A 144179-nucleotide genomic window follows, 5' to 3' on the forward strand; every position below is an offset into this window, starting at 1 on the left:
AGAGTGCATGTAGCAAGAGTCGGTTATGCCTCTACGCATGGTTCAGCTAAGTTGGGTAATTCTCATCAGCTTGAGATATGTGCCATTGTAGATGTGAAGTTGTGTATGTGTAATAGTATTGAATTCAGACTTTAAGGTGTAAATATGTGCCAAAGCTAACTAAGAGCTTGTAGGGCAGCTTGATGATCTTCGATACACTACGGTGTTTTGCAATGGTTCTTGCATTATCACAAAAGGTAGCTTGGTCATGCTTAAAGGTCAAAATTCTGGCTCATTATATTCCTTCTATGTCTCTTCTGTGAAACAGTCAAGATGCCTTCTACTAAGTTGTGGCATAGACGGCTTGGTCATATGAATCAAAAGGGAATGAAGCAATTGTAGCATGTTGTCTATATCCCAATGTTAAACTATTCTGGTTTTAGTTTGTGTGAACTTGCATATAGGAGAAATAGTCTAAGATTACCTCATTGTCACTACATAGAAAATTAGGAGATCCTCTAGATTTGGTTCATAGTGATCTATGTGGACCTATGTTGCATAAGTGTTAGGAGGGGACATTATATTTCTTCACTTTCATAGATCTCTCTACTCAAAATTTGTGGGTCTACCTCTTAAAGAAAAAAGGAAAAGTTTTTTCTACATTCCAAAAGTTCCTACCTATTTTCAAGAACCACTAAGGCAAGAATTTGAAGGCTTTGCGCACTGAAAATGGGAAATAGTATGTATACATTGAGTTTAAGGACTTCTATAGAAAACTAGGCATTAGAAGACACGTTACTACACCATACACACTAGCTCAAAAAGGAGTTGATGAGCGCATGAATAAAACTATTCAAGAGAGCGCCACTTCCATGCTATTTATGGCAAATTTACCTCAAGAGTTTTGGGAAGAGGTTTTTATGATAGTGATGCATAAAATCAATAGGTCGCCTATTACACCATTGAACTACAAGATTTCATAGAAGATGTTGACAGACAAGAAGCCTAATTATGACAGAGTGCAAGTGTTTGGGTGTTAAGCATTCTCACATGTGCGTAAAGAGCTTAGAAAGAAGTTGGACCCCAAGTCACACAAATGCATCTTCATTGGCTATGGTACAGAAGGAGGGATGAGTTATCATCTTTGGCACCCAAAATCTTGGAGAGTTATTAGCATCTCATAAGTTATCTTCAATGAATCAAAGATACATAGACAGACCGTGATAGAGATTGAGTATCGCAAAGTGAGATTCAAGGATGTAGCTTCAAGTCCAGTCATGCAAATATCTCAATCTACTAGAGATGTACCTAACACTAGTAGTGGTCTAGAGAGAGTTAGTGATTCTCTTGAGAGACCAAAGTCCAATAGCCAAGTAGCGAGGAGATCTACACATGTCTCACACCCCTGAGCAATTTTAGTCAGGATTAGACTATCTATTGATCACTGACTACGGAGAGCCTACCTGCTACCAAGAGGCTATTGAGATGGAAGGTAGCGTGAAGTGGGAGCAGCCAATGCAATCTAAGTATAACTCAGTTATGGAAAATGAGACTTCAGAATTGACAAAGTTTCCAAAGGGCAAACAAGCCTTGCCTTGAAAATGGGTGTATAAGAAGAAGTACACGGTTGAAGATCTTGAACCTAAGTATAGGTGTAGATTGGTTGATAAGTGTTTCAAGCAAAAAAATGACATGGACTTTGATGAGATTGTCTCTCCAGTAGTCAAGATTACTATATTGCATCTTTTGATTGGACTAGTAGCCATGAATGAGGACATGGAACTTGTTCAGATGGACATGAAGACAGCTTTCCTTCACGGGGATCTTGATGAGGATGTCTACATGAAATAGCTAGAGGGTTTTGAAGCTAAGCCTGAAAAGACTACAAGGACAGAACTGGATAGGGAACTTGTTCAGATGAACATGAAGACAGCTTTCTTTCACGGGGATCTTGATGAGGATGTCTACATGAAATAGCTAGAGGGTTTTGAAGTTAAGCCTAAAAAGCCTACAAGGGCAGAATTCATGTGTAGATTGAATAAGGCTTTGTATAGACTAAAGCAGGGCTCACGGCAATGGTACCTAAAGTTTGACAAGTACATGTAGTCCCAAGGTTATGTAAGGAGCTAGAAAGATCATTGCTTGTATACCAACAAGTTGAATGATGGTTCACTTATCATCTTATATTCTATGTTGATGATATACTCATTGTTGGGAAGGCTAAAGATGAGATTTTCAAGTCAGCTAGCATGCAATTCACTATAAAATATTTGGGAGATGCGAGTCACTTTCTTGGTATGTGTATCAAGAGGGATAGAAAACATGGAATATTGGAGTTGTCTCAAGAAACTTATATCCACAAGGCCTTGCAATGTTTAAATATGGAAGATGGGAAAGCTACTTTGAGTACAATGTAGGCATATGAAAAAATTTGAAACAATGATGCTCCCAATTCTGATGCTAAGAAAGAAAAATGGGCAAGGTGCCATATTATTCAATAGTTGACAGTCTTATGTACGCCATGGTAGCCACAAGACCAGACATTGCTTTTGAAGTGCAATTGGTTAGCAGATTTATGGAAAATTTTGGCAAGAACAACTGGGAAGCGGTGAAGCACATCTTGACATATTTGAAAGTTACGGTAGACAAGTGCTTACATTTTGGCAATAGTGATGCATCCATTGTGTATTACATGGATGCGGATCATGCAAGCTATGTGGATTCTAGACAGTCCACATCTGGTTATGTATTCCTATTTGTTGGATCACCTGTGTCATGGAGATCATGTCTTCAAAATTGCACGTCATCTTCTACCACTGAGGTAGAGTATGTGCTTAGTATGGGGCAGTTTTTGATGCTAGCAAGAAAGTTGTATGGTTAGCTCTCCTAGTGGGAGATCTTTTCATTACTCATACTCGAGTGTTTCATTGTAATGGAAATGGCCTATGAGCTTTGACAATAGCGGAATTAAAAGAATGAGAGTGACAATCTCATGAAACTACTTTGAGAACATACAGGGTGAACTTAATTAGCATTAGCAACATAACCATTATACTTAATTAACTTGTCATGAACAATACTTTTGCAAGAGAGAGAGTTAGAGAACTTGACAATAATTGAGGACCGGATTTATGTGGAGTCGATCCCCCCTCCAATAGGCTTTTGTATTATAGATTCCCCCATAAAGAGAGACTTGGTACAATACAATCTTTGTGTTCCTTGTGACCTAGGTGATGCAATGAATATGGAAAGCTTCATGCATCATGAGAATAACATAAACTTTTTAAAATAATTAACATCTCAGGCCTCAGTAGTCCCAAGGCCTCAAACACCTTCGAAGGTGGATAGAGCTAGCGGGGAATGAGGGTAGGGAAGAGGAAGAAGAAGTCACATATGAGAAAGAGATAGTTCCTCACTTATCATCACTCTTCTTGCATATCATAGCATAATAGCATAATAAAAATGATGAAGAAGATGGCAAGCTTAAGCATTGAAGCATGGCTCTTGGTTGGATTTTCATTCCATAGCCAGCAGTGTTGGAGTAGGCTCTCAACTTCTCAATAAGCTTGGAGAAGGAGATGGAGCTCTTGTACTTTGCCAAGCAAGAATGAGCTTCTGAGTGTGTGCGTGCGTGCGTGCGTGCGTGCGTGCGTGTGTGTGTGTGTGTGTGTGTGTGTGTGTGTGTGTGTGTGTGTGTGTGTGTGTGTGTGTGTGAGAGAGAGAGAGAGAGAGAGTATACCCCCCAAGCACACCCCTAGCTTCCTTGGTCGACCCCTCATTGTAGCTCAAGCTTCAAGTTGATTGGACCCCTACAAGCTTAGCCAATCACATGCATGTTGCATATCAAGCAACCAAGCTAGCTTTAGGACAAGTGTCCCCCTTTCCCCTTTGAGAGAGAGGACTTGATAAATGCACAAAAAAATAATTTAGCTAAATTATCATTGGATCCCTTGAGAGGCCAACCAACAGTCTTTAGGCACCTTATGAGGGCAACATGGAGAGGAACTTGACATGTGTCCTTTTGCTTCTTTAGACAAGGCGTGCCTTGTGTGAGGGTGTGTGTGTTCTCTTTCAGGATCCTACAATTAGGCCTCACCCCCTCATCCGTAGGAATGTTGGTTGACTTTGGCAACACCTTAAGCCTCTCAAGAACCTTAGTCATGGAGCACCTTAGTTATAAAGCACCTCAAGCACCTTAGTCAGCAACCACGACAAGCACCTCAAGCTTGGGATGGGTTCCCACCTCAGGCACATCCCTAGCTTGCCTAAGGTCTAAGGACTTTTAACACTAGCCTTTGGATTTATTTAATGAATCTAACCCTAAGGTCTTTAAGCTCCATTAGCTAGCATTTCTCTTTGACAGACCATCTCTCATTTGGACCCCTTTAACTTTGGCCCGTGTTGAGATAGATCCATAAGCACATGTCTATATTCTAACCCTTGTTCCCATTTATTCTCCCACATTGAATGATTAGTTTAACATGAGAGGTTCATTTGGGTTGGTTAGATATTTTGATTTTATGACATTCATTTGTTGGAATTAGGGTTGCAAAGAAACGCACACAGCTTGGAGAAGATGAAGGAAGCTCAAGGCACACAATAGAAAGTGTATTACTTAGTGTGCAATGGAAAGATAGATAGCCCTACAATGATGGGCGTATATACAATGCACGGGGGGCAAAACCTCCTAAAGAGGGAAAAAATGCCCCGGCGGTCCCAGTGTGTTCACACACACATCACTACCACATGTATATGGTAACAAATCCCCCCTAGAGTGATGCAGTGAACGAGAACTGGCACATGAGTAAAGGGAAGTGTCATGCCCTGAGGACATGATCATTCCACAAAGAGGACTAAGCCCAAAGCTATGGGGAAAGCTTCAAGCTTCTCATGAGACAATGCCTTCGTGAAAAGATCTGCAAGGTTGTTCTGTGTTGGCACATAAGCCAAGCTGATCTCTCATGCTGAGAGCCTCTCCCTAACATAGTGGTAATGCACCTCAATGTGCTTTGTCTGAGCGTGAAAAATTGGGTTCCTTGCAACTGCCAATTGGCTCTGAATGTCAGTGTAGATAGTGTGGGCAGTGTCCTGTCCAACACCCAAATCAACCATAAGGCGTCTGAGCCATACACACTCAACCGTAGCTGTGAAGACTACCCTGTACTCAGCCTCACAACTCGAAGTGGCCACAGTAGGTTGCTTCTTGCTCAACCATGATATACATGAACTGCCAAGCATGAAACAAAAACCACTTGTGGACACTCGCGTGTAAAAACAACCAGCCCAATCTGAGTCCCAAAAAGCATGTAAGTCTGGCGGCAATGATCCCCCCTTGGGATAAAACAAGCCAAGATGTAAAGTGCCACTAAGGTAGCGGAAATCCTCTTGACAGCCTGCCAATGCTTAGACCCTGGGCTATGTATAAATCTGCTGACCTGTGAGACTGCAAACTGAATATTTGGCCTCGTGTTGCATACATAAATGAGGCAGCCAACAGCAGTTTGGTAAAGAGTGACATCAGCAGGATTGCCAGCATCATGTAGACTCAACTTCAAACCTGTTTCCATGGGAGTGGCAATAGGTTTGCAATCCTCAAGTCCAAACTTACATAGCAATGTCTCTATGTAACTTTTTTGACACAAGGCAATACCACCATTACACTGCTTAAATTGTATACCCAAGTAATGATGCAATAGCCCCAAATCTTTCATCTTGAAAGTAGCATTCAAATCAGCCTTAAATTCAAATCGACATAAAGAACCACAATGAGAAATACATCATCCTTACGCTTTACATACAATGTGCTTTCTGTTGGACTGTTACGAAATCCTCGTTTAACCAAATGAGTGTCAGCTTTCTCATACCAAGCACGAGGAGATTGCTTCAACCCATACAAAGCCTTCTTACATCTGCACACTTTGTCCTCTTGTCCTTTTATGAAAAAACCGCGAGGCTGCGTTATATAAACTTCCTCAAATATGTCACCATTCAAGAAAGCAGTAACAATGTTTGATTGATGTACATCCCAACCAAAATGAGCTGCCAATGCACATAGAAAACACTCAGTAGTCATACGACAAGTGGGAGCAAAAGTCTCTTCATAATCTATGCCTTTTTGGTGTGCATAACCCTTTGCAACAAGTCAAGCCTTATGGCGATCAATCTCACCATCCGGCTTGCGTATCAACTTGTAAACCCACTTCGTACCAATGGCCTTTTTGCCAGGAGGCAAATCACATAAAGTCCATGTGTCATTTTCTATAAGTGCATCATATTCTTATTGCATGGCAGCCATCCAATTTTCTGAATCTTGTGCTTCATCGAAAGACAAAGGCTCCTCAACATCATGTAAGCTAGACACAGCCAAAGCATAACAATCTGATGCATAAGATGCATGGAGAGAGCCTGAACGAGTACGACTAGACAAAGGTGCATCCAATTTACTGTCACGCAAATTGTGCACCAGCCATTTTGGCATACCTCTAGCCTGCTCATTTTCAGCTCTTTCCTCATCAAGTACATCATGTACATCTGCATCAGTAATAGGCTGATCTGTAACATTTTCAGAAACCCCCATAGGCTGTACATTTTCCTCATTGGAACTTACATTCGTATTTCCACCACTGAAAAGAGGCAACAAAGTGTCATAAATGTCCTGTGAGCTTACATTATTGTCTCTAGTACATGACAACAAGGGCTGAACATAATCTTCCACAAACACTACATCCCGTGAAACCAGAATACGTTTTGTTTGCGGATGATACAACCTATAAACTTTGCTTTCAGCACTATAACCAACAAAAATACATTTGACAGCCTTGTCATCCAATTTTCTGCGTTGCACTTGTGGCACCAAAGCATATGCCAAACAGCCAAAAACACGCATGTGCTCAATAGAAGGCTTTCTACCATGCCATGCTTCATATGGAGTAATAGATTGCAAAGCTTTCATAGGACACCTGTTAAGTACATAAGTGGCACACATGATGGCCTCAAGCCAAAAAGAATGCGGCAAAGCTTGACTTTTGACCATACATCATGCCATTTCCGTAAGTGACCTGTTTTTCCTCTCATCAACACCATTTTGCTGAGGTGTATAAGGCACTATACATTGGTGTTTTATCCCACAACTAGCCAGAAATGCATTAAATTCATGAGACATATACTCCCCGCCTCGATCGGAATGGAGGGTGCCCATAGTACATTTCAAGACATTTTCAGTCATAGCCAGAAATTGTTTGAAGCACATAAAATCTTCGCACTTCGCTTTAAGCGAAAATACCCATGCATGCGTGGAGTAATCATCAATGAAAGTCACGAAGTACAGGTAGTTTCCCAAGGACGGAGTTTGAATGGGCCCACAAACATCACTATGCACAAGCTGCAACTTGCATGTGGCCCGAACTGAACCATCCTTTGGAAACTTAGAATGCTGCATCTTACCCAAAATACAGCCTTCACAAACATGTTAGACAGGTGCTTCAAGAGGCGTCAAAGAAGCAACCATATCAGATTTCTGCAAACGCAGCAAACTGGCAAAATTCAGATGACCAAAACGTGCATGCCAAAGTTTTGCATATGAAATAGCCCTTGAATCTGCAACAGCATTTGCAAAATTTTGTCCACACTTGTCATACAAGGTGAGCTTATACAACCCACGGCACAAAAGGCCAGATGCAACAATTTCATCACCAAAACTAAGATCATGAACTGTACATCTCTCATCCACAAATTTGACTACAAGTCCAAGTCTAGCAAGTGCGGATATAGACAAGAGATTCTTCTTGATCCCAGGTACATAAAGTGCATCAACAAGTGTGAAAGAACTGCCATTAGCAGCAGTAAGCACAATCTTTCCAACTCCCTGAACTGGATAAGAGGCATTGTTGGCACACATGTGAATCTGCAACAACTGACGAGCATGCTCATGGGCAGCAGGATTGTAAGTGCACTCTACGCTAAAAGCCCATTTTGCATCAACATCAGCATCACAGTCTCCTTTCACAGAAGACTCAACAATGGATGCATTTGTAGTGGAACCAGCATTTGCAGTGGAACCACCCTCTTTCTTCTTAGCCTCTTTGGCCTTCAACTTAGGACACGACTTGATCAAGTGATCATTAGCTTTACAATAATGGCAACGCATCTTCTTTTTTTCCTTATCACTAGAATTGCGAGACGAAGTGCTGCCAGCAGAAGCATTAGGAACAAAAATTTTGCCACTCGCAGCAGAACCATAAGAAGTGGATGCATTACTGTTACCACCCTTTCTTTGAGAAGCAATAAAAGCCTGTTCAATTGCACGTTGCCTAGTCCTGTTTTTTCTAGAAAGTGACTCTTGCAACATAAATGTGCATAATGCATCAAACTTGACAACTTCACGATTTCCTTGGGTCATCAGTCTCCAAGTACTAGCAAAAGTCTCGTAGGAATCTGGTAAGGCATCAAGAACCGTCTGCACAAGGGAACTGTCTGAACAAGGGAACTATCTGAAATGACTTCACCTGTAGAAATAAGTTGCTCATTGATATCCTTGACAATAGCAAGGAAAGTGTCCATATCATCTTCCTCATGCATAATCTTTGACTACAGCCCTTTACGCAGCAAAGCAATTTCAGCCTCATTGCGACTTGCATAAAGACCTGCTAGAATATCCCAATCCTGTTTTGCAGATTTTGCTGAATGAATGTGAGAAACAATGGTGCGCTTCACAGAAAACGCAATCAATGCATGAGCCTGCGCATCCTTTACATCCCAACGAGCTTGTTCTGCCATAGGCAAAACAACTCTAACAGCAGCAATCCTTGCAGCAAGACCTGCAACATCCTCAACGTCGCCTACATCCTCAGAACCAGGACGTACATCAATGCCTTGCACAATGTTCCGACGCCCTTTGACACAAGAACATGTTGCATCATATAAGCCCACATAGGGTAGTTGTCCCCATCCAACCTGTCCTCAGCAGCAGCAAACATCTTGAACACATCTGTGTTGTTGTTGTCAGCCATGGTAAATGCTGCACCTGATGTGAAAACTGCCTGAAAATATGAGAAACGGAGCGAGAACAACACGTGCTATATAGCACAAATCGTAGAAGACTGTATGGCACCTGTTATACAAAAAACGGCACTGACAGAAATTCTGCACAAAATGACGAAATAGCATGTGTAGTACTGCTTGTAGTGGAAACGGAGGCCGAAATGAGTCGATCTGGCGAGCTCACTGAAATCGGAGAAAGTGAGCAGGCGTGTACTGGAGCAACTGGCGACTAAGCCCAGGAGGACGCAACCTGCTCTGATACCAATTGTTGGAATTAGGGTTGCAGAGAAACCCACACAGCTTGGAGAAGACGAAGGAAGCTCAAGGCACACAATAGAGAGTGTATTACTTAGTGTGCAATGGAAAGATAGATAGCCCTAGAGTGATGGGCGTATATACAATGCACGGGGGGAAAAACCTCCTAAAGAGGGAAAAAATGCCCCGGCGGTCCTAGTGTGTTCACACACATCACTACCACATGTATATGGTAACATCATTGTGATAGCCAGAGTGCAATTGCTTTAGCAAAAAAACCTGTGTTTCACTACAAGTCAAAACACATTTAACATTCAGTTATCATGTGATCAATGAATTATTGGCTAGCAAGCGCATTGAGTTAGTCAAGCTTCATACGGATGACAAGCTTACAGATGCTCTCACAAAGATCCTACCCTCAGAGTGGTTCTCACATTGGGCTTCAAGTGGGAGATCGTTAGGGTTCAGGCCAACTGGTTGGACACCCATCACACTTACCATACTGACCTTATATATTCTTTTGATCATATAGAACAATAAAGATTAGTGAGGTAGTTCGAATCCTCACTGAGAGATCCACCAATGCTTTGTGTCTTCTCTTCTTCTCCCTCGCACTCTTCACACACCGCACACTCTTCCTACATAAAGATTAATGCTCAATGAAAGAAAATTTGACTGTGTAACACCAAAAAGAGAGAAAAAAAAACGCCACAAATCAAGTGTGTGTGCATGTCAAGAAATTGATCGTATTTGAGTTTGTAAACACTTAATTGATGCGTATGTAAGGCAATTCCAAGCAATGATTATGCCTAATTTCCTTAAAATTGGGCAATAGTTGATTGTGTATGCCTACTTCATGACCACGTGTTTTCATGATTGATGGTCAATTGAAACACCTAGATACTTTTGGATTGTTATATGTGTATCAAAAGTGTGTGAAATCATTAGGTGTAGGCCTAATTACATTTCTATTTGAGCTAAAACTGAATTTGTGTGCCTCTTCTTTGACTATGTGTAGCATTGCTTGATTAGGTCAAACTAAGAAGAAATTTTGAGAAATTAAATATGCATGCATTTATTATGTTTGATCAAGTATCCAATTGGAGAAATAATGCGATAAAAAATTGGTAGCAATTACCAATTATGATGATTAATCGGTGCACAATTCAGGGTGATTTGGGTGCAATACCATTGCAATGTATGTTAGATTAATTGGATATGGTAATTCATTCATGAAATTGTGTGCTTATAAGTTGTCGTCATCACTTATGTACGGCTATGATCACCAAAATGAAAAATCCAGTTGAGTTTGAATGATTGGGAAGTTGGATATGAGTATTTTTAATTAATCGTACTTGCAGCCAATTATGGAATCAATATTGGGAATGGATATTAATTTTGAGTTATTGTAAGGGAATTTTAATCAAATGATGAAATCATCTATTGTACAACAACACAAAGGTTGATTTTAAAGCGATCTTACTTGTTGAAAAAACTTGCTAAGGTGTCACTGCCCTTATGCCGCTCGCTCTCATCATCAATAACCACATGTCTATTCTCTCCCTCTGTTGATCTCGTGACCATGAGAGCCTCCTCTTAAGGGAAATTTCAACCAAATTTCTAAAAAAAAACACGCGCGTTGCATATCAGTCAGCAAAACAAAGGAAAAACCCCACCTGCTATTGGCCATCGATGGCACTAGCTTGGGACAATTCACTATAGAACACATCACACACACCCAATGTCTGGTTGTCGTATTCAATGCTAGACCACAAACACCCACAATCACACACACTCTTGCTCCTACATAACAGCACATCCACATGGGCAAGGTTTAACCTCCGCGCACTTGCATCACCAAAGCTTCCTCTCGGGACTAAGTGACACTTGCATGGGGACGTGGGATATACATTGAGATCATTGAGCATCGTAGTTCTTGTCAGTGGCGCTAAAAGTAATCTCGGGCAGTTTTTGTAATCTCGGGTACCCGAGATTACTTTCGGGAGTGCCTGCTCACATTTGGTACAAGAGTAAACGTGGCCCCATACCATCACCAAAAACATGTGGTTACCTGTGGATAGGACATGGGAGTCTCAAAGGTGAGGTCAATGGTTCGAACCCTGGATGTGTAGGAAGTAATCTCGGGTACCCGAGATTACTTTCGCAAAGATCTACGGCTCTCCATCATCCCACCGTACCCCCTCAATGCCCATGTCACTTCGTGCTGAGAAATGTGTGCCCTTGCTTCTCAACTCTGCCGAAATAGGCAGAGTTGGGAAACTACTTATTCTACCTCACCTTGCATACTCCAAATTGCATGGATTCAAAACCCTCATTGCTGTTTACAAAAGCATGCTAAAATAGTTGATGCTCTATAGGGGTAGAACTCCTACTTGTGCAAATAAACCCTAATCTCCATCCACACCCTCATTACCTCGTATAATTTTGTTGCCCATGCTATTTTTCGGCCCACCACACACACACTCACACACAATTTCTCTCTCCCATGCTATTTGTTGGCTCGCCATAATCCATATCCACACACATTTCTTCCATAATTGACCATGTCTATCATCCCAAACACCCCAAGGCCCTACCACTCATGAATGCTTTGGAGATTGGTGATTCCAAATCTATAGCTACCCCCCCCCCCCCCCCCCCCCCCCCCCCCCCCCCCCCCCCCCCCCCCCCCCCCCCCCCCCCCCCCCCCCCGACTATTTGACACCCCCCTTGTCAAGTGGGATCAACGGTCCACAATCTCTCGATGATGTGAATCGCCCGTTTATTCTCAAGAATAAAAATATTTTTGGTTGGGTCTACCCCCGCGACTTCAACCCACCACCTCCCACACCGAGGAAATGACTCTCCCATTAAGCTATCGTGCGCCACTTGAACTAGGCGGTGTTCACAAGGTGATCACATCTCAATTGGGATTCACATGAGAATCACTCAGCGATCACTTGATGTTCACATCGAGTTTCCTTGGGGTGATTGTGATCACATGATGATCACTTGAGAATTAATCCGTCATTGGATGGCGCAAAACAATCCTGCCACCCCCAATTAATAGGGACAATTGATCCCACCTAACAGAGGGGGTGTCAAATAATCACGAGTCCCCCCCCCCCCCGGGGGGCCCATGGATGTGTTAATTCCACCAGATGGTCAACCCACCTCATCCGCCCACTTGTCCTTCCTTTAGTTTGCTAATAGCTAATTGGCCCAATTAATGCTAGCTTGCTAGGTGCAAACACACACACACACACGCACACACACACACACACACACACACACACACACACACACACACACACACATGCACATGCCCACAAACTCCTCTCATCCTCTGTCTCCCTCTCTCTCGCCTGCCATCGACTCAAAGAAAGGCAAAAAAGAAATAAAAAAAGTAAAGGCTCTTTGGAGGATCGTCTCACCCCTCTCACTTGATTGTCGCTCCTTGGAGTTGGTCATTATTAGGGAAGGATAGTCCTTGGATCTTCCCTCTCGTAGCATTGTCTTCGAGCATTGTGACCAATGGACGTAATAAACAACTCTTGGGTATACTTCCATAAATACACATGCATCCTTCCATAAATATACATGCATCCTTCCATAAACATCTTTCATAATGGAAGCAATAATGCATCCTTCCATAATGTAAGCATCTTTCATAATGCATCCTTCCATCAAAATTTGGCATTCACAACAAGAAGCAAAAAAAAATCATGGTTGATCACAAGTATCATGATTTTAATGCACTCCTTTCCAAAAAAAAACTTCGATTCATCACACAAAGGATACATGTAAAATCGATGCTAGTCTTGTGATCTCATTAGTAGATTTGTATGATCATTAGTAGATTTGTTCATACAAATGGAGAAAAGAGAGAGAACATTGGCTATGAAACTATTTTTGCCACTTTTGCCAATCTAAGGATCTCATTAGTAGATTTGTTCATACAAATGGAGAAAAGAGAGAGAACATTGGCTATGAAACTATTTTTGCTACTTTTGTACTCTTTCTTGACCAAACACAAGTAGACAATCATGTGGTGATATCTTGTCAATACACAATCAAGTGCTGATGAATTTCATGCCCCAACACTTTTCAACTAGCCAAACTTTTCACCTTATAGCAATGTCGTAAGAAATCGTCCAAAAATGCTGAAATTTTGAGCACAAATCACTTTTGAACAGTTCTTAAGCAAAAAACTTTGTTCTTTACAAAAAAATTATATCTTATTTTTGCAAAATTAAGATGGGATTTTTTTTACCCCTCAATGACTTTGTTAGGAAATTTGAATTGTCTTGGTGAAGTTTAGTCAAGGTTGAGGAGAACTCATGGTTGTTTTTTTTAATGATCTCGATATTCGAGTGAGAGGGGCGAGACCATCCTCCAAGGAGCCTTCACATTACAATGAACAACTTGGAGGTGCATATAATCAATAGATTGCCTAGTACACCATTGAACTACAAGATTCTGTAGAAGCCTAATTATGATAGATTCCTTCGTGAACATCACAAGCATACCTTCACAAATAATGACCAATCGGTCAAAGCTTCAAATACAAACATCTCATATCCCAAACAAGCATGTAAACATGATGAAAACTAATAGACCTAGTCCAAGGATACTTTAGACCTAACTAAGATAACTTTTTCAATGGTGTTAGTGTATTATTATGAAAATGGATATAAAATAGCACTCACTTTTGTAAGCAGTTTAGGCCATAAAATATTTTGCAAGCATAAGCTGAAAGATAGCATCTATCGGAAATTAAATGCCAAGTTTTTCCAACTCATAAGATTTAACTTTGTGGATATAAAACGATGTAAAACTTGTTTGGCATCTAATGTAATGATTCTAGAAAGTTGATTAAGAGACCATAAAAGTGTCTCGGTACATGAAAGTGTCCCATTACCAACCTACTGTTAAGCATTTACTGATGAAATCCTTTAGGATGCACAAATCCATGAATTGATTACATTACAATAAATGTATAAATCTACCTCAAGATTTAGACATCAAACTTACAAAGATGGATGGTCGTCAGAGAGGTAGTTCTAACCTGATCTTCGTGAGCGTTCTAAATTCTAGCATCTTAGGAGTTTCACCACAAATCGTCAAACTTGCAGATTTCTTTGATGATGATGTCATATTTCTTGGATTTTGATAGATCTTTCTAAGAAATTCCTTGTTTTTTGAAGGTCTCAACAAGGTTTTAATAGTGTTATCTACTTGAGTCTCCTATTTATAAAAACCTTCTCAGATCCTTCGCAAATCATTGAGGGATCAAAATTATGTGTATACATGAGGTACTCGAGCATTTCTTTGTATCTATATCTAATAGGTAGATCTATTTAATCTCAAAGGGATGATTAGGAAATAGAAGATGCTAGATTGCAGTGTCATGGTTCTCTGTTGTTCAACCACTTCAAGGGGAAGGGTACACTCAAGGGCCAAAGAATGGATGGTACACTCAAGGGTACACCCAAGGGCCAAAGTATGGATGGTAAAATGGGTACATTGGTTCAAGATCTTAACATCCCAAAGTTTCTTTTCTAATATGTTGACCTCTATCACAACCCATCGAGGAAAAAGGAATTACTTCCTATGATCTTTTAAAATCGAGCTTTCAACTCAAACTGAGTTAGGATCTCCTAGAGAGGCTAATGCTTTGCTTTTCAGGTGCTCTAATAGTTTTAAATAGGAGTGATAATCTTACTTGTAAGGGAGGGATGAGAGGTAATTATAAAACTAAATCTTCTCGACAATGGTAGGGAGAGAAGAAAAATAAAAATCAAGGTTTCCTATGTTTTCACACTGAAGGAATAAGATTAAAATGCGGTCTAATATCTGGCTTGCATTCACCATCATACACAAAATATATTCCACATTTTAAGTGAACTCATCTCTAAACGTAGGCCATATGGTGCATCCAAAACTAAATATAAGAAGCTGTGTTTGTCTAAAATAATGATACAAGACACTAAAATCACACCAAATGTTTGCCTTCTGATTCATGAAGCCTTGGCCATACAATCAATTTTCACGCTCTCCTAAATTTTCTTCAAACACCTTACCTGATAAGCACTCTTACCCATAGAACCGTTGAGGCATCAAACTCAAATCCACTTTTAAAAACCTCTTAGCTACCTCTGAGCTTGAGAACCCTCCATTTCCTGTACACCCTTCACATTAAAAAAGGAATTGCGACTTTAGCGAAAGTGTCTTGGCACCTCACCAAAGAGCTTTCCACTGCATTTCAACATGATAGAAGGAGAGCCTAACAGCTGGGCAAGTGAAACTATACTCTGAAGCAATGTTCTATTGTATGCACAAATTTAGATGATAATACTGAACAAACATGAAAATGATAGTTGCCTGGGAATTGTAGGCACAATCAAAATGGCTTTGAGCTTTTGATAGTTATTTTACGTCAAGCATTTCAGAGAACGGTAAAACCGAAGGTTATGTCCGCCTACATATTTTCTAGAGCCTGGCCCTTAATGCACCCACACAACATCCTTCATAGCACCCCCACCCCCAATAATCTAGTAGTAGGCTTCTCCGAACGGCAATGTTGCTATTCCCCCTCCACTCACCAACAGCAATTCCATAAGGAACTCCAACATTTCCTATTCTTAAAGATCCTTAATCCCCGTGTTGAGTTTGAGGTGGTACTTTTCAAGCATTTGGTGCTGTAGCCAACAAACAAAGAAAATTAAGCTCTCGCAGTGTGCCCTTTATTGATAAAGAAAACCGCTTGGATTAGAAATCGGTCATTATTTATGAGCATAAGACGGTAAATCTACATATCAGATCAGGGTTTGTGCATTATTTGAAAATGAAGGCTACGGCACGCGCGCACACAACGGTGCTCGACAAAAACCGAAATTTGATGTAATCCAGCCCACAAAATTAAATTTCAAATTATGAGTTGAAGGTGAGAAAACCGACAATTTGGAGAAATAAAAACTAAAAATATAGTCAATTTACCTCTAAAAATTTTAATGTGTAGGTTTTCCAAGTTATTAGAGAGATTTAATTTGAGCTGTAACATAGGATAACGTGGACACACTAGAAGACTCGACCATCCACACACAAATGCATGTACAACATGTCTACAAGGAAAGACCAATAAGTTACTCTCATACTGCAGTCCTAGCTTCATAACATGAAGGAGTTGCAACATCCAATCTCATCATTGCCCTATACTTGTCGGGAATTTCAGCTCCAGCCTGCACACACAGCTCCACAACAGCAGGGGCCTGCCCATAAAAGTTCCTTGATTCATTCAATAGAAGTGGGTTTTTTAAGTCTGGAACATGCCAAACATACTTGGGTGGTAAGAGATCATCAAGGCATGCTACTTGCCAACCATGTTGCCCTTGTCGATATTGATGCTTGAACGCTCCACACAACCTTACCATGTGGCCTCGAGGGCCGATATGCACCTCTGGGCAATACCCACAAGCCCTTACTGTGTATCTACTCATCAATGCTTGTGCACCACTCTTCATTACCTCCCATAATCTCAGGGCCATTTCTGCTACTTGCTTAGCCTCCTCAAAGCTCTGAAGAGTTAAGCCTTGCATCCCACCTTCGAGGACTTGCTCAAATTTCCAATCCGAATTCATTTTCGCAAGCTCTGAGACATGACTCTCGTATTCTCTTTGAGACAAAGAGCTCCTAATAAACAAAGAGGGAGGTTTAGACCTAGCATCGTCGTCCAAAAACTCTTCCTCTTCCCCCCATAGCTCTAAGTCTTCTGACAAGGCAGAATAAATATCATCTGCCATAATCTTTCTTCGACCAGAGCCACGCACTGGCTCCTTATTTCGCACCACAGGGTACCTAGGAAGGTCTACCCCAGCCTGAATGCACAATTCCACCACTGCTGGAAGTCGTTTCAATGCATGCTTATCGTTATGCCTAATTAGCTTGAGTCTGTCTTGAGAATGATAGGCCTTGAGATTAGAGACCACATCCTCAACACAACCATCTTTCCAGACATGCCTTCCGCGCCTGATGGGAGAACCTTGACCTTCACATGTTGCAATGTCATGTCCTATTGGGCCAACATGACTGTGATCACAAAACCTGCAACACAAGTATGATAGGTCAAGCATCGTCTTGCACACGTCCTGCAAAATGAAAACTTAAAAGTTAAAACAAACTAATGAACAAAGAATCAGTCAGTACACACTATTGGGCACAGACAACATTAGTGGGGATGTCGTAGTATTTAGTCAATACTATGCATGATGGAGCTGAAGGTTATATTGTCTTGTGGATGACTGCCATGAGTCTATACCTCGCACTTCCCTTATAGGTGAATCTGGGCTTATCCTGGATTAATCTAGGTATATATAAATAAGTGTTTCTGTTGTCAATTGAACAGTGCAGGACATTTCTTTGCAGCTTCTAGCTAAAGCTTAATAGAGAGCATAAGCACCGAATCTCCTCTCCTCTTCTCATTCAAGCTCTTATTTTTGTTCGTTGCTGCCTTGGTTTTTATGCACATTACATGTTGGCCCTTAAGGCTGCTAGCTGTGTGGATTTTTGAGCTGAAAATTATTGTTTTGAAGCAGCACAGCCCTAGCTTAAGCTTGGGGCTAGCTACTCACTCACATCACACACACACACACGGCAATTTTAAGAGCAATAGCGAGAACTCGGCTTCACCTACACAGGGAGTCTTCAGCAGCCCCCTCGCCCACCCCTGCGAGCCCACCATCTGACTTTCTCTCACGTCGGAAGAGAAATCAAGCCTTGAGGCGGAGATCAACCAGCTTCAAGCAACCAACCCCTTACCATTTGCGGATTGTCGGCACTTGTCCAAGTGGGGCAGGTTCAAGACAAGCTTATCAAGGTGCACATTCTTGGCCAAGGCTACTACCAGATTGAGTTCAAGGGGCCAGATATAGTGGCCAAGCTACTTCAAATGAGTCATGTGGCTCTGGGAGCTTTCTCGTAAGCCCGATTAAGCCCAATGATGGCACCATGGTTTCAACGTTGCAATCGATGGGAGTTCTTGTCAAAGTCTACGATGCGGAAGTGTAGAGACCAAGGGGGGAGAGAGAGAGAGAGAGAGAGAGAGAGAGAGATTCTCCTAAACCAATTAACCTTGGCAATGAATAACTGAATGTGTATACAATGGAGGAAGGGGTTGCTTATATAGAAACCCAGACTTTGACAAATAAGTAAAATAAATACCTAAAAGCCAAAAAAAATAATGGGATCACATCGGGCAGTGCACTTGAGATGCCAAAACTCTAACAACCATGCAGCTCATAGTGGACATCAATAGTGAGACCAAGTCGATGTAGAAGCTACCATGGACACCCAGCACCGGTCGGGAAACTGGATACACCTCGGTTTTGCTACCCTCAACTTTGTGCCTGATAATAATGCCATCTTGAGCATCGGTTGCCTTTGTAAAAACTTTGAGCTGTAGACTACACTATGTCCAATAATCCCCATTTGTGAACTGTGAACACATCACGTCCAAAAGATAATGAACTGTTGAACACATCCTGTCCATGATCCGACCAACAACAATGAATTGGCCCACCCACCCATAGTGTTTTAGATGTCTGATTGGTTCCCTACCAAATGCATGTGCATTGAATTCCGACCTACGGGTCCAAACACTGATAACTTGAACTCCAACACAAGGGTCCAAATCAATTATAGGGAGCGCTCCTTGCCCCTCTCAACCACTCACAAGCCTCTCTCTGGCTGAAGCTGGTGGTGATACCTGCACTTTGACTATAAATCTGAAGTCGAGGCCACTGTGGCCACCGCCACGTGTGCCATGCCGATCTCCTCTGTCAAATCTTTATTACCGTAATCTCTGTCCAGCTTGACTTTATCCTTGTCTATCTGTGAGTTCCTGCTTTTGCCTTTGGCTTCAAACTCCCGAGCCAAACAAAGAGTCGAGTCACATTTATAACAATTGTGGTCGTACCTCGTGCATACCGAGGCAACTAACTGAGTACTCCACTCCTTATCAGCTTGCCTTTGCCGCTGTTCTCTAGCAAACTTGTCCATTTGCTTTTGACTTCATAATCTCGAGCCAAACATTTTTGTCGAGTTCTTTAAGAACTGTGCCGATGCATAGGCCGCTAACTGGATGGTTGACTCTACTATCCATAGCCACTTGTTGGTTTTGGTCTTTGTCATCGCGGGCGCTCGAGCAAGGGGGGGGGCATGATGAAGTTGCAAGGACTGGAATTTTGAGAAACCTTCTCGCACTCCAAGGGTGGCCGCACGAATCCAAGCCGCAAGATCTCCAATCTCCTCGCCTCTTCCAAGCCGTTTTTCCACTCCACGGCTTATGCCAAGCTGCTCCGCACCCTCTGCTATTCCTCGCTTCAACTGCAAAGTCACTCGCCTTGTCGTCTCCCAAACCGCGTCACACCCCTCTTCAACTCCAATTCCACCGTCCAAGGCTCTCCTCTCGCTCGTCTCGTCGTCTCCCAAACCACTTCACTCCCCTCTTCAACTCCAATTTCACCGTCCAAGGATCTCCTCTGCAAGGCTACCAATCCCTTCAACTCTACAAGGCTACCAATCCCTCCAACTCTGCACCTTGAAAGATGCCCTCCAAAGCCCACAGCCCATAGCGTTTCAAAACGTTGGGCTTAATGCGAACAGGGGGACTCTGTCGCAGCGCGTTTCAAACACAACGGAGAACGTGAGAGCCGCTGTCGTGCCTAGCAGTGTCTCAGAACACAGGTGGGCAGGGAGTGTTGGATATGGCGCCAAGGGAAGCAGCTCCTAGAGCGTTTCAAAACGCTCGTAGAGACATCGAATCTCCTAGCCACCAATCGAGAACCGTTTCAAAATGCGCACAGCGAAAGTGTTCGACGGCACGGCTCTGATACCATGTCAAAGCCGATGATGCAAAAGCGTAGAGACCAAGGGGAGTGAGCACGAGAGAGAGAAATGAAATGAAATGAAATGAAATGTTATATTAACGTCTTTAAAAGGCCAAAATGACCTATGAGGCCAGAAATTTACAATGTGGTGGATCTGATACAAAGTCAGAGTAACAAAAGTAACAAAATGACAAAATAAAAATACTATGGAATCCTAAACTGCTAGATGTGAACTAAGCAGCTAAACAAGGATAGCCAAATCACAAGAGATCCAGCATACTATGGAATCCTAAACTGCTAGATGTGAACTAAGCAGCTAGCTAGGATAGCCAAATCACAAGAGATCCAGCATCGGTCGTTGGCGGATCTCATCAATCTCCTCCATAGTCAGTAGTCTAACCGGGCGTCATGCATGTCGGGCCAAAGTAATCCAGATCCTCTGATGCAGCCTTCGTCGATGCTATATAGTCCTCCGCAGTCGTGGGCGTCTGGATCTCCCCATCTTAGTCGCTCGATCGATCAGTGTGCCTCTGGTGTAAGGCGACGAGCTCTGCTGTGGTGGTAGCTCCTCCGGGTGTCCAGTGTCTGCTCTAAAGAAGTTTGTGATCTGTCTCTGAGACTGCCTAGCTTGTCCTCTCATCAGGCTCTCTCTATGTCTTCGCAACTCGAGCAAAAACAAACCCAGGCATCTCTGATCCTCCTACCGCATGACTCTAGAGAGTCGTCCAAATCCCTCTCTGAACAAGCAATGGAAGCGGCCTCGTATCTCGTGGTAGACGGAGTAGTGGCATGTGAAGTGCAACTCTGTCTCACGCTCCATGTCACACAGGGGGCATGTCTTGGCCTCTGCTAGTACTCCGCTGTATCTCCCAGTCTCGATCCGCAGCTGGTGTGAAGAGGTGCGTATCTGGCCAATAGCACATCGTATCCCATGAGACAAGTGGGTGTTCATGTATCTGGGCCTCTCACAAAACCGTCCTCCGTAAGCTAGAGAAGATGCTCTCTGTAGAAAGCCATCTTCGTGCCCAGCTCCTGTACTGGCTGTATCCATGTCCTCCTGGTGTCTAGCTGAGTCAAGTCCTAGCGGATGATCCTGGTGATCTCGGATTGTGTAAGAGTCAAAGAGGGTGCATGCAATGAGTACAGGAAGGGGGGCAATCTATGTTGAACCCATGCGCATGAAACCATGATGTCATCTCTCCATACCAGCATGATGTATCTCCCTGCATGGCTAACTATCGAGAGGACTCAAGTGCAAGGTTGGCATATCTGTCTCTAGGAAGTTCCCACATGCGATGTATGAAGGAGACAGATCTGGTGAGTGCCTCAACCACTAGTGGGGGGGGCAGCTAGCTCTGCTCGGATAATGGCACGTGGTACTGAAGCCTTGGCTCTACTGAGCCGCGAGATCATAGAGACCAGAGGTTTCTCCATATCTCCACATCCATCAGTGCGACCCGTCCTCCCGTGATGATCCATGAAGGTCCCCATATCTCAGCTCCATAGAGCAATGCACAAGCCACCAAAGTATCAAAGAGCCAGAGCTTCGTCCGAGTCTCTTGAAACTGAAGCTATGAACACATCCTCTCCAATCTACCCAATGTTGCATGGGCTCTGGTCAATCTAGTCTTTGCTGCTCTCCTCAATGAAAATGCTAGCACTAAAACCACTCTAAGGTAAGTGTAAGCATCTGTATACTCCACCATCTCCTGGCCGTATGTGAATGAAGGTGCTGACCTCCTGATCCACTATGGGGTGGTATTAAATACCATGACCTTGGTTTTACCAAGGTTGACAGACAAACCACTTTCATGGGCAAACCTTTGCAAAGCATCCAAGTGACGTTGCATCCCCTCTGGAGAGTCAGAGATCAACACAATATCATCAGCATATAACAATAGTGGAATCCATGTCCCTACCAGTTGTGCACCTCTATCACCATCTCTCTCAATGTAGTCAGAAACCTCATCCACATACATACCAAATAGAGTAGAAGAGAGTGGGCAACCCTGCTTTACCCCAATAGTGGAGCAAACCAGTGTAGATAGACCCTCCGAGGTGTGTACATGCCCCACTACTCACCTGTATAATACCATGACCCCCCAAATGAGCTTTGTGGGTACTCCCATCTCCTGTAATCTACGCATCAATCTAGCTCTGGGTACTATGTCAAATGCTTTGCGGAAGTCCACAAAGCTACAATAGATCCGTCTCCCATGTGATCTGCCCTCCACAATGATGGCTCTGAGTGTCAAGGTATGGTCAAGAGTAGAAAAACCTCTCCTAAACCATGCCTCTCCTGAACCATGCCTGCCTGGCTACGCGTATTCCTTCCCTCTCTGCCCATCTACTCAGTTGTTGCTGCTCAAGAATAGATGCGTACAACCGTGCCAATGTGTGTCCAATCATGATAGTGCAATAATTCCCAGGCTCCATGGGGTCTCGTGACTTGAAAATAGGTACAATAGTAGATAGGCTCCAAGTATCAGGCAAGCCCTCACACATGGCACGATTAAACATAATTGCTAGAAGCTCTGCTAGTAGATCTCTAGCATGCATGAAATGCTCAGCCACTAAGCCATCATGATCATATGCTCTCCCAGTCCTCATCCTATCAATGGCCTTCTTCACCATCGCAGTGGTGAAAAAAGCACCTGTGTGTGGGCATGGATCGAGGGGGTCGGGAAGGGGCGGCTGTCCAGGAACTATGAACAAAGATGATGCGTACTGGCCCAGGCCTCTGTAGAGGTAATGGCAGGGAGGGGGGAGTGCTCATGAAAGAGCCGCCATGCCTCACGTGAATCCTGACTCAGAAATAGCTGGTATAGATCCTATTCTAGGCGAGCCAAAAATGCCCTCTTCTTTCCCCGCATTAGGTGTCGGAAGTCAATCTGTGACTGTTTGTGAGTAATGTCCCCCAAAAGCACCTCCCTCTGAAGTCTAGGTCTAGTCTCGCAGCATTCCTCATCATACGAGCTGTTCTGGGGCATGCTCCCAGAACGGAATCTCTGCTTAGGCTGGGTGTGTGGGTATGCCTATGCTGCTGCATCATGTAATGTCTGTGTCAGTATAGTAGTAAGCTCCTCCAGAGGTCACCCTGGCTCCTCAGTGCATAGGCGAGGAGAGAGAGAGAGAGAGAGAGAGAGAGAGAGAGAGGGAGAGGGAGAGAGACACAGAGAGAGAGAGAGAGAGAGAGAGAGAGAGAGAGAGAGTCTCCTAAACCAATCAACCTTGGCAATGAATAATTGAATGCATATACAATGGAGGCAAGGGGTTGCTTATATAGCAACCTCAGTAAATTGCCCTACCTAGACTTTAACAACTAATAGCCAAAAGAAATAATGAGATCACATTGGGCAGTGCACTTGAGATGCCAAAACTCTAAAAATTTCCAAGGATACCCAATCTCCTGTTGTTTTCTGTCTGCTTCCCTCGCTTACAAAGGCGAACCTTGTTTTGAACCCCTCTTGTAGAAACAAGATTCCCTGCTCCCTTTCCCAAATGTTCGGGACACAACCCGTGCTGCCTCGACATCAGTCTTGTATGCTTCCTCTCCACCGCCTCCCCATAACAACTCCCCCCTCCCGCCACTGCTTATGTGTCATCCCTTCCTCCCGTCCCATCTACTCCTTCAACATCTGGCTGTCACGTGCACATGGCCGTTTGTGCCGCGTGGGCATTCTACATTGACTTTCAAATCCAATCTTGTATATAGCATTGTCTATGAGCCTAGGGGATTTAGTATTCCGAATTTTATGACTTGTTTGTTGCTAAATCGGCTTATCTGAAGAAAATATGATTCTGAATGAATTATTGGTTTTATAACTCAGAGGCTTGAGACATCCGAGTACGCATATTTCGAGTGCCTCATTAAGAGTAATGACGAGAGCATTGTGAACGGAAATATCTTTAGGGCCACCAAGAACAGGTATTGTTGATGTGTCACATTAAATGGGTGACATAGAGCATCGAGAAGAAGAATCGGAATTAAGTTAGAATTGTGCACAAGAAATGAGGCAAGCACTTGAACGCAGATGGGTTTAGAGGAAACATTGAGGAGCTTTCTGAGAAAGTGAGTTGCTTTCCGGGAAAGCAAAATGCCTTCCCGTAAAGGGGTCTATGTTAGCACTACATCTGTGCATGAGACTACATCCAAGGACGCTTGAGTTGTGATTGTGTAAGCATGGTTTTCAGCTTATAAGTTAAACTGAGTTTTTAGCAAGTTCAAACGATTTTTTTAAGTGCCTAGCCGCCCACTATATAAGTGGGCAGCCACAGATAAAAGCAGCAGTGAAAATCCCAGCACCCCTTCCTCTCTCTAACTTGGGCGCCCCATCTCTATTTCTCTCGGGAAGACACCCTCTATTCCAACCGGCGGCCAGAAACTATAAAAGTGGTCTCTCTCTCACTCTTAGGCATCAAAAAAGCCAGTGCTAGAGTTCAGTCCATGTCGTTGTAGATTTCCACCGAGATGACCATGTTGCCGGAGTAAGAAAAGCAAGGCGCCAATGTTTCCCCCCATGCTGCTGCATATTTCAGCCGCCAAGATGAGGCCCCCAATGACTCCCATGGCTGTCCCAAGTGCACCAGATGTCGTCAGGACCAAGTAGGCTAGTTCCATCGTGAAGGAGTGCCTAAGGAGATTGTTTCCATCGTGACAAGTTTCTTTTTTCTCTGTTTTCAGCCTACGAACGTCGTAGATGGGGCTCATTTACGAGAAGGAACCCGAGAGCGCACCTCTTCAGTGTTCAATATTGAAATAGAGGTTTCTTTGCGTAGAGATCTCTTTTAGGGAGTTGCTTTTCAAGAACCAATTTGCGTTCTGAGTTTTTAGACTTCACATGTGTAAGGTGCAACAGAATTGAATGTTGAACTTTGCTCAAGATGAGAGCTCCGAACTGCGCTCAAGGGTTCCTTTTACTTACGGAAGGGAGAACCTTCCGTTCCATTAGTGAGAGAGTGCAAATGATCACAAACAAAGTGGATAAACATTGTGCATGAAGGTACTGAGACTGAGAGTTAGAGAGAGAAGAATACGACACCAGATTGTTGTCAAACCCTCCTCCGAAGGCCCCTCTCAATGGCGAAAACGGTCTACTATTGATTTCACAAATCTCTACAATGCAATGGACTTGCTAACGATGTCGACGACGATGAGGACGAACAACGAGACGGGCTGAAATTTGAAAACACGTAAGGGCTGAAATCTGCAAATCTTGTATCTGCTGAATTCTGACTCTATGTCAATGACGACGGCGATGACGACGATGCGAAGACAACGCGCTGAAAACACAGATGCTGAAATCTAGGTTTTCCGGGCTGAATTTGCAAACGCTGGTTGATCTGACCGTGCGGCGAGGATCTGCTGCGGAAAGGTGAGATCTGTGAGGTTTGGGGGCTATTGAACAAGCGTAACCGCGAAATGTTTCAAGGCCGACACATTTCACCCTAAAACGCGGCGTTTCACCACGAAACGTTTCAATCTAAAATGAGAGCACAGTGAAACGTGAGACCGAAACGTGCGTTTAGCGACTTTGAAACTAAAACTATGGTAACTTGTTGTTAGTGAAACGGCTTGTGTTTCACTTGGTGAGAGAAACGTTTCAAGACCCGAAACGTTTCACCTGTCTTTACCTGCCGAAATACGTTTCATGGTGACGCTAAGTTGTTCTGCGGTGTCTATCTGCTGAAAATGCAGAACGCTGATGCAAAGGCTAAATCTGTCGAGGAGAATCTGCAAAACGCTAGGTTGACTGCATGATGCAAAAACGCTAGGGCTCAAATTGATATGTTGCAAAAAAGCTATGGTAATTGCTGTGTATCTGCTACCACCGGCTGATCTGCAACAGCAAAAAGCTAGGGCTGATCTTTGATGAAAACACTAGCTGTGCTCTGAAGAAAATGCTAGGGATGTCTGCTGCAAAAACGCTAGGTGTCTTGTTTGGGTCTTGCTAAGAAGGTGTCTGTCAGACACTGGGTCTCTGTTGCCTCTTCTGCCAGAAAGGGCTAGCGCTAGGGTTTCTTATATACTTGCTTGTCAAAATTGCCCTACCAAGTTTCCCAACAACGTCAGTTATAAATAATAAGTGAAAAATGGCTAAAATAGGGAAAATAGATCTGTGTACTGTAAAAAAATACTCCTGATGAGTTCTGATCATCATGTTGTGTGCAACTAGAGGATATACATTTGCTCTAAGTGCATGGACATGCACGGTCTGCGAACAGACTCACAAAAGTGTCAGAACACTTCCTAGGCTAGGCTAACTGATATGAACTGAACCCTTGTCATGAAGTAGCTTGTCCACGTTCACATAAGGTTAGATGTGCACGTGACAACAGGTGACGTTTTTCATGTTTTGATCTCTGAGTGTTTGTTTGCATGTGCATTCCTCTTCACAAGGACGTAGGAGGAGAGGAATGCACGAGCCTCGCCACAAGAAAAGCGTTCTGAGGAAATAGAGCCAGAGCCCAAGGGTTTTGCACCCAGAGTTTGGGAATAGATCCATGGATCCAAGAGTGGTAGACCTCAGGGACTTAGATTCCAAAGGACGAACTTTGCGTCTAAGAAAGCAAAATTGATTATGAGATCTCTGTAGGAAGAGGACTTTGGGAATAGAATCGGAAAAGAGTAGAGATGTCATGCCCCGAGGTGAGTTTCAGAGGCGAGAACCTTGGTTCTCAAGGATACTGAGTAGGAAACAAAGGTTCCTAGGAATAGGTTTCACCCTAAGAATAGGAAGCCGAGGTCTCCCAGTACCATCGAGTCCGATCTAGAATGAGCGTGGTAATACATTTGGTCCAAGTGCTTGTATGAAGACTTCTCCCCAATAATAAAGATACTCTTACAAGGGAGACAAGGGGGGACCAGCCCATCTTCTGGTCTCCAGTATTATACAACCTTAGTTGTTAGTTTCTTTTTCTTGATTTTTATTTAATTTTTGGGACCCTCTTTTTGAAGTCACAAATGGCCGGACATTGTGTGGCAAGGGTGAAACGGCCGACGGCCAAGAGTTTCACCCGCAGTCGGAAAAGGCAGGTCGCCACGAGATGGTTGAGCTAGTCAGCACTGGAATCTAAAAGGGTGTCTACGCTTAGTTCAAGTCATTTAGGCCCCATGCTACACTTTATAAGACGGTGGGTACTAGGAATTAACTCAAAAGAGGCAAACTGAACACATGGCGGCTCCAGATGCATTTTCCCAATCCAACATGAAGAGGGGGCGCCTAAAATGAGAGAGAAGGCTGTTTTGCTTCATTAAGTGAACTCAAGAGTGTGTGAGTAGTGGGTGCAGGTGATCACAGCTTTAATGGAAAGCTTGCCTTCTCCCTTGTCTTATCTAGCACGATGATTCCGCTCTCGCGCACCTCTCCCCCCCTTTGAATGCAGAATCGTAATGCCCTGCTTGAGGGCTTTCCATCTGTATGTATAGTTGTGTGGGTTCATGCGCGTATGTCGAGGCAAGAGCCTTTGGTCCAGGTACTAGATTAGCTAATTGCTAATCCCTCCTAGGTACAGGTGAATTCGGAGAGATTTCAAGTGAAAAATCTCGTTTGATTCATCGGGCAAGTAGCCCTGCATGTGCGGAAGACGAGGGCTTGCTACGGATGCGACCGGCACGCGAAACAGAGCCCAAAACAGTAAAATACAGCCTGCTGTGTATTTTTGCAGGTTTAGGGTTTTGACCCTAACTAATCCCTAATATCCCCAGGAGCTTCCAGAAGTGATGGGATCACTGTATAGGTGATCTGGTGCATTTTCAGGGCAAAAAAACAGAGAATTCAACGTGCTGCAGATCCTCGCCAGGTTTGGGAAAATGTTCGTATACGCCGGGAAAGTCACCTTTGGCATGGGGATTTTGACACAAGGCTATGGCAACCACTAACCTTAGTTGTTGGTTTGTTTCCCTTGATTTTTCTTTAATTTTTGGGACCTCGTTTTGAAGTCACAAATGGCCGGACATTGTGCAGCAAGTGTGAAACGGCTGACAGCCGTGAGTTTCACCCGCAGAGAAGGGCAGGTCGCCATGAGATGGTTGGGTCAGTCGGCACTGGAATCCAAGCAGTAAAGGGGTGTCTAGGCTCACTTCACAGTCATTTAGGCCCCTCGCTACACTTAATACATTGGTGGGTACTAGGACACATGGTGGCTGCAGAGCAACTTGCCAGACTCATCCCAAGAGGGGGCGTCCATTTTGAGAGGGGGGCCTGATTTTTTGCTTCAGAGTGAACCACTATGTGTGTGAGTAGTGGGTGCAAGTGATCACAGCTTTAATGGAAAGCTTGCCTTCTCCCTTGCTTTATGTAGCACGATGATTTTGCTCTCGTGCACCTCTCTCCCCCTTTGAATACAGAATCGTAACACCCCGCTCGAGGCCTTTCAATCTATATGTACAGTTGTGTGGGTTTATTCGCGTATGCCGAGGCAAGAGCCTCTTGTCCAGGTACTAGATTAGCTAATTGCTAATCCCCCGCAGATACAAGTGAATTCAAAAAGATTTCACGCGAGAAATCTCGTCCAATTCAAAAGGCAAGTAGCCATACAACTGCGGGAGGACGAGGGCTTGCTACGGATGCAACCGGCATGCAAAACGGAACCCAAAATAGTAAAATACAGCCTGCTGTGTTTTTTTGCACGTTTAGGGTTTTGACCCTAATTGATCCCTAATATCCCCAGGAGCTTCGGGGAAGCGATGGGATCGTTGTATGGGTGATCTGGTGCATTTTTCGGGCCAAAAACTAAGAATTCAGCATGCTGCAGATTCTCGTCGGGTTTGGGAAAGTGGAGAAGTCACCTTTGGCATGAGGATTTCAAATGTAAAGCCACCTACTGTGGTTATGCTGCCGAAATCGGGCTAGAGTAGGCCATTTTCAGCCCGGTAAAAGTGGCACAGCTTGTAGGAATTTGCCAGTTTTATCTCAAGTTTTATAAGAATAAAGAAACACCGAAAGGACGCCAGTCTTTGGGGCCTACAAGGTGTCGCTGTCTGCTTGGTAGCACTCTAGCTGCCAGGCCGTGGTTTATAGAGAGGCACCTAAAGACCATCATGATCGAGCACAAGACAAGGCTAGTGATGGTCCGCTCTTCTAAAAAATGTAGAGCATCAAAAACTGTGATTGATTATATGTGTCATCGAGGTGGTGTGCCTCAACGAAGGGGAGATAAAAAGAGAACAAGGACATCAAAGAAACGTGGTTGTCGTTTAAAAGTGTCACGTGCACATCTAACCCTATGTGCATGTGGACAAGCTATCTCAGGTCTAGGGTTCACGTCAGCTTAAGAAGTGTTCTGGCACCTTTGTGAGACTGTGAGCAGGCCGTGCATGTCCAGGCACTTAGGGTAGTTGCATATCCTCTGGTTGCACACAACATGATCATCAACATGACAATCAGTACCCATCATGAGCATTTTACAGTGAATAGAACCCTTTTTCCCATATTACACATTTTTCACTTATTTATTAATAAGTGACTTTTGTTGGAAAAGTGAGTAGGGCAAATTTGTTAAGACACTATAAGAGAAACCTAGCGCTAGCAGTTTGTAGCAGAAGAGGCGGCAGAAGTTCCAGCAACTTGCAGTACACCTTCTCAGCAAGACCGGCAGAAGACCTAGCGCTTCTAGACAACAGAGTAGATAGTGTTTTTGGCTACAGATCAGCCTAGCGTTTTCTGCTACAGATTCAGCCTGGCGTTTCAGCAGACAGCAGATCAACCTTGGCGTTTTTGCTACTGATCAACTAGCGTTTTCAGTTTGCAGCACTTAGCCTAGCCTTTGCAAATTCCGGCGTCAAATCAATCCAAGCACATCAGCTTTTTCAGTTTTCAGCACTTAGACACAGCAAACCAGCCCCTAGCCTCACAGATCTCACCTACCCGCAGCAGATCCTCGCCAAACCGTCAGATCAACCAGCATTTTTAGATTCAGCCACTGTCCGTAGATTTTAGCATCTGTGTTTTCAACGCATCATCGTCGCGTCGTCCCAATCGCCGTCCTCACCGACACGGTGTCAATATTCAGCAGAGAGTCAACAGTTAGCAGATTTCAGATTTCAGCCCCTAGCGTTTTCAGATTTCAACCCGTCCTTGTCGTCGTCATCATTGTGGTCGACACCGTCGGCAAGTCCATTGCATCTAGACCATTGTACCAAATTTGTGCAATCAATAGCATAGACCTCTCTCGCCATAGAAAGGGGGGGCGCGGGGGGGGGGGAGGAGCCTTGGAGAAGGGTTTGAGAACCGTCTGGTGTCGTATCTCTCTCTCTCTCTCTCTCTCTCTCTCTCTCTCTCTCTCTCTCTCTCTCTCTCTCTCTCTCTCTCATCACCTTCGTTCATAGTAGCATTCACTTTGCTTGTGATCATTGCATTCTCTCACTAAAGGAATGGCAAGCTCTCCCTCTCGTAAGTAAAAGAAACCCTTGAGCAAAGTTCAGAGCACTCATCTTAAGCAAAAGCAACATTAACTTCCGCTGCACCTTACATTGGTATCAAAGCTTTGGCAGTGTTCTGTATCACTCAAGCAAAGAACCACAATAAATTTTTTTTGCTTATTGCTATCGCACGTAACCCAAGTCCACTTGGGCGTGTCGATTCCTAATCGTATTTTTGAAACCCAAGAAAGAAGGGCTTGTCCAACCTCCCCTTGTTCCTCTTTTCACTCATTGAAAGCGGACTGCACTTAGTGGCCGGCCACTCGACGTGAGGTGGGAAAAAGAAACTTTGGTGTGAGCGCAAGGCCGCCAAGGGGTGCGCCCGCATGGAAGAGTCGATCTCAGGAAAGAGAAAAGCCTTCTCTAACACAAATTGCAAGCTAAAGAAAGAACCTCAAGAACCCTAGTTTCTTGCGAACTTAAGTACCCAAGATCTCAGTGTATGGTCATCACCCAAAGCGGAATGGATACTTTGTGTGAAGGTGATGAGCATGGAGGTGGTGAAGAAGAATTTTCCTCACCGGGAGGATTTTCCGACCCTCCCCCTTCTTGTAAGGTGCAGCGGAAGTGAATGTTGAACTTTGCTCAAGATGAGTGCTCCGAATTGTGCTCAAGGTTCTTTTTACTTACGAAAGGGAGAGCCTTCCGTTGCTTTAATGAGAGTGCAATGGAGACAAACAAAGTGGTGAACACTGTGAATGAAGGTGCTGAGACTAAGAGATAGAGAGAGAAGAATATGACACCAGAATGTTGTCAAAACCCTCCTCCGAAGGCCCCACTCTCTATGGCGATGAGGACGACGACAAGACGGGCTGAAATCCAAAAATACTAAGGACTGAAATCTGTAATTCTTCTATCTGCTGAATTTTGACTCTATGTCGATGATGATGATGCAACGACGACGCGCTGAAAACGCAGATGCTGAAATCTGCGTTTTCCGGGCTGAATCTGCAAAGTGCGCGGGATCTGACCATGCGGCGAGGATCTGCTGCCGGAAGGTGAGATCTACAAGGTTCGGGGGTCCTACTGCGATGTCTGACTACTGAAAACTGAAAACGTTGGTGCTACTGTGGATATTGTCGCGGAGAATCTACAAAACGCTGATCTGCCATGCTGATGCAAAAACGCTAGGGCTGAATTCTGATATGCTTTGGAATCTGCTAACACTAGGGCTGACTTGTGGTCTGCTGTGGAAACGCTAGGTTCTGCTGTCGCCAGGTGGGTCTGCAAAGCAAAAACGCCAGGCTGAGTTCTTGATGGAAAACGCTAGGCTTACATCATGCAAAAACGCTAGGTCTTCAGTTGGGGGAGGTCGTGCTTGAGAAGGTGCGTAATGAACCCAGGGTTCCTGCTGCCTCTTCTGGCAGGGAGTGCTAGCCTTGGGTTTTCTTATATACATGCTTAGTGAATTTTCCCTACCCACTTTCCAACAATAGGAGTCGTCATGCTATGTGCAACCAGAGGATATGCATCTAATCTAAATGTCTGGACATGCACGGTCTGCGAACAGACTCACAAAAGTGCCAGATCACTTCCTATTCTAGACTGATTGAACTGAATTAACCCTTCTCATGAAGTAGCTTGTCCACATACACATAGGGCTAGATGTGCACGTGACACTTCCCCATCTCTGCCACGGGTTGTACCAAATCCTATGGAGGCTTTGGTCAAGTCGATGATGGACATGATGCTACAACAAGACGTGCAACACGCCACCTTTGATCGCGAGCGCGAGCAAGCGCGCTTGGCGGCCGAAGAAAGAAGGGTAGCCTTGGAGCGTAAGCGTGAGCATGGCGGCCGAAGAAAGACGAGCGGCCTTGGAATTAGAACGTGAGGCGGAGAGAGACCAACGCATACAAGAGTTGGTCCTACAGGAGGATTCCAACAACCCCGTCAACTGAGAAGTTGACGTTCAGTAAGTATGACGGTAAGATGGATGCTAATGTTATTCATTCTTGGTTGCATCAATTTAATGTTTACTTTGCGACAACCAAGAAAACAAGAAATAGCAAAGTTTTGACGGCACCATGTATCTTGCCAGTGATGCCATTAATTGGTATCAAGTGTGGCAAGAGGCACACTTGGCCACGCACCTAGAGGAAGCCGAGGAAGGCGTGCCTCTTTCTTTCAATTGGACCGACTTCCAAGACAAGCTTAAGGCGCGGTTCTTGCCACCTCAGTACCTAGCGCGGTTAAAGGAAGGTCGGCGCAATCTCAAGCAAAATGGTACCCCAGTCATGTCCTTTTCTAACCCTGTTTTGTAGCTTGGCACCCAATTACGCAAATCGGATGCGAAGCGCAAAGAGCCTCTTATTTTCAGGTTGGACGAGTATATCAGGTTTGATGTCAAACTCTTTGATCCCGTAGATCTCAACAAGGCGGTAGCGATTGCTATCGCATAGGAGATGAAGCACAACAAAGGAAAGCCTAAGGAGAACAAGTCTTCTCACAGTACCTCTCAGACTCCTCAGAACCCATAGAAGGGTAAGAATTGTAAGAACGGTAACTCTTTTAGCCAATCTTCCTCTAATCCTTCGGAAAAGAACTCTCAAAATGAATTTAAGGTTAAAGCTAACACACTTGTTAAACCTAAGCTCACCCCAGATGGAAAAGCTCCACAAGGAATTATAGGAGAATACATAAAGTTAGAAGACCAAGTCATTTATGCTAAGGAAGGTCGATGTTATCAATGTCACATCAAGGGTCACATAAGACGAGATTGTCCCGACTCCTAAAAACCCACCTAAGAACCCACAGAATTCACATCTTCTATTAATGCGATCAGAGAGCACACTAATGTGTCCCAAGTTTCTCACGATCATGCCGATGCATCTCTCATGCATTGTTATGGTTATGTAAATGGTCAATGCATTGTGGTCTTCTTTGATTCTGGTAGTATGCATGATGTGATTAGCGACTCTCTCGTGAAGAGCGCACGTCTAGAAGCTCGACCCATTGATCCCATTGAGACCTTTGGTTTTGCTCCTAGCATGCACTCTTCGTTTACTCATGAATGTCCTGATGTGACCGTGTACATTCAAAATGTCCGTTTTTGTCGAAAGTTTGTGATTTCTCCTCCATCAGGATACGATGTGATTTTTGGCATTAAGTGGTTTAAAGGTCATAATCCACAAGTTTGTTGGAAAGAAAACACTCTCAATCTCGCAGTTGAAGGAGCACCTCTCGTGGTTCTTTACTATGACACTAAGATTCCATCTATGTCACTAATCTCTCACTCTCATCTTTTGGACCAGGATAAAACACGTACTCTCCTTCTAGAGAAGCATGATTTGTTGCGTGACAAATGACACGGTACCTAAAAAAGAACAAGAAAAGGAGACTCTCTCAGTCATTCCTTTTACATAGCACGACACACATGTTTTGTATGATAAAGATGTGATTGTTCACAAGGATGATGGTTTAGACGATACTTTTTCTCATGAAGCTAACCTCATTGCAGATACGATCAATCACGCAGAACCGATCTTGGCTCGAGTCAAGGTCCAAGGAAGCCACTCAGAAAGTATTGTGTGTTCGCATGATAGTCAGCACGCATTGTTCAGGTGTTTCATTTGTGACAGTTTCTTGTATTTTCGTCACCGTCTACACGAGTTCCCTTTTCACAGGCATGCCGTATTGTACGATGCACATGATCCACTCACGGATGAGCACAGATGTATGCGGATCACTCACGAAAAGAAAAAAAGGTTTGCATTCAAGGAATTCACATTGTTTACCAATTGTCCGTTTTGTCAATCGCTTTTACATGTCTCTACCTTGGCATGACACAGACTTAGAAGACCACGAGCAACATTGTCAATCAAGCATCGGCATTTCCGTTGTGATTTGCCACAGTTGATAGATATAGGTTAAATTGTCAAGATTCGATCTCACTTTTTGCGTGTGTTTGGTGAACGATTTGGCACTCCGTCACTCTACATGGAATGGGTATGATTATGATTTTGTGTTGGAAGTATTTTTCCAGTTACTCTACATGGAATGAATATGATTATGATTTTGTGTTGGAAGTGATTTCAGGAATTTTCCTTCTCGGAGATTCTTGAAGAAGGTAGACCCACGTCCATAGCCGAAGTTGGAGCATTGAAGCCGCAACAAATCACTTTTTGTCGCTTTCGGCGCGGCCCAAAGAAGCAAGCATTGCAGACCTTCCTGAAGTTCAAGTATCGCACGACCCACGCATCAGAGTAAGCCCGCGAAGAATTCTTCGCAGGATTCCAGAGTTGTTGGCGCACTCCCTCGACGCCATACAGCTTGATACCAGTACCTCACTTTGAAAAGGAGGGGATGTCACGTGCACATTTAACCCTATGTGCATGTGGATAAGCTATCTCAGGTCTAGGGTTCAGGTCAGCTTAGGAAGTGTTATGGCACCTTTGTGAACCTGTGAGCAAGCCGTGCATGTCCAGGCACTCGGAGTAGCTGCATATCCTCTGGTTGCACACAGCATGATCATCAGCATGACATTCAGTTCCCATTATGAGCATTTTACAATGCATAGAACCCTTTTTCTCATATTACACATATTTCACTTATTTATTAATAAGTGACTTTTGTTAGAAAAGTAAGTAGGGCAAATTTGCTAAGGCACTATAAGAGAAACCTAGTGCTAGCAGTTTGTAGCAGAAGAGGCAGCAAAAGTTCCAACAACTTGCAGTGCACCTCTCAGCAAGATCGGCAGGAGGCCTAGCGTTTCCAACCAACAGAGCAGATAGCGTTTTTTAATACTACAGATTCAGCCTAGCGTTTCAGCAGATAGCAGATCAGCCTTGGCGTTTTTGCTACAGATCACCTGGCGTTTTCAGTTTGCAGCACTTAGCCTAGCGTCTGCAGATTTCAACGTCGGAACAATCCAAGCACATCAGCGTTTTCAGTTTTCAGCACCTAGACACAGCAGATCAGCCCCTAGTCTCGCAAATCTCACCTACCCGCAGCAAATCCTCACAATACCGTCAGATCAGACAACATTTTCAGATTCAGTCGCTATCCGCAGATTTCAACATCTGCGTTTTCAACACATCATCATCGCGTAATTGCCATCACCGTCCTCGCCGACACAGTGTCAATATTCAGCAAAGAGTCAGCAGTTCGCAAATTTCAGATTTCAACCCCTAGCGTTTTTAGATTTCAGCCCGTCCTCATCCTCGTCCTCGTCATCATTATCGTCGACATCGTCGGCAAGTCCATTGCATCTAGACCATTGTACCAAATTTGTGCAATCAATAGCATGGACCTCTCTCGCCGTAGAGAGGAGGGGCCCTTGGAGGAGGGTTTGAGAATTGTCTTGTGTCGTATTCTTCTCTCTCTCTCTCTCTCTCTCTCTCTCTCTCTCTCTCTCTCTCAGCACCTTCATTCACACTAGCATATACTTTGTTTGTGATCATTCCACTCTCTCACTAAAGGAACGGAAGGCTCTCCCTTCTGTAAGTAAAAGGAGCCCTTGAGCACAGTTCGGAGCACTCATCTTGAAAAAAAGCAACATCAACTTCCACTGCACCTTACAAAAAGACAAGTGATAACTATCGATGGAAGTAATGATGTTCATATTTATCTAAACACTAGTCACAGTGGTCATGTCCCAGGTTCAAGAAGTGATATATATCACTTGTCCGTCCATCCATCTATAATTGAGTGTTACATGAAAGACCTCTTTAATGACAGGAATGCTCGATATGTTGCTTCCGTAGTTACCTGGAAAGGGAAATTGGAATGAGGAACACAGAACAATAACATGCGTGAAATGTCATTCCTTGTTTCAGATACTCACGTTTGAAACACGGAATGGGGATCCGGAACGGGAAATTGGGATGGGAACGGAGACCTGAAAATGGTCATTCCCTGTAATTACGATTGCTTCCATGTCATTGTCAAAAGAAAAATTTCACATGAAGCGAGCCTCCCTTTTTGACTGTACTATCTACAGGTTCTCTATGATACCGCATGAAATCAATATCTTGTCTTATCAAATGGGTTATCGAGGTAGCACTTTGACTTGTTTCTTTAATAAATTGCTTTATACAGAGAATGCCCTCTAAGTAATCAAGTTGATATATGTCACGTATCAGATGATGATTGGGTTTCTATGTCTACGGAGGCTATGAAATGGTAAAAAACAAACAAAATAATAGCTTTGTCATAAGTCACAGAGAGTAATTCAAATTTATTTTCTTCTTACATTCAAATTTTTATGCAGGTCGCTTATTGCCAACCGTACAATCCAAAAGCAGTTAATGACAAAGATAAGTCTTTTATCTTGATCATTCAAGATGACTGGATGCTGCAAATGGCCAATTCTCTAGAAATAACTCATGGGCTATTGATAGCACATTTAAAACAAACATATATGGTTTACCATGGTATGCTGTAATGTTGTCAAACCAACAAGGTGTTGGCTTATCAATTTGGTTCATGTTGTGTGCGACAGATTCTGGTTATCATCATGACGTCATTGCTTTAAAGTTCACACTTAGTATAGTCTTTAAGAGGATGAGCCACATTCGTCCGTCCACTATTGTGATTGATAAGTCACAACAAGAGCTACAAGCTATATCGAAGGTCGTGGATGAAGACTCTCATAATTGGAGTATTGATGCCAATGGAACAAAGTATCAAGTTGCATGTCGTGTTCTACTTTGTTGGTTCCATACCAAAAAGGCATGGGTGAAGAATTTTCTACCTTAGATATTATACTACTAAGTTACTTAATTGTAACTATTTGATCTACCAAAAAAAGTGACCTCAACATATGCATGTTTGTTTTGAAATGTAAGTTCCAAAAGAGTTAAGAGACGATGTTTATACTGATTTGTCAAACTTAATGCATTGTGCAATAGAATCGGAGTTTGAAGGCAGATTTCAAGAGATTTTGGTGAGATATTCACTATACCCAAATATAGTTCGTTATGTCACTAATGGATGGTGGGGAGATTGCATATGGAGAATCCGATGGCCAAGCTTTGGACGAATGTTTAGACATGGCAATGTTGACACCACAAACTTGGTGGGGCGCTTATGGCAATATATTGAATATATCTTTTGGATGCTCGGATTAATCGATCTATCCTGGAGCTCTTGCATGCACTTGTGGGTGATTCGAAGTTTAGAAGTCGCATCGGTGGTATCCTTTTGAGGTTCTTTCAACAAAAGCAAGAAATAGGTATTTTTTCTCTTTCTTGATTGCCACAAACTATACATTGAAGGTTTGGATTCATGTCTAATTCATGGTTTGCATGGTAGCTGACTCTGGGCAATATGGCGTTCGGGGAGGGGACAGATACAGAGAGCAAAAATGCTTGAAGGGGAGAGAATCTTCAAACAACACCATCTACCTTTCAGATTACAAATGGAGGGTCACTTCTCTTCAAGGTTCAAAGTACCACAAATGGAGGGTTACTTCTCTTCAAGGTTCAAAGTACCACAAATGAGAGTATATGGTATCATGTCAGCTTGCAAAGTAATTATTGTGATTGACCGGATTGGAGTAGCCAATGTAAGCATCTTAATGATGTTCGAATGATAGTGCTGACTCACTTTCCATGTTTGAAAGAATTTCTACATGGTACAAATGAAGACGTATTCAATATCTACAAAGAAGCCATGCATCGTGATTTTGAAGTGTACGATGGTGACAATGATATACAAGAGAGGAAAGATGATATGGAGGATCTCGTGAATCACCTCAAGCACTATCAACTATACAGAAAGAGATGTATTCCAAAGATCCCACAGAGATTGAAGTCATCAGGCAACAATTGCAAAACAATAAAGAGACGCTCTCAATATTTGTGATTCCTACGAAGATTGATCTCCCTGCCAGAGGAAGTATTAGACAAATCCAAGCCACATTATAGCAACTCGGCTTGGTCATGGTGTACCACTAGTTCGCACAAACAAAGCATAGATCTCGATGGAACTAACAAACCTTCCAAACCACTACGCCAAACGGGCCAACTTAGACACAAGCCAAAGGTGTAGATATAGTGTCCATTTTGATAAACGGCCATGCATGTAGTGTCCGCATTGTTGTACCAAAACCTTGCTAATGGTTTTTCAAATCACACCCATGTATCACACGTACCATGCTCTCCTCCCAGTAAAGCATGTGCACATCAAAGAAAATGTTATACAAACTCTAGTGGTCATGTGATTCGCGTTTGGTAATGAAGTTGAGAGTTTTAGGGAGACTATATTTGCTTGTGAATCTGGTGGTTTAGAGGATGTTGAGTATTGCTTTACACATACCCGTGAATATGGGGAACAACTGTTACGCATCAATGCTTCAAAAATCAGAATGCTACCTTTGTATTCCTTTAGTCGAAGCCATGCAATGAAGAATTTATGACAAATCTATTTCAAATATCTTTCTGATACAAGCGGTAAATTTTGAAAAGTTTTATTCTATTTTAATTTAATACAAGTATTATTCGTGTGTCATAAAGTAACCCTCACCCAATAGTTCAAAGGTAACAGCAATGGTTCGTACCCTGTAAATTTTCACCTTTCTGCCAACAATTCTGAACTCTGCAAAAAAGTAATCTCGGTACGATGTGCTGAGATTACTTTTATAGAGACAGCTCTAAATTTAGAGAGCTATCTGTTATAAAAGTAATCTCGGCAATACTTTCTTTTCCAAAAATAAACCAAAAAAAGTAATCTCTGCTCAATGTACCAAGATTACTTTTTTAACAAAGAGTAAGCAGAACCCGTGGTGGTGAGGTTAGTTTTTTTGCACAACTTCGGAAACAACTCACGCTGTGTTGAGTAAAAAAAACTAATCTCACCACGCGTTCTGCTTGCTCTCTATAAAAAAGGTAATCTCGGCACATTGAGCAAAGATTACTTTCTTTTTTTTCGGGAAAAAAAGTAGTCCCGAGATTAGTTGTATAGCAGACAGCTCAAAATTTAGAGCTGCTCTAAATTTAGATATGTCTGTCATAAAAGTAATCTCAACACGTCATGCCGAGATTACTTTTTTTGCAAAGTTCAGAATTATTGGCAAAAAGGTCAAAATTTACAAGATACAAACTATTGCGGTTACCTTTGACATATTCAGCGAGGGTTACTTTATGGCACACGAATAATGCTTCTATTAAATTAAAATAAAATAAAACTCCTCAAAATTTATCGCTTGTATTGAAAAGATACTCGAAACAGATTTTTCATAAATACTTCATTACATGGCTTCGTCTATAGGAATACAAAAGTAGCATTCTAACTTTAGAAGCATTAATGTGTAGCAATTGTTTTCCATTTTCACGGGTAAGTATAAAGCAATACTCAACATCCTCTCAACCACCAGATTGACAAGTAAATATAGTCTCCCTAAAACTCTCAGCTTCATTACCAAATGCGAATCACATGACCCACTAGAGTTTATATAACATTTTCTCTGATGTGCACATGCTTTACTGGGAGGAGAGCATGGCACGTCTGATACGTCGGTGTGATTTAGAAAACCATTAGCAAGGTTTTGGTATAACAATGCGAACACCAAATGCATGACCGTTTATCCAAACGGACACTAGATCTACTCCTTTGGTGCTTGCGTCCAAGTTGGACAGTTTGGCGCAGTGGTTTGACAGGTTTGCTAATTCCATCGAGATCTACGCTTTGTTGTTCTTTATTTGTGCGAACTAGTGGTACACCATGACCAAGCTGAGTTGCTATAACGTGGCCTGGATTTGTCTAATACTTCCTCTGGCAGGGAGATCAATCTTCATAAGAAGCATAAATATTGAGAGCGTCTCTTTATTGTTTTGCAATTGTTGCATGATGACTTCAATCTCTGTGGGATCTTTGGAATACATCTCTTTCTGTATAAATGATAGTGCTTGAGATGATTCATGAGATCCACCACATCATCTTTCCTCTCTTGTATATCATTGTCACCATCGTGCACTTCAAAATCACGATGCATGGCATCTTTGTAGATATTGAATGCGTCTTCATCTGTACCATGTAGAAATTCTTTCAAACATGGAAAGTGAGTCAGCATTATCATTCGAACATCATTAAGATGCTTACATTGGCTACTCCAATCCGGTCAATCACAATAATTACTTTGCAAGCTGACATGATACCATATACTCTCATTTGTGTACTTTGAACCTTGAAGAGAAGTGACCCTCCATTTGTAATCTGAAAGGTAGATCGTGTTGTTAGAAACTTTTGTAAGATTCTCTCCCCTTCAAGCATTTTTGCTCTCTGCATCTTTGTCTCCTCCCCGAACGCCATATTGCCACGAGTCAGCTACCATGCAAACCATGAATTAAACATGAATCCAAACCTTCAACATATAGTTTGCGACAATCAAGAAAGAGAAAAAATACATATTTCTTGCTTTTGTTTAAAGAACCTCAAAAGGATACCACCGATGCGACTTTCAAACTTCGAATCACCCACAAGCGCATGCAAGAGCTTCAAAGATCGATTAATCCGAGCATCCAAAAGAGTATATTCAATATATTGCCATAAGCGCCCTACCAAGTTTGTGGTGTCAACATTGCCATGTCTAAATATTCGTCCAAACCTTAGCCATCGGGTTCTCCACATGCAATCCTCCCACACCATCCATTAGTGACATAAGGAACTATATTCATGTATGGTGAATACCTCACCAAAATCTCTTGAAATTTGTCTTCAAACTCCGATTCTGTTGCACAATGCATTAAGTTTGACAAATCAATATAAACATCGTCCCTTAACTCCTTTAGAATCTACATTTCAAAACAAGCATGCATATGTTGAGGTCACTTCTTTTGATAGATCAAATAGTTACAATAAGTAACTTAGCTGTATAATACCTGAGGTAGGAGATTCTTCACCCATGCCTTTTCGGTATGGAACCAACAAAGTAGAACACGACATGATACTTTGTTCCATTGGCATCAATACTCCAACTATGCGAGTCTTTATCCACCACCTTCGATATAGCATATAGCTCTTGTTGTGACTTTATCAATCACAATAGCAGACGGACGAGTATGGCCGATTCTCTCAAAGAGTATAGTAACTGTCAACTTTAAAGCAATGACGTCATGATAACAGCCTGGATCTGTCGTACACAACATGAAACACTGTAGCATACAATCACAATAGCGGACGGACGAGTATGGCCCATCCTCTCAAAGACTATAGTAACTGTCAACTATAAAGCAATGACGTCATGATGATAGTTAGGATCTGTCGTACACAACATGAAACACTGCAGCATACAATGGTAAACCATATATGTTTGTTTTAAATGCTATCAATAGCCCATGAGTTATTTATAGAGAATCGCTAAGCCATTTGCAACATCCAGTCGTCTTGAATGATCAAGATAAAAGACTTATCTTTGTCATTAACTGCTTTTGGATTATATGGTTGGCAATAGGTGACCTGCATCAAAATTTGAATGTAAGAAGAAAAGAAATTTGAATTACTCTCTGACTTATGACAAAGCTATTACCTTACTGGTTTTGTACAATTTCATAGCCTCCGTATATATAGAAATCCAATCATTATCTGATACGTGGCCTTTATCGACTTAATCACTTAGAGGGTATCCTCTGTATAAAGCAAGTTATTAAAGAAACAAGTCAAAGTGCTACCTCGATAACGCATTTGATAAGACTAAATATTGATTTCATGTGGTATCATAAAGAACCTGTAGATAGTACAATCAAGAAGGGAGGCTCGCTCCATGTGAAATCTTTCTTTTGACCATGACATGGAAGTAACATATCGAGCATTCCTACAACAAAGAGGACTTTCATGCAGCACTCAATTACAGATGGATGGACGGGCAAGTGATATATATCACTTTTTGAACCTAGGACATGACCACTGTGACTAGTAATTAGATAAATATGAACATCATTACTCCCATCGGTAGTTATCACTTCTATTTTAAACGGACAACCACATTTCTTTGATAACCTTGTTCTCTTTTTATCTCCCCTTCGTCGAGGCACACCACCTCGATGACATACATATATATATATATATATATATATATACACACACCTAGATGAATCCAGGATATACCCAGATTCACCACCTCGATGACATATATAATCAATCAGAATTTTTTATGCTCCAGATTTTTTGAAAGAGCGGACCATCACTAACCTTTTCTTGTACTCAATCATGATGGTCTTTAGGTACCTCTCTACATCAGACATGTTTGTAGTAATCACATTTGGAGGCTCTTTATTCAGGTCCATTCTTTGACGTTGTGAGCGGGATAGAAACACACAGAACGCCTCTATAATGACCCGACACACACTCTTGGGATAATATATACACACAATGGGGCACCACTCGGCTTACACAACCCACCTGGCCGAGACAGGTAACACACCTATGGAGTGAGAGGAGAGAGACTACCCATTTACCCACTCCACACAGAGAGACGCACACACACACACACACACCCAAAAACTCAGCTCAAAAGAGAAGAATTTCTGATGTTTTAGATACAATTGAGCTTGGGTCAACACCAATGGAGCAAATAGCTCACACAATATGGGTAAAATATGCCAGATACAATCACAAATTGAAGCAGAAGCTTCGCTCATAAGAGAAACTTACACACCTAAAACAGTTAGAAATTTGGCAAAATGGCCAGCGTCATCGCGTCCGGAACGGCTCAAAACCCGAGTCTACAATGTCAAAGTGCTCGAATCCGACCTCGGATGAGCAGTTTATGGCCAAAACAGGCTCCAAAAACAGCAAAAACACAGTTGCGACTGTTCCTCCTCTTCTCTCCACGTTTTTTCGGGTCTTCTCTCTGGTTTTCAGTTCCCACACTTAGCTTTATTACTTGGGCACCCTCGGCCTTTTAGTTGACCTCAAACGGACCCCGAACATGCCAAAATTTGGCTTCGCAGTGCATAGTTGTCACATTTTTGCATCCATCCGCACACCTGGCACTCAACTTTTCCCAATAATGCATCTCGCCACCACGTGAAGTGGCCCCAAAAGATGGTCCTCATGATAACCTTTTTGCATAATTATCAAAAGAAAACACCCATGTTGTGTCCGTACTTATCCACGTGCAAGTATTGATACCATTCGACCTCCTGACGCCACTAGATGCCATCTGACGCACCTACTTACCTCATGTCGTTGGCCCGCGGATAGCTTCCTCAAGAAGTTTTACGAGCTAGTAATTCCTCATTATTATGAAAAAAACACACTAGTACTGGTGATAACAAAAATCGATGCACTATGTACATGCTGTCCTACCTGTACACATGTGGGCCTCACATAACCACCTGGCTATGGAAAATGGGCAATCCTTTATTTGATGCACCATGCATGTATATGTACATATGCACGATCCCTTGCTCCAAAAAACTCCTGACAACCCCATGATCTTGAATCAAAAGCGTTAGTTGCATTGCTACACCCACAAGCATTTATGTACTCTTTGATGTATATAATAGATATACCATACTTTCTAACATCAATGCACCATTTGGACTTGATTAAATTTACGGTTTATTAAACCCTTGGTGTTTTGATCCTTCAACAATGTGGGCAATTTTTACAATATCCTCCCAATCTTCAACACATGGAACTCTCACCGTCTGTGAATCTCTGAAATATAAACAAAGCCTTTCATCCTCATCACGTCCAACATGAAGCTCATCCTTCATCTTGCGCCACTTCTTCAAATCCAACATGTCTCTAGAGTCATAGGTTTTAAGAGTCTCCAATGTTGTGGAGAGGCCACTTTGAAGCACTCTTATCATGTAATTATATGCCTCTATCAAAGGAAAAATATGTTGTGGACATATAAAGATTTGGATCCGGAAATACCTTAACCATTTGATCATCAAGAGTCTCGTTTTCTCCAAGAACATCACCTTCTTCATGCAATACCTCGAAGTCGTCATCAATACTTTCACTACTCGGATTGCTTGAATCCTCATCAAAGAACTCTTCAACCATATGATCACCTTCAACGTTTTCTTAATCCCAATCCATCACTTGGTTGTGATTGAGGGTGATTGAATAAGAAAGAACACTTCGTTTTGTGCATGGGTGTGAATGTGTGTATGTATGTGTGTGTGTGCGCGCGCTTGTGAGAGAGAGACAGAGAGAGTTTTCTTTTGCATATGTACACAGAGTGTGCCGAGATTACATACAGTGTGAATAGATCACTATTTTGATGTGGACCGTCTCTTAGTTTCTTTAAAATAGGAAGAGTGAATGTTGCGCATACTTTAGCCAATATAAATGAAGGAATCTTCTTTTAGCATGACTTTAATGCACAAAGAAAAGGCACCGTGCCGCACCGCCGACTATGCAGAGATTACTTTTTGTGACGAGATTAAAATTCCAGGTGCCGAAAAAATCCGCGGTCTTTATTGAATCTTGATCCAACTTTTCACTCCCACCCTTGATCCCTTCGTTATGACCCCATGTCACATATAGACGAGGGCAGAACAGATGGTTAGGACGCCTATTCCACAAGTTTTACCAATTCAGCCAACCATATTTCAGAGTCTGCATGTTGCATTAAACGGACAGGGAACCAATTTCCAGGCTATGCAACAGGTTTTTCCACCAGCCACGGTACATTGTGGGTATTTCAGGGGTGGATGAGTATTTCAGAGCATGGCTAGTTATGCGCCTGGAAACCAGCAATATATGCCAAGAACAGTGTTTGGGGGAATGCAAGGCATGATGTCAAACCCCATGTATGGAAATATTGGCATGCAGCAAGGGTTTCAGTGCAACCTGGGCCAGTTTGGGGTGCCTGTCTCACAAGATGGGCACCACGTGCCAATAGAAAAGAACGGACTGAACAGACTTTTAGCACTTCAATAACAACTGAACTGAAAGAGAGAGAGAGAGAGAGAGAGAGAGACGACACGCGACACGGAGTGGCGGAATTCCACCTCAGAGAGTATTGGCCCCAAACCTTGGCGTCCCTTTCGTATTTCTTTATATTGCATCAACACAGTACAAGCCGGTACTCCAGACTCTGCACCTTCTTCAGGAAGCATACCAGAGAATGAGCCCTAACCTTATATTTAAAGGCCCTTGGCCTGTAAAGCAGTTACAGTGAAAAGCCTTCAAAACTCAAAAGCATATGGCCCAAAAGCAATGCTCAAAAGCTGTCAGCGTAAAATCCGAAATTCCGTACAACTGCCACGTCAACAGTCAACGCAAAACGCGAAAATCCACACAGCCTGCCACGTCATCATGTCAACGTAATTTTCGGATATCTGCCACGTCATCAACAGCTACGCAATTTTCAAAAATCTGTTGTTGCTTCTGCTTCTTCTAGGGTTTAGGCCCCTCGACCGGTAGCTCCGTTGTTCAGTAGGTCGACACGTCAGCAGTTTGTTACATCTCCCCTTCTTAAAAGAGAGTGACAAAAACAGCAGCTCGAAACAAATCTTGGATCCTTCTCTTGCAAGTGATCTTAATGACTTATGCCCTGTAAGACATGAGCGGTGAAGACGGGAGCGCGCCCGATACGCGATGAAGGGTGGGTGGAAGTGGCTAATAAGTCCGAGTTGGAGGGCGAAGATACCTCAAATAAAGATTCCAATAGCTCTGTCTGTCCTTTTGTAGGACCGGTATGCTTTCAGAAAAGCACACGTCTGATGCTCTGATACCACTGTCACAAGACGGGCACCACGTGCCAATAGAAAAGAACAGACTGAACAGACTTTTAGCACTTCAATAACAACTGAACTGAAAGAGAGAGAGAGAGAGAGAGAGAGAGAGAGAGACGACATGCGACACGGAGTGGCGGAATTCCACCCCAGAGAGTATTCGCCCCAAACCTTGGCGTCCCTTTTGGTATTTCTTTATATTGCATCAACACAGTACAAGCCGGTACTCCAAACTCTGCACCTTCTCCAGGAAGCATGCCAAAGAATGAGCCCTAACCTCATATTTAAAGGCCCTTGGCCTGAAAAGCAGGTACAGTGAAAAGCCTTCAAAACTCAAAAGCATCTGGTCCAAAAGCAATACTCAAAAGCTGTCAGCGTAAAATCTGGAATTCCGTACAGCTGGCACGTCAGTAGTCAACGCAAAACGCGAAAATCCATACAGCTTGCCACGTCATCATGCGAGCGCAATTTTCAAAAATCTGCCACGTTATCAGCAGCTATGCAATTTTCAGAAATCTGTTGCTGCTTCTACTTCCTCTAGGGTTTAGGCCCCTCGGCCAGTAGCTCCGTTCTTCAGTAGGTCGACCCGTCAGCAGTTTGTTACAGTGCCATAGAGCAATTTTTGCATGGCAGGTTTTTCCGACCAGCAGCCACAAATGGCACCAATAACGCAAAATATCAATGGCCAAGGGCCGCCAATGATCCCTATTACAATGCCCATGTTGCAAACCATTCCCTATGACAATTTGGGAGCACCGAAAAAGCCAAAAGCCTACAAAGAAGGTGGTGCAACTGTAAAGTTTGATACTTTCAGCGGCTTTGAGGATAAGGCAAAGGCCCTTACTTTCCTCTAGCAGTTTGATACAGCTTATGCAGGGGGGAATTTTACGGAGGCCTTCAAGGTAAGGAAAGCTACCACTTTCTTGAAAGGCAATGCGCTTACATGGTGGACGACATTGTTGATGCAAGGACAGGCACCCGCCACATGGGTATACTTCAAGCAAACGTTTGCATCTGCATGGCTGTCAAATAAGTTTGAAGCCGATGTCATGACAGATTGGCACCAACTCACTCCGACTACTTGCAAGAGCCTACCAGAGTACAATCAGAGGTTTTGTAAAGCGTTGCTCTCAGTAACCTCCTACAGGTTTGTGCCACTCACAGAGCAGATCGAGAAGTATAGTTGTGGGTTGTCTAAAGGGCTTCGAGATTATTGTACAAAGACCACATTAGCTACACTCACTCAACTTATGGAAGTTTCCAACATTGGTGTTGCCTTGTTGAACGACAGTGTCACCAGGAGGTGTATTTTTCCTGTTGCCTTCCGTAAATAAGTATTAGATATATTTATTTTATTTTTACTTGTTTGTCCCAAAACCCTTGAAAAGGTGCAAGTGGACATTGCATGGCCAGTGTGAAACGACTGCAGCCAAATGGGTTTCTCACATCGGGGATCTAGGTCGGTCAGACAGGGACTGCCCCGGCCAGTTAGCACTAAATTGTGATGAGTATGGAAGCTCGTGTGCGCCAAACTGGAATTTGGGCCACTCGTCAAGTCACTGCAACTTTATAAGTTGAAAGGGGCCAGTAAATTAACCCACATTGTAGATGGTGGTCAAATGGTAGTCTTCAATCATGGTCACGAGACCGATAGGGACGCCATGGAAGCATCTCCTAAAATTTAGGGAACTGCTATTTTTGACCGGAAAATGTGTTCGCGTCATTACCTCTGGAATGACAAGGGGAACATTTTATTGCTCTGCTGCCAAGTCAACTGACGCACAAGTTGAGATATTTTTAGCAGGGAAAGCCCAAACTCGGAAACTGGGCGACGTGTCAGCCTGTGAGCGATTCTGCCACTCTGGGAGGCAAAAACGAGCTGCATATCAACAAAGGGGTCGCCATTTTCAGCCTCAGGTGGATTGTAGCAGTTACAAAAGCTATGGAATGCTTACCTTGCCCTCTATGCACAGTATGGTGATGGGAGTGATGCCCCGCACGCTAAATACTGCTCTCTTTCTCCCCTACGTACAATATGTTATGCCCCACTAGTGGGCTTCTCATTTCACCTATGTACAGTTCTGGGGGTTTATGCACGTTTGCCAAGGCAAGAGCCTTCTGAACAGGAACCGGATTAGCTAATTGCTAATCCCCCACAGGTACGCATAGTTCCATCACGAAAGATTGCGAGTTTGGAGAGTTTTCTCGCGTGAAAACTCGTCCAATTCACAGGGGAACTGTCCCATTGCGTGCGGGAGACCTTGGGACACGCGTAGGCGTGTTCGTTCCGCTAAAAACGATCCGAAACAGGGAATTACAGCCTGCTGTGTTTTTCTGCAGGTTTAGGGTTTCGCACCTAAACTGCAAGGGAACATCGGGGGAGCCTCGTGAGAGCCTTGGGATGCGTGTACAGGCTTTTGGGCTCCCGGCAGTGAAAAACAGAGAATTACAGCCCGCTGAATTTCTGTGACAGCTCACCAGAAACCTTCCAGATATCGAGGGAATCCGTCCTAGACAGGTGTTTTTGACCTACAGGGGTTTTTGCGCCGTTATGCTCTCGAAATCCGGTCAAAAACCTGCGTTTTAAGCCCTCGCCAGGTTTGGACAGATTTGTGAAAGCTTGTGCTAAGTGGTCGGATCGTCTACCTTAATTTGAATAAAGAAATACCGAAAGGGGCGCCAGTCTTTGGAGCCTACAGGGTGTCGGTCTCGTCTGCACAGTGACATTCTAGTCACTGGACGCAACTGTGTTCTCTTCCCTTCTCAGTGCTCTGTGTAAAGTTAACAGGTAATTGAAATAGTACCGCCCTCTACGTTGTACGGGCCGGTTTTATGGTTCCATCGACGGGATAGTCACTTTTTCTTCAAAAAGTGCAGCGTGGATTGTTGTGTGTGAAAGCAACACAGAGCTTGTCGATATGGCAGAGAAGAGAGACCAAGTACCTAAAGAGGAATCTTCCTCACATGGCACAGAGAAAATTCCTTCAACTCTTCAAGAAGAGGACAGGTTGTTTAGAACTCAACTGCGTTGCTGCATGGACATGTTTCAGCAGTTGGCTAACAACCCAAGGATGCAGGAATTCTTACAGGCTCCGACACAGGGTTTTCAGCATCCTACACAGGGCATGACTGAGCCGTTGCAGGAAAAGGAGATTTCCAATGCGCAGAGGACTCATGATACTCGAGGGAAAGCCCATGTGGTTGAGCAACTAGCGGTGTCCAATGATCCAAAGCAACTTGCTTTAGCTGGACAGGAACCGTTTGTGAATGGTCAAGGGAGCAATGAACAGGCTATGCGTCAGACCCTTCCATTACCTAATACTTATCCTGGTTATTTTGGAGTTGGTTCAGTGTTTCAAGCTATGGCTGGACCTTCCACAGGTTATATGCCAGGGAATGTGTTCGAGACAATGCAAATAGGCATGGGTAACCCTATGTACGCAAACATGGGTGTCCAACCTGGTTTTCAGGGTGCTTATGGCCAGTTTCGAGTGCCTGGAACACAATTTGGTATGGCTGGTTTTTCGCAGGCATACGTACAAAATGCAGATATGACAAGGAAAACAGTGGATGCGAGTGTTGGAATGAACACTCATGGAGCACCACTACTACAGGCACCTGTTTATGATAATGTGGCTCCTTTGAGTCAGCCTAAGGATTACAAGGAAGGTGGGCAGGGAGTGAAGTTTGAAACTTTCAGAGGAACTGAGGACCAATTAAAGGCTTTGACCTTCATACAGCAGTTCGATGCAGCTTATGCTGGAGGCAACTTCACGGAATCTTCAAAGATACGCAAGGCTGCCACTTTCTTGAAAGGGAATGCGCTTCAATGGTGGCCCGCATTGTTGAACCAAGGTCAAGCCCCAACAACGTGGGTCCAATTCAAACAACTTTTTGCGCCTGCATGGTTGACAAACACTTTTGAAGTGGATGTAATGACGGAATGGCACGAGTTGAATGCTAAACAGTGTGCGGATCTGGAAGAGTACAATAAACGGTTTTGGGCCGCACTGTTGCCAGTCACCTCTTACAGGTTTGTGCCTTTGTCAGAACAAATCGAGAAGTACTGTTGCGGATTGCCCAAGAAAATCAGGGACTACTGCACAAAGACTACTGTCATGAATATGTTTCAATTGATAGAGAATGCAAGAGTGGCCAGCAATCTGTCGAAGGGAGATTCCGATGGATTTAATAGCCACAAGAAAGGGGCCCAGGGCAAACAGTTTTCAGCCAAGGGCAATGTTGCAGCAAAGCCTTCTGAGTCTCCTGCAAAGAAGCCCTCCACTGAAGAAGCTGATACGTCCAAGAAGCAGTCTAAATCTTCTTCGGAACGAGGACAAGGACAAAAAAGGCATTTTTCTGGCAAAACTTTTCAAGAAAGGAAAGCTCTTAGGGAGGCCAAGAAATGCTACATTTGTGAACAGGAAGGACACTTTGCAAATGAGTGCCCACAGAAGAAGTCACAGGATAAGGATGACAAGTCAGACCATAAAGGGAAGAAGCCAAAGCCGAGTGCAGGACTTGTTCCAGATTTGGTTGGAGATCAGCCAAACACAGATGCCACGGAGCTGTGCAGAGCTTGGGGCAAAGTTAGAGACCAGACAGTGCTGGTTTTCTTTGATCCAGGAGCCCGTGCAAATTTTATATCACCAGAATTGGCATCAAAGTTGGGCATTCGTGCAGAGGAGATGGGTATGACAAGCGAAGCAGGTTTGGCATGCCCAGGACATTCAGAGCCTGTTACTCCCATTCTGGGAAAGCTTCGTCTGCACATTCAGAGCTATGTGGATGCGGAAGAATTTCATATTATGCCGCTTGAGGGCTGTGATGTGTTATTGGGTATCCCATGGTGTTACAGGTTGCATGCTATGGTGGATACTTACAACAAAAAGATTACCCTTGTACATAGAGGAAAGACTCATGTCCTTGATGTAAAGCTTAAAGGCGAGTCTGTTCCAGTTGTTTCTGCTTCTGCTATTTCATCTGTAATAAAGGATCATCTTTCTGCGTACTTGATCTTTGCAAAAGAAGTACCTCAAGTTGTATCTAATTTGTCTACCTTAGATACAGACAGGTCAACTTTTTTGAGTGGTTTCAGTGATTGTTTTTCGGACTCTTTGCCAGGGGAGTTACCTCCTGAGAGACCTGAGGATCATACTATAGATCTTGTGCCAGGTTCTAGTCCACCGAATAGACCACCATACAGGGTTAGTGCAGCCCAGCAGAAAGAGATTATGGGTAAGGTCAACGGGGGTGATTCAGCCCAGTTCATCCCCTTTTTGTTCGCCTGTACTCTTAGTGCAGAACAACGATGGTTCATGGCGCATGTGCATTGACTATCGCGCCTTGAATAAGAATACTATCAAGAACAGGTTCCCCATACCGAGGATAGATGACATTCTTGATCGGTTGAGGGAGCGTCATTGTTTACAAGAATAGACCTAAAGAGCGGGTATCATCAGATACGCATTAGACCAGAAGATGTCCATAAGACTGCGTTAAGGACAACATTTGGTCTCTATGAGTTTCTTGTCATGCCATTTGGTCTCACAAATGCTCTTGCCACATTTAATAGAATGATGCACAGAATTTTTAGACCACATAGAAACTTCGTGGATACCTTCTTTGATGACATGATTGTCTACTCAAAGTCTGAAGAGGAGCATAGGGATCACTTGACTGCAGTTTTCAATGAGCTACGCAAGAATAGGCTACTCATCAATGCGAAGAAAAGTGAGTTCTTTTTGCAAGAAATTCACTTCCTTGGGCACATTGTTTCAAAGGATGGGGTACGCATGGATCCCGCTAAAGTGGAAGCAATTAGGTCATGGCCAGACTTGAAGTCCGTACATGACATTCGAAGCTTTCTAGGCCTATGTTCCTATTACAGGAGGTTCATCCGAAATTTTGCTGAGATTGCTTCTCCACTCCATGCACTGCAAGGAAAAGGAGTTACTTTCAAGTGGACAGCCAAGGAAATTCAAAACACTTGAAAGAGAAGCTGACTTCAGATCCGGTAATTATTTTGCCAGATCTTTCTAAACCTTTTGTGGTTCAATGTGATGCGTGTGGCCATAGTCTTGGTGCAGTTCTAATGCAGAATGGCCGAGTAGCCGCATATGAGAGCAGAATTCTTTTGAACACTGAAAGGAACTTGCAAGTCTATGAGAAAGAATTGCTGGCAGTAATTCATGCTCTCACTAGTTGGAAACACTATTTGCTAGGGGCTGATTTTGTTGTCCAAACGGATCATCAAACCTTGCGATATTTTCTTACACAGACGAAGTTGTCTGAGAAGCACACGCGATGGGCAAACATCTTGTCAATGTTCCATTTTCAGATTGTGCATGTGCAAGGGAAAAAGAACGTGGTGGCTGATGCGTTGTCACGAAAGCCCCAAATTTCAGCAGTGTCAATTCCGTACCATTGTGAACTAGACGAAATAAAGACACAATATGCTGAAGATTCAGATTTTGCAAGGATCTATGACCAGCTTGTTGATGGGCAACATCATGAGCACTATATGCTTAAGAATGACTTTCTCATGATGCATGGAAAGTTATGAGTTACTAAACAGTTACGGCCAAAGATTTTGATGGAAAGCCTTATGCTGGGCATCGTGGAATTGATGCGACAGTGAAAGGGGTTAAGGCATTCTTCTATTGGCCAGCTTTGCGTCAAGATGTTGACACATTTGTAAGATCATGCTTAGTATGCCAAAAAGTCAAATTTGACAGACAAAAGCAACCCGGATTGTTGCAGCCATTGCCGATCCCTGATAGGCCATGGGAAAGTATAGCAATGGACTTTATCTTTGATCTTCCAAGGACGCAAACAGGAAATGATGGGATTTGGACTATCATTTGTAGGTTCAGTAAGCAGGCCCATTTCATTCCTGTTAGGAAGAAGATAAAGCCAGAACACATGGTCAAGATATTCATGAGCAATATCTTTAAATATCATGGGATGCCTCAGTCAATTGTCAGTGACAGGGATCCACGTATGACGAGTCTTTTCTGGAAGGCATTGTTTGAGAACATGGGCACTACGCTCAAGTTCTCTTCTTCGTTTCATCCGCAAACTGATGGACAGTCAGAAGAGGCAAATTCTACTGTCTTGGACCTGCTCAAATGTTATGTCTCAGAGCACAAGGCAACTTGGGAACACCATCTACCATTGGTTGAATATGCTTACAATAACACTGTGCATAGGTCAACAGGAAAGGCACCATTTGAGATAGTGGAAGGAGGGAAGAAAGTCCCGCCCATTTTGCAGACTAAGGACAAGATATTTGAGGCAGACAAGTATGTGCAAGATATGGATGAAACATACAGGAAGATAAAGATTGCTCTTGAGAAGACTCGGGCTAAGCATAAGAAAGCTGCTGATCGTCACCGTCGTGAACTTGTATTTTCACTTGGTGATTGGTTACTTTTGCGCTTTGAAAAGGCCAGGTTAAGGAAAAGGAAAGGCAAGGAACGCTTGTTTCCTAAGCTCAGTATGCGATATTATGGTCCTTTTCAGATTTCAAAAAAGATCAGCGATGTAGCTTACAGGTTAAAGCTACCAGAAGGCTGGAAAATACAGCCTTCTAAGGCCCTTTGTTGGTGATGTGCCAAAGAATATGCTTGATGAGGAACAACCCGAAGTGGAAGAATTGGATGAAATCCTTGTTCCTGAACAGATATTGGCACATAAAGAAAGAAAGGTTAGAGGAAAGGTTGCAAGACGCTATTTGGTGAAGCTCAAGAACTATCCATCATTAGATGCCAAATGGATGGAAGAGTCTGAATTGCTTGATTCACCTTAGCTATTGCAATTGTATCTTGAAGCCTTTCAAATGGAACCCACAGTGACTTGATACAACCTTTTTGGAGCAAGGCAAGAGCATGGTTCATGATGCTCAACAGAGTAGTTAAGCAATTGTATCTACTCTTTCCATACAAAATTTAGCTAGAGAAGTTTGTGCTCAAGAGTACACTAGAAGACTTCTATGCTTGATATATGTGTCGTGGCCAGGTTGGTGGGATTGTTTAATCGTCCAACGCTACATTTCCGGAAGCATGTATATCTTGGATTCCCATCATAGAATATATGTGATATCAGGAGATATCCGCATGTATTACTCGCATGCAAGCGAGGTCGCTTGCAGTATTTCAAGGGTGGGGTGTGTCACCATGAGGTGTATTTTTCCTGTTGCCTTCCGTAAATAAGTATTAGATATATTTATTTTATTTTTACTTGTTTGTCCCAAAACCCTTGAAAAGGTGCAAGTGGACATTGCATGGCCAGTGTGAAACGACTGCAGCCAAATGGGTTTCTCACATCGGGGATCTAGGTCGGTCAGACAGGGACTGCCCCGGCCAGTTAGCACTAAATTGTGATGAGTATGGAAGCTCGTGTGCGCCAAACTGGAATTTGGGCCACTCGTCAAGTCACTGCAACTTTATAAGTTGAAAGGGGCCAGTAAATTAACCCACATTGTAGATGGTGGTCAAATGGTAGTCTTCAATCATGGTCACGAGACCGATAGGGACGCCATGGAAGCATCTCCTAAAATTCAGGGAACTGCTATTTTTGACCGGAAAATGTGTTCGCGTCATTACCTCTGGAATGACAAGGGGAACATTTTATTGCTCTGCTGCCAAGTCAACTGACGCACCAGTTGAGATATTTTTAGCACGGAAAGCCCAAACTTGGAAACTGGGCGATGTGTCAGCCTGTGAGCGATTCTGCCACCCTCGGAGGCAAAAACGAGCTGAATATCAACAAAGGGGGCGCCATTTTCAGCCTCAGGTGGATTGTAGCAGGTACAGAAGCTATGGAATGCTTACCTTGCCCTCTATGCACAGTATGGTGACGGGAGTGATGCCCCGCACGCTAAATACTGCTCTCTTTCTCCCCTACGTACAATATGTTATGCCCCACTAGTGGGCTTCTCATTTCACCTATGTACAATTCTGGGGGTTTATGCACGTTTGCCAAGGCAAGAGCCTTCTGAACAGGAACCGGATTAGCTAATTGCTAATCCCCCACAGGTACGCACAGTTCCATCACGAAAGATTGCGAGTTTGGAGAGTTTTCTCATGTGAAAACTCGTCCAATTCACAGGGGAACTGTCCCATTGCGTGCGGGAGACCTTGGGACACACGTAGGCGTGTTTGTTCCGCTAAAAACGATCCGAAACAGGGAATTACAGCTTGCTGTGTTTTTCTGCAGGTTTAGGGTTTCGCACCTAAACTGCAAGGGAACATCGGGGGAGCCTCGTGAGAGCCTTGGGATGCGTGTACAGGCTTTTGGGCTCCCGGCAGTGAAAAACAGAGAATTACAGCCCGCTGAATTTCTGTGACAGCTCACCAGAAACCTTCCAGATATCGAGGGAATCCGTCCTAGACAGGTGTTTTTGACCTACAGGGGTTTTTACGCCGTTATGCTGTCGAAATCCGGTTGAAAACCTGCGTTTTCAGCCCTCGCCAAGTTTGGACAGCTTTGTGAAAGCTTGTGCTAAGTGGTCGGATCGTCTACCTTAATTTGAATAAAGAAATACCGAAAGGGGCGCCAGTCTTTGGGGCCTACAGGGTGTCGGTCTCGTGTGCGCAGTGACATTCTAGTCGCTCGACGCAACTGTGTTCTCTTCCCTTCTCAGTGCTCTGTGTAAAGTTAACAGGTAATTGAAATAGTACCGCCCTCTACGTTGTACGGGCCGGTTTTAGACAGGACAATGGGTTTCTGGACAACGTGAAAGGGGGTCAGCAAAAGAAAAATTCAGCAAAGAAGTCCGTTGTAAAAGTGACTCCTGAAGCGTCTCAAGGGTCAGAAAAGACAAACAAAGACAAGGATTCAAAAGAGGTGTCTAAAGGACAGGCTAAGAAAAAGAAAAGGAAGCCTTTTGTGCGCAAGTTGTTCGAGGAAAAGGTCTTAATGGCTGAGAACAAATGTTTCATATACGAGCAACGTTAGGTCTAGTGCCAGATATGGTGGATGCTAGGCCAAGTTCAGATGCCAGTGAGCTACGCAGAGTGAGGGGTAAAGTCAGAGACCAAACAGCACTTATCTTCTTTGATCCAAGTGCTAAAGCAAACTTTATCTCACCAGAGTTGGTTATCAAGCTAGGCATCAAAGCTGAAGAGATGGAATACACAGCAGAGGCAGGGTTGGCATGTCCTGGCCATTCATAGTGTGTTACGCCTATCATTGGAAAGTTGTCTGCATATCCAGTCATATGTGGACACAGAGGAAATTTACATCACGCCACTAGAAGGCTGCGATGCAATGTTGACAATCCCGTGGTTGTTTACTATATACATGGAGGGTTGGATGTTTTCAACAAAAAGATCATCCTTCAGCACAGGGACAAAACTCACATCCTTGATGTAAAGCTTAAATGAGCGTCTGTCCCTAGTGTACTTGCTTTGGCTATCACTTCTGTAATTAAGAATCATCTTTCTGCGTACTGGATTTTTGCTCGTGATGTTTCAAATAATTGTCAGTCAAATTTATATGTGTTAGATAAAGAAAAGTGTGAGGGCCATATCCAGACTCAACCCTACTCACCTCCCTCAGTCTTCCAGACTCCTCCAAGGAATGACGTAGATCTATCTACAGGTATGCCTCTCACTTGGGACCGACACCCACACAGGACTCCAGCCTATCTCAAATGTCAACCCAAGGAGGTAAATCCCATCAATTTGACGACTCTATCCGCTTATCATAATTTAATCCGTCCTTGGCATCTTTCAGTCACCCACACCCGAAATCGTGGTCCTTAGTTTTGATTCTCTTGATCTTTAACTTGAAGATCTGCTCTTGCTTTCTTGTTCTCCCTTGGCTCATGGCGATAACCCCTTTTTCCTGACAAGCAGGCACGGCACTTATCGCTTTCTCCTAAGAAGAGATATCTTGTAATCCTACCTACTCTCACTCGTTCCCGCTTACCCGTTTTTATCCCGCATAGTCCTAACGTTTAACATAAAAATTTTATTCAACATCCGGCCATATGACCCTCCGGATCCGCCCACCCACCGAACCATTTCATGAAAATCCCTTCCCGAGGTAGTACTTAACTACTACAAAATCAAGAAGACAGTCTTTCAGACATCGTCAGACAACAAGCAGCATACAATCTGTTGCATACCCTCGTTCAAGAAAATTCATTTGGTTGTTTCCACCAAAAATTTATTTAGAAACTTTTAATTCATTTCTTTACGTTTATTTGCTACAATTAGCTTGTAACTAGTTTCGTAACTAATCATGCAACACATTCAGTTTTAACCAATTTATCTTGCCTTACTCAGGACCAAGATAATCGGTTACAAGCCATCAAAATGGCAACACCTTCACAATATTTCCCATAATTAAGTGTTTGGGAAAGCCTCATCAAGTAATTTAATCATTCCTTCTTAAGCATTTTATTTCGAAAGGTATAGCATCATCTGGTGACAGATGCACAGGATAGCTTCTATATTCCTCTAACCTTTCCAGTTCCTTTTCACGCAACCAAATCGAACAAATTTCCTTGATTCAATTCACATCATCCTCCCTGAGTATGACATTCTCATCCAACTATTGGCATTAGGCCATACACGGATTATGGCCGTTTTCCAATAAGAAAACACGGGTAGTTCACTCGGCCGAACAAAAATAAAACAAACTCATTCATCCCTTATCCCTCGGGCATGAATGACCTAGGTATAACAAACTTGCCAATTACGCTGCCCTAACCGAAAAGGTTCAATCTCCGTCAAGTTCCCCAAGAGAATCCTCTCACTAAATTGACGTTTCAATCAAATTGACCCCAAGAAGATCCATCTTGGTTTCCAGTCATTTCCAGACAATCTTCAAAACTCCTAGTTATATCTATGTTTTACAATGGGCTATCCCTATCATCTCTGGAGATTCCTTTTTAACTCCTAGTTAGTACGTTTATTAACCTTAATTCCTACTTTCAATAATTATCTATCAGTCAAGTTTATTTAGAAAATACAAACGAGTTTTTGCCATACGCATTTGATGGTTAATGTCTCTTCGGAAATGCAAACTTTTTAAGTTCAATCCCCATTTTGTATGAGTCAAGTTTTTGCAATTCTTTAGTATCCATGAGACATCTCCATGGAAGCTTGTAGAGTCTTCGGTTCAAACAACACGGAGATCAATTCCATGAAGTTATCCCTTATCTCCCCTATCCCGTATTTACAAACAAACTTGAAATTGACACTTTAAAAATACTCTTCAATACCAAAAATTGATTTACTTCTATCGAGCTTAAACAACTACACTTTTCTTATGGTGCTTAGCTTTCCATTAAGGAAGCTAAAAGGTCGTCCTATAATTTATGAGTCTTCGAGCTTTCCATTAAAGCTCACTTTGGGGATAAAATAGGAATCTAGAGCTTTCCAATAAAGCTTGGAAGAGAGGATTATAACCATACATTCTTCCTACCATAACGAGACATGCAAACCTTAAGTTTGATTATCATAATGAGACTAAACTTTTCTCTCTTTAGTGATACAAGGTTTCCATCGAAGCTTAACCGTAATCACACAAGGTCACCAGAGAAGCTTAACCCTAATCACACACAAAGTCACCCTGGATGTTAAACCCTAAATTGCAAGCTTGTCTTTTAATGCTTTTCCTAAGTGCAAAGTTACCATCAAAGCTTAGCTTAAAGACACAAATCTACCTTTGAAGCCTAACTTAATGATGTATAGATACTTTCAGTACTTAACCCTAATTACGAGGTTACCATTAAAGCTAAAACCTAAAATACAAGGTAGTCACTAAAGCTTACACCTAAGTACAAAGTTATCATTAGCTTAGCTTATGAGTGCAAATCTACCTTTGAAGCTTAACTTAATAATGTATAGCTACCATTAATATTTGATCCTAACTCCAAGGTTACCATTAAAACTTAAACCTAAAATACAAAGTAGTCACTAAAGCTTACACTTAAGTGCAAAGTTACCATTAAAACTTAGCTTAAGAGTGCAAATCTACCTTTAAATCTTAATTTAATGATGTATAGATACTCTTAGCACTTAACCCTAATTACGAAATTACCATTAAAGTTTAAACCTAAAATACAAAGTAGTCACTAAAGCTTACACCTAAGTACAAAGTTACCATTAAAGCTTAGCGTAAGAGTGCAAATCTACCTTTGAAAGCTTAACTTATTGATGCATAACTACCATTAATACTTAACCATAATTCCAAGGTTACCATTAAAGCTTAAACCTAATATGATGCACATAAATTTTCCTAGTATTAAAACACATGCTTTAGGTTAATTAATCCTGCTAGAAGTAACGATTACCTTCTCTAAACAAGAGGGAAGTGGGATTAAAATCCTTCTTGAAGAGATGTGAGGCTCAAGGAAGAAGGAAAGGGATTTAAGATGAAGAGGAAGGAGAGAAGAGCTTCGTCACAAAACCCTCAAGGGTTTGGCCTGCAAGAGAGTGAGAGAGCAAGAGCAAAGTTCAATGGAAACCTTGATTTACTTGGGCATAATCTTGAGCATGGAATGTATGCAAGTAGCTTAGCAAGGATCATCAGTGATCCCTACAAGAATCATCAGTGATCGGGTGTCACTTGACACATCCAACCCTACGCGTCCGTGGACAAACTATAGCACGACCAGGGTTCAATCAGTCTAGAATAGAAAGTGATCTAACACTTTTGTGAGTTTGTTCGCAGACCGTGCATGATCAGTCACTTAGATTAGATGCATATCCTTCAGTTGCACACAGCATGATCATAAGCATTCCCATCAAAATCCATTAGAATCTATCGAGAGAATTTTCCAGTGCATTATATCTATTTTTGACATTTTCACTTATTATTTTTAAGTGACTTCTGTTGGAAAGTAGGTAGGACAATTTTGCTAAGTTAATATATAAGCAAACCAGAGTTAGCACTTTCTGGCAGAAGAGGCAGCAAAAGCACCTTGCTCAACAGGCAACTTCTCAGCAAGACCAACCCCCGCGACAATTCTGGCGTTTTCTCTCACCAGAAGACCTAGCGTTTTTACACCAGATCAGCCAGCGTTTTTGCACTTGCAGCATCCGGCGAGAGTAGAAGATCATTTTCAGCCCTAGCGTTTTTGCATCTGTAAGGCACTTCAACATTTTTGTAGATCTTCGTGACGGAACCCCCACAAGCATCAGCGTTTTCAGTTTTCAACATTCAGTACCCGCAGTAGAACCCCCGAACCTTGCAGATATCACCTTCCTACAGCAGATCCTCGACGCACGGTCAGATTCCATAAGTTTTATAGTTTCAGCCGAAAAACGCAGATTTCACCATCAACGTTTTCAGCATGTGGTCGTTGCATCGTCGCCATCGTCGTCATAGAGTCAGAATTCAACAAATAAAGGTTTGCAGATTTCAGCCCTTAGCATTTTCAGATTTCAAGCCGTCTCCCCGTTGTCCTCATCGTCGTCGACATCATCGGCAAGTCCAAGCATTGTAGAGATTTATGCAATCATAAGTAGACCGCTCTCGCCATAGAGAGTGTGGCCTTCGGAGGACGGTTTTGGCAACATTCTGGTGTCGTATTCTCTTCTCTTTCTATCTCTCAGTCGCATGCGCTTCCATTCACAATGTCGATTCACTTTATTTGAATCCATTGTACTCTCTCACTAAAGAAACGGAAGGCTCTCTCTTCCATAAGTAAAAGGAAACCTTGAGCACAATTTGAAACACTCATCTTGACCAAAGTTCAAACATTCATTCCACTGCACTTTACATCGGGATCTAAAATTTACTTCTAAGTTTTGACAAGCCATGTTTCGATCTCTGGGTACCCAACTGAATCTCAGCTCAACATATCATCCGGAGACTGATGGTTAAACTGAGCGAGTGAATCAAGTCATTGAAGATATGCTTCGAGCATATTATAAGCAGCAGGCCCAGCAATGGATCAAGTTTCTTCCCCTAGTTGAGTTTGCTTATAACTCTTCTCACCATCGCAGCCTCAGAATGTCACCCTTTGAAGCCTTGTATGGTCGGGAATCTTTAGTCCCTTCATTCTCAATTCTGATGATCACTGATGATTTTTGCTAAGATACTTGCATACTTGCCATGCTCACGATTATGCTTAAGTAAATCAAGGTTTCCATTAAACCTTGCTCTTGCTTTCACTCTCTTGAAGGCAAAACCCTTTTGTTTTGTGACGAAGCTCCTCTCTCCTTCCTCGTCATGCTAAATCCCTTTCCTTTTTCCTTGACCCTCAAATCTCTTCAAGAAAGGCATCAACTCCACTTCCCTTTTGTTTATAGGAGATAATCTTCACTACTAGCAAGATTAATTAATATAAACCATGTGTTTTAATACTATGAAAGTTTATATGCATCATATTAAGTTTAAGCTTTAATGGTAACCTTGGAATTAGGGTTAAGTATTAATGGTAGTTATGCATCATTAAGTTAAGCTTTCAAAGGTAGATTTGCACTCTGAAGCTAAGCTTTAATAGTAACTTTGCACTTAGACGTAAGCTTTAATGACGACCTTGTATTTTAGGTTTAATCTTTAATGGTAACTTTGCAATTAAACTTAAGTGCTAAGAATATCTATGCATCATTAAGTTAAGCTTCAAAGGTAGATTTGTACTCTTAAGATAAGTTTTAATGGTAACTTTACACTTAAGTATAATCTTTAGTGACTACCTTGCATTTTACATTTAAGCTTTAATGGTAACCTTGGAATTATGGTTAAATATTAATGATAGCTATGCATCATTAAGTTAAGCTTCAAAGATAGATTTGCACTCTTAAGCTAAGTTAATGATAACTTTGCACTTAAGTGTAAACTTTAGTGACTACCTTATATTTCAGGTTTTAGCTTTAATGGTAACCTCGCAATTAGGATTAAGTGCTGAGAGTATCTATGCATCATTAAGTTAAGCTTCAAAGGTAGATTTGCATCCTTAAGCTAAAGCTTTAATGGTAACTTTGTACTTAAGAAAAACATTAAAAGACAAGCTTACAATTTAGAGTTTAGCTTCTAAGGTGACTTTGTGTGTCATTAGGATTAAACTTCCATGGTGACCTTGTGTGATTAGAGTTAAGCTTCGATGGAAACATTGTTTTATTAAATAGAGAAAAGTTTAGTCTCATTATGGTAATCAAACTTAGGGTTTGCATATTTCTTTAAGATAGGAAAAATGTATGGTTATAATCCTCTCTTCCAAGCTTAGATGGAAAGCTCTAGATTCCCATTTTATCTCCAAAGCGAGCTTTAATGGAAAGCTCGAAGACTCATAAATTATAGCATAATCTTTTAGCTTCCTTAATGAAAAGCTAAGTACCATAAAAAAAGAGTAGTTGTTTAAGCTCGATAGAAGTAGCTCAATTTTTGGTATTGAAAAGTATTTCTAAAGTTGTCAATTTCAAGTTTGTTTGCTAATACAGGATGGGGGAGATAGAGGATAACTTCGTAGAATTGATCTCCATGTTGTTTGAGCCGAAAACTCTAGAAGCTTCCATGGAAATGTCCCATAGATGGCAAAGGATTACAAAAACTTGGGAATCGTACAAAACGAGAATTAAACTTAAAAAGTTGACATTTCCGAAGATACATTAACCACTAAATGCCTATGGCAAAAACTCGCTTGTATTTTCTATATGTAGATAATTAAAGAAAGTAGGAATTAAGGTTGATAAATGCAAGAACCTGAAAATTATCAACTACGAGTTAAAAAGGAATCTCGAGAGGCGATAGGGATAGCCCATTGCAAAACATAGATTTAACTAACAGTTTTGAAGATTGTCTGGAAATGACCGGAAACCAAGATGGATCTTCTTGGGGTCAATTTGATTGAAAGGCCGACCCAGTCAGAGGATTCTCTTGGGGAACTTGACGGAGATTGACCATTTTCGGCTAGGACAACGTAACTGACAAGTTTGTTATACTTATGTGATTCATGCCCGAGGGATAAGGGCCCCAATGGAGAACATGTCGGTCGAATGGAGTTACACGGTTAACCCTATAGGGAGGCGTACAACTATTGAATAATTTACCGATTGCATTGATGAGAGAAAGCTAGGATTGGGACCAAAGAGATATGGTATAGTCCGATCTTATTTCCAAATTTTGAAAGTAAACTTCTATTATAACATCTAATTTGCCTCATGAAAAGATGTTTATTTATCCAAGCTAGAATTTTGTCTTAGAATTGTGCTAGTCTCTTGTTAAATAAAGAATATAATATTGCATATAGTAACCATGCCACTCCGTCGAAAGCTTAGAGAACGAGTTGCCCCTACTGTTGTGCCGATAATTGACCCTCAAAAACATGTAAACCCTTCAGAGCAAGTGTCACTTGAAGTTCTAGTAACCTTTATACCTACAACCACCATTGTTGATGCTACTCCTCACCTAGCCTCAATTTATTCCAAGATAGATCTCATGTCATATTACTACCAAGTTACGATCAAGCAGAGAGACATTCCCAAGATTGTCTTTAAGACCAAGTTTGAGTATTTCAATTTTACAATTAGGCCTTTTGGTTTAACTAACACCCCTGCTACCTTTAATCGCGTGGTGACAGATCTTTTCACGAAGAAGTTAGAGGTATTTGTTTTGGTCTTCGCGCATGACATTTGGTTTATTCAGAAGTCAAGAAGATCGTAAATAATATCTATGGCAATGTCTTAAAAAGCCATTGAACTTATTTTGAAGCTTCCAAATTTTTTATAAGGTTTTTGAAGTCTTAGTAGCGAATGTCATGTCCCCTACAAATAGCAGAGATTCTACAGCAAGAAGTTTATCCTGTGGCTTATGAATCTTGAGGGCTTCCCAAGAAAAACCATCCAACGCATGTTGTAACCACTTTCCCTTTAGCGTTACTATCCCTTTGCGGTATATAAGCTCTTGATGTTTTGATTATAAGATGAATACAATTTACTCGTGATATATAAGCTCGTGATGCTGTAATTTTTGAAAAAAGAAAATCAATCCAACCCTCTACTTTCAAGTTTTTGTAATACAATGAGAAGTTATTGCTTTGAATTTGACAAATAGAAAAAACAGTAAATGAGACGTAATTAAAAACTCACAAGGAATCAAGATGAGAAAGTATAATAGATAAGCTCATAAATATTACAGTCATTTAAAACTCCGAAGAAGAATAAGAAAACAGACTTATGAGTTAGCTAAGAACTCAAAGTTGAAATCTTTACTCAAGACTATCATAAACATAGGACCTTTTGTTGAAATTTTATTTTTTTTTAAATGCACTAAATAGAGATGACCTTAAGAATTTAATTAAAGAAGGGATACTAACATAAGAACCAAGTCTTCTTGTCAAGATGCCATCAGATAAGAAAATGACTAAGTTACAAGAGAGTGAAGATCGCAAAAATAAGAGGATAACAAGTGCTGATAAAGAAGGGATTACAAGCAACTTATGAAGAGGAAGTAGCGTATCGAAGAAGCCACAAACGCGATGACTTATTTAAAAAGATAGCTTATTAAGAAAGATTTCCCATGACTCCAATATTACATTAGCAGATTTTTGTGGATAAAGAAGTGTAAAAGAAAAGTCAAGTTGAAAGCGTTAACAAGAAGTTACGTCCCAAGACGTTAAGTCACAAGAAGTTGCGACTTAACTTCTTGTTAACGCTTTCAACTAAACTTCTCTCTTAAACTTTTTCATCTCTAAAAATCTGCTAATGTAATATTGGAGTCATGGGAAATCTTTCTTAATAAGCTATCTTCTTGAATAAATCATCGCGTTTGTGGCTTCTTCGATACGCTACTTCCTCTTTATAAGCTACTGGTAATCCCTTCTTTATCAGCACTTGTTATCCTCTTATTTTTGCGATCTTCACTCTCTTGTGACTTAATCATTTTCTTATCTGATGGCGTCTTGGCAAGAAGACTTGGTTCTTCCTGTTGTATACATCTCTCACTTGCAGAGTGCAGATGAGGCAATTAAAAGACAGTTCTTAGAGCGATACAAAGATCTCCTCTTTCCTCGGCCAAATTCTTGTGTCGGCCAAACGATATGGAAGACATGGCGACATCTCACAAGAGTGACTCTCTTGGGTAGAGACCATTTTTGAAACAATACCCGAGTTGTTAAGGTTACAGAGGCTCTGAGACTTCGCCCTCGATACTACTACGTCAAAAGGACACGAGATCCTGGCTTCTTCGCAAGGTTGTTTTGCTTGTGGAGTTTATCACCCATTCCAAGATTTGCCTCGATACTATTTGGAGTCTTCCTCTTAGAGGTTCTTTTTTTTTTCAGCTCATACCTGAGAAATTGCTCAAGCTGTTTCTCGTAGAAGCATTCGAGAAGGTGAGCATCCTAATATGTACGGTGCTTGTGATACTTGGTTATGTGACCATATATTAAAAGATCTTCATGAGCTGTAAATTTTATTGCCTCTCGTAATTACTTCCTGCCTCCTTTGTAATCCCTTTTTACTTTAATTCAAGAAATAACCATTTTTTGAAAAAATTGAATATTATCTGTACTTCCTTGTTTTAAAATATCAGTTTCCTCTTTAATTAAATTCTTAAGAACATCTCTATTTAGTGCATTTTCTTTATATAAAAAAATTTTCGACAAAGGGTCTTCTATTTAGGATAGTATTGAGTAAAAATTCCAACTTTGAGTTCTTGGCTAACTTATAAATTTGTTTTCTTATTCTTCTTCGGAGTTTTAACAGTCTACAATATTTATGAGCTTTATCTATTGTACTTTCCCATCTTGATTCCTTGTGAGTTTTTAAGCACGTTTCATTTACTATTTTTTCTATTTGTGAAATCTACAGCAATAACTTCTCACTGTACTACAAGAACTTGAAAGTAGAAAGTTGGATTGATTTTCTTTTTCCAAAAATTACAGCATCATGAGCTTACATGTCACGTGACACATCCCAACCCTATGTGTCCGTGGAAGAGCTACACCACAGCAGGGTTCAGCCATTCCAGTCAATCTAGATTAGCAGTGATTTGGCACTTTTGTGAGTCTATTCGTAGACCGTGCATGCCCAATCACTTAGCATAGATGCATATCCTCTGGTTGCACACAGCATAAGCATAAGCATTTCCATCAGATTCCATCAGAGTCAGTTTGGGGATTTTTCAAGTGACTTTATCTTATTTTTTCCTATTTTTAATATTTTTCACTTATTTATTAAGTGACTTTTGTTGGGTACTCAGTAGTGCAAATTGGGTAAGTTAATATATAAGCAAACCCAAGTTAGCACAATTGGGCAGATGAGCAAAGAGCACAACAGGCTTCCCCAAGCAGCAAGTGTTTTCCCTCTCTCAACAAGAACCTCTCCAGGCCTCCCTTGGTGAGATCCACCCCCATCAGCCCATCAGCATTGGGATCGCCATCAAGAATCAACCCCCTTGGTGTTTCCCTCTCTTGTAGCTATCGCCATCAGGTTGCTATGCTTGGCGTTTTTCCCCCACCACAGGCAGCGTTTTTTCAGCAAATTACTAACGCTAGCAAACCTGCAAACTTCAGCGTTTTAGATCAGCAATTTCAGCAATGAAAACGCAGTATCAAACCTGCCACAGACAGCGTTTTTCAGCCTTCAACAACAGCAGCAAAACGCAGCCTGAAGATTCTACCACCTCAGCGTTTTTATCATCAGCATGAACCCCGACAAAACCAGTTATTTTCAGCCATTAAAACAGCAGTAAAACAGTCATTTTCAGCCACCGAAACAGCCCCGAAATTCAGCAGATAGAAGACCACAGATTTCAGTCCTAAGTCGTCGTCATCATCACCGTCGTCGTCATCGGCATAGTGCCCGTTTGCATTAGTCCATTGCATACGCATTGTACCACTTTGTGCAATCAAAAGTAGACCACTCTCGCCGACGAGAGTGGGGCCTTCAGAGGAGGGTTTTACGTCTCTGGTGTCGTACCTCTCTTCTCTCTCTATCTCTCAGTCTCATACACTTGCACGCACAGTGTCCATTCACTTTCTTTGTGAGCATAGCACTTTTCCCTAAGAACGGAAGGCTCTCCCTTCCATAAAAACTAAAAGGAACCTTGAGCACAGTTCGGAGCACTCATCTTGAGGAAAGCGCAAATAATCATTCCGCTGCACCTTACATTGGTATCAGAGCTTTGGCAATGTTCTGTATCACTCAAGGAAAGAACCACAAGAAGCACGAGAATTTTTTTTGCTTGTTGAGGTCGCACGAACCCAAGATCGCTTGGGCGTGTCGATTCCTAATCGTGTTTTGTTGAAGAGTGACAGGAATCCCAAGAAAGAAGGGCTTGTCCAGCCTCCCCTTGTGTCTCTTTTCACTCATTGAGAGCGGACCGTGCACTTAGCGGCCGGCCAATCAACGTGAGGTGGAAAAAAGCAACCTTGGTGTGAGCGCAAGGCCGCCAAGGGGTGCGCCCGCAGAAAGGAGTAGAACTCGGGTGAAGAGAAGATCATTCTCCAACGCGATTTGCAAACGAAAGAAAACCTCAAGAACCCAAGACCCTCAAGACTCAAGAACCTCAAGAACCTCAAGAACCCAAGACCCTCAAGAATCAAGAACCTCAAGAACCCAAGTTCCTCGCGAACTTAAGAACCCAAGATCATAGTGCATGGTCGTCACCCGAAGCGGAATGGATACTTCGCATACAGGTGATGAGCATGAGAGAGGCGACGAAGACTCTTCTCCACCCGGAGATGATTTCTTCAACCCTCCACCTTCGCCATCTACGCCACCAAGTGCACCAAACCCTATGGAGGCACTGGTCAAGCAGATGATGGCCATGATAGATAGACAAGAAGCAAATCGCCTTGCTCAGGACCGTGAGCGCGACGAAAGAAACGCAAAACTTGCCACAAAACAAGAAGACAACCGACTTGCTTTAGAACGCGAGCGCAACGAACGCAAAGAACGGAAACAACTAAGAAAGGCGGACGAGGCGGCAAGAAACGCGGCTTTGGAGGCCGATCGTTCAGCTCCAAGGTTGGCTTTGGAAGCCGAGCGTGAAGCTCAAAGAGAGCTACGCACTCAAGAATTGCTTGCCCAAGTACTAGCCTCGAAAACCGAACCACCCAAAGATCGTGGGAGTTCCTCAAGTGGTCCAAGCCACGATGCGGATTCCAATCATCCAGCAACAGAGAAGTTGACTTTCAGTAAGTATCACGGTAAGATCGATGCTACGGTTATTCATTCTTGGTTGCATCAATTTAATGCTTATTTTGCGACAACTAAGAAAACAGGAAATAGCAAAGTTTTGACGGCAGTTATGTACCTTGCCAGTGATGCCATTAATTGGTACCACGCATGGCAAGAGGCACAGCTAGCCGCGCACCTAGAGGCAGCCGACGATTTCACACCCCTCTCTTTTAGTTGGGCTAATTTCCAAGACAAGCTCAAGGTGCGCTTTATGCCACCTCAGTACCTTGCATGATTGAAGGACGATTGGCGCTCTCTTAAGCAAAATGGTATGCCGGTTATGTCTTTTTCTAATCATGTTTTGCAGCTAGGCACTCAATTACGAAAATCGGATGATGAGCGCAAATAGACTTTTCTCTTTGGATTGGACGAGTATATCAAGTACGATGTCAAGGTACTCGATCCAATCGATTTAACAAGGCGGTAGCGATTGCTCTCGCACAGGAGATGAAGCACAACAAGGAAAAGCCTAAGGAGAACAAGACTTCCACAAGTGCCTCACAGACTTCTCAGAACCCTCAGAACGGTAAGAACGGTAAGAATGATAACTCTTCTAACCAATCTTCCAACAATCTCTCATCAAAGAATTCTTCCAATGAATCTAAGGGTAAGGCTAACACAACTGCTAAACCTAAGCTTTCTCCAGATGAAAAGGTAGCACAAGGAATTGTAGGAGGATACATCACGTCGGAAGAACAAAGCACTTATTCTAAGGAAGGTCGTTGTTTTCATTGTCATATTAAGGGTCACATAAAAAGAGCATGTCCTAAGCTTGAATCGAATGAATCTAAAGAACCCACAGCACCCACTTCCTCTGTCAACGCAATGAATGATAACACGAGTGAGCCCCAAGTTTCTCAGGACCCTGCCATTGATGATTCTCTCCTTAAATGTTATGGTCGTACTCGAGGCACCGTTTTGTCATATTCTTTGATCCAGGTAGTATGCATGATGTGATCAGTTCTCTCTTGTTGAGAGAGCCCGCCTCGAAGTTAGTCCGAGATCTCCTATCAAGGTCTGTGGCTTTCGTCCCGGTATGGACGCTCTCATCACAGAGCAGTGCCTTGATGTGTTGTTTGCAATTCAATAGACTCCCTTCACTAGAAGATTTGTTGTTTCTCCTCTCTCAGGATGTGATATGATTTTGGGCATTAAATGGTTTCGTGATACTAACGCTCTCATTGATTTTGAAGCTAACACTTTAACTCTCGATGCCAAAAGTGATTCTCCTACTGTCTTTCATGGAGAAGACATTGCTCATTCTCCATCTCTCATTGCTAATATGCAGGACAAGATTGCAAGGATTCAGGAGAAGGAGACTCTCTCAGTCTCTTCTTCTCCAAAGCATGATACACAGGATTTGCATGATTATGAGAAGCATGATGATTTGAAGGATAATGACTTGGATGATAAGAATAAGTATGATGATTTGCATGATCAAGATGTGATTTCTCACAAGCATGATGAGTTGCATGAAGAAGATGTGATTGTTCACAAGGATGATGAGTTGGTTAATGCTTTTTCTAGCGAAGCTAACCTCGTTGCAGATTCGATCAATCACAAAGGATCGATCTTGGCTCTCAAGCCTAGATCCAAGGAGCCCTCACAGGAAGTATTATGTGTTCGCATGATTAATACGCACACATTGTTTGAATATTTCATTCGTGATCGTTTCCTATATTTTAGTCAGTATCGTTATGTGATCCCTTTTCCTAGGCATGACATGTTGAGCACATTTCTCTCATGGATGAGCACGAATGTATACGAATTTTTCGTGAAAAGCTAAAAAGTATGCATGACAGAGAGTCACATTCAATGTCTCTTCATTGGCATGACACAGTTTCCGAATGAACACATGATAGTATGAGCACCAACCATGGGCATTTCCATTGTTAAGTGCCACAGTTGATTGCTCTAGATCATAAGAGAAAGATTCGATCTCAATGTTTGTATGTGTTTGATGAACGGGTTGTCACTCCGTCTCTATGTTCATCTACATTGCATGCGCAGTCTTTAGAGAAGACAAGATTTTTTTCCTTCACTTTACATGGAATGGGGTTTTGATTTGGAAATGGTTTCAAAAATTTCCAGCCATGGAGATTCTTAAAGACGAAGGAAGCAGGACTCTATACGAAGTTGAAGCATCGGAGGAGCCACATAAGACTTTGTGTCGCTTTTGGCGCGGCCCAAACAAGCAAGCGTTGCAAACCTTTATGAAGTTCAAGTACCGCACGACCCACGCATCAGAGTGGGCCGGCGAAGAGTCCCTTTCAGGATTCCGGATGCTATTGGCGATCTCTCTCGACGCCATACAGTTCGGTACCAGTACCTCACTTTGAAAAGGAAGGGATGTCACATGACACATCCCAACCCTATGTGTCCGTGGACAAGCTTCACCACAGCAGGGTTCAGTCAGTCCAGTCAGTCTAGATTAGCAGTGATCTGGCACTTTTGTGAGTCTATTCGTAGACCGTGCATGCCCAGTCACTTAGCATAGATACATATCCTCTGGTTGCACACAACATAAGCATAAGCATTTCCATCAGATTCCATCAGAGTCAGTTTGGGGATTTTTCAAGTGACTTTATCCTATTTTTCTCTATTTTTAATATTTTTCACTTATTTATTAAGTGAATTTTGTTGGGTACTCAGTAGGGCAAATTGAGTAAGTTAATATATAAGCAAACCCAAGTTAGCACAATTGGGCAGATAAGCAAAGAGCACAACAAGCTTCCCCAAGCAGCAAGTGTTTTCCCCTCTCTCAACAAGAACCTCTCCAGGCCTCCCTTGGTGAGATCCACCCCCATCAGCCCATCAGCATTGAGATCGCCATCAAGCATCAACCCCCTTGGCGTTTCCCTCTCTTGTAGCTATCGCCATCAAGTTGCTATGCTTGGCGTTTTTCCCCACCACTGGCAGGTTTTTTTCAGCAAATTACTAACGCTAGCAAACCTGCAAACTTCAGCGTTTTAGATCAGCAATTTCAGCAATGAAAACGCAGCATCAAACCTGCCAGAGACAGCGTTTTTCAGCCTTCAACAACAGCAGCAAAACGCAGCCTGAAGATTCTACCACCTCAGCGTTTTTATCATCAGCATGAACCCCGACAAAACCAGTCATTTTCAGCCATTATAACAGCAGTAAAACAGTCATTTTCAGCCACCGAAACAGCCCCGAAATTCAGCAGATAGAAGACCACAGATTTCAGTCCTGAGTCGTCGTCATCATCACCGTCGTCGTCATCGGCATAGTCCCCGTTTGTGTCGTACCTCTCTTCTCTCTCTATCTCTCAGTCTCATACACTTGCACGCAAAGTGTCCATTCACTTTGTTTGTGAGCATAGCACTTTTCCCTAAGAACGGAAGGCTCTCCCTTCCATAAGAACTAAAAGGAACCTTGAGCACAGTTCGGAGCACTCATCTTGAGGAAAGCGCAAACAATCATTCTACTGCACCTTACATTACATATCGTTGGAAAATTGTATTCATCTTATAATCAAAACATCAAGAGCTTACATATGGCAAAGAGATAGTAACGCTAAAAGAGAAGTGGTTACAACATGCGTTGGATAGTTTTTCTTGGAGGATCCTAAGCCCTCAAGATTCATAGGCTACGGGGTAAACTTATTGTTGTAGAATCCCTTCTATTTATAGGGGACATGACATTCGCTACTAAAACTTCAAAAACCTTATGAAAAATTCGGAAGCTTCAAACAGATTCAATGGCTTTTTGAGACATTGTCATAGATATTGTTTACGATCTTCTTGGCTTCTAAATAAACCAAATGTCATCCGCAAAGACCAAAACAAATACCTCTAATTTCTTCGTGAAGAGATCTGTCGCACCACGAGATTGAAGGTAGCAAGGGTGTTAGTTAGACCAAAAGGCCTAACTGTAAAATTGTAATACCCAAACTTGGTGTTGAAGACCATCTTGGGAATGTCTGACTCCTTGATCTTAACTTGGTAGTAACATGACATGAGATCTATCTTGAAATAAATTGAGACTAAGTGAGGAGTAGCATCAAAATTGGTAGTTTTAGGTATAAAGATTACTAGAACTTCAAGTGACACTTGCTCTGAAGGGTTTACAGGTCTTTTAGGGCCAGTTATCGGCACAACAGTAGGGGCAACTCGTTCTTTAAGCATTCGACGGAATGGCATGGTTACTATCTGCAATATCATATTCTTTAATTAGCAGGAGAGACTAGCACAATTCTGAAACAGAATTCTAGCTTGGATAAATAAACATCTTTTCATGAGGCAAATTAAATGCTATAAATAGAAGTTTACTTTCAAAATCTGGAAATAAGATTAGACCATATCATATCTCTTTGGTCTCAATCCCAACTTTCTCTCGTCATTGCAATCCGTAAATTATTCAATAGTTGTACACGTCCCCATAGGGTTAACCGTGTAACTCCATTCGATCCACATGTTCTCCATTTCTTAGTAGAAATGGCACTTTCTTTAGGAAAGAAAAGTTCAATAAAGTGTCTCAACATGACTAACGTGTTCTCTGGTTCGTCTATCTCCATTCTTTCAGGACTATCCTATAAACTTCTTCTTGAATATTCCAAGCCATCAGTAATTTCAAAACGAGTCTTATTATATATACTTATAGCTTTATCTATGGTTAATCACAAGAACTTCTTGGGTTTCTTCATTATTACTAAAAATTATCTTCCAGTCAATGTCCCAAAAATTAATTCTTCATGTGGTAGCTACCTTACCCAATCTTGCTCCTTATTACTAAGCTTAAGGGCGAATGACAAGTAAAGCTCAATAAAAGTTTCATCCATGCCACTTTTATGTGTCTTCGCACAATTGCATGCGTCTTCATTCATTTATGTCTCTTCCATGCGTCTTCGCACAAGTGCATTACCTATTCTTTCACAAATTTCTATATCGTTCATTTCCAACTTTACTCACACTTCCCACTTGCTTAAATCTTAGGGACAAGTATAGGTTTCTAGAAATAAGAGCTCCCTAAATGTTCCAGCATAGCAAGCCTTCGCTCTTGCGTAGCAGTTTCTATCCTCTCATAGATAATCCGTTGAATTTCTTTTGACAAATCCCAAGCCATCTTTAAAAATTTTGAATAATTTATTGGAACATCGAGACTTCATTTTGTAATATATTATTGAAATTTTGCTGTAGAATAGACAGTTGTTTTTTCCTCATGCATTAATCCAAAATTCCAAGGTTCAAAGTCCAAAATTAGCATTTGATACCACTTATGAGAGCCATACCCAAACCCGACCCTACTCACCTCCCTCAATCTTCCAGACTGCTCCAAGGAATGACGTAGATCTATCTGCAGGTATCCCTCGCACTTGGGACCGACACCCACACAAGACTCCGGCCTATCTTAAATGCCAACCCAAGAGTATAAATCCCATCAATTTAACGACTCTATCCGCTTATCATAATTTAATCCGTCCTTGGCATCTTTCAGTCACGCACACCCGAAATCATGGTCCTTAGTTTTGATTTCTCTTTATCTTTAACTTGAAGATCTGCACTTGCTTTCTTGTTCTCCCTTGGTTCATGGCAATAACCCCTTTTTCCTGACAAGCAGGCACGGCAGTTATTGCTTTCCCTCTAAGAAGAGGGATCTTGTAATCCTACCTGGTCTCCCTCGTTCACGCTTACCCGTTTTTATCCCGCATAGTCTTAGCATTTAACATTAAAAAATTATTCAACATCTGGCCGTCTGACCTTGCGGATCCGCCATCCACCGAACCATTTCATAAAAATCCCTTCCCGAGGTAGTACTTAACTACTACAAAATCAAAAAAACAGTCTATCAGACATTGTCAGACAACAAGCAACATACAATCTGTTGCATACCTTCGTTCAAGAAAATTCATCTGGTTGTTCCCACCAGATCTTTATTTAGAAACTTTTCATTCATTTCTTTACCTTTATCTGCTACAATTAGTTTGTAACTAGTTTCCTAACTAATCATGCAACACATTTAATTTCAACCAATTCATCTTGCCTTACTCAGGACCAAGATAATCGATTACAAGCCATCAAAATGGCAACACCTTCATAATATTTCTCACAATTAAGTGTTTGGGAAAAGCTCATCAAGTAATTTAATCATTTCTTCTTAAGCATTTTATTAGCACCATCTGGTGACAGATGCACAAGATAGCCCCTATATTCTTAGCCTTTCTAGTTTCTTTTTACGCAACCAAATCGAACAAATTTCCTTGATTCAATTCACATCATCCTCCTTGAGTATGACCTTCTCATCCAACTATTGGCATCAGGCCATTTTCGGATTATAACCGTTTTCCAATAAGAAACCGCGGGTACTTCACTCGGTCGGGCAAAAATATAACAAACTCATTCATCCCTTATCCCCCGGGCATGAATGACTTAGGTATAACAGACTTGCCGGTTACGCTGCCATAGTCAAAAAGAGCCAATCTCCGTCAAGTTTCCCAAGAGAATTCTCTCACTGAGTTGCTCTTTTAATCAAATTGACCCTAAGAAGTTCTATCTTGGTTTCCGGTCATTTCCAGACAATCTTCAAAACTCCTAGTTAAATCTATGTTTTGCAATGGACTATCCCTATCACCTCTCGAGATTTCTTTATAACTCCTAGTTGGTAATTTACAAGTTCATTCATTTATCAACCTTAATATTTACTTTCATTAATTATCTACCAGCCAAATTTATTTAGAAAATACAAGCGAGTTTTTGCCATAGGCATTTTATGGTTAATGTCTCTTCGAAAATGCCAACTTTTTAAGTTCAATCCCCGTTTTCTACAATTCCCAGGTTTTTGCAATCCTTTGCTATCCATGGAGCATCTCCATGGAAGCTTGTAGAGTTTTCGGTTCAAACAACACGAAGATCAATTCAGCGAAGTTATCCCCTATCTCTCCCATTCCGTATTTGCAAACAAACTTGAAATTGACAACTTTAGAAATACTCTTCAATACCAAAAATTGAACTACTTCTATCAAGCTTAAACAACTACTCTTTTCTTATGGTGCTTAGCTTTCCATTAAGAAAACTAAAAGGTCATCCTATAATTTATGAGTCTTCGAGCTTTCCATTAAAGCTCGCTTTGGGGATAAAATGGGAATCTAGAGCTTTCCATTAAAGCTTGGAAGAGAGGATTATAACCATACATTCTTCCTACCATAAAGAGACGTGCAAACCTTAAGGTTGATACCATAATGAGACTAAACCTTTCTCTCTTTAACACTAGACTTGTAATGAACCACAAAACTGGTTGAAGCCACAAAAATAGCCCACATCAAGATTCTAGTAAATGAAACATAGCTTTTGTATATAACATCAAAATTTCATGAAAATTCTTAATTATGGGTTTAAGATATGAAAAAGGTTTTTAAATACACAATTTACATGAAAAGCTCAAAAATTAAAAAATTATTTTTTAAAAATTAGTAAATTTTAATTAAAACTACACTTCAACACTTACCTTAGAGAAGGAAAAATTGTTTGCAATATTTGTATATAGGTTAAAAAAGGTTGGTACATCTATCACATACCTATTGAGAGATTTTTCAAAGAAGTTTGGGCTTGCTTCACAATGATTTGATTTACTTTCAAAAGAAAATAGAAAAATTTTGTCCATCCGCACAAATTAGTTGTAGAAGATGGCAATGGAAAGACACCTTTAGACCTTCAATTAGCTCTGTACTATTTTTTATCAACTCATATTGAGTGTTGGTCATAATTGCCTGAAACCATTTTCTATTTAAATAACTAACATAGTGTTGAGAATTTTTTTATAAAAATCTCAAAAAGCCACAAAAGTGGCTGATTTTTTACAGGACTAGTGTTAATGAGACAAGGTTTCCATGGAAGCTTAACCCTAATCACACAAGGTCACCATGGAAGCTTAACCCTAATCACACACAAAGTCACCTTGGATGCTAAACCCTAAATTACAAACTTGTCTTTCAATGATTTTCCTCAGTGCAAAGTTACTATCAAAGCTTAGCTTAAGGATACAAATCTACCTTTGAAGCTTAACTTACTGATGCATAGATACTCTGAGCACTTAACCCTAATTGCGAAGTTACCATTAAAGCTAAAATCTAAAATACAAAGTAATCACTAAAGCTTACACCTAAGTGCAAAGTCACCATTTAAAACTTAGCTGAAGAGTGCAAATCTACCTTTGCACTTTAACTGAATGATGTATAGCTATCATTAATATTTAATCATAATTCCAAGGTTATCATTGAAGTTTAAATTTAAAATATAAGGTAGTCACTAAAGCTTACACCTAAGTGCAAAGTTACCATTAAAGCTTAGCTTAGGAGTGCAAATCTATCTTTGAAGCTTAACTTAATGATACATAGATACTCTTATCACTTAACCCTAATTGCGAGGTTACCATTAAAGCTTAAACCTAAAATACAAGGTAGTCACTAAAGCTTACACCTAAATGCAAAGTTATCATTAAAGCTTAGCTTAAGAGTGCAAATCTACCTTTGAAAGCTTAACTTAATGATGCATAACTACCATTAATACTTAACCCTAATTCCAAAGTTACCATTAAAGCTTAAACCTAATATGATGCACATAAAGCTTCCTAGTATTAAAACACATGGTTTATGTTAATTAATCCTGCTAGAAGTGAAGATTACCTCCTCTAAACAAGAGGACAGTAAGATTGAAGTCCTTCCTTAAAAAGATGTGAGGCTCAAGGAAGAAGGAAAAGGATTTAAGATGAAGAGGAAGGAGAGAGGAGATTCGTCACAAAACCCTGAAGGATTTGGCCTTCAAGAGAGTGAGAGAGCAAGAGCAACGTTTAATAGAAATCTTGATTTACTTAAGCATAATCTTGAGCATGCAAAGTATGCAAGTAGCTTAACAATGTGTGTCAAATTACAAAGGAGAGGAGGTGTTTATATAGGAAATAGTGGATAGCATACAGTGTATATACTGGGGAGGCTGGTTGGGCTCGCCTTCAATGCAAGGCAGAGAGAGTATGAGTGGAAAGTTGCAACTTTTGACTCATTCAAGAATTTTACTCTAAATTGAATTCTTCAATCACAGAATTTGAATTCTTCTAAATTCCTATTGGACCCCAATTCTCTTCTCAATCCAGCCCCAATTCTCTTCTCAATTCCTATTGGACCCCAATTTCTTCTCAATTCTTATTGGACCCCAATTTCTTCTCAATTCCTATTGGACCCCATTCTCTTCTCAATTCTTATTGGACCCCAATTTCTTCTCAAAACTTATCTCTTAACTTTATCTTCTAATCAAGTTAGTCTCTTTTTTTGTCAGTCCTCGATTTAGATCAGTTCCCACGCAGCCTTTAACTAAGAAGTATAAAAATAATCTTAATCTTTTTTGAAAAAATATAGGGATGACGTAATTTCTTATCCGAAATATCCTTGTCTTTTCATTTTGAAGTAAAATCTCGTTGTCCGCATGACTTCTTTATCGGATTTGCTTTTTCTAAATTATTTTCTAAGCTGAAAAAGTTTTGAATGGCTCTAGGGTTTAGGAAGAGACCTTACAAAAGGTCAACATTTTTGCGAGAGTTTAGCGGCTGTTTTTTTTATTCATTACCATCTCAATTGCCGTCGGAGAGGCCTGAGGATCATGGGATAGATTTGGTGCCAGGTTGTAGCCCACCAAATAGGCCTCCCTACAGGGTTAGTACGGCTCAGCAGAAAGAGATTATGGGCCAAGTAGACGAGCTGCTAGAGAAAGGGCTGATTCAACCTAGCTCTTCACCCTTTTGCTCCCCAATGCTTCTAATGCAAAAGAAAAATGACTCATGACGCATGTGTATCGATTACCGTGCGTTTAATAAGAATACCATCAAGAACAGGTTTCCTTTTCTAAGGATTGATGATATTCTTAACCGACTAGAGGGTACTACAATTTTCAGCAGGATAGACCTTAAGAGTGGGTACATCAGATTCATATCAAGCCAGAGGACGTGTACAAGACTGCATTTAGGACGACATTTCGTCTGTATGAGTTTTTAGTGATGCCGTTCGGTCTTAAAAATCCTCTTGCTACATTCAAAGGATGACGGATCGGATTTTCCACCCACATGAAAAGTTTGTTGGCACATTCTTTGATGACATGATAGTCTACTCAAAGAATGAAGAGGAGCATAGGCGTCACTTGACCATTGTTTTCGAAGAGCTATGCAGTCACAGGTTGCTTGTTAATCCTAAGAAAAGTGAGTTCTTAGAAGAGATTCACTTCCTTGGCCACATAGTGTCAAAGGATGGAGTCCGAATGGATTTTGCCAAGGTTGAAGCAATTAGGACATGGCCAAATTTGAACATTGTGCATGATGCCCGTAGCTTCTTGGACTTATGCTCTTACTACAAAAGGTTTATAGAAACTTTGTCGAGATTGCTTCACCCCTATATGCTTTGCAAAAGAAAGAGGTCACGTTCAAGTGGACACAAAATAGGGGCAGTGTTAATGCAAGATGGTCGGGTAGTAGCTTACGAGAGCAGAATCTTGCAAGAGCTAGAAAAGACATTGCAAATCTATGAGGAAGAGCTACTAGCCGTGATTCATGTGCTTACTAGTTGGAAGCACTACCTACTAGAGATTGATTTTGTTGTCGAGACAGATCATCAGACCTTGCGATACTTCTTGATGCATTCAAAGTTATCCAAAAAGCATATACGATGGGCAAACATTCTCTCTATATTCCACTTTCAGATTCTGTATGTGGAAGGCAAGAAGAATGTTGTGGCTGATGCGTTATTGAAAAAGCCACAAATTTCAGCAGTGTCCATTCCTTATCATCATGAGCTTGATGATAAGGAAGGAAAATATGCTATTGATAAAGATTTTGCAAGGATCTTTGAACAGTTGCAAGATGGGCAACGCCATGAGCACTACCTCCTCAAGGACGGTTTTATCATGATGCATGGCAGACTATGTGTCACTAGGCCATTGCGACATAAGTCATAGTAGATAGCCATGTCCCACCGTTCGCTGCAAACCAACCAAGGCTCACTCTTTAAGGAAAAAGTGATTCTGTCCCGACAACGGAACCATGAAACCGACGCATAAGGCGGTAGACTTTAGCTTTCACCCGGTCTTTACTTGGAACTTTACTCGAACTTTACGATACAGAAGAACTTCACGAATCAACCTGTGACTAGAATTAACACTTCAAACAAACCACGGCCTAACACCTAGTGTGCTACCAAGCAGACAGCGACACCTTGTAGGCCCCAAAAACTGGCGCCTCTTTCAATATTTCTTTATTCTTATAAAACTTGAGATAAAACCTGCAAATTCATACGAGCTGTCCCACTTTTACCCGGCTGAAAATGGCCTACTCTAGCCTGATTTCGACAACATAACCATAGTAGGAGGCTTCACAGATAAAATCCCCATGCCAAAGGTGACTTCCCCGGTGCATATGAGCACTTTCCCAAACCTGGCAAGAATCTGCAGCACGCTGAATTCTCTGTTTTTCGCCCCAAAAATGCACCAGATCACCCATACAACACTACCCCGAAGCTCTTGGGGGTATAAGGGACCAATTAGGGTCAAAACCCTAAACCTGCAAAAATACACAGCAGGCTGTATTTTACTGTTTTGGGCTCCGTTTCACGTGCCGATTGCATCCGTAGCAAGCCCTCGTCCTCCCAAAGAAGCGATCTTGACTCTCGAGTCGAGGTCCAAAGAACCCCCACAGGAAGTATTATGTGTTCGAATGATTAGTCAGCCCGCATTGTTCAAGTGTTTCATTCGTGATGGTTTCCTATATTTTAGTCACCGTCCTTATGTGATCCCTTTTCACAGGCATACCATATTGTATAATGAACACAATTCACTCATGAATGAGCACGGATGTATGTGGATTACTCATGAAAAGAAGAAATGTTTGCATTCAAGGAATTCACATTCCATGTCTCTCCCTTGGCATGACTCAGTATCCGAAAGAGCACAAGAAGGATTAAGCATCAAGCATGGACATTTCCATTGTGATTTGCCACAGTTGATTGATTTTGATCAGAACGACAAGTGTTGACCCCATTGTTTGCGTGTGTTTGATGAACGGTTTGGCACTCCGTCACTATGTTCATCTGCATTACATGCACAGTTTTTTCGAAGGAATAGTTTTTTCCAGTCACTTTACATGGAATGGGTATGTTCATGTTTTTGTGTTGGAAGTGGTTTCAGTAATTTTCATCCTCGGAGATTCTTGAAGAAGGTAGACGCATGACTATAGACGAAGTTGAAGCATTGAAGGAGCCACAGATGACTTTCTATCGCTTTCGGCGCGGCCCAAAGAAGCAAACGTTGCAAACCTTTATGAAGTTCAAGTATCGCATGATCCATGCATCAGAGTGGGCCGGCAAAGAGTCCTTTCCACGATTCCAGACCCTGTAGGCGATCTCCCTCGACGCCATACAGTTCGGTACCAGTACCTCACTTTGAAAAGGAGGGAATGTTACGTGACATATCTAACCCTCTGTGTACGTGGACAAGCTATTTCATGACAAGGGTTCAATCCAGTTCAGTCAATCTAGAATAGGAAGTGATTTGATACTTTTGTGAGTGTTCGCAGACCGTGCATGTCCAAACACTTAGAGTAGATGCATATCCTCTGGTTACACACAACATGACCATAATAATTTTATCAGAATCCAACAGGAGCATTTTTACAGTGCATAGACCTATTTTCCCTATTTTAGCCAACTTTCACTTATTATTTTTAAGTGACTTTTGTTGGGAACCACGTAGGCAAATTTAGCAAGCAAGTACATAAGCAAACTAGCGCTAGCACTTTCTGGCAAAAGAGGCAGCAGGAACCGTGTGTTCAACAAGCACCTTCTCGGTAAGAGCCCCACAAGACACCTAGCATTTTTGAAGCAGATACCGAGCGTTTTTTGCTTCAGCAACCTAGCGTTTTCAGCATTGCAGATCAGCCAACGTTTTGCATTTGCAGATCCGCTGGAGACAACAGATAACAGATCAGCCCTAGCGTTAGCAGTTTGCATCAACAGATCAATAGCATTTTTGCAGATCAACACAGAATTCAGCCTAGTGTTTTTGGATCAGCCTGACCACTCAACTTTTTGTAGATTCATCGCGACAGAACCTCAATTAGCACCAGCGTTTTCAGTTTTCAGCAGTCAGACACCGCAGTAGAGGTCCTGAACCTCGCAGATCACCTTCCCGCAGCAGATCCTCGCCGCACGGTCAAATCCATCGAAGTTTGCAGTTTCAGCCCGGAAAACGCAGATTTCGGCATCTGCGTTTTCAGCGCATCGTCGTCATCGCCGTCGTCACTGACATAGAGTCAGAATTCAACAGATAAAGATTTGTAGATTTCAGCCCTTAGCGTTTTCATATTTTAGACCGTCTCGTCGTCGACATAGTCGGCAAGTCCAAAGCATTGTAAAGATTTGTGCAATCAATAGTAGACCGCTCTCGCCGTAGAGAGTGGGCCTTCGGAGGAGGGTTTGACAACATTCTGGTGTCGTATTCTTCTCTCTCTATCTCTCAGTCTCAACACCTATTCAAAGTGTTTATCCACTTTGTTTGTGTCCATTGCACTCTCTCATTAAAGGAACGGAAGGCTCTCTCTTCCTTAAGTAAAAGAAACCTTGAGCACAATTCGGAACACTCATCTTGAGCAAAGTTCAACATTCACTTCCGCTGCACCTTACATTTCAAACAAACACTGACAATAGACTGTGGCATACCACTGTACTTAAACACATTATACATGAACAATCGGGCCATCTGAACACATTTTATCTTGTTCCTAACACGAATAAAATGGGCCTCTTTGTTGAACCTGCAAATAATGGTCCATATACCATCATTCCCTATCGGCGTCTTCGGAAGATCAAAGATAAAATCCATCGCAATATTTTCCCATGGCTTATCAGATATTTGGAATAGGCAATGGTTGAAGCAACCCTGGTACCTTTTGCCTGTCAAACTTGACCTTTTGGCAAATCACGCATGCTCGCACAGAGGCATCCACATCTCTCCTCAAAGTAGGCCAATAAAAAAAAGTCTCGACCGCTTTCACTATCGCATCTATACCACGATGCCCGACATCATAACCTTATGTCGCAATGGCCTAGTGACACACTCTTTCCATGCATCATCATAAAACCATCCCTCAAGAGATAGTGCTCATGGCTTTGTCCATCTTGCAACTATTCAAATATTCTTGCGAAATCTTCATCATTGACATATTGTTCCTTTATGTCATCAAGCTAATGACGGTAAGGGATTGACAAGGCTGAAATTTGTGGCTTTCTTGACAACGCATCAGCCACAACATTATTCTTGCATTCCACATGCACAATCTGAAAGTGGAACATAGAGAGAATGTTTGCCCGTTGCGTATGCTTCACACATGTGTCATGAAAAATCAGCCCCCCACTCTCTTTTGGGCGCCTCCGAGCTAGGAGAGTGTCACGTGACACATCCAACCCTATGTGTCCGTGGACAAGCTGCAACATGATCAGGGTTCAGTCAGTCCAGTTAGTCTAGATTAGAAGTGATCTGGCACTTTTGTGAGTCTGGTGCACAGCTCGCATGGACATGGATTCCACTATTGTTATATGGTGATGATATTGTGTTGACCTCCGACTCTCCAGAGGGGATGCAACGTCACTTGGATGCTTTGCATAGGTTTGCCCAGGAAAGTGGTTTGTCCGTCAACCTTGGTAAAACCAAGGTCATGGTATTTAATACCACCCCACAGTGGATCAGGAGGTCAGCGCCTACATTCACATACGGCCAGGAGACAGTGGAGTATACAAATGCTTACACTTACCTTGGAGTGGTTTTTAGTGGGCCAACATGTTCATTGAGGAGGGCAGCAGAGACTAGATTGACCAGAGCCCATGTAGCATTGGGTAGATTGGAAAGGATGTGTTCACAGGTTCAGTTTCAGGAGCCTCGGACGAAGCTCTCGCTCTTTGACACTTTGGTGGCTTCTGCATTGCTTTATAGCAGTATTCCCTTCAGAATCCATGAGATTCAGTCAGGGAAATTTTCCAATGCATTTAGCCTATTTTCCCTATTTTTGGTATTTTTCACTTATTATTTTTAAGTGACTTCCCAACAAAAGTAGGTAGGGCAATTTTGCTAAGAAAATATATAAGCAAACCCAAGTTAACACTAAATGGTGGAAGAGGCAGCAGGAGCTCCACGTTCAACAGGCAACTTCTCAGCAGACACCCCCAGGAGACCCAGCATTTTTGCAAGAGATCAGCACATCAGCCTAGCGTTTTGCATTTTGCAGAACCACGGAAGCAACAGGACCAAAGTTCAGCCCTAGCCTTTTTGGTTGCAAATCAGCCCCGGCGTTTTGCAGCTTTACTGCGACGACGGAACAGCAAGGAACATCAGCATTTTCAGTTTTCAGCAATTAGCACCCGCAGATAAAGTCCCGAACCTCGCAAATCTCACCTTCCCGAAGCAGTTCCTCGCCGCACAGTCAATTTCCGCAAGGTTTACAGTTTCAGTCCGGAAAACGCAGATTTCAGCATCTGCATTTTCTGCACGTCGTCGTCGCATCGTCGTCATCGACATCATCACCGACATAGAGTCAGAATTCAGCAGATAGAAGATTAGCAGATTTCAGCCCATAGCGGTTTTGGACAGTAGTAGAAAGATTGCAGATTTCAGCCCTTAGGCCAACTTCGTCATCACCGTCGTCATCGTCAACATGGCCTAGACTTGCATCAATCTCATGCATACCATTTGTACCAGATTGTGCAATCAATAGTAGACCACTCTCGCCGACGAGAGTGGGGCCTTCGGAGGAGGGTTTTACGTCTCTTGTGTCGTATCTCTCTTCTCTCTCTATCTCTCAGTCTCATACACTTGCACGCACAGAGTCCATTCACATTGTTTGTGATCATAGCACTTTACATTAAGAACGGAAGGCTCTCCCTTCCATAAGAACAAAAGGAACCTTGAGCACAGTTCGGAGCACTCATCTTGAGCAAAGCGCAAACAATCATTCCGCTGCACCTAACAGAGAGAGTTTCTAGCATGTGTTGTCCAGCAGGTCGCTCTCCTATTGACATGTGTCCACTGTACCCCCTATGGTTCACTTTCCTAACCCCTCCCAACTTATAAAGTTGTCAGTGACTTGACACGTGGCCCAAGTTCCATTTAGGCCCACACATCATAGTCACAGGGGACGCCCATTTTGGGCTTCCCGTCCCCACTATTCCGTCCTGCCCTCTTTTTTACACTAAAAATCCATTTGAGCCTCGTCCCCCGTCCCTTTTCAAGGGTTTCAAGGAAAACAAGCAAAAATAAAATAAATAAAAATATGTAATATAGATTTCAAGAAGACAACAGGAAAAAATACACCTCCTAGTGACAATTGGGATAACTAGTGGTAGATGTTAACAGTTTTGAGGGTCATTTCTTGGTTTCTCCATCTAGATCTAGGGAGACATTTGTCCGGTCTTGTGAGGTTGTTTTTCTTATTTGCTAGTCTTGGATAAAGTATAGTGCCCATTTTATGTTTAGTCAACCCAGACTCCAGTTCCTAGGCCACTTGGAGAGGGGGGGTATGTGCGGTCGAGCAACCCATTGTAGTCCCTACATAGAGGAGGGGGTCAAGGAAGGAATAGTGGAATCGGCGCTAGCCAGACTTAGGCAGCAGCTACAGTGGTCGTGGCATCTCTTAGATCTGTGAGAGAGTCAAACTTTGGCAGGTAAAGTAAACTTAAACAGATGAGGGTTTAAGTTTACTTTAAGTACGTTATTGTTGCCCATAGGAGCAACGAACATGGGTAGCTTGGGTAGTTAGACTGTCACCTTTCTTTTTTTTCCTTTTTTTTGCCGAGGGGGGGTTGTGTTTCCCCGGTCAAATCTGCAAGGCTCCCCATTTTTTGCGGCCCTTGATCCTCCTCCTGATCCATGTCCATTGCCCTCCGCCTTTGATCTCACTACCCCTGGCCATTTAGGACCTTGTGGGACTTATGTGGAGGGGGGGTGTTCCCCATCTTGGCATTGGTGGGAGAGCCAGTGGAGCCCTTCAACGTCTCTTTTTGAAAAGTTGTTCCTTGCAGGGAAGGTCTCTCTCTCTCTCTCTCTCTCTCTCTCTCTCTCTCTCTCTCTCTCTCTCTCTCTGGGAAGGTCTCTCTCTCTCTCTCTCTCTCTCTCTCTCTCTCTCTCTCTCTCTCTCTCTCTCGTGCGCGCTCCCATGTCACCATCTCCCTTATGTTGCGGCATGGAATCCAAGCCTAGGCTTGATGACATCGGCTTGATTGGCCATACTTCTTTAACCAGAGGTGTCTAGTTGAGAACACACACATAAAAAATGAAACTTACATGAAAAGAGGGAAAAATTGCAATTCAAAAGGAAAAAAATCCTACTTGCACACTTTCACTGGGACGACGCCCATCAGCATAGCCACCAACTGTAATAGAGTCTCCCTCGCTTCAAAGACGGCATGCGCAACAGGGATTAATTCCGGTACAAGCAGCCCATTCCCTGGAGGAAAATGGAAATTTTCCAGAGGAGATTTCTTGAGTCCACTAGTCTTGGTCACCCTTCGAGGAGGCACGACAAAAGGCTTCTTCTTATCCTTGAGAAGAACTGGAGGAAGATCTGTGTTTTGGGGTAGACGACTGGCATTGCTAATGCTAGCTCTTGAGGGTTCTCTGTCCTTCGGCATGAAGCAAAGGCTGCATTTGCTCTTGAGCTGTTCGTGAGAACCCTGTAACAACACAAACAAACCGATTTACCCCATTACCGCATCAGCAATCCAAATGCCAAATCTTTACTTGCAAATTCACACCTTTGAAACCAAGAGCTTCACTGAGCCTATCTCACAAAAATTAGCTAGCGCACCCATGTCTAGTAGCTGCTCTTTTGCCCCCGCTGTCTCACTACGCTCTCAAAGGGTGGCGGCCGTTCAATTCGTGATGTGGGGATCACTTTTTGGCCTGGCCTATGGCCAAGAAAGCTCAACCGCTAGCTCTTCCAGCCAGCCGTAGCAGCCAATGAAAACGATGGGTTTGCCAGCAACCGCCTATCCACTGTGCTCAATCGCTCAGGCTCGCGCTGGCTATGCCGGGCAGGACCCTTCGTGCTTAGGCGAGCCCAGAGTCCATACTGCCGTTTCTCTCTCTCATTCAGACTGACATAAAATTCGTGTACACGATCGAACGTCTCCTTTGCAATCTGCGCTTAAGACAGCCGGCCGTTGAGATGGAGATCGATGGACCTCTTCCGGCCGGCCGACTCGCAAGCCAACTTGGTTTCTTCTCCCGCGAGTGATCTTGTCTCATGCCAAGCAATCCCTCCATGTTTAAGTCTGTGTGGAAACTTCAAGCAGAGTTAATCGGCTTTTGTCACATCATTTCAAAACACCAGTAGGTACGCAGTGGGAAACCAGCTTAAATCTCTGCGTAGCGTTCAGACTTCCCGCATGACAAATCTAGGTAGAGATGATTCGTTTAAACGTTGGGGGAGCAGTTCCAAAGCCATCCATCACCTTGTAATCAATGTGTTTCAATGCACTTGTGGCGCATGTGAAAGCAAGCAAACCGGGCCTAAGTCTCTAAGGTTGTAGCACTACACATTGATGGGAATGGGATCGTGCTAGCTATGGTGGATGAAAGAGAAACATCGTGCACACAAGTGAGTGTGTGTTGGCTAGATTATCACTAAAGCGAATCAGGTTCCAAGATCAATTAACTTTGACTCATAAACACGATCTTGAGTTGTTGCTAATCCATCACAAGCTCACCATAAACAAGAGAGATGTAATGCAAAATAGACGTGTTTATTCATTAATGAAATGAGCTTTAAGTAGCTCTACATCCTTGCACCACTACATGTGGGATAATTCCTTCTCTTCACTCCTTGACTCCTATTCTAGGACAAAGCTCATATTTTACAATTCTCCCCTTGAGGTTTGGATTAGGAAGAACCTGACATCTCTGGCACACTCCAATCCGAGAGCAAAAGAACATCTCCAATCCAGGAGACCATCCCCAATCCAGGAGACAACTATCTCTAATCCAGGAGATACTCAAACACCTCCCCTCAAACAGATGTATAAAATTGAGACCAAGCTAGTCCAAGCTAACTCCATACAAAATACAAATGAAGGGGAAATGCCAAAACAAAAGCTAGAGAATGTCGTCGTAGACTAGAAGGCTATAGTGACCTTCTTCTTCATCTTCATCTTTGTCTTCTTCTACCGAATACACTTTGGGCCTTGGATTTTTGTTGGTGTTTCCTCTGTCCCTTTTGAAACACTTGGAAGGAAAGGTGATCCTTCTTCCCACAACTGCTGCAAGTCTTCGATGCTAGACAGTCCTTTGCTATGTGCCCTTCTTTGCCACACTTGAAACAAGTCTTGTTACCATTGCCAACTGCAAAAGCTCCTCCCCGTGAAGTAGCATTCCTCCCTTGCTTCTTCTCCTTGGACATCAAAGAGTTGAAAATCTGGTGTTGGATCCTTCTCCTCAATGACGGTCATGATCTGGTCAAAGCTAGGTGGTAAGGTTGCTAGAAGAACTGTGATTTTGTCCTCCTCTGGTACTGCACTATTTACATAAGCTAGATGTGTGGTCATGCTTTTGAGGCGATCGACCAAGCTTGCAATATCTTCGTTCTGTTTCATTTGTAATTTGTATAGATCTTTTTTTAAGCTCACTTTGCTTTTCTTTTTTCTAGCTCCAAAGTTTTCTTCTATTGCTTCCCATGCAGCTGATGAGGTATCACAATCATCAATATTGTGTACATAATTGTCACGTAGTGCAATGATTATGATTCCTAATGACTGCTCGTCCTTGGCTTGATTTTGTGCACTCATATCTCATGTTAGAACTTGTGCACCCAGTAGTAGATGTCGGATCAGTGAGCGTTGGCTTGACTATTCTCCACAACTAATTTTTCATTAAGTAACCTTTCAACTTGGTTTGCCAAGTATGAAATCCCTACCGTTAAGTTTCCCAAGCCCCTTCTCTTCCATTGCGCTAATAGAGGGGTCTTAGCTTAGTAGACTCTCCTAGCCAGTGTCTACCTCTTTATACAAGCACAAATAAAAAATCAAATGTGGATTTTGATAAACATTGCAAAAGTTGTTGTGCTTGGATTGCAAAATTTTTATGGTTAATAGCAATAAGGAAAGAGAGAATGACTTTAAATTTTGTGAAGCTCCTCTTCACAAAATTTTGACTTTTGCTTTGCCTTGGAGTTTTGACGGTGAAGCCTTTAAAGCTTGATGTAGCTCTCCTTTGGATAGCCTTGAAGCTCAATGTATTGCTTCCTTTTTTATGCTTGAAGGCTTTTGAATTTCAATGGTTGGAGCTCTCTCTTCTGCACATGATGTCGGAATTTCGGAGCAAAACCATGGGAAGGTCCTCCTGCAAGCTTTGAGTAGCTGGTCGAGGCTTTGAGCGGAGTTTCAGAGCAAAACGCGGGAAGGGGGGATGAGTGTGGGAACAAGCTCTTTAAGAGCACTCAATTGCCTTGGTGCACCAGGCGTGGGAAGGGGGGGCCCATAGGGGCGGACCCAAAAATGTCTTTAAATGCGGTTGAGCATGTGTCGGACGGCGACCACCGGACGGTTGGACTCAGGCGATTGGCCCCATTGGAGGAGACAACACCTGAGGGAATTGGCTTCCAAGGTCAGCCAGTTAGGCCAATGCAAACCCGCCTGGGATTTATCAAATTCAATGACCGCGGAGGTACGCCGCCCTTGTGTGTGTGAGCCCTTAGTGGGCCTTGTCTTCCATTTGTCTTGGGTTCCCACCAAAGTGAGACCGACCTTGGGAGTTAGTTGAAGTTCTTTTTCACAATGTCATTGTAGGCATTGAATACACACACGCACAATTTTTGAACTTTAGATTCTGTAGTTGGAAATTCAGAGAGCAAACTTAATTAAGCAAAACCGCGTTTGAGCATTATCCCTTGAATTCTAACTCAAATTTGGCATTCATAGGCTTGAATAAAGCTCACAGGATAGGCTACGCACATACATTGATGAATTAATGCAATTTTGCTCAAGTAGGAGTAGCTCTTGATGCAATATGTGTGGAAATAGGCTTAATGCAATCACTTAAAATGAAAATTAAATAATGCAATTACATATGTACATAAATGCACTAATCATTGTCGATTATTAAGAAGGGTAGTGGCCCAAGGACTTAACCCAAGAACGTGCCCAATGCTTGGTAATCACATAATGAGTAGAAGGATTAGGAAATAGTAATGACTCTAGTGGAGATGCTAATCACTATCGTACAAATGCATAATAACGAGCCTAGCTAGCATAACCAGAGCTCTGATACCACTTGATGGGAATGGGATTGTGCTAGCTATGGTGGATGAAAGAGAAACATCGTGCACACAAGTGAGTGTGTGTTGGCTAGATTATCACTCGAGCAAATTAGTTTCCAAGATCAATTAACTTGGACTCATAGACACGATCTTGAGTTGTTGTTAAGCCATCACAAGCTCACCATAAACAAGAGAGATGCAATGCAAAATACACTTGTGTTTATTCATTCATGAAATGAGCTTTAAGTAGCTCTATAGCCTTGCACCACTACATGTGGGATAATTCCTTCTCTTCACTCCTTGACTCCTATTCTAGGACAAAGCTCACACTTTACACAAATCATGGACATTTTTCGGAGCCCTTACGTAGCTTTCATATAGTGCGAAAGGCAAATCTATGCAAGAATGTAATGCAGATGTGGCATGAGATGATTTGTCAAAAATTGGGGGGCGGGGGGGGGGGGGGGGGGGGGAGGAGGATTTTTGGACTCACCACAATAGTGGGCATCCTTCACCCCTCGGACAAGAGAAGTGTCCACGCCCTTTTCAACACAAAACGCATTGAGCGAACTAATCTTTGAACCTCACTGTGAGAGACCAATAGGCTAACCCCGGGGGATTCACCATGGAAAACTTACCGCACCATGTAAGTGTAGGGGAGGGGGAGGGGAGGTTTTTACAAGTTACATAAGCGTATAACGGTTAGGAATAGGCCCCCAATAATTTAGCCCCCAAGCTTAAAAATAAGGGAGGGGGTATCATATTTATGGGGGGGAGAAGTGAGAAAAGGGAAAAATGAGACGAAGTTTTTGTGTTTCAAAATTATGGCTTCCTAAAAGAGTCTGCCCTTGAATTTGTGAATCAATAGCTACAAAGATACATGTAAGAACTAACACTGCTTTGTATCAACTGCTTCTTTTGTGATTATAGCTCATTTGTTGAGGGATGAAAGCTATAAATAGTTTGTATAGATGCAAATTTACACAAAGAACCTAACACAACTTTGTAACCATGTTTTTTGAGTAATTTAGATGGGTCAACATTGGACGAGTAGCTACAGTGCAGGCTGAACGGGCACATAGTTTGAAAGTCAAACTAAGACACATTGATGCTACATCTAGTTACCAACAGAAGTAGTTCTTTAGTACAGTGCCAGTCAGTATGCTACACTCTCTTTGACTAGTTTTACTCAATTAGATTATGTGAGACCTAAATTTTATATGTAAGATAGGGGTATGATAGTTTTCTACATTGATTGTCGTATAAGCGTAGAAAGGGGGGTCGTATTCCCTAATATGAGTCATATATAGGGGTTTTATTAAAGTTGTCTGCTTGCGCAGGTGGCATCCCGTTTCGTATATTAGAGTGAATCCCCTAGGGGACTAACTAGCTCGTTGTTTTCGATTGGTTGATCTCAGCTCAACATCAACACAAGTGTAAGCAACATTAACACAACATCAATTCGCTCAACATGCAAAACGCGTTGAGCGAATTGATCTCTGAATCTCACTCTGAGAGACCAATGGGTTGACTAGCTCGTCGTTTGTGATTGGTTGATCTCAGTTAAACATCAACACAAAGTGTAAGCACGTTGTGTGAATACACAATTAGGTGGAAGCTTGGTTGGGCGTTCGTAGCCTTCGGTAGTCTAAATGTGCCCTTAGTAAAGTAGTGAGCTTCCTGTATTGAGCTTTGGGAGCAATTGTGAACTATTGGAGTGTCACATGGCAAAGTTCAAGATGACACACTTATTTGCCCTACATAAGGCCTTAATGAGGGATGAAGCACTTGGGAGCAATTTTGGACCGTTGGACCGAGCTTGTCAATTAGTGCCACATCTATACTTATGAAAATTTCTGGAGGGTTTGTTATTCACGTAGCTGCCTCTCCTCACAACCACATTAATAACAAACCCAAATTCACTCCCGTCATCCAAAGTGTTGTGAGATAAAAGAAAGAGCTTTTGTTGCTATCATGTGGCTTAAATTATTGGATACTATGTTGTAACGACCTTTACAATGCCCTAAAGAACATTCGTACTCTTAAAGAATCTTTGCCCATCAAGACTTACAACCACGATGGCATAGAACTTATGCTCATAGGAAGATTAATTTTGTTGGGCCCAATTTAACTTTTTACTTTCAAAGGCAATAGTGAAGAGTGCATGGGTGCTGATGCGTGCGTATGTGCTCGTGAAATGAGGAAGTAGATGAGAGATCTTTTAGTAGAGTCAGTGCATCTCAACCACCTATCCCCTTATTCTATTAGGGTAAAGAATAGGGTCAGTGCTTAGTGGATGGGGTAGGGTTATTGGGTCAACCAAATGGCTTACAACCCCAACAACCCACATGGAGGCGAATGTGGCTCAAGTGGCATACTAATAACAAAACATATGCGATGTATGAAGCATATCAATAGCTTCACCCTACAATCATCAACTGAATGTAACATGCATATGGCTCCGAGGCTAAGTTTTTTGTCAAAGCATTTGCAAGGTTTCCATCTGTCTGGACCTTGACAAGCTCTTTGTGCTTATTTTCTAGTACATCCCATATGAATTGATACTTCACCTCAATGTGTTTCATCTTTGTTAGGGTTCAGGCCAACTAATTGGACACATATCACACTCACCATACTAACCTTATCTATTCTTTTGATCATACAAAACTATAAGGAGTAGTGAGGTATTCCAATCCTCACTGAGGGCTCGACCAATACTCTACTCTTCTTCTCCCTTGCACTCCACACACCGCACACTCTTCAAGGGGTATAAGTGTTGGGATATAAAGCCCAATGTGGTCGCCCAGGTAAGTAGGAGGGCCGCCAGGTATGTACACATATTCTTTTGTAAAAACCTAATAAGAACTCACTATGCTCTACACATTACAGTAGAGCGAGTTCACCATATCGTCGTGCTCTTCTTCTCGCACTCTCTCTCGCGTCGCACTTCCGCTCGTACTCCTTCAACTGGTATCAGAGCTCAGATCGAGGCTCGGGGCAGCACTGCAGGAGGCTAGAGTCACCAACTTAGATTGGAGTGAAATTCGACAGGCAAAGACACAACCCCAAATCTTGTGTACAAGCCCGTAGGGCTTGGTGTGCTCAGAATTTCATTCTGAGGTCATCTCGGTCACCGTTCGCCTTCGACAAAGTTTTGCGCAGGCCATTTTCGACTACGTGGTCTCAGCGGGTGCAGATCCGACTCTGCAAATTTGAGGTTTTCGGCCTACGACTGCAGGTGTTGAGGATATCGACACTCCCAAAGTGTTGATTTGTGGCTGTCTACACATCGAAGGATGGCTCACAGTTCTTGGAGGCGTGTCACATACGACACGGGCGCATCTACACACAGACTCTAGGCGACATCCACTAGTTTATCTACACTCTGCAAATTTGGGGTTTTCGGCCTACGCTTGCAGGTGTTGAGGATATCGACACTCCTAGAGTGTTGATTTGTGGCTGTCTACACATCGAAGGATGGCTCACAGTTCTTGGAGGCGTGTCACATACGACACGGGTGCATCTACACACAGACTGTAGGCGACATCCACTAGTTCATCAGGTAGCTTGTGTTTGCTGCTTGATATTCCAGATTTTATCATGACATTGCAAGTACTTCCACATGGGATGTATTGTCAGAGATGATGTATGTCTGTTAAGGGTTTGCTGGCTGTGAGTCACGTAGCAAACAACCGCCGCAACGGTTACAGCATACAGTGGAAAATTTGTGGATGTATGACTTTGTGGGAAGTCTATGTACTGTCAGATTTACTGCATCCTTTGTTGAGGGTCGAGTGAGGTTTTATTGAGCTGGGGGATTCTCGAATGTTGAGATCCTTTAGGTGATACAGGTCTTGGAGCGATCCCTCGAGCACCCTTAGATAGGCAGCTAGGATGTATTGACTGTGAGTTAGACAGTTGGGATTGCATCTTTGCTTTACTGCCATTGAGGCATTGTCGCAGTCTATGCTTACAGGACAGTGACATGACAGTCAGAGACAGTACAGGTGCAGGACAGGTTTACCCACAGCTTACAGTGTTAGAGAGACAGTGGTTTTTTGAGCTATTTTTTGGTCCGTTTTTAGTACACCAGAGCCATTTTACAAAGGAGACTCTGACAAAATTTCTGCAGAATCTGAAGCTTTTTTGGTTCATTTGACAAGTTGATATTGGTTCAGAGGTCAGTTTACAGGGGAAACTTTGCCGAATTTTTCCCAGGAAAGTAAACTACTATGAAGCGTAGCTATGGCTGGATCACAGGACACTGCTCTTTACAATATCAAGAAGCTGGATGGAACCAATTTCCCATTGTGGAAGAAGCAGATTGGGCACGTGTTGGTACAAAAGAAGCAGGTAAAACCTATAAAGCTCAAGGGGATAAAACCAGAAGATATGGACGAAGATGAATGGAGCGAAATGGATGAATTGGCACTTTCTACCATTATGCTGACTTTGGCAGAAAGTGTTTACTTCAATGTAGCAGACGAGATGTCGGCTTATCAAGCATGGTTAAAGCTGAGTGATCTTTATGAGAAGCAGAGTGCAGCTTCACAGGTATACTGGCTTAAGAAGCTTGTTGACTTGAAGATGAAAGAAGGGACACCTATGTCCAATCATCTGAATGAATTCAACACAATCTATAGTCAGTTGTCAGCTCAAGGTGTCAAGTTTGATGAACCTGTTAGAGCTATGTTCCTGTTGATCACATTGCCGGAAAGTTGGGACACTTTTCGCACAGCTTTGAGTAATTCTGCACCTCCAGATGGTTTGAACATAGCAGGTGTAGAAGGAAGTCTGCTTACTGAAGAAACCAATAGAAAGACAATGGACAAAGGCAAAGGAACAGCCTTAGTTGTCAGGGGAAGGACCAAAGAAAAGTACAAAGGTGGAAAGAGGAATCAGTCTCGTAGCAAGTCCCGCAATGCTAAAGGCAAGAGTGACATAGAATGCTACCATTGTGGCAAGAAGGGTCACATGAAAAGAGACTGCAGAGAATGGAAAGCAGAAAAAGGCAAAGAGAAAGTTGAAGACCATGGTGAGAAGAACAAGTCCTCAGTGAAGATTCAAGAAATAAATGTGACAAACACTGTTGCAGAGGATGACAGTCTAGTTTCAGGAGACATCTACTTCTTGAAGAATACAATGGACTCAGCTCTTCTTACAACATCTGATGGAAATGCACTGAGTGACTGGATTATAGACTCAGGGGCATCACTTCATGTGTCTCCAAACAAGGAGTGGTTTACCTCTTATGTGACCACTAAAGATCATGTTCGGCTAGGCAATGGGCAGACATGTGAGATCTTAGGTGTTGGAGATGTTCAATTGAAGTTTCCGAATGGCTCTTCTTTCACGCTGAAGAATGTGAGACATGTTCCCGCAATTACAAAGAGCTTGATCAGCACAGGTTTACTTGATGATGCTGGCTACGTCACCACTTTTGGACAGAACATGTGGAAGATATCCAAGGGTTCTATGACAGTAGCACATGGAGTAAAGTCTGGAGGACTTTACATGATTTATGCATCAAATGTCTCTAAAAATGTAATCAATGTAACCGAGCAGCCGAACGTTTCTTTGTGGCATAGCCGGTTAGGACATATGTCCAATAAGGGAATGGAAATCTTGTCTCGTTCTGGTTATTTGCCTGGCTTTTCATTTAATGATTTTGAATACTGTGAACATTGTCTGTATGGTAAGCAAACACAGCAGCCACATAAGCATAGAAGCAGTAGAAGAGATACACAGTTGGCACTTGTTCATAGTGATTTGTGTGGACCTATGCCTAACCTATCTCTAGGGGGAGCTTCTTACTTTATGACATTTATAGATGATTACTCGAGGAAAGTATGGGTTTACTTTCTTAAGCACAAGGATGAAGCGTTTAGTGTTTTCAAAACGTTTGTGACACTTGTGGAGAATCAGAGTAGCAAGAAGCTTAAATGCTTATGCACTGACAATGGTGGAGAGTATGTTTCAAAGGCCTTTCAGGACTTTTGTGAGTCAAAAGGTATAAAACGTGAACTTACTGCTCCTTACAATCCTGCTCAAAATGGTGTTGCTGAGAGGATGAATAGGACCATACAAGAGAAGGTCAGAAGTATGTTGTCTAATGCACAACTGCCAAATGGGTTTTGGGCTGAAGCTATATCAACAGTTGTTCATCTTGTAAATAGATCTCCTAGCAAGGTTTTTCAGAAGGATTCAGTGCCAGAGATGGTATGGTCAGGCAAAATGCCCTCATACAAGCATCTCAGAGTCTTTGGCTGTGAGGCATATACTCACGTTCCAAAGGAATTTAGGAACAAACTTGAGCCAAAGAGTAGAAAGTGCATCTTTCTAGGCTATGGTAATTCTGGTGAGATGGGGTACAGACTTTGGGATCCCGAATCCAGAAAGGTTTTTCGCAGCAATGATGTTCACTTTAATGAATCCAAATATCATTCTAAACCAGAGAGGGTTGAGGAGATTAGAAGAGTTGTCTTCCAAGAAGATGGACTTGCACGTGCAAGACAAAATGTCAGGGCTCCAGAGGAGCAAGGACAGGATAGAGTGGAACCACAGGTTGTGGCTGAGCCTGAGCCACCTATTGTGCGTAGATCTGGACGTGTCACGCGACCTCCTGAAAGGTTTGTTCCATCTATGAACTATGTCATGTTGGCTGATTGCAATGAGCCTTCATGTTACAAGGAAGCAGTGCAAATGAAGGACTTCGGGAATTGGCAATTGGCCATGCTGTCAGAGATGACAGCTCTGCATAAAAACAAGACATGGAAGCTAGTTAAATTACCACAGGGCAAAAAGGCTCTACCTTGTAAATGGGTTTACAGGTATAAGATCACCACTCATGATAGTTAGCCAAAGTACAAAGCAAGGCTTGTTGCCAAGGGCTTTAAGCAAGAACAAGGCATTGACTTTGATGAAGTCTTCTCTCCGGTGGTCAAGATGACTACATTGAGATGCTTTCTTGCATTGGTTGCCATATTAGATTTGGTGTTGCACCAAATGGATGTCAAGACAACGTTCTTGCATGGTGATTTAGATGTGGAAATTTACATGCAGAAGCCAGAAGGGTTTGTTGAGAAAGGCAAGGAAGATTGGGTATGCCAGTTGTTAAAGAGTCTTTATGGCTTAAAACAATCACCGAGGGCATGGTACCATAAATTCCACAAGTTTATGCTTTCTCAAGGCTACAAACGTAGTGAGTTCGATCATTGTCTATATACAAAGAAGGCTAAGGATGGTAGTTGGCTGGTCCTTATTTTGTATGTGGATGACATGTTGATTGCTGGCAAGCACTTGGAATAAATTTCAGCTTTGAAGTCAAAGATGGCAAAATCGTTTGACATGAAAGACATGGGTGAGGCAAGTCATATACTTGGTATGCGCATTGAGAGAGACAGATCAAAGAAGTTGATATGGTTATCTCAAACAGAGTATATTGACAAGGTTTTGCAACGTTTCAATATGGAGAAGGGAAAGGCATTGAGTGTTCCATTGCCACCATATGTGAAACTTAGCAAACAAGATTGTCCCGTGTCTGAGGAAGAACAGGCTGAAATGGATAAGATTCCATATGCGTCTGCAGTGGGTAGTTTGATGTATGCAATGATTGCTACTCGCCCAGACATTGCATTTGCAGTGGGAGTAGTAAGTCGATACATGTCAAACCCAGGCAAGAAACATTGGGAGGCAGTGAAAGGAATATTGAGATACCTGAAAGCTACAAAGAGTATGTGTATATGCTATGGGAGTCAGGAGCTAAGTGTAAAGGGTTTTACAGACTCAGATTATGCAGGTGACTTAGACAACCGAAGGTCTATGTCAGGGTATGTCTTTACATTGGCTGGTGGAGCAGTATCATTGCGTTCTAGATTACAAGATTGTGTTACTCAGTCTACTACAGAGGCTGAATATGTTGCAGCATCAGAGGCATGCAAAGAATCAATTTGGCTTAATCGACTAGTAACAGATTTGGGAATCAAAGAAGAGATGCCTGTGTTATATTGTGATAGTCAAAGTGCTATACAATTGGCTCGCAATCCAGTTTATCACTCAAAGACAAAGCATGTGGATGTGAAGTATCATTTCATCAGGGAAATGCTCGAGGATAAGCAGCTTCAGCTTGTCAAAGTTCACACCACAGAAAATCCTGTTGATCTACTTACAAAAGGACTTCCCTTAGACAGCTTTGCGCATTTTCTCAAGCAGTTAGGTGTAGGGTAGTACATCACTTCTCTACATCTCTTGTATATTAGCTTGTATAGTAGCTTCTCTCACACTTAAAGTACCACATTGGACTTTAAGTGGGAGGTTGTTGGGGTATAAAGCCCAATGTGGTCGCCCAGGTAAGTGGGCGGGCCGCCAGGTATGTACACATATTCTTTTGTAAAAACCTAATAAGAACTCACTATGCTCTACACATTACAGTAGAGCGAGTTCACCATATCGTCGTGCTCTTCTTCTCGCACTCTCTCTCGCGTCGCACTTACGCTCGTACTCCTTCAATAAGAGTCAAAGATTGTAACGCTACTTCTCTCTTGATGTTTCCCTCTTCTCGACAAGCTTCACAAGGGTAATGGATTGAAGCTTGGAACTTCCATGGCTATGGAGGCATTGTGAGCTCGGCACATAGAGTTCATGTATTAAGGTGGCAAGGGGCTGAACTTCACAAGCCAAAAAGGGGAAAGAGATTGAGCATTTTGTGAGCTCAAAGAAAAAGAGAGGGAAGCAGGTTGCTCAGTTTAGGGTAGATTGACAGCAGGTCACTTTTTTGCTCATAACTTTATCTGCAAAACTCAGATTCAAATTTTTTTAATAATCAAAACAGAGATCTCTTTGAGTTCTATAACTTTGTAGAAGAATTTTTTAGCTGGTTTGAAGTGCAAGTATGTCTAAAATAGAAAACATAGAGGCCATTTTTTCAAGATAGGTTGTGCATTCGAGTTGAGTAAGAGAGGAAGAGAGAGTATAAAGAGAGAAGAGATAGCTTCATCTCAACCTCAATATTGAAGACCTAGAATACACACACTCTCGACGAAGAAGAGAAAGGAGCCTCGACAGGAAAAGAAAGGGATTGTGTGCATAGTACGACACATACAAACTCTGATTCTTGGCATCGACAACCCGTTTTCTTGGCTTATGACATCGGCTTCTCCCCCGACATTGACATGCATGGGTGAGGTGCCTCTTTTATAGAGGAGTGACACCCAACATCTGCATCAACTTTGTTCACATCGATTAAAGGTTTTCACATGCTCTCTAGTATTGTAAAGAGTGAGATAGAGAGACAATTTGTCATCAATGATGAGAGACAGCTTACAGATTGCCATTAGTAGTGTTTTCATGCCTTTTTTGAGAGTGGATTTGGATTGCCATTTGAGTGTTTGGCCATTATGTATGCTCTCTGTGGTATTGCATATGCATATCCATTGATGGATTCTCAGAGACAGCTCTCAGATACAATTTTTACAAACACACAGGTTCTTTGGACACAACACTTTTGTTAGCATCTTTGGTAGTGGTAGCCATTACAGTTCCAGTGGGAGTTTTTGATGCATATGATTTATGCATGGTTTGCACTTGAGAGTTTTTGTGAGTGTTTTACTCCCTACAAAAAGATGGTTCCGTGCTTTTGCTTGCATACTCAAAGGGGCTTAATTTCGGGGATGGGGATGGAGGAAGTTTTTTCAAGATTTTTGCTCAACTGAGCAATTAAAAAAAAAAAGCTCTCTTCGCTCCAAAATAAGTTTTTGGAGTGAGCTTTTTGAAGTGAGATTTTTTTCATAATCGCTCTCTCTCTCTCTCTCTCTCTCTCTCTCTCTATATATATATATATATATATATATATATATATATATATGTGTGTGTGTGTGTGTGTGTGTGTGTGTGTACATACACACACACACACACACACACACATATATATATATGTTATTATATACATGTGGTAGTGATGCGTGTGAACACACTAGGACCGTCGGGGCATTTTTTCCCTCTTTAGAAGGTTTTCCCCCCCCCTTGCATTGTATATACGCCCATCACTCTAGGGCTATCTATCTTTCCATTGCACACTAAGTAATACACTCTCAATTGTGTGCCTTGAGCTTCCTTCGTCTTCTCCAAGTTGTGTGTGTTTTCCTGCAACCCTAATTCCAACAATTGATATCAGAGCACGTTGCGTCCTCTTGGGCTTAGTCGCCAGCAGCTCCAACACACGCCAGCTCACTTTCTCGGATTTCTTTCAGCTTTTGCGAGCGTTCGCAGATTTTTGATTCGAGCTCATTTCGGCCTCCATTTTCACTACAACCAAGCCTGCACAGGTAATTTTGTCATTTTGTACGGAATTTTTGTCACTACCAGAAACTGCATAACAGGTCCCATACAGTCTACTGCAGGTTGTGCTATATAACACGTGGTGGTCTCACTCAGTTTCTCCTCATTTCGGGCAGTTTTCACATCAGGTGCATGCATTTTTCATGGCTGACAACAACACAGATATGTTCAAGATGTTTGCTGCTGAGGACAGATTAGATGGGGACAGTTACCCTACGGGGGCTTACATGATGCAGCATGTTCTTGTGTCAAAGGGCGTCTAGAATATTGTGCAGGGCATCGATGTACGTCGTGGTTTTGAGGATGTAGGCGATGTTGAGGATGTGGTAGGTCTTGCTGCAAGGATTGCTGCTATTAAAGTTGTTTTGCCTACGGCAGAACAAGCTCATTGGGATGTAAAGGATGCGCAAGCTCATGCATTGATTGCGTTGTCTGTGAAGCGCACCATTACTCCTCACATTTGTTTAGCAAAATTTGCAAAATAGGCTTGGGATATTCTAGCAGGTCTTTATGCAAGCTGCAATGAGGCTAAAATTGCTTTGCTGCATAAAGAGCTGGAATTGAAGATTATGCATGAGGAAGATGATATGGACACTTTCCTTGCTGGTGTCAAGGATATCAATGAGCAACTTATTTCTACAGATGAAGTCATTTTAGGCAGTTCCTTGTGCAGACTGTTCTTGATGATTTACTAGATTCTTACCAGACTTTTGCTATCACTTGGAGACTTATGACCCAAGGAAATCCTGAAGTTGTCAAGTTTGATGCATTGTGGACATTGCTGTTGCAAGAGTCACTTTTCAGAAAAAACAGGACTAGACAGCGTGCAGTTGAATAGGCTTTTATTGCTTCTCAAAGAAAGGGTGGTGATAACAGCAATGTAGCCACTTCTTATGGTTCCTCTGCGAGTGGAAAATCACCTCTTCCTAATGCTTCTGATGGCAACAATTCGTCTGGAAATAACGGCAAAAGAAGATGCGTTGCCATTATTGTAAAGCTAATGATCACTTGATCAAGCAGTGTCCTAAGTTGAAGGCCAAAGAGGCTAAGAAGAAAGACGGTGGTTCCAGTGCAAATGCTGGTTCCACTACAAATGCAACCATTGTTGAGTCTTCTCTGAAAGGAGACTGTGATGCTGATGTTGGTGCAGAATGGGGTTTTAGTGCAGAGTGCACTTACAATCTTGTTGTCCATGATGCATGCATGTCAGTTGCTACAGATTCACATGTGTGGTATTTCAACAGTGGTGCTACAAAGCACATTACCTCACATCGTGAATTGTTCACCTCTGTTGAGTCTGTCCCTCATGGGAATTCAATCACTTGTGCCAACAATGCCTCTTATCCCGTTCAGGGAGTTGGAAAGATTGTGCTTACTGCTGCAAATGGTAGTTCTTTCACACTTGTGGATGCACTTTATATACCCGGGATCAAGAAGAATCTTTTATCTGTATCTGCACTTGCTAGACTTGGACTTGTAGTCAAATTTGTGGGATGGCAGATGTACAGTTCATGATCTCAGTTTTGGTGATGAAATTGTTGCATATGGCCTTTTGTGCCTTGGGCTGTATAAGCTCAAGTGTGGACAAAATTTTGCAAATGCAGTTGCAGATTCAAGGGCTATTTCAAATGCAAAACTTTGGCATGCACATTTTGTGCATCTGAATATTGCCAGTTTGCTGCGTTTGCAGAAATCGGATATGGTTGCTTCTTTGCCGCCTCTTGAAGCACCTGTCAAACATGTTTTGTTGTGAAGGCTATATTTTGGGTAAGATGCAGCGTTTGAAGTTTCCAAAGGATGGTTCAGTTAGGGCCACATGTAGGTTGCAGCTTGTGCATAGTGATGTTTGTGGGTGCATGCAACTCCGTCCTTGGGCAATTACCTTTACTTCGTGACTTTCATTGATGATTACTCCAGGCATGCATGGGTATTTCTGCTTAAAGTGAAGTCCGAAGTTTTTATGTGCAAACAATTTCTATGGGCACCCTCCGTTTTGATCGAGGGGGGAGTATATGTTTCATAAATTTAATGCATTTCTGGCTAGGCGTGGGATAAAACACCAATGTACAGTGCCTTATACACCTTAGCGAAATGGTGTTGTTGAGAGGAAAAACAAGTCACTTACGGAAATGGCACGATGATGGTCAAAAGTCAAGCTTTACCGCATTCTTTTTGGCTTGAGGCCATCATGTGTGCCACTTATGTATTTAACATGTGTCCTCCAAAAGCTTTGCAGTCTATTACTCCATATGAAGCATGGCATGATAGAAATCCTTTTATTGAGCACATGCGTGTTTTTGGATGTTTGGCATATGTTTTGGTGCCACAAACACAGCGCGGAAAATTGGATGATAAGGCTGTCAAACGTATTTTTGTTGGTTATAGTGCTGAAATCAAAGTTATAGGTTGTATCATCCGCAAACAAAGCGTATTTTGGTTTCATGGGATGTAGTGTTTGTGGAAGATTCTGTTCAGCCCTTGCTGTTATGTACTAGAGACAGTAATGTAAGCTCACAGGCCATTTATGGCACTTTGTTGCCTCTTTTCAGTGATGGAAGTTCGAATGTAAATTCCAATGAGGCAAATGTACAGCCTATGGGGGTTTCCAAAAATATTACAGATCAGCCTATTACTGATGTAGATGTACATGATGTACTTGACGAGGAAAGGGTTAAAAATGAGCAGGCTAGAGGTATGCCAAAATGGCTGGTGCATACATTGCGTGATAGTAAATTGGATGCGCCTTTGTCTAGTCGTACTCATTCAGGATCTTGCCATGCATCTTATGCATCAGATTGTTATGCTTTGGCTGTGTCTAGCTTACATGATATTGAGGAACCTCTCTCTTTTGATGAAGCACAGAATTTAGAAAATTGGATGGCTGCCATGCAATCAAATATGATGCACTTATAGAAAATGACACTTGGACTTTATGTGATTTGCTTCCTGGCAAAAAGGCCATTGGTACAAAATGGGCTTACAAGTTGAAACGCAAGCTGGATGGTGAGATCGATCGCCATAAGGCTCGACTTGTTGCAAAGGGTTATGCACATAAAAAAGGCATAGATTATGAAGAGACTTTTGCTCCCACTTGTTGTACGACTAATGTTTGTTTTCTATGTGCATTGGTAACTCATTTTGGTTGGGATGTACATCAATCAGACATTGTTACTGCTTTCTTGAATGGTGACATATTTGAGGAAGTTTATGTAACGCAGCCTTGCGGTTTTGTCATGAAAGGACAAGAGGACAAAGTGTGCAGATGTAAGAAGGCTTTGTATGGGTTGAAGCAATCTCCTCGTGCTGTTATGAGAAAGTTGACACTCATTTGGTCAAACGAGGCTTTTGTAACAATCCAACAGAAAGCACATTGTATGTAAAGCGTGAGAGTGATGTACTTCTCATTGTGGTTCTTTATGTAGATGATTTGCTGATCACTGGACCAAATGAGAGAAATATTGATGAATTTAAGGCTGATCTGAATGCTACTTTCAAGCTGAAAGATTTGGGCATGTTGCATCATTACTTGGGTATACAATTTAAGCAGTGTGATGGTGGTACTACCTTGTGACATAAAAGTTACATAAAGACATTGCTATGTAAGTTTGAACTTGAGGATTGCAAACCTATTGCCACTCCCATGGAAATAGGTTTGAAATTGAGTCTTAATGATGCTCCTCCTGCTGCTGATGTCACTCTTTACCAAACTGTTGTTGGATGCCTCATTTATGTATGCAACACGAGGCCAGATATTCAGTTTGCAATCTCCCATGTCAGCAGATTTATGCATAGCCCAGGGTCTAAGCATTGGCAAGCTGTCAAGAGGATTTTCCGCTACCTTAGTGGCACTTTACATCTTGGCTTTTTTATCCCAAGGGGGGATCATTACCGCCAGACTTACATGCTTTTCCGGACTCAGATTGGACTGGTTGTTGTGACACGCAAGTGTCCACAAGTGGTTTTTGTTTCATGCTTGGTAGTTCATGTATATCATGGTTGAGCAAGAAGAAACCTACTGTGGCTACTTCTAGTTGTGAGGCTGAGTACAGGGCAGTCTTCACAACGACGGTTGAGTTTGTATGGCTCAGACGCCTTATGGCTGATTTGGGTGTTGAACATGACACTGCCAACACTATCTACACTTACAATCAAAGCGCATTGGCAGTTGCGAGGAACCCAGTTTTTCATGCTCACACAAAGCACATTGAGGTGCGTTACCACTATGTCAGGGAGAGGCTCTCAGCAGGAGAGGTCAACTTGTCTTATGTGCCAACACAGGACAACCTTGCAGACCTTTTCACAAAGGCATTGTCTCGTGAGAAGTTCAAAGCTTTCCTCAAAGCTTTGGGCTTACTCCCCTTTGTGGTCTGATCATGTCCTCAGGGCATGGCACTTCCCTTTACTCATGTGCCAACTCTAGTTCACCCCATCACTCCAGGGGGGTATTTGTTACCATATACATGTGGTAGTGATGTGTGTAAACACACTAGGACCATCGGGGTATTTTTTCCCTCTTTAGGAGGTTTTTTCTCCCATGCATTGTATATACGCCCATCACTCTAGGGCTATCTATCTTTCCATTGCACACTAAGTAATACACTCTCAGTTGTGTGCCTTGAGCTTCGTTCGTCTTCTCCAAGCTATGTGTGTATATATACATACATACATACATACATATATATATATATATATATATATATATATATATATATATATATATATATATATATATATATATATATATATATATATATATGTATGTATACATACACATACACACACACATGCCTGCACGTGCACACACACACACATATATGTATGTATGTATATATTCCTCTCTCCTCTCTCTCTCTCTCTCTCTCTCTCTCTCTCTCTCTCTCTGAATGGACGGCACACACATCATGTTACTAGGCAAGCAGATACAATTCCAAACCAAAGTCTATTGACTACAAAACACTACTGACTAATAAGAGCTGGGTCTCCCTGTGCAGGAGCCGTATTAGTGACTTTAAGATAAACTTAATATTGTGTAGTCACACGCCCATTTCAGGATTTCAATGATATTTTACCGAAATACGTGTACCATCCCTAATAATTGTTTTTTAGCATCTATTTTGTGCACATCAACCTATTAATAGCAATCAAGCTACAAGTGACATTTTGTGCTCTTTCTGCCCAATGCCACTTGTAGCTTGATTGCCATTAATAGGTTGATGTGCACAATTTGCTTCACTTTCCTCTCACATAAGTAGTTGTTGGCAGGAAACGATTGAAGTTTTAAGCAACCAAGTGCGATGCATATTTAGTCAACTTAAACTATTACTAATATTTTTTGAGCACTGGGGGGACTTGGCTCTGATCTGGATGAAACCAAATAACAAGCATACGTAGACCCTAGAAGAGACACCCAACATGTTTTCCTTGCATTGTCTAATCAGATTGAGTTTAGGCATCAAAATGACTATGCACACTCTTAACATGTAAAAAGGTGCAATAGTACTAGAAGCCAGTGGGCTTATCTCCCGAGTTCCCCCAACGCTGGCTAAAGATGTACCTCGGATCAGTATTGGGCATGCTTCTTTATGGAAAGAATCTCTCGGCCACCGCCTCCTTGCCACACCACACACACAATCAACTCCTGAACCACTTTGAAAAGCCCCTCACGGATGACAATGCGAGCTGTAAACCAAGATTAAGTGCTGGAAGATATCCTTCTCTTCCTGTAGGGAGAGTCAAACAATACGCCACAGGCATCACATCCTTGATGATGCCCTGCATGGTGCCAGGCTCACCCTTCTCAAGGAGCTTGTGGAGAGCAAGGTCAATTCTTTTAGCCTCCTCTTCCAGCTCGGCATTGTGCTGAGCTTGCAAGATGGGGTCTCTTCTTATGCCTCTTATGTTGCACCGCATGTAAGCCTTCATCTCAACCTTGCACCCTACGACATCTCTCCCTGCAAGTTACATATACGACCTTCATTGTTGCGATGACCCATCCCCTCCTTTCAATGCCCTGCTGAGTACAAATTCATATTTGATAGCCTGCATGTGAGCTGGTAATGTCTCAAAAATTCTCTCTCATGTGCAAGTGGGCATTAGCACTCACAGAGAGAGAGAGAGAGAGAGAGAGAGAGAGAGAGAGAGAGAGAGAGAGAGAGAGAGAGAGAGAGAGAGAGAGAGAGAGAGAGAGAGAGAGAGAGAGAGAGAGAGAGAGAGAGAGAGAGAGAGAGAGGATCAGCGGTTACTTGCATGAATAAATAAATGGGATTCAGGTTATATTTCATGATTTCAAAACATCCAATATATTGTTGGACAAGGACCACCTTAAAACTATCGGACTTTGGTTTAGACTTTGGTTTAGCTAGGCAAGGTCTAGAGTTGGGAGAGAGCCATGTCGCGATTGTGGTTGTCGGGGCACAAGGCTATGCAGCTCCAAAGTACATTGCAACATGCCACCTTACATCGAAAAGTGACGTGTGGAGTTTTGGTGTAATGTTGCTTGAAATGTTGGCGGGTCGAAGGTCTATGGAGCTCACTCGGCCCAAAGATGAGCAGCAATTGCTAGATTGGATTAAGCCCTATCTTAAAGGACAAAGAAGATTGAAAGATTTGTTGATGCAAAGCTAGAAGGGAGGTTTTCTTTGACACAAATAGAGAGAATTCTTGCATTAGCAATTCAATGCTTGAACAAATCAGCAAGATTGTGGCCGCTCATGAGTGACGTTGTCGACAAGCTAAAAGATATACTTAAGCTAGCAAAAAATGGCAGCATAGAGGTGAATGCATTTTTGTATTCCAACATCGGAAGAGATGAGGCAAGTACCGAGGGTGCGAGGGATGCAATCCAATTCAACAAGGGACAATTTATGCAAGGTGTGAAGAGGCTTAGTTGCAAAGTCGATAAAAGGCCATGGTTGAGAGCATGGACTCCCAGTAAAGTTGTACATGCTTGAAGAGTAAAAGCTTCCTATTTGTGTGTTTTTAATTCTTGTTGAGCGAGTATCTCCTTTTGTCAAGTTTTTGGTTGGCTTTTAGACTAGATGAGCATAGGTGAAGGTTTAATTTTATACTTCTATAGCAGGTAATCTTGTATCATTATTTTAAATTGTACTTTGAATATTGCACATATATGAAAGAGCCCATAGAAAATGGTATTTTCTCGAGAGAGAGAGAGAGAGAGAGAGAGAGAGAGAGAGAGAGAGAGAGAGAGAGAGAGAGAGAGAGAGAGAGAGAGAGAGAGAGAGAGATTGAGGGATTAAGACAAAAAGCTCGCTCCAAAAACTGATTTTAGAGCGAAGCGAGCTTTTTTTTTAAATTGCTCAGTTGAGCAAAAATCTTGAAAAAGCTTCCTGCAAAGCTTCCTTCAAAAGCTCCCTCAAGACCTCAACTCCTTGATTTTGATGGTTAAATGAAAGCCATTTTCTTGTTATGTTCTTTGTCTACATCATGGGATACATTTAACACTGCTATTAGTAACTCCGTCCTTAAGGAAAGCTTGCTATCAGTGATGTTACTAGTGCTTTGCTCACAAAAGAGATTCAACATTAGTCTTTTGACACTAGTGGACACCGTGATTCATATATGGAAAGTGGAAGTAGCCAGAGAAACAATCACAGGCAGAGAGGTCGTAGTCATAGTTGCGGTCATTCTTAAGATTTCAAGAACGCACATAGTAAGAGTAGTGGACATGACACACGGAACAATGAATGCTACCATTGTCACAAGAAGAGACACATGAAAAAGGATTGCCATTTGTTGCAAAGAGAGAAGCGTTAAGCCATTATCATAAGTTTTGCACCTCCTAAGAGCAGTGTGAAAATTGACGAGCTCAATGTTGTTGATGTTTGAATTAGGGTTGCAGGAAAACACACACCTCTTGGAGAAGACGAAGGAAGCTCAAGGTACAAAACAGAGAGTGTATCACTTAGTGTGCAATGGAAAGATAAGATAGCCCTAGAATAATGGGCGTATATACAATGTTTTCGGGGGGAAAAACCTCCTAGTGAGGGAAAAAATGCCCCGGCGATTCTAAGTGTGTTCACACACATCACTACCAAATGTATATGGTAACAAATCCCCCCTAGGAGTGATGCGGTGAACGAGAGCTGGCACATAGAGTATAGGGAAGTGCCATGCCCTGAGGACATGATCAGTCCATAAAGGGGAGCAAGCCCAAAGCTTTGCGAAAAGCTTCAAACTTCTCATGAGACAATGCCTTTGTGAAAGAATCTGCAAGGTTGTCCTGTGTTGGCACATAAGCTAAGCTGATCTCTCATACTGAGAGCCTCTCCATGACATAGTGGTAATTCACCTCAATGTGATTTGTGCAAACTTAAAAAATTGGGTTCCTCACAATTGCCAATGCGCTCTGACTGTCAGTGTAGATAGTGTTGGCAGTGTCCTGTCCAACACCCAAATTAGCCATGAGGTGTCTGAGCCATACACACTCAATTGTAGATGTGAAGACTGCCCTGTACTCAGACTCACAAGTAGAAGTGGCCATAGTAGCTTATTTCTTGCTCAAACATGATATGCATGAACTGTCGAGCATGAAACAAAAACCACTCGTGGACACTCGTGTGTCAAAAAAACCAGCCCAATCTGAGTCCGAAAAGAAATAACCGGCCTTGTGTTGCATACATAAATAAGGTAGCCAACAATAGTTTGGTAAAGAGTGACATTGGCAGGATCACCAGAATCATGAAGACTCAATTTCAAACCTGTTCCATGGGAGTGGCAATAGGTTTGCAATCCTCAAGTCCAAACTTACATAGCAATGTCTCTATATAACTTGTTTGACACAAGGCAATACCACCATCACACTGCTTAAACTGTATACCCAAGTAATGATGCAATAGCCCCAGATCTTTCATCAAATCAGCCTTAAATTCAATAATATGTCTCTCATTTGGTCTAGTGATCAACAAATCATCTACATAAAGAACCACCATGAGAAGGACATCACCCTCATGCTCTACATACAATGTGCTTTTTGTTGTGGACCGTTTTACGAACGCCTCGTTTGACCAAATGAGTGCCAGCCTTCTCAAGCATGAGGAGATTGCTTCAACCCATACAAAGCTTTCTTACATTTGCACACTTTATCCTCTTGTCCTTTTTTGACAAAACCGCAAGGCTACGTTACATAAACTTCCTCAAATATATCAACATTCAAGAAAGCACTAACAATGTTTGACTGATGTACATCCCAATCAAAATGAGCTGCCAATGCATGTAGAAAATGTATAATAGTCATACGACAAGTGACAGCAAAAGCCTCTTCATAATCTATGCCTTTTTTTTTCTGCACGACCCTTTGCAACAAGTTGAGCCTTATAGCAATCAATCTCACCATCCAGCTTGCGTTTCAAGTTGTAAACCCACTTCGTACCAATGGCCTTTTTCAAGGAGGAAAATCACATAAAGTCCATGTGTCATTTTCTGTAAGTACATTATATTCAGATTGCATGGCAGCTATCCAATTTTTTGAATTATGTGCTTCATCAAAAGATAGAGGTTCCTCAACATCACATAAGCTAGACATAGCCAAAGCATAACAATATGATGCATAAGATGCATGGTGAGAACTTGAACGAGTACGGCTAAACAAAGGTGCGTCCAATTTACTGTCACACAAAATATGCACCATCCATTTTGGCATACCTCTAGCTTGCTCATTCTCAGTCCTTCCCTCATCAAGTACATCATGTACATCTGCATTAGTAATAGGCTGATCTATAACATTTTCAAGACCCCCCATAGGTTGTACATTTGCCTCATTGGGAATTTACATTCAAACTTTCACCACTGGAAAGAGGCAACAAAGTGTCATAAATGTCATGTGAGCTTACATTACTGTCTCTAGTACATGACAACAAGGGCTGAACAGAATCTTCCACAAACACAACTTCCCGTAAGACCAAGGTACACTTTTTTTTGCAGATAATACAACCTGTAATCATTGATTTCAGCACTATAACAAAAAAAAAAACATTTGAGAGCCTTATCATCCAATTTCCTGTGCTGCATTTGTGGCACTAAAGCATATGCCAAATAGCCAAAGACACGCATGTGCTCAATAGAAGGCTTTTTATCATGCCATGCTTCATATGGAGTCATAGACTGCAAAGCTTTCGTAGGACACCTATTTAGTACATAACTGGCACACATGATGGCCTCAAGCCAAAACGAGTGTGGCAAAGCTTGACTTTTGACCATACATCATGCCATTTTCGTCAGTGACCTATTGCCTTGGAAAAATGGTGTTTTATCCCACGACTAGTTAGAATGCATTAAATTCATGAGACATATACTCCCCCCCTCAATATGAACGGAGGGTGCCCATAGTACATTTTGAGACATATTCAACCATAACCATGAATTGTTTGCACATGTGTCATCCACAAATTTGTCTGTACATGTGTCATCCACAAATTTGACTACAAGTCCAAGTCTAGCAAGTGCAGATACAAAAAAAAGATTCTTCTTGATCCTAGGTACATACAATGCATCAACAAGTGTGAAAGAATTGTCATTTGTTGCAGCAGTAAGCACAATCTTTCCAACTCTCTGAACCGGATAAGAGACATTGTTGGCACAAGTGACTGAATGCCCATGAGGGACAAGACTCAAGAGAGGTAAACAAATCACGATTTGAGGTGATGTGCTTTATAGCAACACTGTCAAAATACTACACATGTGAATCTATAGCAACTAACATGCATGCATCATGGACAGTAGGATCATAAGTGCACTTTGCACTAAAAGACCATTCTGCATCAACATCAGCATGACAGTCTCCTTTCACTGAAGACTCAACAATAGCTACATTTGTAGTGTAACCAACCTCTTTCTTCTTAGCGTCTGTTGTCTTCAACTTAGGACACTGCTTGATCAAGTGATCATTAGCTTACAATAATGGAAATGCATCTTCATTTGTCCCTTATCACCATAATTCCTAGACGAATTGCTCCCAGTAGAAGCATTAGGAACATATGATTTATTACTGTAGAAGAGCCATGAGAAGTGGCTACAATGCTGTTACCACCTTTTCTTTGAGCAGCAATAAAGGCATGTTCAACTTCACATTGTCTAGTCTTGGTTTTTTTGGAAAGTGACTCTTGCAACAACAATGTGCATAAAGCATCAAAGTGACAACTTCTAGATTTCCTTGAGTCATGAGTCTCCAAGTACTAGCAAAAGTCTAGTAAGAATCTGGCAAAGCATTAAGAACAGTCTGCACAAGGGAACTCTCAGAAATGACTTTGCTTGCAGAATAAGTTGCTCATATATCCTTGACACCAGTATGGAAAGTGTCCTTATCATCTTCCTCATGCATAATCTTTGACTCTAGCTCTTTACGCAACAATGCAAATTTTGCCTCACTGCGACTTGCATAAAGACCAGCCAGAATATCCCAAGCCTATTTTGTAGATTTCACTGTGAGGAGTAATAGTGTGCTTCACAGACAACACAATCAATGCATGAGCCAGTGCATCTTTTACATCCCAACGAGCTTGCTTAGCTGTAGACAAAACAGCTCTGGCAACAAAAATCCTGCCACCAAAACCTGCAACATCCTCAACATCGCCTCCATCCTCAGAACCAGGAGGTACATCAATGCCCTGCACAATATTCTAGACACCCTTTGACACAAGGACATGTTGCATCATATAAACCCACGTAGGGTAATTGTCATCATCCAATCTATCCTCAGCAGTAAACATCTTGAACACATCTGTGTGCTGTCAGCCATGGAGAATGTTGCACTTGATGTGAAAACTGCTCAAAAAGAGGAGAAACAAAGCGAGAACAACACGTTCTATATAGCACAAACCATAGAAGACTGTAAGCGACCTGTTATGCAAAAAATGGCATTGATAGAAATTCTGGACAAAATGACAAAATAGCTTGCACAATATTATTTGTAGTGGAAACGAAGGCCGAAATGAGCCCAAATAAAAAATCTGAGCTTGAGATTTGTGGCATTGGAGATGTGAAGCTGCATATGCACAATGATATTGAGTTCATGCTGTGAGGTGTTAAAGCTAACTAAAAGCTTGGTTTCAGTAGGATACCTTGATGATCTTAGATATACTACAATGTTTGGCAATGGTTCTTGGATTATCAAAAAAGGTAAATTGGTCATGTTTAAAGGCCAAGTCTGGGTCATTATAGTCCTTTATGTATCTTCTATGAAAGACAACTCTATCTATGTAGCTGAGCTCCCTTCTATTGAGTTGTGGCATAGCCGGCTTAGTCACATGAGTCAAAAGTGAATGAAGTAGTTACAATGTTTCAACTATATCCCTGTGTTAAACTATTCTAAATTTATTTTGTGTGGCAATTGCATCTATAGGAATCAAACTAGGCTTACCACTTTGCCATTGGTGGATAGAAAGTTAGGGAATCCTCTAGATATGGTTCATAGCGATCTATGTGGGCTTATGCCACATAAGTCTCTAGGGGGGGCATTATATTTCCCAAATTTCATAGATGACTCTACTGGAAAGGTGTGGTTTACCTCTTGAAGAAAAAGACAATGTCTTTAGTGTTTTCTAGAAGTTCTTAGCTATGGTAGAAAAATCAATTAGGCAAGAAGTTGAAGGCTTTGCGCACTAACAACAGGGGAGTGTACGTCTCCATTGAGTTTAAGGACTTTTGTAGCAAACGATGCATTAGAGACAATTTACTATGTCATTCACACTTGCTAAGAATGAATTTGTTGAGCGCATGAATATAACTATTTAGGAGAGGGTTGCTTCCATGCTATCTATGGAAAATTTACCTCAAAAGTTTTTGAGAGAGGCTATTATAATAGAAGTGCATATAATCACCTACCTAGTACACTTTTGAAATACAAGAGTTTTCACGAGATCTGGATAGGCAAGAAGCCTAATTATGATAGATTATGTGTGTTTGGGTGTGAGAGAGCTTAGAAAGAATTTGGACCCCAAGTCACACAAATGCATCATATTGGCTATGGTGCTGATGGAGAGATGAGTTATTGTCTCTGGCAGCCCAAATCTTGAAGAAGTATTCGCAGCTTACAAGTGATCTTTAATGAGCCAAATATGCATAGATAGCCCGTGAAAGGGGTCAAATATCGCAAAGTGAGATTCGAGAATGTAGCCTAAAGTCCAGTTACACAAACAACTTAGTCTACTAGTGATGTACTTATCACTAGTAGTGCTCTGTGGGATGCATGTCTAACCTCACTTATTGCAATATTAGCGAGAACCACGATTAATTTGTCAAACCATGGGATGAAGCTGACTCAACTAGTGCATAGAGACTACAAGAGGTTGTCAATCTCTCGAAAAACAACTCACAACTCGCATCTAACTCGAGCTACACTCAAGTGACTGAAATCACCAAAAGCCAATCGCTCATCGGCAAACAATTCACATCAGTTACAGCATCAAATGACATCCAAACGTAACGAAATTTCTAGGACAAGTTTATAAGACCTAAGCACAAATGCCTATGGCCTCAAACCCCACTTTAGGTCAAGTTCCAAAATCGCGATTATTAACAGCAGTGGATTTTTGACCTAGTCGTTTTCGACCCAGAATGCATCTAAATGGTTAGCAATGATACCCCAATACCCTGCCTATGCTTAGTTTTCAATTTAAAAGTGTAAATTCCTAGTTATGATGAAATTAGTAGGCCGTGGGTCGACGACGCCAAAAGCTACGAAATACTGTGAATGGCTTAGGTCAATGCGTAGAGCTGTTACCTGCGGTTGCAATGCAACAAACACAATCGCAATGTGACAACCGGAGAGGGAGTAGGAAGCGCGAGAAGGAGAGAAGTGAGTGCTGTTAGCTCACGCTGTGTATTTCTTATCCAAAAAACTTATCAAAAACTTACAAAAATTGGCTTTTATACCTTAGCCAAGGTTTTTGGGTGGTCAAAACTAATAATCTGGAGCTCTACCAAAGCTGGGTGATGACTGGCTGATACAATCTGGAAGCTTGTAGCCCCGGCTCATTAATTACAAAGTTTATTCGAGAAAATAGGAGTTACAATATTCTCGATTTATCAAAATAATAAATGCTTTACAAAGAGAACTCCGAAAAATGGTGTCCGTGTTAGCTTGCTGCTAACATTCCCCCTCTCCTTGCCTGTGTCGTCCCTTGACAAGCTTTATGGGCTGAAATAGTCTTCGGGTTGACGCGGCTAGCGAGGCGGTCTTTAAGCACGTCCAGTGTCTTCTGGTATTTGATTCTTCTTTCTTTGTCAGGCACTTGCAGAAATTGCATTGTTACTTGATTCTTCAGCTCCACCGCTGAGTAGCCTACAAACTTGGATGTTAGGTTGCTGATCATCTGCGTAGATATCTTCATTTGCCAGGTGAAGAATCCAGTGTAGAAAGCTTCTTCAAAGGCTAGCATATTATTCGAGGGCAAGAACATACATCTGGTATAGAATCCGTAAAGGACTTCTTCCGAAGGTTGCCCACTCAGATCGTAGCATAAGCTTTTGTTTCCTTCCAAGAATGAATGCCATGGGGCTCCTGTTTTCTCAGGTTCATTAAAAACTTGTATACATGTGAGCAACATTCAACAGTTTTTACATAACATGGCATAGGAAAGATCTGACAGACTCTTGAAGAAAGACATGGTGCCCGTTAGGGTTTTCACCATGTATTCCTCTGTCGCTTGGCCTCTCTTTGGAGCTGGCAGCCTGGGAAAGTTAAGCCAAGTTGGCCTCTTCTTTTGCAGTGCTTCATGCGCTTGCCATGTCCTTACTTTGGGTACAAGACAGAAGGTTGGATCTCTTTGAAGGGCTGCAGGTGCTCTTGTAAACAGAATCAGGTATATCGGATTCTTGTTCAGCCAGCTTAACCTCCACTTTGGGTGGTCCTTATCTGCGCCATCTTCTTGCATATCTTTGTATAGCCTTTCTTTCACTTGTAATAGTTCCACTTTGATGAGAGGGTATGGCAGGGATTGTTGGTGCCATTGAGTGTTGATCTGATTGGGAGTGAGTTGAGTGACGTTGACAAAGTGTAAAACTCTCAACTCCCAATCCATAGCGGCTTTCCATTGCTCATCCACCTCTAGGGTGATCTTCTCCTTCAGTGCGTTTGCTTCAGATTTTGACAGCTGGACCATTGGCACTATGTCTTCGTCCGTTATGTTAATATGAAAATCTTCATCACCACTCGGCTCTATTGTGGACTGTGTCTCAGCCTCAGCAAACGAGACCGAGGTATGTCTATCTGTGGCGGCTCTAAAGTGCCGTCCTCTTCCTGCGTGTCTGGTTTTCCATCTTTGAGGAGTTGATTAATCTGCTTTAGTTCTGCTATCTCCTTTAGAAGCTTCTCCTCTCTCTGAACCCGCATCAATGCCAGGTCCCTGCGCTGTGATTGTTCTAGCTTTAATTCCAATTCAAGGTCTTTGTTTTTCTTCTCGAGTGCTTTGTACACCATCAGTTCCTTTGATCGAGGCCACAACTGGATTTTCTCTGATTTTCCGTAAGAAAATGGCCTAGTCATTGATCCACTGCTCCGAGTACTGCAGAGAAGCATTGGCAACATCTAATTGTACCTGAATTTTCTGAGCTAACAAAGATGTCGTAAGAAGTTCACTTGTAACTTCTGTTAGTTGCTCGTCTTTTGCTTTGCAGGCATCAGATAATTTGGTGAGCAGATCACCTAACTCCTCCATTTCTTTTTGTTGCCTATCTCTGGCTAACTGATGCTATTCCGCTTCTGCCTTCAGCTCTTGCACCTGCCTTTGAAGATCAGTGATGACAGTCATCCTGTCTTCTAACTCTCCTTTGGAAGCATCGATCACCATCTCAAGTTCTTTGGCCTTGGTGCTACAGTTTAGTGCTACTGAGCGGAGTCCCTCCGTCATTTCCTGCATCTGCCGTGCATATTCATTGATCTGTACTATTACTTCATTGTTTGACTGCCATATCAATCTCAATTTTTGTGTCCATATGAGCATTTTGCGTAGAGTAAGATGCCTTCAAGATGCACGCGTACGCGATTGCATTTGGTGTAAATAGACTAAGTTTTCTCTTGTGGAAAATACTGCAATCAGTGGATTCCAAGAGTCCACACTATGTGTAGGAACTGGAAAACATTCTAAAGCTTTCTGGACCTTCTCCTATTGTGCATATCCGACAACCTATGCATCTCAATGCTTTGCATCTGTTGAAAATAGCAGCCTAGAGATTTTTGGCACTGCTCTTCTTGCACACATCCCATAATTAGTGCATTCCAAGAGACAACATTCAAGACAAAAAGCTGCTCAAGTACTTTTTGTGCTTTCTCAAGCACATCACATTTGGCATACATCTCGACCAAGACACTGCCAAGCACAACAGCCTCTGGAGCTGCTCTTGTTGTGCACATCCAACATTCAGTGCTGGACAGAAAGCTCATCAAGCACTTTTTGTGCTTTGTCAAGCGCACCACATTTGACATTCATATTGACCAAGATAGTGCCAAGCACGACATCTTTTTTCAATAGCCTCTGACTAACAATGTAATTGTGAATTTTTGTGCCCATATCAGCATCTTGCGTAGAGCCACATGCCTTCGAGGTGCATGCATAGGTGATTGTAGCTAGAGAGAGGCCCTCGCTTTGCATACATATCAACCAAGACAGAGCCAAGCGCGACATCTCTTTTCAAGAGAATCTGACGAACAATATAATTGTGATTTTTTGTGCCCATATCAGCATCTTGCTTAGATCCGCATGCCTTCAAGATGCATGCGTAGGTGATTGCATATGGAGAGAAGACCTCTCTTCGCATACATATCAACCAAGACAGTGCCAAGCATGACACCTCTTATCAAGAGCCTGTGACTAACAACATAATTGTGAACTCGTGTGCCCATATCAGCATCTTGCGTAGAGCCACAATCTTCAAGATGCATGCATAGGTGATTCCATCTGAAGAGAGGCCCTCGCTTCACTTGGCACTCAAGCCTCCAAGACAGTGCCAAGCACAATAGCTTTTTTCAATAGCCTCTAGCAGCCGGGCTGCGAGACCTCTCTTCGCATACATATCAACCAAGACAGTGCCAAGCACGACACCTCTTATCAAGAGCCTCTGACTAACAACATAGTTGTGAATTTGTGTGCCCATATCAGCATCTTGCGTAGAGCCACGATCTTCAAGATGCATGCATAGGTGATTCCATCTGAAGAGAGGCCCTCGCTTCACTTGGCACTCAAGCCTCCAAGACAGTGCCAAGCACAACAATTTTTTTCAACAGCCTCTAGCGGCCGGCGGGCTGCGTTCCTGCCTTGGCTTTACAAAGCTATAGAGAGCCCTCTTTTCAAGAGCCTATGAGTAACAACATAGTTGTTAATTTTTTGTGCCCACGTCAGTATCTTGCATAGAGCCACAGTCTTCAAGATCCATGCATAAGTGATTCCATCTAAAGAGAGGCTGCCCTCGCCGAGCCCTCACTTCATTGGTTGTTTTCAAAACTTGGCCCTTCAAGACAGTGCGAAGCAGGACAGGTTTTTTCAACAGCCCCTAACGTAGGATGGGCTGCGTTCCTGCCTTGGATTTAGAAAGCTATAGAGAGCCCTGCATCTCCCTACAAGCTTGTAAAAATAGCCAAGAGTCCACGCTCCGGCCCTTCTCCCTGTGCGTATCGCTGTCCTAGGTGCATCGATAAGACGATGGAGCCCGTGTGAAAGTTTGCCGCATTGGCTCGCCCTTGCTAGGCATATCCTCCTGTAAGTGCAGTCCAAGAAACTACATTTGGGGATAAACCCTCCCTCCACGTTCGTTGAAAACACCCCTTAGCTTCCTGGCCCTACCCCTGTCGGGCATATCTTGTAATCAGTGCATTCCAAGAGACTTCATTCCGGACAGAAAGCTGGTCAAGAACTTGTTGTGCTTTCAAAAGTACACCACACTTGGCATACATGTCAAGCAAAGCCTTGCCAACCACGACATCCTTTTGTTACAGCCCCTGCCTAACAATCTCATCATGGCTCTGCTTGCCCATGATAGCCTTTTGCATAATGCCACATGCCTTCAAAACACAAGCATAGGCGACCGCATCCGGAGAGAAGCCCTCACTTTGCATCCGATAAAAACAGCCAAGCACTTCCTGGCCCTGATCTTGTTGGGCATATCCTGCAATCAATGCATTCCAAGAGACTGCATCCCGGACATAAAGCTCATCAAGAACTTGTTGTGCTTTGGAAAGTACACTACACTTGGCATACATGTCAACCAAATCATTACCAAGCACGACAGTTTTTAGCAACAGCCCCCGACTAACAAGCTCATCATGAATTTGTTTTCCTATGCCTTCAAAATGCAAGCATAGGTGACTACATTTGGAGAGAAGCCCTCGTTTCGCATCCGCTAGAAACATCCCAATGCTTCTTGGCCCTGCCCCTATTGGGCATAACAATGCATTCCAAGAGACCGCATCTCGATTAGGAAGCTCGTCAAGAACTTGTTGAGCTTTCAAAAGTACACCACACTTGGCATACATGTCAACCAAAGCATTGCCAAGCATGACAGTTGTTGTCAACAGCCCCTGATTCACAATCTCATCGTGAATTTGTTTGCCCATATCAAACCCTCACTTCGCATACAATGGAAACAATTCAAAGCTTCCTGGCCTTGGCTTTGTTGGGCATATCCTGCAATTAATGTAGTCCAAGAGATGACATCTCGGTTGGGAAGCTCGTCCAGAACTTGTTGTGCTTTCCAAAGTACACCACAATTAGCATAGATGTATACCAGCGCATTGCCAAGCACGACATTCTTCTCCAACCTCTGACTGCATCCGGAGAGAGGCCCTCGCTTCGCAAGTGATGAAAACAGCCTAGAGCTTCGTGACCCTGCCCATGTCGCCGGGTATATCCTGCAATAAGTGCAGTCCAACCGACGACATCCCGGACCGGAAGCTCAACAACAACTTGTTGTGCCATGACAAGTGAACCGCACTTAACATACATACTGGCCAACAAGCTCTGTAACGTGCGAACTGCGTGTGGAGAAGATCGGGTAGCTTTTGACTGTGTAGTTTTTTTTAGAGCTTGTCAGCGCTGGGGTTTTTAAAAAAAAAGAGGAGCCACGTGGGCTAACGACAGGCCAGGAATTTGGAATTGCCCACTACGCTAAACAAGTAAAAAAAGTACCTAGTACGTACTCGTCTAAATTTTGAGAGTGAATTAATTTCTCTCTAAGATTCCTAAGGAAAAAGGACTCGGTCACTTGCACTATGTAGCATCTCTCACCATCGCTACCTCCAGGAAGCCTCGTCCTTCTTGCTCTTCCCTTCACGCGATGATGCCGAATCCCGATACCATGCCTTCCATAAAACCAAATTAGACTGTCAATGGTGTATGCCATGCACGCGGTCTCTCTCTCTCTCTCTCTCTCTCTCTACCTACCTGCAACATCCTCTTCCCTCAAGTCCCCATCTCGTCTCTACCCCTACTCTTTCGTAATACTGACAGCTGCATACGTTATACCTTGCAGGGGGCAACTCTCCATCACACCAAACAATGCCTCGGAATTGAAGGCATGCATATACATACATACATGCGCACGCACGCGTGCGTGCGCGCGCGCGCACACACACACACACACACATATATATATAGAGATATTTGTAGGTCAAGTATCCTATCGTTGGATGCCTCCTTGCCCTTTCCCTCTCTAGTGTACCCGCTTGTCAAAGCCCCCACGACCCTCGCAATGCATCATTCCTTTTTGTCCTTTCTGATAGCTGAGGCTCTCTCCCTCTTTTTCTCTCCTCCACGTGCATGGCCATCATTGCCTGCACACAAAGCTCCCTTCCTTTCTCTCTTTGCCTGCCACCTCCTTGGTTGGCTCTACTATTCGCTGAGCACTTGAGCTCCTTTGCTATTGTAGAGCGGCCCTAGGTCCTCTCCTTAATTTGGCCATATGGCTTGCGCTCCAAACGGAGCCCCCCTCCCCCCCCCCTCCCTCCGTTTTCTAGTCAACCCTCTTTCCCTCGCCCTCTCTTCACTTGCCATCTCACTCTTTCTCGTACCTACGCGTAATGCTCCTGTGTCTCATCTTTCAACCATAGCAGTCAAAACACAAAGGTATTGCATTCACAGATGGTGTGCAAGGTCACAGACTCTCTTTGTCTCCTCATCGCCCTAACATTGGGGGCGTAAAAAGATCTCTCTTTGCCAGTCGGCTTGACACCTGGGCATTTCTCTCTCTCTCCACGTGCCATGTGCACCTTTTTTCTCTTGAAGCTCGAAATCAACTTCATAATAATTCTTCTTCTCTTCGTAGACTCCAGAACGTCACCATAGTGGAGAGTCATGGTCATCTCCTCTAGGTTTACACATCTCAATTACTTGTGAATGGAAATATGCACCAAAAAATGACCTCTAATCCTTGTGGTAAATGTCAAGATTGCATATGATTTCTTGTTTTTTTTCCTCCCCTAAAACTCACAATTGTGAGTGATTGTATATAAAGTCACTTATAGATATACAAATTAGCCTCAAGCTCAGACCGAGCCTTGAGGGACAGAGGGTTATAATCAAGCTTAGTTACAAGTACCTAGTAGCTTTCTATTGCGCATGCACGATCGGATGGCAAGGGTTTCCCTAAGCCAATCGTCTGAGCTATACCTTTTACTTACCACATATATTATCTCCTTGTTTTCTTGTACAATCTCTGAGAAGCTGGCCACAGAGAGGTCACTATCAAATTAGACACGAGAGTTCTTGGCCTTCTAGATATTAACTGAAGAAACAGTATGTGACAATTTGAGTACAAACTAGAAGTGCAAAACTTCAAAATTCTTTGCCACCAAGGCACAAATCCCTCTTGAAAAACCCTATCTTCCACGTCCTTTGTATCCATTCACACATCTTTCCTGCAAGGCCTCTACTAGCCGATCATTCCATGAAAAGGTGGCCGAGGTCTTCGCTAGCAAATCTGCACCATGAACATCTATCAGGTTCAATACTATGTGCTTGAATCTTGACACTTGTCGGCAAGGCCCCCCAAAGTACCTTCCTCAAAAATATCTTCATAAACTGAGGCAACTATGGATTCCAGTTGTTCTTTGTGACCTCTACCCATCAAGCCTCCGACCATTGCTTCTTCCACTACTTGGTTAAAGGGACGAACCATTTAGTCCCATGAATTAACATTTGGTAAATGCCCTTGCGATGGGGATTAGAGAATCGGCTACTCATGGGCCATTTCCAAGCTTTCCACTCAAAAGTAGATTCACGTATCGATATGAGAACACGGTCCAAGCCTTTTGCAAACTTGTTGACAAGTAGCTTCTCAGTGCCATTGAGTTGAAATTGGGCAAACACCTAGTCATCGAATTTCCAACACTTGCTATTTCTATCCCAGAAGTGGCTCAACCATTGAAGTCCTTTATTATTCATCCTTCTTGCAATTTCTCTCCAATAAGGGTTCGGGATAATCCCAACAGCTTTAGACAGCCAGGGAGACTAGTGCGAGATGGATTTGTGGAAGTATCTGGTTAATTCACCCCATCCGAGTGCCCCTATTGCTCTGTCGCACTTTCGCACCAACTCTCCCGTGATGCCACTCAGTCTAAGCTAGCCCTCCCCGGGGCTAAAAGTTTGTCGTGCATCTCGATCCCTTTCCACTAACCACCTTCAGAGAAAAGTTTTGCCTTGTCAATCATATCCTTGGTCTTGATAGCCCAAGACTGGTCTTGGTTTGCAGTTGAGACCACAAACTTGGCACACAAGGCCTCAACATGAACAACAGGGTTGAGAATTACAAGGCCACCTTGGACCAACAGTCAAGTGATACCTTCCCACTTTTCCCATTGCCATGACACCGAGGCTTTAGTGTTGTTCCTCCATAAGAATCTTTTAACTGGTTTTAAAAACTCCGTCCAATTACATTTGGCTATTTTGAGGGGTAGGCTGGTGAAGGCAATATAAGGAAGCGTAAATATATTGATCGCTTTGATCCGACTCTGGAAGGGAAGCAAAAGATTGCATATGACTTCTTATTTAGCACCACCATATGGACAGTCTGGGTGATCATCTACAAACAAACCAACTTGGATAGAGCTTTAGACATTAATACATAAAAATGCCCTTCCTTGTGAGCTCAAATTTTGCATGCATTACTTTTAGTGAGAATCTCAAGAGATCCTCCAAAGGCCTTGAGAGAAAAGAGGGGAGAGTGACACGTGGAGCAGAGAGAGGAAGATTCTCATCAAAAGAAATTTCCATCATCTTTGCTTTCATTTACACCTCAACTGGCAAACCATGGAGAGGAGTAGGGCGGTAGGTTGTAACGATTCTAGAAACATTTTTTTTGAGGTGATGGAGGGTTTGAGTGTGAAAGTGTTAATGCACGGAGCAACGACACAAGGACGCATACTCATGGAAGCACGCATGAGGTACATGACCACGACGAACGAGGTGGGAGTAGCCAAGACCTGCACGCGAAAGGAGGGGGCATGACCTTGTGGGTTTTTTTTTCTCTTGCACGCCAATATGAAAGCGAGAGCATAGGGAAAGGGTGGTGCCTTGGTAGAGGCTGCAGACACTCTCTCAGGTGAGTGAGGGCATATGCCAGGGCAAGTGGAGTCCGGATTTGTCTCGCAAGTGAGCCAAGCAGTGTGTGGAGCCAGAGAATGTGGCTAGGCAGGTATTGATTGAATGGAGGGGGTGGGGTGGGGTAGGAGCTTGCATGATGAGGGTGGGAGCACCTTGCACGTGAAGGGGATGCACTTAGGGTGGAGCCCTGAGGTGTGGGAGTGTGATGAGGGCCATGGGAATACCCTGCAAGCTAAAGTGCTCAAACTTGGGAAAAGGGGGGAGGAGCCGGCATGTGTAAAGAGCTGCTCTTTGGATAAGGTAGCAAAAGGAACTCAAATGCAAAGGAGAATAAGAAAGAAAACTTTAAGAGAGAGAAAAAAGAGGCGTTTCTCCTGACTGGGTTCAATAACAGGGGTATTTAAGGAGATGCCCTATGGAAATGGAAAATGAAATTAAAAGGGAGGAGGAAGCGGGAAGATCATGGGGAGCTAGTCAGGGGATGAAGGGAGAAGAGCAATTTTTTATCTATAAAATTGAAACCTCTCTCTCTCTCTCTCTCTCTTTTTGCCTTCCCTTACGAGTTACGAGCGATGCAGGAAAACTCCTCGAATACCTCTCTCTCGCTTTGTCTCTCGCGTTCAATGTAGGCCATGTCCTGCGAGGGTCCTTGAGATGATATGTACACATTCAATGTAGCGAATTCCATCACTGCTTGCCAAAGGGTAGCGATTGGAAGTACCCTCAATAGTGGAAGCTTCCTTGTGCACAATGGAGGCAGCCCTTTTGTGCAAAACAGGGGAGTCAAGCCAGTATCTGTAGTAGCAAACATACAAATATGATTGCAACGCTTTTCAGAGGCTCCAAGTGCCTCTCTTTGCTCTCTCTTTATCTAAACCGGCGGATGGGGGTGTGTTGCATGCGGATTGGGGCACTTGCTAGTGCAGATCGGATGGGTCTCTGCTGTCCAGTTTGTTGAGCCAAAACAACGAGGGGACGAGGCCTATAGGCCCTCCTCTCTCTCTCTCTCTCTCTCTCTGTGTCGTCTCGCTGCTGCTGCAGGCAGTTAAGAAGCAACTGCTCTCTCTCTCTCTCTCTCTCTCTCTCTCTCTCTCTCTCTTCTCTGCACAATCGTGGTGCAGAGCAGGGCACACAACCCAAGGGTCGAACGCTAATGCTGTTGCACCGTGGGGCAGGTGCATCTTGCTTGGTTAGCACGTAGAGGGGAGCAACGATGGCGACAAACGGGGGCATTTGTGACGCCCCAGAATCTGGGCGCGTCGGGGAGGGGACGTTTTGGGCCCAGCTCGGACGGGACCGGCTCGGGTTGGGGTGTTTCTTCAAGGGGTCCTGGCACGGACGGCACCGGCTCAGGAGGGCCCGGCTCGGACGGGACCGGCTCGGGTCGAGGTGTTGCTTCAAGGGATCCTGGCGCGGACGGCACCGGCTCAGGAGGGCCCGGCTCGGGTCAAGTTGCCTTCACGGGGGCCCTGCTCGGACGGGACCGGCTCGGGCGTGGTTGCGTTCCATGGGTCGACGGCCGTTTGCGTTTCGCGGGTCTTCGCGGGTCTTGCGTTCCGGGTCCCTAGCCCCACGTAGCCTCAGGCTCTGCCGCACTGACGGAGGGTCATAGCGTGCCCCGGGGAACCTTGCGTGGAGTCCCCAAGGTGCGTGAGTGCGTGGAGTGAGGCTACAATGTCTAGGTGGGGGGTCCCTCCCGTGGCCGTTCTCGGGAGGCTCATACCCCTTATATACACCCCCGGTTGAAGAGAGTTCGACGACCGCGTCGAACGTGGGAAAAGAGTGTTCGGCTATGCATGAGGCCGTGGGGACAAAGGGGTGCATATAAGTGCAAAGTGAGCAAAACTGTTCCCAAATGCAAGTAAAGTAGGCATGCTTTGTTTTTGTACTTTTGGAATGAGAGTGAGTGTGTGTATTTTTGGGGTTTTGGCAGAAGGCTGGACGCGCCCAGATTCTGGGACGTCACACTTGGTATCAGAGCAAAGGAAAAGGTCCCCTCCCCGACGCGCCCAGATTCTGGGGCGTCACACTTGGTATCAGAGCAAAGGAAAAGGTCCCCTCCCCGACGCGCCCAGATTCTGGGGCGTCACAGCATTGCGTAAGGGCATCCCTCTTTTGCCTTTAGATTCAGTGATTCTATGGGAATCTCCAAGGCACAATCTAGACATCTAGGTGTGTATTCACGGGTGCACAACGTGGTAAGGGAAAGGAGGAGTGCACTACTTAGAGGCAAGGGAGTGTGGCGATGGCGACGATGTGGTGGGCCCTTTGCTTTGGATTTGCTTGATTCCAAGGGAATCTCTATCACGAATTGCTTAAGTTTTGTGATGGGGGTAGCTAATAGTGGAGATGGGATGGTTGTCTTTCCTTTGTAGTTGAGCCAAGGCAGCGAGGTTGCAACACACATAGTGCAATGGTTGTGTCGTGGGGGTAGGGGTAGGGGCATGGGGTGCAAGTTGCAACAACGAAACTCGTAGATGCCACAGAGGCAAAGGGAGGGAGGGCACCCCCTGTGTCTGCCTATAGGGAAACTGGCAAAGGCAAGAGGTCATGAGCACAAAGCAAAGGAGGGCGCAACCCTCCTCTTGTAAGTGGACTTGACGAGGGGGTGGGAGCACCATGCAGATGAACAGGCTTGGGCGAGGGACACATTGAGAGGGCGGGCGAACACCCTACAGGCAAACATGCTGGGACTCTGAGAAGGCAGGAGAAGGGAATATCAATAGATTCCTATTAATGGAATGGCAATAGAATGAAAAAAAATTAGGTCCTCTCAATTTTGCATGCATTACTTATAGTGAGAATCTCAAGAGATCCTCCAAGACCGAGTAGTAATTAAGTCCTCTCAAATTTTTATGCATTACTTTTAGTGAGAATCTCAAGAGATCCTCCAAAGGCCTTGAGGGGAAAAGGGAGGAGTGACACGTGCGCTCCAAGACCGAGTAGTAAGTCCTCTCAATTTTTCATGCATTACTTTTAGTGAGAATCTCAAGAGATCCTCCAAAGGCCTTGAGGGGAAAAGGGGGGAGTGACACGTGCAATAGAGAGAGGAAGATTCTCGTCAAAAGAAATGACTTGAGGTGTAAATTATGAAAGCAAAATCGATGGAGGTTGACAGGTGGCAAACCATGGAGATGAGTAGGGCGGTAGGTTGTAACGATTCTAGAAACATTTTTTTGAGGTGATGGAGGGTTTAAGTGCAAAGTAAAAGGAAGGGGTGGGGGGTGTGAGGTGATAGCAGCACCGACAAGTTGTAGAAGGAGACAACGATGGAAGTACTGGATAGTTGCCACGAGCCTACGCGTGGCGAAGCAACAGTAGAAACCCGCATAAATGAGCAAGGCAAGCCACATGAATAGGGGGAATGACCTAGTGTTTTTCTTTTAGTGTTAATGCATAGAGCAGCGAGACAGAAGGACACACACTCGTGGAAGTAGATGGGAGGTACAAGTCCACGAAAAATGAGGTGGGAGTAGCCAAGACTTGTGTGCGAAAGGAGGGGGCATGCCCTTGTTGTTTTTTTCTGGTCTTGCAGGCCAATATGAAAGCGAGAGCATAGGGAAAGGGTGGTGCCTTGGTAGAAGCTATAGACACCCTCTTAGGAGAGTGAGGGCATATGCCAGGGCAGGTGGAGTGCGGATTTGTTTCATAGGCGAGTCAAGCAATTTGTGGAGCCAGAGAATGTATGTGGCTAGGCATGTATCGATTGATAGGGTAGGGGCTTGCATGATGATGGTGAGAGCACCTTGCACATGAAGGGGATGCACTGAGGGTGGTGCCCTTAGGTGTGGGAGTGTGACGAGGGGCATGGGAATATCCTGCAAACTAAAGTGCTCAAACTTGGAAAAAGGGGGGAGGAGCGAATCTCTAAAGATATCCACTGATAAATTGTAGATAGACTAGCATGGTAAATAATCTGGACCAAAGCCTTTCATGTGCCTCAAGAGCATAGTGCAAAAGCATCCATGTCAAAAATCTCCTAGAAAAAGAAGATTAGATTAACAACTTATTAACAAATTCAACATGTGAAAGCAAGAATTCACCTCTAAATTTTGATCATTCCCATACATGTTCTCTCCTTGATGCAAGTATATGTATGAATTCTCCTCTTTCATAATTGATAATTGTAGCACTTTCGGTGTGTCCTCTACCAATGGTGTTCCATTGGCACAAGCATTGCCTCCACCTCTCCAAACTCTTCTTCGTGCAATTTGGCTTGGGCAACACAAGCCACTTGCACATTTGTGATTGCCACTATCTCCACCAATATTAGAAAAAGTCGATCCTCAATTGAATACAATGTGTCAAAGGGAAACTCTACCCACATTTTTAGAAGGCTAAAGAACTCATTCATTTGAGGCAAGCAATATTTTTTGTTGTCATGCAAAATGACAACTCTTCTCTATATATCACCAAGCTGGCAAAGCGAGCGATTTCTGCCTTTTGGATGGGATTTGCATTGGCATCCTCGACCTTGTCAAGGGGAACACTAGGATGTGCCAAGCTACTAGCCACAAGCACACTCTCCACACCACAATAATAATCTAAGAGGAGTTGAGCATGCTCTACTTTGACATCGATTGGAACAAGGCAGGCTTCTTATGTGAAAGCTCTGTCTTAAAGAGGGGATATTTTGCTTAGCAAGCAAGGAAAAGAATGTGGCAAGTGGAGACAAGAATGTGGTGTCCAACTTGCCCCTTCACATCATAGCTACCACCATAGCATCGAGCATCACACAATGGCTAGCTAGAAACAATCTCCTCAAAACAAGAAGCCGTTGGGTGAATGGGTGATTGCCCTTGTGAATGTAGCAGAGAAGACTGCATGCTATCTAGTAGTATGTAACCCCGGAGAATTCACCATGGAAAACTTACTGCACCACGTAAGTGCAAGGGAGGGGGGGTTTACAAGTTACATAAGCGTATAAGTTAGGGGCAGGCCCTCAATAATTTAACTCCCAAGCTTAAAAATAAGGAAGGGGTATCATTTTTTTTTGGGGGGGGGGAGAGAGAGAGAGAGAGAGAGAGAGAGAGAGAGAGAGAGAAGTGAAAAAAGGGGAAAATAAGGGGAACTTTTTGTGTTTCAAAATCATGGATTCCCAAAAGAGTCTCCTTTGAACTTGTGAGTGAATAGCTACAAAGATACATGCAAGAACTAACACTGCTTTGATGGTTCATCTAATTATCAAAACAGAAGTGGTTCTTTAGTATGTTGCCAGTCACTATGCTATACACTCTTTGACTATTTTTACTCAATTAAATCATGTGAGATCTAAATTTTATATGTAAGATAGGGGTATGATAGTTTCTTAATTGATTGTCATATAAGCGTAGACAGGGGATAATATTCCTTAATATAAGTCGTATATAGGGGTTTTATCAAAGTTATCCGCTCGCAGGTGGCGTCTCGTTTTGTATATAGAGTAAATCCCCCGGGTATGTAGCCAACAAGAGTGACACTATGTATTTAACTATATACATGTGTTGATGTAGGTGTTTAGACCACAAAAGGTGTCCTCTTGAAGTTGGATGGTGGTGTTATAGTTGGAATGGGAAAAGAAGTTAAGGAGGTCCGTAAGAGCTATATATTGCTTGCTAGGAGTTGTTACTAAACAAATTAAATTTGATTAAAAAAAACATCCCTCCTAAATAACTAATGTTGGGACGTAGCTATTTCTCACAAATAGAAATAACGTAAGAGTTACCACCAAAACTCGGAGGGTGTACCCTGGGGTGTATTAGGTAATCATGTTAATGTATAACGTGAGTTCAAAAAAATCCAAAAAACTTAGGCAATTTAATAGAGATACATTAAAATAAGGGGTTTTTATATTCAATTTTGAAAAAAATCCTTAAATAAAGGGTCATTTTATTAATTCAGACATGTTAAAAGAATATGTTTGACGTGTCCAGTAGCTAAGGATATCCCCATAGGAGAGGGGGTTATCCGTTTTGCATTACCCCCTCCAAATGTACACTTGAAAAATTATCCCCATCCCATTTTTACTCTCACAATCACACGTTAAAAGAAAGAAGCATTAGATGGAAGGAGTGAAAGGAAATGGTTCTCAAAAGGCGTGCAACGGAGGATGCGACTAGTAAAAAAATCTTTTCCATCCAAGAAAGATGCAACACTATTTGAAACTAATAATAAACAACCTTTTTTTTATTCTTTCAATATGAGAAGAAATCTAATTGAAGAATCCCAAAGCACATAATTGCTTGTTACCCCCTCTTGTGAGGTTAACTGCACCTCTTTGGGCTTCAGTTGCTCTACCCCCCACCCAAATAACAAATCACCCCTTACCTCATGTGTGAATGTGAAGAGAGGGGGTAAAAAATCTTTAAATAACAAATTACCCCCTTCCGTGTGGGGGGCCTCTAAGACAATGCCTTTCTCTGGAGCCTCCATGAACAAACACCTTTCTAAGAAGTGTCTAGTAGCTAAGATAGTACAAGAAAGGTGTCCCTCAAACCACATCAAAGGTACGAAAGTGACAAATCTACTTTCAAGTGATGAAAACCAAAAGTGACACTACAAGAGATCGATTCAATACCGATGTTAAATTACCAATGTCGGTGGCAAGCATCAGTATATGCGTAGGTAAATATGGAGGGAGACCCAATTTTTTTTTTCAAATTTTGACTTTCGGTGCTCATTTAGATGCGTATTCCGACACTGATTTTACTATTGATTTTGACGCTGATTCCGACGCCTATACAAACGCTTGCATTGACGTCACTCGCAAAAATAGAACCCGCGAGTTCTTTTTGCATTTTCATCCTATTTTTCTAAATCTCTCTTGCTCTTCTCCTCCTCACTTGCTTCAGATTTGTTGCTACGGGGCTTGTCGGGCTTGGGATATCCACTCACATATTCCCTTGCATCAGTAAGGTAGAGAGATTCTTTTCAAGATTTATGGTAGATTTCTTCGTTTGTATGTGTGTGTGTGTGTGTGTGTGTGTGTTTTTGGTGCAAATTTGGTGACATTTTCTCAAGTGTTTTGTGCTCACAGAGGCTGCATGCGAGTGCCCTATCCTTCTCTTCTCTTCCGCGTACGCGCTCGCGCGCACACACACACAAATAATCACACACATGTACATAAACATGCAAATAAATAAAAATGCACATTAATTTGTCAACAATCTAAACACAGTACGCACACACACACAGACACAGACACATTTTCAAATTAAAAAAGTTTATTTTTTAAGTCTTGTTATTTTATAAATTTTTAATAAAAAATTATCATTTACAAACAAACATAATGAAATTTGGTGAAAAAAGAAAAGTTATTTAATTTAGATGAATTTATAATTGTTTAAAATGTAATTTTATTTAAAAATTAATATATTATTTCGTTTTTTTAAGTTGTGGGCTATCGTAGGTGTTGTAAATGTTAATTAGAATGTTTTAAGTTAAGTTTTAGTGCTAGTTTTGTTTTCACATTTGATTATCTTCATACGTTTGGCCGTCTTAATATGTTAACACTAAATTATTAGGATTAACGAATTAGATTTAGGTTTAGGATTTAGTATTAGGTTTAGGTTTGATTATGAAGGTTTGGTCATCTTAATACAATTATGTCAAATTATTAGGGTTAGCGATATTTGATTTGACACAACATTTGATTTGGCCGCTAATAAATGGCGGTCCGTATTAGATCTCGGTTAGGGTAAAGCGACTTTTGGTTTAGCCGCTAGTAATTGGCGTTATATCGCGTAGAATAAAGTGACATTGTTATGTCGTCCGCACGTAGTTGGCCTTGTATAGGCGGTTGAGTTGTTTCAGTCCTCTTAGGGCTAACCGCTTAGGGCTAGCTGCTTAGGTTCTAGTTCTTTGTAGTTTGGCTATTTCAAGTCGCTTAGGACTAGCTGCTTAGCTCGATTAGCGGCTTTTGATTTGACTGCTTTTAATCGGTTTAGTGTCACACTAATTTAGCCATTAAGTAATCCGCTTAGGATAAGTGGTTAAAGTGTTTAATTCGCTTAGGGTTAGCCACTTAGGTGTTAGTTCTTCGCACTTTGGCTGTTTCAAATTCATGCCGCTTAGGATTAGCGGATGATTTGGACACTCTAAATTGGTTTATATTAGTGTCAAAGTACTTTAGCCATTTCAATAATCCGATTAGGATATGCTGCTTAGGATAAGCAATGGCTGTTTCAGTCGCTTAGAATTGGCCGCTTAGGGTTAGCTGCTTAGGTGTTAGTACTTCACAATTTGACTATTTCAGATTGCTTAGGGCTAGCCACTTAGGGTTAACGGCTTTAGATTTGGTCGCTCTAAATCAACTTAGTGTCACATTACTTTAGCCATTTCAGTAATTCGTTCAGGGTAAGCTATTGGGCTATTTTAGTCTGCTTAGGATTTAGAGCTTAGGGCTAATTTCTTAGGTGCTAGGTCTCCGCAATGTGGCTGTTTCGGGCCGCTTAGGTAAAGCGACGTTTGCTTTGTTTGCTTAGAGTTAGCCACTTAGGGCTAGCTTTTTAGGTTTTAGTTCTTTGCAATTTGGCTGTTTCACGCCGCTAGGAATTTTAGGTTTCAGTGTGACTGTTACAATATTAGGGTTTGTACTAGATCTACATGCATTTTCATGTAGACATGGGTGTGTACTTATGTTGCACCCACAAATATAGGCATTGACCAATAAAGACGAAAGTATTACCTGGTGGTCTTGATCTCCGTGCATCTCTAGACCGAGGTGTATTGGGATTGGGCATAGATAGAGAATGTGAGGTAGTTTACACTATTATCTGCTTATGGTTTGGTCGATTAGGGTTAGTCGTATGAAAGACGCTTATGGTTTGGACGATTAGAGCTAGCGGCAAATGGTTTGGCCGATCACGGTTTGGCCGTGCGAAGAAGCTTAACACCATATTAGTGAATTTTTCAATTTTCACTTTCAAAATGAGCTTCAAATTTGACCACATGGCAAATCTTGGTCAATGTTTGAGAGGGCTCAAAAGAGCTTTTCCAAGTAGTACCTTATGGAGGGATGTGGTTTTGAAAAATAGTTTGAGATTTGTCCATATGGCCAAATCTTTAAGACATCGGTGATTCCCAAATTGGCTCTAATTAAAGTCTCAAACTCTCTAATAAGTGTTTTATGGTTGGTTGTTACGATGTGGTTGTGTTTAAATGGTTAGGATAGAAAAACGTAAACAGACTTCAAAAACAGCTTGTGCACTTCAGAAACGCAAACGAATTTCAATAATGCAAACATATTTCAGAAACGGACTTTAATAACACAAATGGAATTCAAAAACGCAAATGGACTTAAAAAAGCAAACGGCTCTAAAGCGGGTTATGACATCATTTGGCCATTTCAGTCTGCTTAGGACTTCAAAAATAACGCAAACGGACTTGAGAAACGCAGTGTTCGACCATTTCTTGGTCTGCTTAGGGCTAGCTGCTCTAAAGAGATGCTGCTTTAAATAGAAGCTTGGCGTGTTTAAAATTAGAGTGCTCTAAATTATAGCATTCTATTTTAACACTAGGGCTGTGTGAACACAAGACACTTTTGTGGCTATAAGCAACCTTTTTGTAAATTCTTGTTCTCATTAACTAAAAAAAAACTCATCAAAAAATTTTGGGGATTTTTTCTCAAGGCATATAGAAAGTTGAAAAGAATATAAATAAATAATTTCATATAAATTTAGTATTCTTCTAGAGCCATCTTGTAGGTGCAATCGAACATAAATTGCTCTAAATATTTGATGTTCCATGTGACCCCTTTAAAACCTTCAAAACATATTAATTTTTGTTTGAAAAATACTTGGACATGTACATAATAAGAATCCATGCATATACTATTTTTAGAAAAAAGTCTGTCAACTTGTTTTAGGCCTAAAAAATGTGTATGTTGTCAAATTTAAAAGCCAATCTTGTGGCTTTTTACTATTTTTAGAAAATTATGTTTTTAAATTTTGCACGTTTCTAAAATAAATAGTATACTAAATTGTTCCCCTATACATTAGGACCTCAATGATATCTTATGGTCATGGTAATTTCTTACAAAAACAGTCAGTTTTAAATCCAATTTTATAGAATAAGGTGCCAAGACACTATATTGTGGCTCTAGCCACTTAAGTGGCTCAAACACAAACCTATTGTTAATGTTTATGACAATAGTGATTTGATAATTTGTTGCATCATCTATATATTAATTATGGACGATAAGATGGTGTGTCCTTGTGCACGATGCAAGCATCAGATCTTTCAAAAACAAAAGATATGTGATTAACATATCACAAGAACGGCCTCTTCTCTATAGATCAACTACAAGATCTGCATTATTGATCTCATGGTCCGGAGGCAATCGCTTAATCCCCACAAATAGATAATGCTCCAATCTCATCATAGAGGAGGTGAATATCAAACGAATTGCCACCGGTGGAGTCCACCCCACCAACACTCAATGCCACATTCCAAGAAGTTGAGATGGAAAAAATGTTGGATGTGTTTTTTGACATGGACCCTATCATTGAAAACCAAGGTGGCAAAAACATTCAAAGACAACTACAAATCAAACTCAATCATGCCGTCCATATCGACGGCATGAGAGCGACTATAAAGAAGGTGATATAATGTAGACTCTTGCACGAATGCCGCTTTACAATGGTGTAAAAATTATAGTTCTTCGTACCGCTTTGGCAATGCTTAATCTGTACTCTATTTATGGGTGGTCTAACACGAGTGTCATAGAGCTTATGTAAATATTCTATATACTAAGCATCGATCCAAAGTTCAATAATCTTGGGGTTTGATACAATTACTATATTGAAATCAAAGTATGATTACGATTATGCTTCTAAGTTCATGTTATGGTCATGCTTGTTTCAATTGCTCTTTGGTTATGGTTTTGTAATCATATTGTGGATATGCTCTTTGGTTATGGCTTTGCAATCAAATCACGGTTATGGTTTCATAATTATGTTGTGGATATGCTCTTTGGTTACGGTTTTGCAATCAAGTTATGGTTATGCTTTTGTAATTGTGTTGTAGATATGCCCTTTGGTTATGATTTTGCAATCAGGTTATGGTTATGGTTTTGTAATCAAATTATGGTTATGCTTTTGTAATTATATTGTGGATATGCTCTTTGGTTATGGTTTTGCAATCAGGTTATGATTATGGTTTTACAATCACGTTGTAAATATGGTTACACTTTTTGAATCATGTTACATTTATGGTTTGAGAATCTTCATATCGTTATGGTTATGGTTTTCAAATCATGTTACAATTATGGTTTGAGAATGTTTATATCATTATAGTTACGATTTTCAAATCATGTTACAGTTATGGTTTGAGAATCTTCATATCGTTGTGCTTATGGTTTGGGAGTCGAGGTTAAAGTTATGACTATGCTTTTGGAAGCTTGTCATGTTTATGGTTTCGATTTTGTAGTTTTGTTATACTTATGATTTTGCTAATCTATACTAATTTTGGTTATGGTTTTACAACCAGATTATGGTTATGGTTTGATAATTATGTTGTGGATACGCTCTTTGGTTATGGGTTTGTAATCAGGTTATGGTTATGATTTTATAATTATGTTGTAGATATGCTCTTTGGTTATGGTTTTGCAATCAGGTTATGGTTATGGTTTTGTAATCAAGTAATGGTTGTGCTTTTGTAATTATGTTGTGGATATGCTCTTTGGTTATGGTTTTGCAATCATGTTGTGAATATGGTTACAGTTTTTGAATCATGTTACATTTATGGTTTGAGAATCTTCATATCGTTATGGTTATGGTTTTCAAGTTATGTTACAATTATGATTTGAGAATGCTCATATCGTTATAGTTACGATTTTCAAGTCATGTTACAATTATGGTTTAAGAATCTTCATATCGTTGTGCTTATGGTTTGGGAGTCGTGGTTAAAGTTATAATTGTGCTTTTAGAAGCTTGTTATGTTTATGGTTTCGATTTTGTACTTTTGTTATGCTTACGATTTTGCTAATCTATACTAACTTTACTTCTCGCTCTTCGGTGCCAAAATGTAGGTGGAGTGAGGTTGCTTTTGCACTTTTTCTTTAAGCAGAGAGGGTTGGTTTCTGGTGCTGCAATACATGCAACATCAGCTACCAGTCCTAAAAAATTATAGGTTTTGGTGTCGGTATGGTTGTCAAAATACACGTCGGAATATTGTTGCTTGTACCAACGCTTGTTTAGCCGCACACATCGACGCTTATAACACCGGGTATACCGACGAATAATAGACCATCGCAGATACCGATGCTACTATTCCGATCCACATACCGACGCTTTTTATTTTTAAAACAAGTTGTAGTGTGATGGTGGCAAGTAGTTGGTTATATAAATGTCCTTTTGCAAAATTTTGTCATCAAAGATGTGGATGCATTTATTCTTTTGGAAAAAACCATCATTGTTTTTTTTTTTGGGGGCGGGGGGCAACTCTTCGCAACTTGAATGTGTTAAGCTTGATCACTATCTTTTATGACGTATGCAAGCTACATCCACACACATTTATACTGGTAATATCATATCAAATACTAGTGTCCACTAGCCTTTGCACTACAACATGAAGAAGTTCACCGATAATAAAAATTGCTTTTCTTATTCATCCAAACATACTCAAGTTATTTTGCAGCAAAGGACTCGATGAGTCACAAGGGTACCAAAGTAGCTATTACTTTCTTACATGTGCGAAGAAAAGGCAAGAGGAACAAGTCGTTTGCCTTTGAGTCGTTTGCACCAAACCGAGACCCAACCTTTTTTGCGGCACATGGCTGTGAAGAAATTTCAAGCACAAAAAATGTACAATATAGAATGCCAATAGAATATGATCCATTATAAGCATTGAAGTTTCCACGTGTTTGTGAAATTATTGAACAAGAGTACCGTCCATATTCAAGAACCTCCAAAATTGGAGGTCCCCCAATTTGTGGAGTGGCCACTATCGTCATGGACGGTGTACGGTGGACCATTGAACCTCCATAGAACAGATTCTCTGGTTGTGGTAGGCCATGCACAATATTTCCATGTTTGATATGTATACTTTACCTTGAACATGAGAAGGCGTGTTGCTAAATCCGCGTCCGAACTGGCCACTTTTCAAAATGTGTATCATATTACATGAATTAAACGGAGATGATTATTAATACTTCATAACATATACTTTTATCTAAACAGTAGAGGGGTAGAGGTTTTTAAATAGATACAAAGTGTAAATAAAACATGCATATAGGAGTACTACTAATAATCTCTGGAACGCACATAATATAGAGAGCTTTTGACAAGTAACGGCCCTGGGATTACCCCACATCCTTGACACCAACATACCACACAGCAGATGCTACCATGGTAGCAACCATGTGGCAGATTGCAGTGCTTTGGTTATGCGGCAGCTTCGATGCTCGGCCGAGCACAGTGAACCAGATTCCACTTGTGGCAAGTAGCACCTCAGCCAAAAGTTTGCTCCACCTTGGCATAACATCCATGTATGCAAACACTGCTGAAAATACGGAGCAGAGGAATGTGAGACAAACGCACACACAAATTTGTATCCATGGGTATTCTCCTGCAGTGGTGATTTTCTTGTTCCCCTCCTTCACTATGGTATCTCCTTGATAAGAGTAGTGGAGACACTCCAAGGCTGCGTGCTGGGTGACCTCGAGGCTGAAGGTCGGGTGGCGCATGAGGGACAGCCCTGCTGCCATGCTCGATGCGTCATCCTCTGTCTTTGCAAGGATGTCTGAAACAAATCCAAGGTATTTGGATGATGACATTGGAAGATTCTTGATGCGGCAGTCCTTCCCTACAGAACGCCGCTCGTAACGAGTTTCCATAAAGATGCCGATTAACTTGCCTGAAACTCTTTGGTAAACGCCGTACAGGGTACGAAATGAGAGCCCTGTAGCCACAATGGTTGCCAGCCACAACATGCCGTGCCCCACTACGCCCCTAGGTGCAAACTTGTCAACCTCGAGTGAACCATAGAGCCAGCCGCTGCCAATCAGAGCCACCTCCACCAAGTTGAGAAGTAGGGCAAGCAAAATTGACATACTTCTGTTGTGCCTGCAGCTGGCAGCACATGGAAGAAATGCATCACCAGCGACGTTAATAACATCGCCTGCCTCTGATTGAAAGTGAAATTTCACTCTGTCGAAACCCAAAATGGACAACAGGAAATCATCCCCTGCAAGTGCTTCGGCCCCAAGCTTGGACATGACCATCCGTGGGGTGAAAAGCCAGACAGCCAAACCTCTTCCTGAAGCTGCACCCATGAGGCCCACAGCCACACAAACCATTGTGTGAACAATACAGTAGAGAAGGGTCGAACTTATCACCACAAACCTGCGGTTAGATGCAAAGCTGCCTGTATCCATCTGAACTGACACATAAGGCTGCATGGCGACGCCACTAGTATGCAAACAGTGATAAGAGGTGACGTGCCGCCCAATTCCTCCTGGTGAATCTTGAACTTCTGACGGTACTTCAGTCACCATTGCGCAGCGGGTGGGTCTCTTGGGCTCCATTAAGGCCTCGTCACATAGCAGTTGGGCTATGGCATCGATGAGCTGATTCGGGTTGCCATTTTGCTGGCCCTGTTGCAGGGAAGCTGCATAGTAATGCTGGACAATGGCTTTTAACCTATCTTCATCTGGGAAAGGAGAGTAGGTACCAGCCATGGAGTCTGCAAAGCGGGTAGTGCAGAAGTCGAAATGTCTGGGGGATTGGGTCCAGTAAGCAGCAGGCGGGATGCGAGGTGTTGATACCTGGCGTCCAACAACAAGAATGAGCCATCTCTGGCGGCCCACAACCTCAGCAAGAATGGCCACGTGAAGGCATGCCTGCCAGAGCTGATGAGGGTTGAACCAGCATATCAACACCACATCCAGGCGTATGGCGGCCCCATTGTAGCCAGGGGCCATGAGGTACCATTCCCCGCATCGGAGCGCGGACATGGCTGCCTTGGCCCTCCAAAGGGTAGTGAGGGAAGCAAAAATGGAGGTGAAGGCATTGCTGGACTGCAGGACAGTGCTGGATCTGACGCCAATCCCTACAGCGCCCCAGAATGCCACGATTTGAGATGACCATGCAGCCGTAGCAGAAACAGCCACATTTTGAGCCAGGACTGGCCTGGGAATCCATCCAGTGCCTGCAGCTAGAGCTGCGGCTGCCAGTAAGCTGCGCTTCGCCCTTGACGGTCTGTGCTGAACCCCTCTCATGTAGAAGAATACGTCCCTCTCTGCGTTTACTCATCTTGTATAATCGAAGGAAGGGGCTTCTTGTAAATGACGGCGAATCTACGTCGTACGTACCTTCACGGACTGTGGGGTAGCCATGGCCGTGAGTCAACAGGACGGGTTCGCCACTATCTTGCCTGTTGACGAGTCTCCGGCGCACCCATAAGCGATCAAAACACGAATGAAGTCGAAGAAGACAGTAAAATCCATTGCTAGATTTAAGGTCAAATTCTGGGGCACATTTTTAAGAACAAGATAACAAACTTGAATTTCTGTATGGTAAGAGTCCGATCGTAAGCGGGGTTAGAGAGCTTCTTTGTGTAAGAGAGTAGGAACAGCAGGACTCAACAGTAATGAATTTGAATGGAAATGATAAGAGACTATCATAGGAACTCAATACTGATAAGGGCAAAACTCTTACATGAAAATGAACTGCTTGCGAGGCTTTTTATACAATGGCAGACAAAAGGTGCCCTTTGGTATTATTTAAATTAAGGGATAGGTTAGGGCCTAAATTATGGACAAATGATTGAGGCTAGCGGGTGAGCAGATTAGAAGCTTTTCAATGTATTTGCCCGGGTAAGCTTGATCCATTGACTGTAGGGTTCGTGGAGTACTTGAATGCCGAAGAAATAGGTCATTGGTCCCTTGTCAGTGATAGGGAACTCCTATTGGAGACAGTTGATGGCGCAAAAAACCATAGTTTCAATGGTGCCATGAGCGAGATGTCATCGACAAAGAGACCAAGAATTTCAAGTCCATCACTAGAACACCACATATAAATATTGAAGTCAACTGTGAGGCGCTCTGAGGCACAAGCGACAAGGTAGTTGTACAGGCGCGTATACCATTCTCTAACAGATTGCTTTAGGCCATGGATAGGCTAATTTAATTTTCATACATAATCAGGTAGTGGGAATTGGTAAAATGTGGTGGATGTGCCATATAAACTAGCTCATATAGTATGCCATGCATAAATGTCGTTTTGATATCCAAATGATTCAAGGGCATATTAAATTTTGTAGTGATAGTGACTAGTAGCAGTCATGCCTTGAAGAGGTGGGTATGTGTTGAAATAGTCAACGCCATACCTTTGAGTGTAGCCGTAAGTGACGAGGTGGGCTTTGTAGTGCTCGACCATGCCGTTAGGGAGGTATTTCTTCTTGAGGAGCCACTTGCATGTGATGATATTGTGGTGTTATGGAGATGGAACAAGATCCCAAGTGTGACCTTCCTCTAGGGCTTGAAGTTCGACTTGAATTACAACGTGCCAAAACTCACCTTTTCTAGATGATAGAGCATAAATGACGAAATAGGTAGAATATCTTCTCGAAACTCAGGCGGGGCATTGGAGTGGAGTTCTGTTTGAAGAAGTGTGAGAAGCTCGTAGCAACATAGATGTTTGCTAGTGAACGCGTGTGAACACGGCTACTAGAAGTGGCCTAATCGGGGTGCGGCATGTATGGTGAGGAGTTGGAAGATGTGTAGTGTTAGGGGCTCATAGCCCTAACAGGTAATCGACACAAGAATGCTGCAGTGTAGAGAAAAACGACGCAGGAGATTGCACAATACACCATGAAAACTACAGACTGTATGAACACAAGAGACCATGGCTAAGCAAGATAAAGTACTGCTCTACCTTATATTCATCATCAACATCCGACTACAGGCCCAAAACAACACTACGATTGCAGGAAGACTCCAAACTGCAAAACTGCCGAGTGGTTACATCCGAAAATTCCTCCATGCCATGTGACCATTCGTGTATTTCCAACTACCTAGGCATAAAGACCTTGTGTAAGGTTTAAAGCTAAAACCTTAGTTAAAAGTCCAAAAAGATAAATGCCCTAACACATCAGGCACTAACACCTGGCACACCCGGTGGGCAATGTTTGCAAAACATTGTGAGAACCCACAAAACCCTTGACAAAAAACATGAAAACCAAAATGAAGTCTTGCTTGAAGTTACTGCTCCTGAACACCCGTTTCTTCAGTTTTTGAGCTATTCCTCTTGACTGTGCATCCACATCCCCCAGCTTCCACCACTGTAACATCAGTAAGTGGATCTTTTGACATTGCTTTAGCAAGTTTCATAAATGGGACTTGAAATTGTTGCTGATCATCTGTGTCATCATTGTGTGTAACTGGAACTGTAACTACAACTTCATCTTGAAGCGCTTCCTGAACTGTAGACTGAACTTCAATAGCAGTAATTCTTGCAGTCACCTCATCTTTAGTTGCTTGCCATTGGACTCTCAGCATCCTCTGCATTGAGTATCTCATCAACAATAGACAATACTGGATCTTTAAAGTACTGTGGTCCACTTGCAACATCTGCTTCTTCAGCTGCAACAATTACAACTGGAACTGTGACTGCAGCTTCAGCTAACTGTACCTGAACTTCGGTATCAATTTGCTCCATTATCACCTTGAGCACTCTGTTGTTCAGGTTCATCATGTTTGTGCTGATCCTCTTGCTTTTGCAACTGCTCAAACTGTTGTTTCAACTCATCATACTACCTCTGCACTAACAAATTCTCCTCTTTGGCTTCTTCTTCTTCTACAAAGATCTGATATGGCTTACTGACCACATCATACTTCATGACTTTGATTTTCTCCCAAACTCCCTTCATGTACTCCATCATTTTAGTCTTCATTTTCTCCACATCTCTTGAATTGAGATACCTTCTACAAAGTAGAAAACTCTCCTCTTCTTCAAGTGATTTCAAGTCTTTAGGCCCATTTTCATATTCAAGTACATATCCAGGTTCAGGTTCAGGGTTAGGGTCAGGGTCAGGTTCAGGTTCAGGTTCAGTTTTCCCTTCAAGAAGAATGAAGAAAGATTCAAGGTAGGATGCAAACTTTGCAACCATTAGACACTGCCTCTTGAACACATCCAATATCTCTGCATGTAGATGCAACACTTGAAGACCCGATTTAGACTCTGTATACCAAAAAATTGATTTTCTTGAGAATCTCGATTCAGGAAACACCAAAACTGATTTGCTTCTTCATCAAATTTATATGATTCAAAGCTCGAAAATAAGAAGTTGAGCTCTCCTTCACACATAAAAAACACCACCAAGATGTCTTGCTCACATTTCTCCTCAAAAACATAAAGAAATTCACTTTCTAGTTGCAAAATTGTCCAATCAGTGATATCTCCCAAAAATTGAAAACTTTTGACTTCTGCTCCCTGAAAAACTTCCCTTATGTCATCAAGCATGAAGACATAAAACCAATAAGATATAAGAATATCAACATTATCTCCTCCATCAGCAACATCATATAGAAATGTAGAACCATCTTCAGGAAAACCCACTTCACCATCATCAAGAACTTGCAAAATACTTGTGTAATCATCAGTCAAAACCATCTCCTCAACATCAACAAAACCATTGAAATCAAAAACTTGGTATAAATCATCAAGAATATCATCACGAAATTGAACTTCATTGAAAAAAATGGACTTCCAATCTCCATAACTGAATTCGCAAAAGCATCGACATCATAAAGATCATTGATGACAACATCATCATTCAAGACACCTTCCATAACATCAAGGTTTGAAGAAGACTCCATATTCACGATTAGAGTAAGTTGAAGATTCAAATCCTCAATTTGATTAACCTTATCGAGAGAAGTTGTTTAAGAGCATCATGAACTTCATAACAATAAGAAATATGGAAGTCAACTTCAGTTTGAACCTAAGAAATCTCCGCCATCAATGATGTCTTCTCTTCTTGAAGTTGATTGATTTTGAAAAGCACTTCATTTGCCGCAGCCATACTTGAATGCCTCTCATTCTCTAGCTCTAATAAGAGATTATTGATCATCTCCGCTTGAGAAAGAACAAGACTTTGAAATTCAGCAAGTTCAGGGACATAACTTCTTTGCAAATCAGTAATCTGCGGATCAGGGACCTGAATTTTGAAACTTTGTAAATCAGGGACCTTTGGTATCAAAACTGGTAATTCAAGGATCTGAAAGTCAAGATCCTTGCAGTCTTCACAACCTGAATAACTCATATCCACTCCTAGAAATTGGCTTTCAGTCTTCAAAACTCCAAAAAATTCTTCTCCATCAACACAAACACCTTCCGGACTGTCACCTGTCAAATACTCCTCATCAAGATTCATAAAAAATTGATTCATCACATCATCCTCATCAGATCATCCTCATCAGTAGCACACATTATGTATTTATCTATCTTCAGCTCTTCCACTTCATTACACTGAAATCTGACGTCTCCCTGAATTTCGACCTCTTCAAGATTGATGTCAAATGTTGGTATATGGGTTTGTATGGGATATTGGTGGATTCTCTCGCTCACTCCCACTTGTATTCCCTTCTTCGTAATCGGTAATTATTCTTTTGGGCAACTTGCCTTCTCTTCCTGCAAAGAGGTGAGTCTCTTCGATGTGAGGTTTGGGGATAGCTGGCAATCCTCTTAGCTCCTTTGGCTCATGAGTTGCTCCTAGCTTCCTCTTTCTTCCTTCATCATCTTTTGGACTTCATCTCTCTTGCATTGAACAACATATCCATCTTGAGTCAACTTTTCTCTTCACTAATCTAAGTATCTACAACTTTGATCCCATATTCAAGAACATCAAAATTAGGTTGAAAAACTTCAGGTGCTGAAAAATCAGATTTAGGCTTTGAAACTTCAGGCTTTGAATTTGCATGTGCCTGAAAAACTGTTGGTAACTGAAAATTGACAACGTGATTTTGAAAACAATAACAGGATGTTAAAAACACCATTGAGAATCATCATCACTAAGGTAATCATCAAACTCATCTTCATACTTCTCTAAAATACATTCACACGCTTTTTGCAACCTTGATATTTGTCATAATAACTAATATCTAATTCTCCTAAATGATTTTCTCATGTTAAAATGATCATTTAATATGGGGAAGTGCCAGGGGAGAAAAAGCTAGAATATTGGTTAAGTTGGCAGACCGGCCACAGTAGGGATCCAAAGGGGGGTCCATCTCCAAAAGAGCAAGGTACAGCAATGGGATTTAAAGACCCTAAGGTTCAGCCCATTAAGACTTCCAAAATGCTAAGGTTCCAAAAATCAAAGGTTGTGTCCAATTGTTAAGCTTAGGAAAATTAGATGCTTTGTGTGTGTGTACAAAACTCTTCATGGATCCTACAAAGGAGGGGGCGAGCCTTGCAAGTAGAGGATGAGAGAGAAACACACGCACACATTCACAAGCCTCCTTTACACAAAGGGAATGAGGGACACATGCCAGCTCCCTAGCCCATATGCCCACAAGGTGCACTCAAATTCTATTTGATGGCCATGGAGGTGGACCAATGAGAATTAGGCTAGAGTAAATCTAGTTTCATTGATTTAAAAACACTTAATAAAAGAACCAATAAGAATTAATCTCTCTAGAAGACTATTTGACAGTTTCCCAAGGGGTCCAATGAGCATTCAGTAGCCCAATGGCTTGCCTGATTCCTATTGGCCACAAGAAAAAGGGATCCAATGAGAGTTTAGTTACATTAATTAATTACCTAAAGCTCTCACAAAAGGGGAAAGGGGGACACATGTCAGAAGGCTATCACTTATGCTCCTTAAATCCTATTGGCTAAGTCTGGAGAGGTCCAATAGGGTGGCAAATAGCAAGAGGGGTCGACCAAGAGAGAGAGGGGGCTGAATTTTCAAAGGCATTATTGCATAAACACTCACACTAACTCATGTGTGAAGCAAGAAGACTCTCTCTCTATCCTTCTCAAGCTTTAATGGAAATCTTATCACCTACTCCAAGCTTGTGAGAAGGGAGGCCTACACCAACAACTCTTGGCTTTGTGATGCAAATCCAACCAAGAGCCAAGATTCAATGCATACTCACCTCCTCTACCATGCTAATTACTAAGCTAAGCCATACTAATATCAGTGCTTATGTGAGGAGATGTACATCTCTCTCGTAAGACTACTCCTTCTTCCTCTCAATCTACTCTCATACCCTGCTAGCTCTCACCATCTTCGAAGGTGTGTGAGGTCTTGGGTCTGAGACCATGAGGGAATTGTTTTATATGTGTTTTGCGTAGTGCTTGAAGTTTCCATCTTCATTGCACTAGCTAGGATTGAAGGAACACAAAGAATTGTATTGTAAAATGTCTCTCTTGATGGGAGAAACCATAATACAAAGCCTTTTGGAAGGGGGACCGGATCCATGTAAATCCGGTCCTCAACTGTGTCAATAGCTTAATTTCTCTCTCTTTTGAAGTATTGTTCATGCTATCTAACTAGTTGTTATACTTTTTATTGCTCTCTCCACGCAAGCACTCTTGTTATTCTCATTAGGAATTTATTCTAATGAAATGCTCACTATGTTCATACTATTTTCTGCTACACACAAGTTACTAGGCCATTTAAAGTTACATTGGTATCAGAGCACAAGGTTTCTCTTTTCTTACTCAAGA

General features: G+C 42.3%; 2 protein-coding genes and 1 pseudogene across 2 annotated transcripts; 1 reads left to right on the forward strand and 2 right to left on the reverse strand.

The window, feature by feature from the left end:
- Positions 1-16226: 16226 nt before the first annotated feature.
- Positions 16227-86531, reverse strand: LOC147464619 (APO protein 2, chloroplastic-like). Its single transcript, XM_086516043.1, has 3 exons — positions 86151-86531; positions 85726-86069; positions 16227-17376 (listed from the first exon to the last, which is right to left on the reverse strand). Exons 1-3 carry the CDS (start codon positions 86205-86207, stop codon positions 16425-16427), a joined length of 1353 nt encoding a protein of 450 aa, XP_086372169.1. The 5' UTR covers positions 86208-86531; the 3' UTR covers positions 16227-16424.
- A 19681-nt stretch (positions 86532-106212) lies between these two features.
- Positions 106213-106932, forward strand: LOC147464620 (serine/threonine-protein kinase PCRK2 pseudogene; annotated as a pseudogene).
- Positions 106933-135574: 28642 nt separating this feature from the next.
- On the reverse strand, positions 135575-138019 carry LOC147464621 (uncharacterized). The gene has a single exon (XM_086509806.1). It carries the CDS (start codon positions 137720-137722, stop codon positions 135806-135808), a length of 1917 nt encoding a protein of 638 aa, XP_086365932.1. The 5' UTR covers positions 137723-138019; the 3' UTR covers positions 135575-135805.
- Between the last annotated feature and the right edge of the window lie 6160 nt (positions 138020-144179).

Source organism: Adiantum capillus-veneris, chromosome 1 (assembly GCF_014529385.1).
Source record: "Adiantum capillus-veneris isolate H3 chromosome 1, ASM1452938v2, whole genome shotgun sequence".
NCBI classification, from domain to species: Eukaryota; Viridiplantae; Streptophyta; class Polypodiopsida; order Polypodiales; family Pteridaceae; genus Adiantum; species Adiantum capillus-veneris.

Excerpts from the sequence above, each read along its gene's own strand:
- LOC147464619 (XM_086516043.1), bottom strand. The coding sequence starts at position 86,207 with ATGGGTGCGCTAGCTAATTTTTGTGAGATAGGCTCAGTGAAGCTCTTG. Across the intron at positions 86,070-86,150 it reads TGAAGCTCTTGGTTTCAAAG|GGTTCTCACGAACAGCTCAA; the intron begins GTGTGAATTTGC and ends GTGTTGTTACAG. Across the intron at positions 17,377-85,725 it reads GTCCCAGTGAAAGTGTGCAA|GTTTTGTGATCACAGTCATG; the intron begins GTAGGATTTTTT and ends CTTGTGTTGCAG.
- LOC147464621 (XM_086509806.1), bottom strand. The coding sequence starts at position 137,722 with ATGAGAGGGGTTCAGCACAGACCGTCAAGGGCGAAGCGCAGCTTACTG.